The 144,179-nt window shown below is 39.8% G+C and overlaps 2 protein-coding genes across 2 annotated transcripts; both read right to left on the reverse strand.

Moving 5' to 3' along the window:
- Positions 1 to 589: 589 nt before the first annotated feature.
- On the reverse strand, positions 590 to 55,241 carry GYS2 (glycogen synthase 2). Its single transcript, XM_061988837.1, has 16 exons — positions 55,121 to 55,241; positions 44,022 to 44,203; positions 41,634 to 41,825; positions 40,607 to 40,792; positions 30,124 to 30,268; positions 24,070 to 24,187; positions 23,570 to 23,690; positions 21,058 to 21,164; positions 15,191 to 15,250; positions 14,536 to 14,614; positions 13,767 to 13,880; positions 6,569 to 6,695; positions 4,502 to 4,597; positions 2,748 to 2,911; positions 1,548 to 1,628; positions 590 to 805 (listed from the first exon to the last, which is right to left on the reverse strand). The coding sequence occupies exons 1-16, from the start codon at positions 55,239 to 55,241 to the stop codon at positions 590 to 592; spliced, it is 2,109 nt and encodes a 702-aa protein (XP_061844821.1).
- An 11,011-nt stretch (positions 55,242 to 66,252) lies between these two features.
- LDHB (lactate dehydrogenase B) lies at positions 66,253 to 78,181 on the reverse strand. The gene is made up of 8 exons (XM_061988838.1): positions 78,107 to 78,181; positions 77,107 to 77,244; positions 72,574 to 72,691; positions 71,916 to 72,089; positions 69,618 to 69,791; positions 68,281 to 68,398; positions 67,316 to 67,439; positions 66,253 to 66,603 (listed from the first exon to the last, which is right to left on the reverse strand). Exons 2-8 carry the CDS (start codon positions 77,230 to 77,232, stop codon positions 66,436 to 66,438), a joined length of 1,002 nt encoding a protein of 333 aa, XP_061844822.1. The 5' UTR covers positions 77,233 to 77,244; positions 78,107 to 78,181; the 3' UTR covers positions 66,253 to 66,435.
- Positions 78,182 to 144,179: the final 65,998 nt, after the last annotated feature.

Raw genomic sequence — 144,179 nt, forward strand, 5'->3', positions numbered from 1 at the left:
ACAGGAAATATGTTTTACCATTGAATCAAGACACTTCTTTGTGTTATAAAAAACTGTTTTAAATGATGTAAGCTTACAATAAACAGCATAAGGAAAAAGAAATACCATTCTCTTTTCAGTGTATCTTTTAACCCTGCCAAGGTTTCCCTGGTGTAACACTTTTTTTTTCTCTAATTTTTTTGAGCACTATCTGAAAGTTCATGTTAGTTCAGGAGGGGAAGGAAACATAAATGAAGCAGGAATTCATCTGGGATACCCATAATAGAGCTATCAGCATAGCCTATGATTAATATAGATGATTATGTAGACAAAGGTAGAAACTTAGGTTTGTTTAAGGTTCTGAGGGGATTGTCTCATTCTCTAGGTTTATTCAGGTTGAGAAACCTCTTCTACTTCAAAGGGGCACTGAAGAATTGTCATTTAAACTACTTCCAAGGTGAAACAATATTAGGCTTTCCAACAGTGTAGCACAAGTAACATTTAATATTCCCCTAATCATATTCCACTGTTCTTAACACAAAGCTTGCCAAGCCTACAGGAGAAACTGTTGAATGGATGGAGAGACCTTGACAGGGTGAGAGCAACAAATTCAGTTCCTGTATTCTCCATGCTGTTTCTTTTTTCCTTGAGGCAGTACTCCAAGGGAAAAGGGAGACTTGATGTTTTGCCTATCCCTTTCAGCTTCCTCATCCTCATCGTATCTTTCATCCTCATCTTCATCTTCACTATGGCAAGGGGTAGAATGCTGAGAGACAGAAGGTGACGGTGGCACTGATGAAGGCCTGGGGTACCTGAAACCTTCCGTCTGGTAGAGAGAGAAGTAAGTTTTATGTTTTATCACAGTGTTCCTCAATTGGTTGTATACAACAACTTAAGGCTATAAACACTTCAAAGGAAATCTGTTGTGAGAAGTAAGCTACATCTGCTCTGTACTCTAAAAATCCCTTGAACCCAGATCCTACCAGTCCTTCTCTGATGGTAAGTACATGCTTGTATGGCAGTGATCTTTAGCTTGTGCCACAAAGAATATGCTGCCCTTCCAGCACTTTTTGCAACTGAGCTTTAAAACCATCAACATAACACAAAATTCTTCAGTGCTCTATAGTCAGAATATGCTTATTGAAATTCAGAATTCAATCTGAAGTTTTCTAACAGTTTTCTAGTTAAAATGCCAATATCTGCAAAATCACAATCAAGCAAGGGGTTTGGGCCTGAGCTTCCTTTCTCTTCCTTATTTAAAAAAGAAATTGAGTTGCTCTCTGGAGCTGTCTGGAGGTTTGATTTCAAATAACATTGTTCTTAACATTAAATCTGAGCAGCCTTCATTCTCAAATTTGTGTGAGTACGCACTCTGCAAGAATTATCTGGAGATGTGCCTTTAAACTGAACCCTTGCAGTTCCAACACCACCCTTCTCCTCACATACCATATTTAGATGAAGGCAATACATTGCCTCACTTTCCCTAGAACATCCTTTCTCAGCCTCCCTCCTATTTGGTTTGTATAGCACATCTCCATGGTGTGCGCATGCGCACATAAACACCTTACCTTTGGTGGAGCACTTGGTTCCATCTCAAATTTATCTGGGAATGTTCTGCTGAGGGCCAAGTGTCTGGCATGCATGTAATACTGCAACATCAAAGAGAAGCTAAGGTAGTATTGGGTAGATTTAAACAGGAAAAAAACCAAACATGAAATGAGTGTCTTCTAAAAGGTGATACTGAACAAAGGCTAAATATATTTTCAGCTAAGCAGAATCCTGATGATATGACTGCTTGTAGTGAACAGATTGCTGTGAAGTGGTGAGCCATTCATGCTAGAATCATATTGAAGTAGAGCCTGGAGCAGAAGCTGACTAAGGTTTCTGTAAGACATATTGAGATGTAAACCAGCAACTGTCTCAGTCGGTGTAGTTCTTATTAAGTGATAGGTACTATCCATCAAGGAAGAACTGGCACTTTTTGAACCAGGAAAATTTGCATGTTTAAACATATACATATAAATATTGGACTCATCTTTGCATAGGAAGCATGTGTTACTGTTACGAGTTTACTGAGGCCTCCTATTTAAGAATTTGGCAAAAATATTTATGGATCTACTATATTCACAGTGTCCATCACATGCACAAAATAAATGGCTTGTTGTGTCAGGAATTTATGCTATGCTGGGAACCATATACACAGAACAGTTCTCAAGCACATATCAGAGCAAAACAAGGCCCAAAACAATTACAAAACTTGTATAAATGCATTGCTTCTTTGCTCCTGGACTTGAGAAGCCTGCTTTGCTAATATCTTCTTAGTAGGTAGTACTGCAGTATCTTCTGTGTCAAATTAAAAACACTATTTTGCCTTTAAGGCACAGAGGTAGTTTAAGAGTGTTGAGGAGCCACAAGACTCAGCAGCATTTTAGGAAGAACATGTAGTTTTTTTGAAAGGAGAGTACAAATCCTACTTAGTGTAAGCTTGCCAGTGTTGTCAGAGATACAAGTTTTTTATGTTGTCTTTAACACCAGAAGTTCAAAAGCCTCAGTGTGACTGGCTTCTACTCTAACCTATTCAATGGTCTCTTCTTACCACTGGAGAAGCATCACACTGAAACGTAAACACAGGGTTTGCCTTTAGCACCTTTGAGAGGTGCTTTTCAGAACAGAGATATCTCCCTGCCTTGTAGCATGATACTGAAGACTGCTAGTTAGACTTATAGTGTGTATAATTTTGAATACTTCTGTCACATAGTTGTACACACCCTGCCTAGGTATCTCCAGTCCAACAGATCTGAGAGCCTCTCAGTTCGATTTCTTTGGATGATCCTCTGGCGACGTGACTGCTGGCAAAATCCATACAGGAACTGAGTCAGTTGGTTGCATGATTCATCAGGTGAGCGGAACCGCCTATCGACTATGTAGATGCCTGAAGGACATAAAAAAGGTGAAGATGAGAGGAACTCCAAAAGTTATCTTGCCTCTTACTTTTCCATTCTGTCTTCTATCACATAGTCTTACAAACATAACACATATATGTGCTGGTTTTTGCTGGGATAGAGTTCATTTTCTTCTCAGTAGCTACTATGGAGTTATGTTTTGGCCCCATGACAATATATGACAATAGTATTTGCTCTTTTCAATGTTAGAAGGCAGCTATAACTGCAGCATTTGTTACTATTCTGATTGGAAAGCTGTGGAGAAATATGAGGATTTTGATTTTCATCACCTTTCAGGCTGACATTCAGCAAGCGATTCAAACCCCAGAGGCTTTGTTGTTGTTGTGTAAGTATATCCAGAAGCATTCAAGAGTTTCTGGATAAAGACAAATCATCTTTCTTTTTTTTCTCACACAATTCTAAAAATACCGACTACTTGAAAAAAAATTAAAACCTAGTGCTTTCCTAGTTTGCAGTACAATTTATAAGTGAATGGTCAGAATCAGCCTGGAGGAGAAAGGCTATGTTTTCTGTAGAAATACAAGCGTTTCCATAGAGATAGCTAACTCACAAACATTAGTCAATACATAGTTCTGGCAGAGAGAAGGCTAAAGAAAACTTTGTCTCTATGTAGTTTCTTTATTCTTGCCACCTTACAGCACGGTGTTGGGAAGAAGGGGGTATCAAACCTCATCTATCTTAATGGACAAGACAGATGTACAATTACCTTAACCAATGTGCAAGATGTCCCCTAAGAATGTTCAATAAGTTATGTCAATGCCTACATGTATGTTTTGGCAGAAAAGAGCAAGTGACCTGTGTGCTCAGTCTTTGACCATTCTGAAGGCTCTCCAAGATATGTGTACCCAGGCAGGCATAGCTATATTTTGCAACTGGGTCTACCCTTGCCCCTAGGTCAGGGCATAGTTTGTACTAATGTGGAGCTGTCATTGCCTGATTATGCAGACAAGCTGAGGAAAAGACCCTGATTTCTGCACATTTTCAACATTGTCTTGACACATCAAGAGTTGGCTTCACTCCTTCTCACCACACTCCAATCGTAAGCAATTTCTAAACCTTTATAATTCTCATTTCTAAGTAGGTTTCTTCTATTTCCACAGGTTTATTTTTTAATGTGGATTATATTTTACTCTTTGTCAGGTGAGGCAAGTTTTACTTGTCTCGGTGTCACAGTGCATCCTTCTTGGACTTTTCAAGGAGAAGCAGATTTTCACTGCTTCTTTTGGAGGGCTCAGAGTGTTATAGGGTAACCTGAGGCATTAAACAGAAATGCTGGGAGACTCTAGAGTAGTACTAGGAGCACCAAGTTTGGAAGGATAAAGCAGACAAAAGGTTAAAAGGAGACAAAAGACGGAGAACTTGGAAAGGGTTTCATAAATACAAAAGCTTGAATGGTTTGTTTAGCATAACAAGATGTTTGGAGGTCTGAATATATTCACTTAATGGACTCCATTGCACTGGTGAAAGCACAAAACTGATGACTAAGAGCACAATTGCTGTGGGTTTTTTTGCTTTCCTGACTCTGAGGTGGTATTTTGATATAGTGTTAAGAATTTTACCATAAGCTGCTGGGTCAGCAACGTGTTCCTGCATGAAACAGCCAAATCCAGAAAGGTTTGTAGTTACACTGGGAATGCCCATCACAGTACATTCAGCTGCCAAAATAAAACAGACAAAAAGTGTTTCAGGGCAATATTCTTTGAGTGATTTCAACTTGAGAGAAAAAAGAAAAAGAAATGGGGAGACAGAAGGTCCCATAACACTAGGGCTCTTCTGAAAATGTCAAGTGAAAACTATGCTTTGTTGTGGGTTTGGAAAAAGGAAGGGAAGGGAAGGAAGGAAGGAAGGAAGGAAGGAAGGAAGGAAGGAAGGAAGGAAGGAAGGAAGGAAGGAAAAAGAGAAAGACAAAGAAAGAGAGAGAGAAAGAGAAAGAGCGAGAAAGAGAAAGAAAGAAAGAAAGAGAGAAAGAAAGAGAGAGAGAAAGAAAGAAAGAAAGAAAGAAAGAAAGAAAGAAAGAAAGAAAGAAAGAAAGAAAGAAAGAAAGGAAGGAAGGAAGGAAGGAAGGAAGGAATTTTAAAGAGAAAATTTCACACATTTTTTGTGGACATATCTTTGTGTTTCCCGGTAGCTAAATAAAAAACTTTCTTGAAGTCCAGTGTTGAAATAGAGAACCCCAACATACGGTCTAGACTATTTAGATTTTAAATTGAAGCCTGTTATACAAGTGCAGGAGTGTGTTAAACTTTGCATATTGATATTCATTTTTTGTAAACTGGCTCCTATACCAAGAAAAAAACAAACAATAAAACACAGGGCTGCATTCAAAGCAGATATGAAGCTAGTTTTATATAATTAGAAAATCTATGCATCTTTTCTAGTTATTTCTGTCACTGCTGTAAGGATAACTGTTTAGTCACACTTAAAGAATTTTTGACAATGAACCTAACTTAACCTGACCTAAGATAGCATGCAGATAAAGTAAATACGCTTTGTCTTTGAAAAGCTGAAAGCCATCTACATGGCTTTCATTCATATGACAATAAAACTGGTGTTGATAAAATACAACTAAAAATTTACTTTAAAAAAAACTCACTTTTCGTTTCTAGGAGACTTAAATATGTATCAACAAAAGAATCACTTTTACATTAGTAAAAGAAAGAGAAACTAACCCTTTCAACTAGTGTAAATCACAGCTTTTCTCAAAACTGTCAAGTGTCAATCTAACTTTTCTGTCCAGGTTTTACTTTAATGTTCACTTCAAAATCATCTCTGACTGTCACACTTTCTTTATACCTTAGCTTAGGAAGAGAAGAGGAAGAGAAATTGTTGGAATTGAATAGCTCTCTTAATTGGAGAGAAATACCTCTGGAGAATGACTACATTTGCAAAACTTCTATTCTGATTCATTGGCTTACAACAAATTCTCTTCAGAGGGGCACCCCAAATTTCAGCTGTGTATCAAGACTACAGAAGGTATTGTGGAGCATGTAAAAAAGCCAGGAACCTAGGCTTTGATCTTAATAGGTATTCAAGTTTATAGTTTGCACTGATTTCATCTATTGTTAAGTGTCTTTTATGACTCTGGGTCATGTTTGTTAAGTCAGAAAATTATATGCTCTCAGTATCTTTAGAAATTCAATTATGTGAGATTTTCTACCGCTGCATGTATTTGTGGTAAAAATCCCAGATATAGTGTTACAAAATTCTGTCAAATTCAATTGTTATCTTAAATCCACCAAAGTATGTCAGCTGGTAGCATCAGATTTCTTGCCCAACTTTTTCCAATATGTACATTTCTCTCAATCTTTTAAAATCCTTGAAGCAAGGTAAGAATTAGGTTTAAAAAATGACTTTCTTGTTCTAAAGCCACAGAAAATCGAAAGATTACATGTTAGTATGAGAAAGGGTCCAGCGCAGGGACAAATGTGAGTAGTTGTCAGTCAGTAGATGCCATTTTATACCACCTGGCCCCCAAATTTTCCCAGTAGTAAGACCTTTGCACTGCAGAGGAAACAGAGCCAAAAGATTTTTTTCAGCACTGCAGAAGAAACTGGCTGCAAAGCTATTCTGCATCAACAGAGTGGGTATTCATCTTTCAATACTAATTAAGTGTACAGTTTGCCTACCTGGAGTGTAACCCCAGGGTTCATAGTATGAGGGAAATACACCAAGGTGGCAGCCTCTAACAAAATCCTCATAGTCCAAGGGCAGCAACGGGCTTGTTGAAGAAAGAAATTCTGGATGTAGGATCACCTGGATATTCAAAACTTACATTAGAGGTGGACAAAAACTATCATCAATACATTTGAATTACCAATGAGATTAAGCAATTTATTCACTCCTGTGTTTTCCTAAGTATTTGGACACCAACTCCTTAGCCCATCTGTTATCTAATTCACTTCCCAGACTAAAATCTAAAATGTACCCTTTATGTATGCAGTCTTGTATCTTGCCTGTGTGCATTCTTGTCCTAGAAACAGTACTGCTAATAAACCCTTTTTTTCTGGACAGGTCTTCAGCTTTGTTTTTGTTGATCAAGGAAGACAAAGTCTATTGAGAATTATGCCTAAGGCTGTGGCAGTTAGCAACACTAAATTGATTCTCTTGGTCTGTTATATCAAGGTACTGAGTATTGGGATATTTTGTTCCAGAGAAGGTCTTAGGAAGATACAGCACTTCTGAACTTAACAGCATCCAACTGTAATACAGGAATGCTTACCATACTCTATGGATCTCTCAAGAATTGAGATAATTTTGAAGGCAAATATATTATAGCCTCATCATCACAATCCTGTACCTAAGCTAACTGATCTTGATGAAATAGAAACCTTATTAATTTAGGCTAATGTCCTACTTTCAGGAACCAAACTAATTTATCTGTATGACTCTGAAGGGCTTGAGGTCACTGTCCTATGTTCCACTGCTAAATAAAGAAGCACCTTGAATATTCTGTCCAGTCAGTTGTGACAGAAGAACTGTGAGGGAAGGGTTTAACCTTTTTTGGCCTTTTTTCCCCCAGATAAACATATTGCAGCCATGTCAAGGATATACTTTTATCTTTTCTTAATAATACAGTCATGCTACTGAATGTATTCAACCAGTAAATGGACTGTAAACTCATTATGCACGCTTATTTGTTCCTGGTGAATCAAACAAGATTTTCCATTGGTATTGCTGAGGTTATTTTTCACATGCCAACTGTGTCTGCTTCAAGTTTACAGAATTTTTGTCAATGACATTCAACTCATTAAGTATTCAGCCTGTTCATGTAGCAGGTAATTTTCCATCAGTAATGACAGTTGTCTGAAAAGCAGAAAGAGGTGTCTGTAGTGTTGTATGCTATCTTCTTTGTAATGACTTCAAGCAGTTAGTTCTGAGGATGTTTTTATCACATTTATATAAGGTGCATCCTTCCACCCCACTTTAGTTACATGTAATATATTATTATCATATTAGGCTCTCAGAGCTCATTGGAGACACACACTTAGCAGAGACTATGTTAAGTCAGGAAGAAGCAACTAGGAAGTCAAGGAAAATGTTTACTCAGTTATTGTGATGGCAAAAACAGTGAGAACAAGTGAGATGTCATTATAGGACATACTATGGATGTGACCTAAAAACAAGGTTTGGAAGAGGAAGATTTTGCAAATTTAGGTTAACAGAGTAAATGATAGAGATCGCCAGACCAAAAAATCCTTGGGTAGTCTTGTGAAAGCAGGACCTGATAATTTCTGTGGTGTGGCCCGGCACAGAAGTAAGGAAAGAACCATAGAATCATACAATGGTAGAGGCTGGAAGGGACCTTTAGAGATAATCTAGTCCAACTCCCCTGCAGAACCAAGTCAACCTAGACCAGGTCACAGAGGAATGCATCCAGGAGGGTTTTCAAGAACTCCAGAGAAGGAGACTCCACATCCTCCCTGGACAACCTGTGCCAGAGCTCCCTCACTCTCACAGGGAAATAATTTTTTCTTACATTTAATGGAACTTTTTATTTTTCCAGCTTCATCCCATTACCCCTTGTCCTGTTGCTAGATACAATAAAAAAAAGGTGTGTTCCGACCTCCTGACATTCACCATTTATATACTTACAAATATTAATGAGATCCTCCCTCAGTCTTCTCTAGACTAAACAGATCCAGTTCCCACAGCCTTTCCTCATAAGGAAGATGCTCCAATCCCCTGATCATCTTGGTGGCCCTGCACTGGACTCTCTCCAGAAGTTTCCTGTTCCTCTTGAGCTGGGAAGCCCAGAACTGGACACAGGACTCCAGATGAGGCCTCACCAGAGCAGAGTAGAGGAGGAGCAGAACCTCCCTTGACCTGCTGGCCACACTCTTCTTGATGCATCCCAGGATGCCATTGGCCTTCTTGGCCACAAGAGCACATTGCTGGCTCATGTTCAGTTTGTTATCAATCAGCACTCTCAGGTCACTCTCCACAGAGTTGCTCTCCAGCAGGCCAGTCTCCAGCCTGTACTGGTGCATGAGGTTGTTCCTTCCCAGGTGCAGAACTCTGCACTTGCCCTTGTTGAACCTCATGAGGTTGCTCGCTGCCCACCTCTCAAACCAGTCAAGATCCCACTGAATGGCAGCACAGCCTTCTGGGCAATCAGCCAGTCCTCTCAGTTTGGTGTCATCAGCCAACTTGCTGAGGGTACACTCTGTCCCTTCATCCAGGTCATTGATGAAGATGTTGAACAAGACTGGCCACAGGCCTCCAACCTCGACTCTGTGCCACTGATCACCACCCTCTGGGCTCTGTCATTCAGCCAGCTCTTGATCCACCTCACTGTCCACTCATCCAAGCCACTGCTTGAGCTTTCTGACGGGGATGTTATGGGAGACAGTGTCAAAAGCCTTGCTGGAGTCAAGGTAGATGACATCTGCTGCTCTCCCCTCAACTAGCCAGCCGGTTATGCACTCATAGAAGGTTTTCAAGTTGCTCACACAGGATTTCCCCTTGGTGAATCCATGTTGATTTCCCTTTGATAACCATCTTTTCCTTCATATGTTTAGTGATAAGTTGTTCCAACACCTTTCCAGGGATGGAGGTGAGGCTGACTGGCTTGTAGTTTCCTGGGTCCTTGTTCTTGCCCTTTTTTGAAGACTGGTGTGACATTGGCCTTTCTCCAGTCCTCAGGCACCTTGCCTGTCCTCCAGTCATTCAGAAACGATGTAGAGCAGCTTAGCAACCACATCACTCCGTTCCCTCAACACTCTTGGATGCATCCCATCAGAATTCATTGACTTATAAGTGTTAAGCTAGGCCAACAAGTCTTTAACCTCTTCCTTATCCTCCCAGGGCAAGTCCTCATTTGTCCAGACCATTGTACTATCCTTGCTGGACTGAGCTTCCCAAGGGTCGGCCTTTGCTGTAAAGACTGAAGCAAAGAAGTCATTCAGTAGTTCAGCCTTCTCTGCATCCTCTATCACCAGGGCACTCTCTGTATTCAGCAACGGGCCCACATTCCCTCTATTCTTCCTTTTGCTGCTGATGTACCTAAAAAACTCCTTCATATTTTCCTTAACTTTACTGGCTAGGTGTAGTGGTTTTGCCTGGGCTAGGTTTTTTGGTAGTGGGGGGGACTACAGGGGTGGCTTCTTTAAACAAAAAGCTGCCATAAAAAGCTTCCCCTGTAGCTCATAGGGTTAGGGCTAGTCAATTCTAAGTTGGACCCTATACCTGACTCTGGCCTGGCCAATTAGTGACTGAGGTAATGCCTCTGAATAATGGATTAGAGAAGGGGAAGAAGTTCTGCAGTTGCAAAACTGCAGCAGTAACAGGGAGGGAGAATATGAAAACATCTCCACAGACACCAAGGTCAGTGGAGAAGGATGGGGAGGAGGGTGCTTAGGCCCTGGAAGAAAGACTCCCCTGTGACCTGTGGTGAGGACCATGGTGAAGCAGGTTGTCCCTCTGCAGTCCATGGAGGCCACCAGGAAGCAGAGACACACTCACAGCCCGTGGAGGACCCCACGCCAGTGGATGCCTGAAGGAGGCTGTGAATTCGTGGGAAGCTCACCCTGAAGCAAGGTCCTGGCAGGACCTGGGACCCTGAAGGGAGAAAGGAGCCCACGCCAGAGCAGGTTTGCTGTCAGAACTTGTGATCCTGTGAGGGACCCAGGCTGGAGCAGTCTGTCCCTGAAGGACTATTCTGCTGGTGCATGACCCACGTTGGGGCAGGGTGTGAGAAGCTGCCCACATGGGAGGCCCCATGCTGGAGCAGTTTGTGAGAAGCTGCAGCCCATGGGAAGGACCCACACTGGAGAAATTCATGAGTGACTGATTCCCGTTGGGAGGGACCCCGCAGTGTAGCAGTGGGAAGTGTGAGGAGACCTCCCACAAAAGAAGCAGCGGCAAAGTCCATCTGTAATGACCTGACTGCAACTCTCATCCCTCATCCCCTGCACTGATTCGGGGGAAGGAAGGGGTGTCCCAGGAAGAGGGAGGGGTGGGGTGAGGTGTTTTTAAGATGGTTTTATTTCTCATCTCCCTGCTCTTATTGTTCCTTTAATAAATAATAACTTTTTCTCCCTAAGTTGAGTCTGTTTTGCCTGTGATGCTAATTGCTGAGCAATTTCTCTGTCCTGAACTCACAAACTGCTTGTTATATTTCTCCCTCTCTTGTCCAGTTTAGGAAGGGGAGTGATTTTGTGATTTGGTGGACACTAGGCTAAACCACCAATACTAGGTTTAATACTAAAAGGGCTTTAGCCTTCCTAGTTGCACCCCTGCATGCTCTGGCAATGTTTCTATACTCTTCCCAAGAAATCAGCCCCTGTTTCCACCTCTCATAGATGGCTGCTTTCTCCCTGACTTGTCCCAGCAGATCTTTGCTCATTAATGGCGGCCTCCTGCCTCCTTTTCCTGCTTTCCTACATGTGGGGACACACTGATCCTGGGCTTGGAGGAAGTGATGTTTCAAGACTGACCAGCTCTCTTGGGCACTTCTACCATCTAGGATCTTATCCCATGAGATCCCTTCAAGCAGGTCTTTGAAGAGGCCAAAGTCAGCTCGCCTGAAATCCAAAGTCACAACCCTGCTTTGTGTCCTGCCTCTTCCACACAGGATCTTGAACTCTATCATCTCATGGTTACTGCAGACAGAGTTGCCTTCAACCTTCAAATCCCCAACCAGACCCTCCTGATTTGTCAGCACAAGGTCCAAAAGCACATCACTCCTTGTTGATTCCTCAATCACCTGTGACATTTAGCTTCAATGGTTGACATAAACGTGAGCACAGCATGACATGAAGTATTTAATACCTTCTTTGAGTCAGTTTTCAATATTAAAACCAGCTCTTCTCTGGGCACCCATCCACCTGAGTCAGAAGACAGGGACAGGGGACAGAATGAAGCTTCCTTAGTTCAACGGGAAATGATGTGTGACCTGCTGCTCCACCTTCAACACAAGTCAATGTGACTTGATGGGATCTACCTGAGGGTGCTCGCTGAGCCACTCTCCATCATCTACCAGCAGTCCTGGTTCACCAGGGAGATTCCAGAAGACTAGAGGATGGAAAATGTGACCCCTATCTAAAATAAGGGCCAGAAGGAGAATCCTGGGAATTACAGTCCTGTTAGCCTGACCTTGGTGCCAGAGCGCCATCCTGAGGCACAGGATAACCAAGGGTTCAGGCCCAGCCAGCATGGCTTTATGAAGGGTAGGTCCTATTTGACCAATCTCATCTCCTTCTATTACAAGATGACCGACTTACTGGATGAGGGAAAAGCTGTGGATATGGTCTTCCTGGACTTTAGTAAGGCCTTTGACAGACTCCCACAGCATCCTCCTGAAGAAAGTGACTGCCCATGGCTTGGATGAACTTACTCTGAGATGGGCAGGAAACAGGCTGCATGGCTGGGCCCAGAGTCATAGAGTTAAATCTAGTTGGTGGTTGGTCATCAATGGTTTTTCCCAGGGCTCAGTACAAGGCCCTGTTCTGTTTAATATATTTACCAATTATTTAGATGAGAGGATTGAGTGCACCCTCAGTAAATTTGCAGATGACACCAAACTGGGCAGGTATGTAGACCTGCTTGAGGACAGGAATGCTCTTCAGAGGGGCCTGGACAGGCTGGAGTGATGGGTCAAGGTCAATTTTAGGAGGTTTAACAACAGTCCTGTACTTGGGCCACAACAACCCCATGAAACACTACAGGACAAAGTGGCTGGAAAGCTGTTCAGCAGAAAAGGACCTGGGGGTGTTAATCGATAGCCAGCTGAGTATGAGCCAGTAGTGTGCCCCTGTGGCCAAGAAGATCAACAGCGAGGCCAGCCGGAACAGGACCAAGAAAGTGACTGTCTCCTCATACTTGTTCCTGGAGGCACACCTTGAATACTGTGTCCAGTTCTGAGCCCTTCACTGTAAGAAAGACATTTAGGTGCTGGAGCATGTCCAGAGGTGGGCAACAAAGCTGGTTAAGGGTCTGGAGAACAAGTCTTATGAGGAGCAGCTGAGGGAGCTGGAGATGTTTAGCTTAGAGAAGAGGCGGCTGAGAGGAGACGTTATCACTCTCTACAACTACTTGAAAAGGAGTTGTAATGAGGTGGAGGTCAATCTCTTCTCTCCAGTAATGAATGATAGAACATGAGGAAATGGACTTAAGTTGTGCCAGAGGAGGTTTAGATTGAACATTAGGAAGAACTTTTTCACCGACAGAGTTACTGAGTATTGGCACAGGCTGCCCAGGGAGTTGGTGGAGTCACCATCCCTAGATATATTTAAAAGATGCATAGATGAGGTGTTGAAGGATATGGTTTAGTTTATTGATGGTCTTGGCAGTATCAAGTTAGTAGTTGGATTCAATCATATTAAAGGTCTTTTCCAATCGTAACGATTCTATGGTTCTATTTATGTTCAGGGCCAAAGCCCTGGTTACCTTCTACAGCAAATACTGAATGTCAAGGTGCTGTTCTTGAGATGAGCCAATACCCTAGAAATGTCTATGCTCAAACTCTGGATATTCAGTTTTATAAAAATGAATCTGTTACAGAGTTTTACATCTGTATGCAAAAGACCTATGGCACTTCGTGCATTTCTGGAGTAGTAGCTCCTCAATCAGTGCAGTAGGTAGCAATGAAAACTACTCCCTAACGTCAGATTTCTAACTTAGGGTTAACTTGGTTAAATAGCAACCGAGGATATCTGTGAAGTGACTAGATGTTATTCCTGGAAAAGGAGGAAGAGGGGAAAAGTACACTATTAGTATAATACTACCTATGAAGAATTTGACTGAACTCCCCATGCTAGTGATTCAGATCGATAGTTCTTAAAGAAATTATTTTTCTATCTCTAAAATAAAAATGGCAGAATGTACCTTTACTCTGTCTGTCCGGTTATTGAAAAGGCCAATGCGTCGGATGGTACTGAGGATTGGATCATTGCTGTCATCAATCATGTTGTGGGTGGTCACTGGAGGCAGACAGTGTCTCTACAAAAAAAACAATCCATAAGCTAGACAAAACTGTTGGCAAAGCATCCTTTTACCATTTTCTAAGGATAATGGAAAACCATGGGAGATTTTGTTGTTGATGTGAAGAGGTTTTTACCTTTTCATTTTTAGGGTAAAAAGAAAGAAAAGTTATGATCATACAATGTTTTCTTCTATATAACTAAGTCCACAAATGAGATCATAAATCTGTCACGGGATTTGTTTAATTTACCTCAAAATAATTGCATTTGTATTGACTTTTAGGAATCATTTACCACTGTTTAATTTTAAAGGTTTTTAGTCTATACGTTATGTCTCCCTAAGGTGTTGATTTTATATATTTAATACAAATGGAACAATCCAGGCTTCAGGAACAACACAAAGTTCACACTTAGTGCAGACGAAAAGCATTAGGTATTTTGGTGCCCTGCATATGACTAGAGGAATACCAACGATTCTTCAAAAGAATTAGCTTGGGTCATACTCTCATTAAAAATAATCACAACTGATCTTTAAGTATTACCAATGAGAGGTATACTTGCTGGAAACTTCTTTTTCAATGCATGAATGTCACTGTACATACTACGCAATACTTGTACATAGTCATGTTTATCATTTATAAGAGGCGTTCGTGTAAAATAACACATTTTCTGACCTGAGTTGAAAAGATGGCTCTTTTCATAATGGTTATATCATCACGGTCAAGAATCTTGTTCAAGTCTGGAATTTCTCCTCTGCGGAGGCAAACAGAACCTATTTTACCAAATGACTTATTATCAGTTGTATCAAGAAAATGAAGAAAAACAAAGTCTGATCTGAAGTCTGCTGATGTCAACATGAATCTTTGTTTCTAGATTGCCTGCATTTTGTTCTCTCATACACTTGCTGACCTTCTAATTAGCTTCCCAAAAAGCTAAAGAATTATTTTTTATCTTTTTTTTCCATTCTCCAGACACACCTTGTTTTTGCTGAAGTTCGAGTCACTTCATCTGTCCTTTGGTCATTCACTTCCAATAGACTGTTGAAAAGATATGACTAAGCCAGTAATACATATTCATTTGTCTTTGGCGGGGTTTTTTTGAGAGTAAGTAGTAAGCAATGGGGTGCTATACCTTTAAATTTTTCTCTCCTTGATTTACCTATTGAACAAGTAATTTGTATATGGAACACAGGGTCTCATATCCTTCTCCTAGGCCCTTCCTATGGATGTCAAAACTTCTAATGCAAAGAGTAGGAGCACAGAAACACCACAGGTAAGCCATCTGAATATATGGCTAGGCAAGGCAAAACAAAGTATCCTGTATACTTACTTTAGCAGGGCATTGTAGAGTTTCTTTCCAAACTTTTCTTTCACAGACTGTGCAGTGTCCCTAGGAAAATAGAAGAAATATATGTATAAAACAGGAGAATCCAGAACAAAGACATAGTAAAAGAGATTCCTTCTGTGGGAAATTAAATTGTGCTTTCGTATATACTGGTGGAACTAAGGATGCAGAAGCAGACAGAAGTCAGATTTTCAAAGCCCTTTTCTCCAGCCAGCAGCTGTTCTGATGGATTTCAACACAACTAAGGATTTGACCTGGATTTAAAGACGACATTCATCTCTGAAAATCAGGAGCAGACTGCAGTAGTGGTTACTTGTAATATTTTGTTCTGATCAGTAGATCACACTTTCATCTCAGCTGTGAAGAAGAGAGCATAGATATGGCTCTACATAGTGAAACATGACGACGAATGACAAAGTGAGCCGACTTTGGCCTCTTCAAAGATCAACTTGGATGGATCTCATGGGATATGATTCTAGAAGATAGAAGCACCTATGTGAGCAGGTCAATCTTCAAGCACCACTTACTCCAAAGCCAGAATCAGTGTGTCCCAATGTGCAAGAAAGGTGGAAAAGGAGGTAGGAGACGTCCATGGATGAGCAAGGATCTGCTGGGACAACTCAGGCAGAAGGCAGCCATCTATGAGAGGTGGAAACAGGGGCTGGCTTCTTGGGAAGAGTATAGGAACGTTGTCACAGCATGCAGGAGTGCAGCTAGGAAGGCTAGAGCCCTTCTAGAATTAAATTTAGCCAGGGAAGTTAAGGACAGTAATAAGGCATTTTTAAAGTACATCAGCAGCAGAAGGATGATGAGAGGGATGTGGGCCTGCTGCTGAACACAGAGGGTGTCGTGGTAACTGCGAATGCAGAGAAGGCTGAACTACTGAATGCCTTCTTTGCTTCAGTCTTTACGGCCAAGGCCGGCCCTCGGGAAGCAAGGATAGTAGGATGGTCTGGACAAATGAGGACTTGCCCTGGGTGGATAAGGAAGAAGTTAAAGACTTGTTGGCCAAGCTTAAGGCTCATAAGTCAAAGCATCCTGATGGGATGCATCCAAGAGTGCTGAGGGAGCTGGCTGATGTGATTGTTCATTTTTTTGAACAATCATGGGGGACAGGCGAGGTGCCTGAGGACTGGGGAAAAGCCAATGTGACTCCAGTCTTCAAAAAGGGCAAGAACAATGACCCAGGAAACTACAGGCCAGTCAGCCTCACCTCCATCCCTGGAAAGGTGATGGAACAACTCATCCTGAAAGTAGTCACTAAATATATGAAGGAAAAGACGGTTATCAGGGGGTGTCAACATGGATTCACCAAAGGGAAATCCTGTGTGACCAACCTGATAGCCTTCTATGAGTGCATAACCAGCTGGCTAGATGAGGGGAGAGCAGCAGATGTCATCTACCTTGACTCCAGCAAGGCTTTTGACACTGTCTCCCATAACATCCTCATCAGAAAGCTCAGGCAGTGGCTTGGATGAGTGGACAGTGAGGTGGATCAAGAGCTGGCTGAATGATAGAGCCCAGAGGGTGGTGATCAGTGGCACAGAGTCAAGGTTGGAGGCCTGTGGCCAGTGGACTTCCACAGGGATCGGTTCTGAGGCCAGTCTTGTCCAACATCTTCATCAACGACCTGGATGAAGGGACAGAGTGTACCCTCAGCAAGTTGGCTGATGACACCAAACTGAGAGGACTGGCTGATTCCCCAGAAGGCTGTGCTGCCATTCAGCAGGATCTCAACCAGCTTGAGAGTTGGGCAGAGAGGAACCTCATGAGGTTCAACAAGGACAAGTGCAGAGTTCTGCACCTGGGAAGGAACAACCTCATGCACCAGTACAGGCTGGAGACTGGCCTGCTGGAGAGCAGCTCTGTGGAGAGTGACCTGAGAGTGCTGATTGATAACAAACTGAACATGAGCCAGTAATGTGTCCTCATGGCCAAGAAGGCCAATGGCATCCTGGAATGCATCAAGAAGAGTGTGGCCAGCAGGTCAAGGGAGGCTCTGCTCCCCCTCTACTCTGCTCTGGTGAGGCCTCATTTGAGTCCTGTGTCCAGTTCTGGGCTCCTCAGCTCAAGAGGAACAGGGAACGTCTGGAGAGAGTCCAGCACAGGGCCACCAAGATGATCAGGGGACTGGAACGTCTTTCATACGAGGAAAGACTGGTGCTATTTAGTCTAGAGAAGAGGAGACTGATGGGAGATCTTATTAACATTTACAAATATCTAAAGGGTGGGTGTCAGGATGTTGGGACATCCCTTTTTTCTATAGTAGCTAGCAACAGGACAAGGGGTAATGGGATGAAGCTGGAACACAAAAAGTTCCACTTAAATATAAGAAAAAACTATTTCCCTGTGAGGGTGATGGAGCAGTGGAACAGGCTGCCATGAGGGGTTGTGGAGGCTCCTTCCTTGGGGGTCTTCAAGACCTGCATGGACATGTTCCTATGCAACCTGGTCTAGGTTGACTTGCTTCTGCAGGGGAGTTGGACTAGATGATTTCTAAAGGTCCCTTCCAGCCTCTACCATTGTATGATTCTGCGATCATTAACATTGGACACTAGTCAACACTGAAAGGTCTCAAATTTAATTTACGTAGTAGGAAGATGTAAGATATATATGTATATAGATGTAATATGTTAAATAAACAGGGATTTTTAAAGCAAGTTTCTGCTTCAATTTCTACCCTATTTTCAAACTCAAAGACTTTTCAGAGCAAGTATTAGACTAAAATGTAGCTTCAACAAATCAGTTTGCAAATAAAAAAACTACCTGAAAAGTTCAGGCCATGTTGTATGCTAATAGTAAAGCCTATGCCAGACAAATCCTATAGTTTAGCTAAGAATGAACTCAAGTAAATAATTGTTTTAAATGGAAAGAATCATTTATATTACCCTGCCCCTATGTGAAACAGCTTGAAAGGTGCACGTGAAAATACCAAATGCACTTTCAATTTGAGCAAAACTCCCACTTCATGGAACTTTTCCCGCCTTTCTGATTTTTAAGATTATACTTTGGGCTAAAACAAAACTTGTTAAATAAAATCCTTAAATTTACCGAGCTGAGAATCCACATACTTGATTTTAGTTGCTCTCTCCCAACTCCCATAACATAGACATAATAGTAGATGAGTTAATTTTGAATGCGTTGTAAAGAATCTGAATGTCAAAAAAAAGAATGATAGAAATTCCAGCAAGATAGTCCCCTCATGTTTGTATTTTCATAGACTCGTGCTATGCACAATATCCAAAACTTAACCCAGAGAGGATACACTGGTTTTTCAGAAGTGCAAAAAACCAAGAGATTTTATATCTCAGATCAGCCATCGTCTGTTCCTTTATAAATGCCAACCTGTTCTTGTATTTAACTTCTATGGCATCCTTAAAATCATCTAATGTTATTAAATGATACTGATAGCAGGTGGTTTTATCCAGGAGCTCCAGAGTATGACCAGGGTTATGCTGTATATGATGATGTAGAGGGTCTTTTGTTTTTCAGAGAGCACTGTGGGAACAATAGCTGGAAGCAACATTTTCAAAGCAGCATTTTTGCATGATTTCACATCTTTAGGTTTATCTTTACTGTGACTATTGTGCTTGCATTCCTGAGTACCAGAGGAATAACCATGTAGTAGAGATACAACAGAGAAAAACCTTTCATAATTCATTTAATTGAAAGTTTCCTAATATCTGTACATTATTTAGTCAATATGAACTTCTTGTATTATATTCAAGCATTACATACTTTATATCAAAGATAAAGTAGAGGTCAAAATAATTTGTTGCACGCATGGCCGTTTGCACTCACATTGTTTTCCTACAGTTCTTGTGAACAGAGTTCTCATTAAATTATCTAGCTATGTTACTCCAGCCATTTACAGTTTAAGTTTGTTCTGCAGAGGGTGACAGCCCATTTCAGAGGACAATTCCTTCACTTGTCTTAGATACTTCCTGAAGTGGTTTAGGTTAAAATGGCACTTGAAGTGAACCATCAGTCTCCACTGGTAGTGAAGGTAGTTCAGATGCATTATTTTAAGAAGCTAGAGTTAGACTATTAATTCCAATCTTCACATTTGTGGTACCTCCTTCCAGAGTAGTAACTAGGTAGAATGTTTCCTGTAAATTCCAAGAAGTTGATGTGTGATGACTCCAGAGGTAATCTAGAGAGCAAACAGTTCTCTCATATCTGTCCTCTTTTCCAGATATAGGAAAAAGTTAAATCATAGAATCACAGAATGGTAGGGGTTGGAAGGGACATTTAGAGATCATCTAGTCCACTCCCTGCAGAAGCAGGCCCACTTAGACCAGGTTATAGAAGAATGCGTCCAGGCAGGTCTTGAGATCTCCAAGGAAGGAGGTTCCACAACCTCCCTGGGCAGCCTGTTCCAGTACTCCTTTGTGTTCCAGCACTCCTTTGTGTTCCAGTTTCATCTGGTTACCCCTTGTCCTGTAGCTAGATCCTTGTTAAACTATTTCTGTCACTCTTTTTGTGTAGGTTTAGTATCTGTTAATCAAAGTCTTCAACTTAATTACTGATATCCAGAAACTGAGACAGAGATCATTTGCTGGAGGCAGTTAATGAGATAACAAGAAAAACAGTATCCTTTCTTTATGCTGTGCCTTTCATCAAGGGATCTCTAAGTCGTTTAGATTTCTATCATCTTACAAATACAGAACTGACGTCAGAAAGACATTGAATGTAGTGAGACATAAAAGCAGAAGCTAAGCATTGTGAATTGTAGCCCCTTAGCTTTAAGACCGATTTCCTTACTTCTGCAGCAGCATTTAACTACTCTAGCCACCTGATAAGAGGTACATTTCCACTTCCCTGCTTAGATAATGAATCTGTAAATACGTTGAGTGAAATTACATTTTTCACTTTTTTTAAACAAAATTCATTCTTGGTAACCCACCACTGTTTTGGGGTTTTCTTTTTATGAATTTGAACCTTCAGTTTTGCCATATCTCACCGTTCAGGTGTACCTCACAATATGTGTCTCTCCTTATATTGAATCATATAGAGGTTAAAGCAAGGTGAAGGTTAAGTCTGCCCCTACTTCGCTTTTTTTTGTTTGCAAAGTTGTAAAATCAAAACTGTTAAACTGAGAAGGACTGCGACAATTTTCCCATTATAGATGCAAGTTTCACAGCTTGGATATCTCCACTGTTTATTATAGACTATATAGGAAATTACAGACAATTGCTGTCAAATGTTATTCTGCTGTATTATCATAGAATCACAGAATCATAGAATGGTAGGGGTTAGAAGGGACTTTTAGAGATCATCTAGTCCAACTCCCCTGCAGAAGCAGGTCCGCCTAGATCAGGTTGCAATTTCTAATTTTGTATTTCTAAATAAAAGAGAATGTGTAATTAATTTCTTTTTTTCCAACAGTGGCAGAGAAGCTCACTCATATAAATTATCAGGCAGTCCTTCTTTTGTGGAAGCTCAATGGCATGGCCAAGGGGAGTACCAGAAACAGTCATAGAATGGTAGAATTATAGAATGGTAGGGGTTGGAAGGGACCTTTAGAGATCATCTAGTCCAATCCCAAGTCTAAAACATCCAGAACACTGGATTTTCTAGAACCTTTGACTGCCACAGTGAAACAAGTACTATTTACTAACTTTTTACAAAGAATGGCAAGGCAAGTTTACTAAAAACAACCTAGGACAAAAAAAAGATAAATATTTGCCCTTACTGATTATTCTCATCTCCTTCATGCCCACAAATACATTCTAGTTATCCATAACCTTCAATTTTAGCAGAACAAAAAGAAAAAGCATTATTCTTCATCAGAAACTTTTGCACATCTCCTCAGATGACTGTACATGGCCCTCAGTGAGAATAGTAATTACCAGAGCTGCTTCCGGACTGCTTGTCCTTTCAGGGTTTCCACGTTGAAATTGTTTGTCTTTGCTGGCATGATGAAGAACACAACAACTGTAGTATCATTCTTATGAACCTACATGGACACAAGATGGAGAGGAAAAAAAATTCTCACTACAAAGTGTCACAGCCAACTTTAACACTAAGAACTAGTCACAGGAAAAGTCAGTCCACTTTAGTTGTCCAGAAGGCTCTGATCTTTTATCTCTGCTTTTAGCTGTCAAGTTTTTGTCAAGTCAGAGATATAGTTGACGATAGATACAGGTAAACAGGTGTCACTCAACTCTAATTTGGGCAATAGAGATCTTCCTGATTTCTCATGGTTTAGAGGTCATGGCTTAGTCTGTGAACATAAACTACAAAAAATAAAAATCCTACACACATTTTCTAACCTGACAAAAACTATGTTGGCCTAAAGGACTGAGTAATTAGTTTTCTAGCTGAGTTATGCCCAACCATGGTACAAGGGATTCTCTATAGAAGCAAGTAGAACTACTTTCTATAGCAATAGTGGCCCAGACGTATGGGCAGAAAGAGGAATGATAGCAACCTCTGTCTACCTGAATCCCTGGTAAAGAACCAGCCAGACAGCCAGAGAGTTGCAAGTAACTTCTTGCTCATCTCTCACCTCCAGATACTGCAAAGCCAAAAAGTGTCCCCATGAGCAAAATGAGGTTTCGTTATCAACTATTTAAATAAAAGCTGAGTGTGGACTCTGTTTAGAGTTATAAAAACATAATGTTTCTGAACTGCCTTGATTCTAAACTTCAGACACACAAATAGGCTATTAGCATGCACTCTCTCAGACTAAAGTACTGGGAAATGTATAGTATAAAATAACCTATTTTATCTATTAGTCATCTGTCATTTTAAGGTTCTCCTCTTCACCCTCTTCAAGGCAGGTTCAAAGTCCATCATGCTATGATCTGCATATCAACAATCTGTGCCAACATTCACATTTTACTTTGAAGATGTTAGTAAGGTTTTCAAGTAGCAAAGGAAAAGGACTCTATAAGATAAAATAATTCCATGCAATGTTATGTATTCTTTAGGTTCAGGCATGCCATTGGCACTTGTTTAAGAAGCACTACCGTTCCCAGATTTACAAGTAGTACAGATATTCTGAAGTTCCCAATGGAATTAACTTCTGAAATCATTAGAAAACAAATGTCTTTGAAGAGCTTATCAGGTGCTGACATGCACACTGGAACAGTTAATGCCAAAAAGCAAGGACCAATTTATGGGAGAAGCAATTCCCAGTACACTGTTTTAGAAACCTTTAGAAAACTAGCTTCAGTTTCCTTTGACGTTCCATCAGCCTAGTTTGCCACTGATGTCATACACAATATTAGATAGACTGAGAGATTGCTGCAATCATTGCTCAAGAAATTCTTTCCCTGTTACGACAGAAGACCTTCCACATTATCAACATTCATAGTTAATTGCTATGTAAATGCTATTAACACGCAGATGATATTGCACAACATTGCCAAACAAAGGTCAGCTGTTTGGAAGTTTGTTGTGGGAGAAATATTCAAGTTATATGAGGTGACCAGCTGTGTGAGGGAATGTATTAAGTATTTCCAGAAAGTCCAGAGGCTGTAACAGTGTATTAAGAGAAGGTGGTGGTAAAAAATGTGTACTTGACAATTTAAAAATTAGTATTTTTTCAGTCCTGCTGACAATTTAGTATCAAGATTTTATCCAGATTTTCCATATTATTTAAATGTTAGAATACAAAAGAGAGAGTCTGGGACAACAGCCAAACGATTCTTGCTAGATGACTGAAAACTGATTCACTTTTAAAATTTTATTTATTTATATTTATTTTTAAATGTATCAGTTTGAGGCACATCTGGAGACATTTTCAATAACTGCATTTGTAGGTGGTAAGTGCTCTGCTCTTTGACCATGAAAAGGCCTGGGTCTTATCTGGATTAAAGTATTCCGTAAAGTATTAAGAAATATTGCACACATTTTTTACCCAAAGGAACAGAAGTATGGAGAAGTGAGTGGCTTCCCCATGCCATACATCAGGCCTTCACTACACTGAATTTTAATGCAAGATTCCCATTCACTGTGATAATAACACCCAGAAATTTAAAAGATCATGGTCAAGTCCTAATTTTTAAGCAATTTGCTTAAAAAGATATTTTTAAATTCCATCATAGAAGGATTATTTTTATTTGCCTTCTAATATTTAAACCTTCAGGGTAAATTCTTGGCTCATATTTTCAGTATTTTTCTCTAAAACTGAGTGAGATAACCATGGATTAACTTCTTGAATTATGTAATCAATTATTTTTAAGCCTCCTGAGTTTGTTACATGCTCTGATGACTCAGAGAGAGGAAAACTGACTATCTCATAATTATTTTTGCAATAATCAGGGTAGAGTACAGAAATTCTTGCAAGTGGTTTCTGTAGCATGGCAAGTTTGAGCATAAGCTCTATGTTATCTTCATTTGCAGATGTTTTCTTACCCTGAGCAAAAAGTTTAATCTTGATAAGGCTTCTAGAAACATATCAGCTCCTTTGTTGGAAAACTCGTATCTCCCAGCAATGAAGAAAAATAAAGTCTTCTCAAGACTGAAGTCAAGGTGCCTGAAACCAAACAGATAGACAAACACAGAGTATTTCTCAAGATAGAATCAAACAAAACACACGACAGATTTCTATTTTAGAGGAATTTATTGCCCCAAGAATATAATGAAAGCACAGCTTTTCTGCTGTTCTTTAAATTAAGATGTAAATAATGAAAAAAATACCAAGATCTTCTGCCTAATCCCATAATCTGTTAAGCAGAATTACAATTGTTGTCTAAAACTCCTTTAGCTTCTGACTGAGAAATCTCAGACAGATATTTGAATCAGCTGCTAACAGTTAATTTGCTCTATGAAGTACTTGTTACTCCTCCTGCTTTGGTTCTTTCTTTAAATAGTTTTGGACAACCATTGTTAGTTTTTGAAAAGTAAAAGCATACCCATAGAAATGACCTCGAATGAACTCTTGGATCCTAGCCTTGTACATGGAATGCAAATTCTGAAACTCATGCATTGCTGAAAATTTCTTAATGTTCAAGCCATTTGGAGTGACAACATCTGGAAAAGCAGAGAAAAGGCAGTAGTAGACATCTTCAGAGAAATATTTACAGAAAGAACCAACATGTCTTTCAATTGTCAGTATGTGAACGTGAGGTACTCTTAATAGACATTGATAGAGAATGGCATTGTCCAACACAAAGGTCTCCATCAGTTAACTCCAAAAAGCCATTGCATGTGGCACTCCACTGTCTAGAGCATAGAAGCGGCTTTGTAGCTTTTTAACCAGTACTCAACATTGGCATAGACTTGGCTGAACAGTGAGGTCTTCCCATGCCCTTCAGTCCTGTCAAGACACAAGTAATGTCTCTGTTTAGCCGTACGTTTTTGTGCAATATGCCCTTTACCTTGATATCACTGTTCTTGATATCACTGTTGCCCATTTTATCACTGTATTTTGAAAGCTCTTGAAAGCAGAAATTGTTCCATACTAGCCACTTCTTCACTGCATGGCACTAGAGAGAACTGTTCTGTCAAGACTTCTGAGGATTTACCAGAAAAGGGAAAACATGAGAAAGCTTTTTTAAAAGACCATTTTTTAGTAATCTGTTGGATTTCTCCTAAAAATAACCACAGAACAGTATACGGTACACTTTCATGGCGTCTAGCAATTAAAATGTATTCATCTCCAGTACCTTTAAAGGTAGAGTTATAGCCTATACACAGAGGCGATAAGGATAGACATAGCTTGTTGCAATCAACACTGAAATTCAGTAACTCTTTTCTGGTGAAGCACAACAACTATTTAAAGATTTGCTCTAATTGAGGTAAATGGAAAGAATGCCTTTTTCTTTCCTTTGAGTTGGCTTATGAAAACTATAGATGGAAATGAAAGAGGAAACTAGAGTTCCTTAGCAGATGTATTTCACAGTAACACAACTGACTTAAATAGATCTATACTATTTTATGATATCAGAGATTCTTCAAATACAAAGAATCTTCAAAGAAGTGCTAGTTATCAGAGGATGCACTGGTGATGATTTCAAGCTTGATCTCCTAACAAGTGTTATCAGGAGCCTAGTAAGCACAAACCACATTAACTGCAGTAATTTTAAAAATTCTATGCGTCATCCAAAGGACCTTCAGCAAGGTGATTCTATGATTCTGTGTCATTCCCTACCACATATGGATGATGCAAACAAAACAACTCCTGTGATCTCAGTGTTAATGATTAACTTCTCTCATCATCACGGTTATTAAAGAGAGTACGGTCTATTGCTTGCCACTGATATAGGACTTGAACATTATTTCTATTGTGCTCTTTCAGTCAAGGATGCCTGACATTCAGGGTTCACCTTCCCTTCCCTCAAAAGTAGAGCTTTGCGTGTCTACCATGAAGTATCTAACCTAAACCAGATCTGTCTCTTATTTCTGCAAAGGCTTATGGTTTAAGGCCCATCATGGGACAAAAGACCACAATTAGCCTCAAGTACCAAAGACCTGAGGATTGCCAAAGGGCAGGGAGAGCTTAATTGCCACTTAAAGTGCAGGACAAAACAGACCAGGCTACTCGGCTTGGGGAAGAAAACAGAAAATAATTGAATGCAACACCAACTAAAGCATAACCATAAAACACCAAAACATAACTAAAATAAAACAACACAGAGTGGTACAACGATGAAGAGTCCAACCAGCCCTTTAAGACCACCATCTCCCCACTCCTCCCCTCTTCCCGGGCTCAGAGTCTTGATCCCGGTGTTTTTACCTCCTCTCCTGCTGAACAGCCCATGGGAGCAGGGATGGGGGTTTCAGTTAGTCTGTTCCTGATAGCTTCTGCCCTTTGCCTCTCCTCAGGGCAGGTGGGCTCCGCATCAGTCCTCCTTGCATGTCCGCAGGGTACCTCACACACATGGCAGCCCTGCACGGGCTGCTCTAACGTGCATTTGTGCATTTATCCCAAAAGCTGCAGCTTCTTTCTGCCTCTCGTGTGGGTTTGCTCTGCGGCTTGCAGGCTCTCCAGCACGGCCTGCGCCATGGCCACCTCCCCACACAGTCCCTCGCCCGTCTGGGTGCACTCACACGGAGCTACTGGCGGCTCTCAGTCCTGCCATTGCCCTTCATAGGTTGCAGGGGTACAGTCTGTGTTCTCACCACGGCTTGCAGAGAGGTCTCTGGTCTGGTGTTCCTTCTTTCTTCATCCTTCTCTGACTGTGGGGTCTGCATGGTCACCTCCATCTTGTATCACTTTTACACCTCCTACCAGCGCTTCAAATTCCAGTCCCTAAATAGCAGAGGTGCCAGATTGGCCCAGCCGGGCCGGAGGTGGGTCTGAACCCAGGAGCCAGGGGACAGACCAAAAACTCTTTATCGGGTCTTCACTGCAACCCCCTCCCCCTGTTATCAAGCAAAAGCTGCTCCTTGCTAAACTATGACAGTTGACTACACACCAAAATGATCTTAAGTACAATCAGTTCTTCATATGCTGCCCAGAATACTTCCCTGATATTTTTCACATAAAAGCCACAGCCATGTTTAATGATTTCCTTGAAATTAACAGTCTACTTGAGCAGTGACAGGTAAGTGATTTCTAATTAATCTTTATCTTGTAAAGTATTTTGAGACTCTCTAGGTTAAGTAGCAGTAGCTGAAAATATAATCTTTACTAGTAACCATGAAATACCATAGTTCTATCTGAAACACCACATTTGAAACTAAAGACAAGCCTTTACCAGGAATTTTGTAATTGTTAGGTGCTTGGGATTTGGATCCCAGTGATAAGAAAAGCCTGATAAGAAAATTTGTCTTCTGCTGCCCAGCACTAGGAGCTGCTCTGAACAAAGACCTATATGGCCTCAGATAAGAAGGGAGTCAACAGAGCAGAAGTACCATTTCTCTTTGTGTTTGTTTTTTCTCATTTCTCAACAATGTCTTCTCCTGCCTCTGATCTGCTTCTTGTTCAGCCTGGAAGAATTGTCTCATTGAAGACATAGCTTTGAGACTGCAACCATTTCGAGCTCTTACCAATAATCCTTGAGTGGGTATTTCTGGACAGTTTCCATCCACTTATTTGCATTTATTTAACAGGGAGTTTTGGACACTATCACCCATAATCATCAGCCTGTACATAACCTACTCCCACTTCTTTGATTCAACTGCATCTTCATTTATCCCTTCAACAGGATTGAGGCTCAATCCTTCTCTTATTTAAACCTTTGAGATATAGAACAGATGTGGTGGCCCAAACACCGAGTTCATTATTTCTGCTCAATGTACAGTCATATTTTGAATATGTATGAGACAATGTGCCTTTGCCCTAGGGAAGAAGTGACGAAGTAAAGGTTTGCTCCTATTTTAAGGGGCTTGGATTTTTTTGTTGTTCAATGAATTCATGACATTTTTGTTTTAAATTGTCCAAAGTAGGTAAAAACAGAATAGTTTGATTTCTGTATTTGTAGGGAAAAAAATGCCATCAATTTAAGTAAAAATAGCACAGTATGATGCTTTCTGTTGATAAGTCACTAAGATTCAGGGTTGACTCACACTTTTTCATAGTTTGTTTTTATGTTTGTTTTTGATCAAATGCATACAGATATGAAGTCTAGATATAGATCTTAACTGATATCTAAGTCTCTTGGCATTTTGATTCAAAGTCTTCTCTAGTGCTAATGAGAAATAAGTTTCATAACTGAATAAAATCCCATAATATCAGTTTTCAAATCATTGGAATATAACTCATGGTCACTTACAGAATCTTGCATTATAGGTCAAAGAAAACAGATCCAACATTAAATACTCAAGCTTTTGACAAATATGGTCTGATAAATTATTGATAAAATAACAACAGCAGCAAGTAAAATCAGTGTAATGCAAGCAGTCGTTCTGCCAGGTTTAGACTATCAAGTTGGTCTTTGCTCTGGTGAAATAGTTGTCTATGCAATCATGTCTACTGAAGTTTAAAGGGGCTATTCCAAATGATGAGATTTATAGTTTAAATGATTATCCAAGTTTAATGTTAATGACAAATAACAGAGACTGCTCTACTTACTCCATCTCCTTGGTTACTTGTAATTATCTTTGTTAACTCAAATAAATTCAAATGCAAATAAAAGTTAATTGTGACAATTCTGCATCCCCTTTTAAAAATACTTTTAAAGTGAATCAAAAAAGGTACAGATTCTTTCAGTATTCATGTTTCTTTATAGAATTCAAGCTTAATGAACTACTGAAGGATTGCTGACCTTTCTAACAGTCAATGTCTACGTTGACTTCACAACTTCAGAGAGAATAAATAGTAAGAGAATAAACTCCTACACAGTGTATTGTGGACTAAGATTCAAAGAAACTGCTAAAATACTTATGCCATCGGAACATATTTTCTATGTATCATCTCCTAGCATTTGGGGTACCAATTCCTATTGAATTTCTTTCTAGCTTTGTCAACATGCAGCATGGTATATGTCAAGAATTTTTTAAATGAAGCATTAAATATATTTACTTGGCTTCTTGAGAATTGCAAGAATAATTAAAAAAACCTCAGGTCTGTGGATCTCTGTGCACAGAATTCTCTTCAGCTTCAACTGATGTTCTATCTGTAAGAAGCCTGCAGATTTTCTCTCCCAATTAAACTGGATTCAGACTCATATCAGTGTCCTAAAATCCCAAAACACAAACTGTGGTTTTCAGGAGTAGCTATTGTGAGAAGAAGCCTCATGCCAATATAAAACAGCTTCATAAATCTGATTTTTCTGAGGTCAAGTGCTCTGTGCTTAGTAAGAAACAAGAGATATCCCATATTAGATGAACAAATACTTACATTGCTTTTAAAATGTGTCTGTCAAGTTTAAAATAAAAAGAAAAAATCTTCTAAGTTCATCATCCTATTGACAGTTATTCAGGAATGAGGCAAAAAATCCAATGGATAACTCTTTTATCCTGATGCTTGAACCATGAGATAACTTGAAACTTTGAAGATAACAGGGCTAATGGTCCCAAATTGGCACTCTAATTCACTTTAAAAAAAGTCTACAAAGAATAAGTAAACCAAAACACCTAATGCTCATTTGAGCATTGTAACACTTAAAATAACAAGATGTGAACACATTTGCTAAATAGTCTCAAAATTGTTGTGCAGTTTTTCCCTCATGATACTTATCTGCAGATGGAATATTGTGGCTTGTCCTTACAAAGCATTGTGTTAATTTAAAGAGATCTTTAATGACACTTCAAACCAAGGTCATGACCTTATTTAAACTTGATGCATGGAACATGACAAGATTTGTTGGTAAATCCTTATTTTATGAGACTAATACAAAGGCGAAAATCAGACAAACTGTTGGGCACATATCTCAACTATTTTTTTCAAACTATACTGGTTGATCTCATAGAAAACATGATATCTATCTATGAAATTTATTACTGTTAGATCCTAAGACCATGATGATCACTACCACATTGCTATTTCTAGCTGTGAGAAAGAGGGAAATGAACTGTATTGATTTACAATTTGTTTTTTTTCCTTCTCATCTCTTTCAATATTAAGTAAAGAAAAACAGTATTAGCTCTGGAAAGCAAAACTCATCTAACATGAGTTTTGCATATGAAACCTTCTGCTATGTTTCTAAAAGAATATATCACACATGTCTAGCAAAGCAACAAATCTCACACTGTAATGTAGTGATTTAGCTGACCTGAATACATTTCTGTCACTGGATACCCTGTTACAAATAAAATACTCTTCTGAAATGGTACTGAAAGCAGTTATTGAATGATGCTGAACTTGATTCCTTCTGGATTACATAGGCTACTAGAATGTCTTTCAAACAATATTATCAGAACTTTTCTTTTGAAAATTGTTTTTTTTCTGCAGTGTAGCCAGATATACCTATGCATGTGTCCTTGGTCTTCATGTTTATATATCTGTCTCTGTTATTTTCAGTCAATTGGAGGAAATGTAGGTATTCTGAGGAAACAAAATAGGAAAACAATTCAGGTCTTACCAGGATTTCTTTTAAGCATATGTTCTGCTTCTATAGCTGTTATCTGTGAGACTGTGGTGAATACATGGGCACAATGTACAGACGCTCGTTCCATACAGTATCGATGGTAAATCTGTCTCTCTCCTGCTTCCTTGTCAATGTCAAACTGATAAATAAGAGAAGAAACAAAGATGACGCCTGTGTTATTTATCAGACTTGTCACCAAAAAGAAGGTCTTTTGTGTTAAGCTTGACTTTCACAGGGAATAAGAATCATGTGATTATGGTGTTGGTTTATCCTTCCACTTTTTGAACTTCATTTTATCAACTTCAAAAAGTTTGAAGGAGCAAGAAAAGACTCAGTTCCTGCACATTCATGAAAAAATGGAAGCTCCGCAATGGAAGAAGATCTAGATTAATGGTCCCATGAAGGGTGAGAATCTGTGCTGTTTGGCATTCTGTTTGGTAGTATGTCATGTTGCATTTTGCCTTGGCTTGCTGGAAAACTTGAGAGAGCAGGGAAGTTGCTGGTAATTGAGGGTATAGTTAAGAGAAGAAAAAAGGAATGGAAATTAGAAAAAAATCTGAGGACTGGGTAGAATGGTGGGAATCATGGGTAGGCAGGAGGGTGAAGAGGCAGGATGTAAGGACTCAGTGACAAATTCTCAGAGAATAAAGAATAAAGAAAATATTTTATGATACTCAGAGATGTTCTTCTCCCAACTCCACCAGTGTTATTTGTTGATCCTTTTACTTCAATCAGAACTCCATAAATTTCTAGAGGCAGATGTGAGCTAAACTGCTAGATAAGACCATCCTAAATACCAAAGTGTTTCTAAATGACCTTTAAATCTTGCAGCTACTCCTTTTTTTTTTTTTACTGAGCTTAAGTTATCTTGATGGGAAGAAAATGCACAATATCTACTGAGCCCATGCTTAAGGGTTCAAACATTTACTAATGATGTCCACTGCAAAATTGCTACAATGTAGTCTAAAAAAGAACAATGTTAATGAGGTGTCAATAATTACAATTAAATTGCAAGCCTCTTAGTCTTATGTGACCGTTCACTTCTGGGAATTGAAAGGTTGACCTCCTAAGGTCAACAGCATAGCCGACAAACAGATTGTGTGAGTTACACGGGGAGTGACAATGCCTCTCAGCAAGCTCTGTCGTGATCAGTGCCTAATGCTAGGTGTACAGACTGATTTTGATTATATTTGACTCTAACAGCATTGACTCTAATAGATTTAACCATTATTGTAGGCTGGACAGACAGAACTTGCTATACTTAGGACTATCTGGTCTTTGCCACAGCTAGTTGCTTTTAGTACTTGAGAACTTAGCCATAAGTAAACCTATTTAGACTGTGACTTTTCATGCTGAGGACATGCTTAAGACTGGTATAGAACATATTTCAAGAAATTTCAGCAAATGTGAGACATTTCAGGGAACAAGATTTAAGCAATCATTCTTTATTTTCGCATAGATAGGTATATGTAGACACAGATATCTTACAACTGTTTTGCTAAGAAACATAACTGGTTTTATCCACTGAGCACTCTTATTTTGCAGTAGTGATGCACTGCTGGTAGCAAAGTGGTTTCCACTATATTAGTTGAAAATGCCACCCTCATGTGACCAAAAAGCAAGCATCGAAAAATCTCAGCTGAAAAGTTCTAGAGACGCTAGATGCTTTCTTTTGTTATTAATGTCAGAAGTTTCTATGCTTGCCAAAGAGAATTTAGAAAGGCTAGGAAATACCCTATACCACATAATACACTATACATTTATGATCCTGTTTTTCAGTTGTATCGTTATAGATCATATTTTCTTCACTCCCTGTGAGAATTTTAGTGTATGAAATACAATCATGTCTCAAAGGGTGATATGTTTTCTAGAATATACATCACATTTGTCCCAGAAGGTGAATGTTAGAAAAAGCACAGAGTAGGAGGATAGAAGAGAAAAATAAAGGTGAATTGACTGGACTCCTTAGATTGCCACAGATTTTTAGAATGATGCTTCACTTACTGTATATCAATTAACATTCTGTTCTTAACTAGGTATTCCAGCTTCTCTGGGAGACTACCTTAATATCTTTGAGTCTGATCTGTTGAAGTGTTGAGCATTCACATCTACATCTGAAATCCACTGGACCTATGCTATGAGGTTATAAAATACTTGATACTGCTAACTCAAACAAAAGCTTCCCTGAAAAAAATATGCTTGATGTAGTTACCTCCCCTCATATGAGTGTGGTAAACTAATTAATTAATGTTTCTGGAGCATACTTATATCATTGATGCAAAACAACTCCTTAAGAAAATCACAGAAATGTTCTTCAGAGTAGAAATGTTGTAAACAAGGTAGGAAGCTGCATATTGAATAATAATAAACCCAAATATCATTATTATTCTTCAACCCCTTTGTGTACCAAAGATACAAAATGGCACAGTTCTTTAGCATGCTGGGCAAACACACAGATGTAATGGAGTACCACTACACAGTCAAAACTATGCAAGTTTTTTTTTCAAATACAGTTGACTCTTTGTTAAAAATAATTTTTAAATTGCTAGGAAAGAAACAGCTGGCCAAACTCTATAAGGTTTTTGTTCTCTTTACCCTTTCTCAACAAGAATGAGTTCCTTACAAAATGTAATTAAAAATTAAATTTGGGACACGTTCACTAACTGTAGATGAACACTCCTTTCAACACTACTAGGCACTACTAGGAGAAAGGTTCATAAAAAGATTTTTCAAAGCACTATAGTTTATTTCTTGCTAGCTTTAATTTCTCTGATTGGGTGAAAGTATTTTACACATTAAACATACATATGTTGAAGTTTATTTCTTCACTACTATTAATTTTTTAATCTTTTGGAAAATGAGAAAATTTTATTTTGCACGTGTTGTGGTTTAACCCCAATCAGCAACTAAGCACCACACAGCTCCTTCCTCCCTCCTCCCCTTGTCCCATAGGATAGGAAGGAGGACTGGAAAAAGAAAACAAAACTCATAGGTTGAGATATGAATAATGCAATAACTAAAATAAAATAAAAGTAATATGAATAAAATATAATTATAATAATGTTTGCAATGAAAAGGAATATAACAAAATGAGAGACTGAAACAAAACCCTAGAAAAGACAAATGATGCTTAGTGCAATTGCTTACCACCTGCTGACAAATGCCTGAGTAGTGATCTACCCCTCCCCACCAGCTCCCTCTAGCTCATGTACTGGCCATAACATTCTGTGGTATGGAATAGCCCTGTGACTGGTTGGGGTCAGCTGTCCTGGCCATGCTACCTCTCAGCCACTCACTGGCAGGGCAGGGGGAGAAGCAGGAAAGGCCTTGACTCTGTGCAACCACTGCTGGGCAATAACCAAAACATCCCTGGGTTTTCAAAGTTCTTTTCAGTGTAAACCCAAAATACAGCCCTGTACTAGCTACTAGGAAGGAAATTAGTCCTAGGTGAAACTAGGACTACATGCTTGCATGACTTTTGTCATGCTTTTTCAAAGCTACACAATTCCATGTCTGTTAGCAAGCATAAACCTATGTCAGAGCTCTCACATTTTATTTGCTCTCCAGCAGTTTCCTCCACCATTCAGTAAAGTAAGATCTTGACATGAGATCTCATCCACAGTGTAGAGTAAGAAACCTCATTGTGTACTTCTGAGCAGGCTAGATGAGTGACTTCAGAAAATAAGCCTTAGACAAGTTGAAGGGCAGGTTAAATGGAACTTAATTGATGAGACAGTGCAGGAGACAAATTTAGTCCACACAGTAATGTGCAAAGACAGCTGAGCTTGCTGTGACAGTATTAGCTCCAGAATTAGAGGCAACATGGGACATGGCACTGTATGAAGCCAATATGCTGAAATGAAGCAGAACACCAGTGCAGCTAGTCTGCTCTTCACCCTCAAATTAATGTTTCTGCTCAGAAATTGGATCTGCTAGCTGAATACTTGTCTGACCTAGTTTAGGCACCTGTGAACTATGTTCTACAGTGTTCACATTCAATGAGAGCAAAGCAAACTATTTGTGAAGTGCGTCATCCTTACTGTTGTTTGTTTGCTGTTATCAGCAAAAAGGAACACAAGCAAAGCCAGAAATGAAAGCTGCATCAAGAGAAAAACAGATCTATGTTGGATCAACAATTTATATAATCATTTAGGTTGGAAAAGACCCTTAATATCATTGAACTACTTCCCTCAGTGACTATTAAAGACTAATGACTTCAACATCCACCTCCCTATAAATACTGCACTGCTGCTCCCAGTGAGGATCGTCTTCTACTCTGACTGTTAGAAACCAAGATATTGTTAGAATTTACGTGAGAGCAAGGAATAAAAGATAAAATACCTCCTTCATAAGACCTGTGTTGGGTTTGTCCAGAGCTGTTTCTGGTAATAAGGGAGGGGCTGCAGTGTTGGCCCCTGTAAGAAGCTGTGAGAATGCTGGTTGCACTTTTCTTGTCATCCTACTCCGTTTTTGTTTACTATTTGTTCTGTTTCTAGTTGGATTATATTGTTCTTGTTTTTGCTTAGTCAAGCAGTCGAGTCTGTTTTGCCTGAAAACATGGTCAGTAAGCAAGCCCTCCCTCTCCTTGTCTCAATCCACAAGGTCCTTGATTATCTTTTCACCTCTTATCTGCCTGGGGTCTCCATCATCCTATCACAGGGTGGAAGGATGTGAGTGGCTGCATGGTGTTTTGTTGCTAGCTTGGTTTAAACCATGACAGGATACTCTTAAATTCAAAGCAAGAGAGATGTTTCACAGACCCAATGCTTTGGAGTACAACTTGCATTTGCTGAACTCTGAGAAAAAAAAATCAGCTAATTTCTGTCCTTTCTATGGCTCCATGTGATAAGCATAACATATAATTTATGCCTTAAAATGTAGTATTTTAGGGAGCACAGTAGGTAATGACTGAACCTCCCAGCATGCATTCTGTTTAAGACAGCTAAAACAATCTTTTAATGCAAAAAAAAGAGACTATCAAGCTGTTGTGGGATACTGATGTTATGTTTGTCTTGAAAACAGCGCACAATCACTGAAGTGATACATTCAAATCAGACATTTCTGCTTCAAATTGGTAAAGACAAATTGCAAAGGATTTACAAAAGCATAAGAAGAATTATTTGGTGGTGGAAAAGGAGGATGTAAAAAGGAGGATGTGCATCTTATATGATGTAAAGATTAGTTATGTATATTCTGAAAGACGGGTAAATGATATCATAGTCTGCATATAATCTCTAGTATGATGAAAGACAACGGAAGTTAAATCAAGATAAATCCAAGCTGTAGTATGTATTTTTGAGAATGAATATCTTTGTGACACCTTTGCATAAATAATATAGGTTACCCTCATCACTTGGACTTTACCTAAAGGGTGGATATCATTTTTGTAAGTAGCTTGTGTTTCAAATAAAAGATAGAGGTTTGATGCATGAATTGCTATCAAATATTTGGCATACTCAAGTTCACAAGGTGATTCTGCAGCAGGAATTGGGAATAGTTAGAGATGGGTCTGAAGTTCAAACTGCTTATTTACCAAAAGGAAGAATAGAAAGATCTTCACTTCTAGTATAATCTCACTGGATGCTATTATCTGATTTATGTAAGAATTACTGTCTTTAAAATTCAGCTTACATAAAATTTAACTTCCAGTGAATGTTACCTTGTGCAAATAGACCTTTCATTCTGGTATAGCTCTGCCATGCCAAAAAAGATTGAAATTTACACTTCCTGGCTTAAGTCAGATTTCCATTAGCTGCTCTGCTAACAAAGCGGATCATCTTTGCCTAACATTGAGCACAGTGACAGCAGTGACAGTGCTGTACTAAATGGAACAAGAGCTTGTGCTGTTATATTGACAGTGTAAAAGCTCTCAAGTATTCATTTCAACTGGGATTTTTAGTACTTTTCCTTTTAGAGTTCTTGGGATAGAATTCTTCACCACTTCGCAAACTTGATTCAACTGCCCTTGTATGAGCTGAACAGAAGTGATAGACATTGGCAGGGAATCTTTATATAAGTAAAATGGCAATAATATTAGATTATCCTTTTTTTCTCCTCTTTAGACCACTTTTTCCATTATATCTCAAGGTGATTTTTTTTTAGTAAAAAAGATCAGAGCCTGAACCCTACAAACTTCTCCAATATGCCAGGCCAGTGGTCCACAAAACCATTTCAGATGGTCACCTCAGATGAAATTCCAGGTTAGATTGTTTACCAAAAAGATTATTCCCAAAAAAGACATATATCCACCTGTGAACTAACCTGGATCATCGGTGTCTCTCAGTCAATTTATGAAAAATGTTGGTCTATTTAAAACCTAAGAGAGGTGAAATGAGCCCACAAAAACCCAAGCCAACCAACCAAAAAAAACCCCAAACCCCTAAACAAGACAATACTCTTAAACAATGAGGAAAGCAATAGAAGCTTAACATTCTTGATTTTCATCTGAGAACTCAGTTCCTCCTGAAGAGAAACAGGCTCCACAGGCTTACAATTTTTTTTCACAGAACTTCCTACCTTCTGGACTGGTTATTTTTGTTCAGCTTATCTTAGCAGCAAACATAATTTTACACTTACCAGTGTAAAAGCTACACTGGACATGGGGATAAAGGAAGAAAATTCATTGCTGGTTGGACTATTTACATCTACAAATCTTCTTAAACATAGTTAAATCTATAACATTATCTTTGCTTGGAGTTAAGCTCTTAACATACCTTGCTTGTTATTGAAATCTAAAAGTGTTGACTTTGGAAGAGTTCAAGCCAGTAACCTATAGGTAGGGTTAGCAGTCCTTGACCCAGCTGTTTACACATGGCTCTTCAGATACTTAAAAGTAAATAAAAATACCACACACTAAGTTTACCATGCAAGTCAACTTCTGCTTTGTTCTTTTTTGTTTTCCTGCCCTTCCTCCATTATCAGTGATTTAAATGTGAATCTAGGAACTGAAAAATACACCAATAGCTGTTATAGGATTATTGCCTCAGATTCCTAAACTCAAGACATAGCTCATCTGTTGTTTGCTACATCCTCCTGAGAACACATCAGTGTTACTTCTGGTGTTCAACTATGCTCCTTGTACACCCTGGTCAGGCTTTAATGCCCCGGTCTCTGCTGGAGCAGAGACAGCTAAATTTCTCCCAGCCTGGGTGAACCGAGTTAAGACTGTAAGAATATAATAATGTATATTGTTATACAGTAATGTTGTATAAAAACCAGTATCCTGTCTCTGACTGAGGCAAAGAGTAGATATCAGTTTCACATCCATAGCACACTCTCCTGTCTTCCAGCAAACTACAGCCCTTATCTGTTAGGTTGACTAGGTTTTCAGTCCCCCAGAAAATGTCCTCTTAGAACTTACAGGCTGATAATTACCTTTATCTCATGAAATAAAGAGTCCTGGCAGCCTACATTTCAGGCATCTGTGTGATTTAGGGAGTTTGTAAAGAATCATGCATCACAGCATGGCAGCTCTTCACTAAGTGTCATTCTTTACCTTTTCCCCAAAACATTAGGAAGGCTGAAGGTCAAGGGTTCGTGAGGGCTATCAGAAGACCCTACAGAACCTTCTCTTCCAGTTTTATGGCCTGACAGGTGCTAGTGGCTTAAGATACTTGTACACAGAAACGCTAGAGAAAATGTCAGCTACCCTACACTGTACAGCCCTTTTCTTGATCACTGATATTGATGCTAAATCCAAAGAGGCTAGACTTGGGTCAAAGTCTTCTCTAGTTTAAAGCTGCTGATCTCCACTGGCTTACTTCAGAGAATACATTTGTACCTGCTTTACTTGTGCCAGTTGGCATCTATTGAGCTTTGCTAGGAATAGGAATCTCAGTAATCTCTAATATTTTTTTAAAGGGATCTTTCAACTCGTATCTTCCGGTCCTGCTTATCTACAAGAGTGGTTTAAAACTGAAGTAGAAGAGTGCTGCTGCACTCCGTGGGAATGTGCACATTCAAAGTATGTGTGTGTGCAGAGCAGGCAGGGCTGATGGACAGTGGAGGATAAACTTGAGAGCGTGTTACAGTGTCAGGGCTAATAGGAAATATTATGGTGAGGGACACACACACACAGGGCATTGTGAAAGGAGAGAGAAAAAAGGACTATGAAGATGTCATGTAAATATCTTTTATCAGTCATGAAACAATGATGTCCTGGTTTTGCCAGTGAATTCCCTTGCTAAATGCTACCAAAAAAACCACCAAAATACACTTGGCCTCAGAGGGCTGAGTAGAGCTCTCTCTAGCAGGAATTCTAAGACAGCTTTTTGTGGACCGTGTTGGGATCTAGAAGAGGGATGTAAGGTTTCCTCATTTCTCTGTAGAAGCTTTACATGCCTGATTGTCTCAAGACACAATTAGGCCATACCCTCTCCTTTTGCACTGCAACTGTTTCTGTGCACAGCACATACTACAGTTGTACCTTTCCCATCTACTTCAGTTGCCATGCTTAAAGGTGTTGGAAATGTTGTTCTAACAATGAAATGCCAATAAAAACTGAGAATTCAATTACTATTATGCTTTAAAGGAAGAAAATTATGCAATAGCACTGAAACAGGAAGAACAGTCATTATACTTTTGAGTGCCAGGAGGTGACATACCCTAAAAATATATTGTCTCATACAGAGACTAAATATTAGTAAACTTTAAATTGATATGTATGTTTCATTCAATTTATTCTTAAAAGAAAATATGAATAGAAATTTCTGTATTTATGATGTAGCTGATAGTTACCAATGAGATTTATGAAGCTTTGCAGAAGGAATAACAATACCTTATCATATGTTGGCCATGTAATCTATGAACAGTAAAAATTATATAAATGCTGTGACTAGACTGTAAATACATTCAAATCTGTGAGTCCACTCAGATGCAAGATCATTAATTTTTCTTTTAAGTACAGATGAAGCTGGGATGAAGCTGGAACACAAAAAGTTCCATTTAAATGTAAGAAAAACCTATTTCCCTGAGAGTGAGGGAGCCCTGGCACAGGCTGCCCAGGGAGCGTGCGGAGTCTCCTTCCTTGGAGGTCTTCAAGACCCACCTGGATGTGTTCCTATGTGACCTGATCTAGGTGAACCTGTTTCTGCAGGGGGGTTGGACTAGATGTTCTCTAAAGGTCCCTTCCAACCCCTGCCATTCTGTGATTCTATGATTCTGTGGCAAGAGTGAGACCCTAAAAGTTATCATGAAGGAAAAAGGTTACTTTTGAGAAAAGGAGACTGTTTTGTTAGACCACTTCTATCTCACCAAATGAACCAGGGTATAAACCAAACCAAAATATTTTTAGTGTTTCCAAGCAAACTACTGCTTGGGCCTCCTTGTCTTTGGAAGACACTATTCCACAGTGTGTCAAGCTTCATACATCCATCTAAAATTTGACAACTCAGTAATTCTCTTCATTGTTTTTTAGTCTAGGAAATGTATGGACAGTGAATAAGGCAGTTATTTTAGCCTTTTAACTACCTCTACTCTCAATAAGCACTGGAATGCAAAAATCTCATGAAATCTGTGTGTCTGTACCTCTTTTAAAAATCCTAGATCATGTAATGTACCTCTGTTTAAGGCAGTGGTAGAGACATCTGGGTCCTTGAAATGTTGGTTCATGTTATGCTTTGAGAGGAAAGAGAACAGTGAAAATCAAAACCACTAGACAGTTCAGAAAACTGCCAGTTCAGAAAATACTTCCTACATTTGCCAGTTATAAATTAAGGCTAACCTGAAAAGCTTGAAATTAGACTTCTTATGCCTTTCAAGAATTAAGAGGTAGGTCGTGGAAAGAAAAAAAAATCTAATGGAATTCCAGGGTAATTTCAGCAAAAGGAGAGCTACTGGCTACTCTGAGGCTGCACTCAGGTGATGTCTACAGCTGAGTAGGTTTTACATTCACTGTTTACTCATGCTGCTAATGGTAACTCCCAAACTATAACAATTAACTCAAGCAAGCAATGGATACCTTCCCTGAACACAAAGAGGATGATTCTCAAGGACACTTGACTTGCAGTGATGCCTGGGCCCATAGCTCTCCCCTTGCTTTTGAAAAATGGCTCAAAACATTGAAAAGAAGGATAAGAATCTTTGTTGGTAATACCCTACTGATGCAATATTACTCCATATACCAGTGGATTGGACTAAGGCACTGACTTGACTGGAAGCTGAATCAGTTTCATCACTCTGCAGTGCTAATCTCGTAAATCAAAGTTCACTGAAGGTAAGCAAATATTCCAGACACCAATGAGCTTTATGAAGTCACATAACACAGAGACAAAGTCACTCATGCCTAGACACCTCATGGTCTTACAAATACCATTTCTTCAGTTCCAAACTGACGACTTATCATTGAGATGTGAGTGAACCACAAGTGAACACACGAGACAGAAAATACAGTATATGCTGTAGCACAGTAAAGAGAAAAGGAGACAGAAGCTGATTAGCTGAAAATAAAGAATGAAGGAATGAGAGAAATGTCTCTTACCTGGTCAAGATTGTTGTAAAAATCTATACTGGCTGCACATAGGTACCTCCCAAGTAGAGTTGCATGGGTAGTAAAAATTGTGGCAACGGGAAGTTTCTGAGATCGAGACAGTATTAAACCCACTCCTGCCTGCCACTCATGGAAGTGGGCAATTATGTTGGGCTTGTCATCAAACTGACAGGAAAGCTGAAAATAATCAGAAGCAACATACATGAAACACACATTATCCTGCCCATCATCCCAGCCCCTCAAATCTCTTTTTTAATGTGTTCTTCTGTGTTCTTACTTTTCCATAACAAAGTAGTAGAGCATTATAAGTGGTCACATGTCTTGATACTCATAAGCCTTAATCTTTAGCTTAAGAACACATGCCTCACAAATGCCTCAGAACAGCATCTTTCCAAGAATGTTCGGGAGCCCTGGCAAGCACAGTCACACATCTTTCTTTTAGCTTGCTTTTCTGCTGTATTTTATCTTGTTTTGATACGAAAATCATGAGCACCTTAAGACAGAGAGATGATTCTGCAGATTAACAAACTTTCCTCTCTTCAGGTAGGCTGCAGTAGAGTGACATGTGGAGTCATAGTGCTATCATTAATTCTTTCTTTCTGCTTGTATTCGCTGTGAAAGGTAGGCAGTATCTAATTGCTGATATATGGCTTGACTGGCTTCAGGGATAGTTTGTGAGAGTGACAACTTGACTACCAGAGGAGAGAAAAAGGGAATTTGAGATGCTCCTTCTAAGGGAATCTAGTGACAGATAAGGAAGTTGAAAAGAAATAGATGTGGAAGTGACAGTAAAAACACATCAGATTACACATAGAGCAGCATCCCCACCCTTCTCCCAGAACAACACAGTTAAATATGACTTAAGATTGAAGTTTTAAATGCAAATTTTATCTTCATCAGGTATCAACTTCCTCAAAATAATAGTTTTCAAATTGGAGAATAGGAATCACGTCCCAAAACTGTTTTGTCCTGCTGACAAGGTTGAAGTTTGAAAAATCCGTAGATTCAAAAACTGTACCTCTTTTAAAAACCAGGCTGTTAATGATCCAAAAATCACAGCATCGTTGGCTTCTCGGTCATGAAAAGGGATCCCTATGTTGCTGGCATCCCAAAATTCACCTTTCCATCTGTCCAGATTCCAAGATGCTGATCCTATATCGAACAGTAAGACATATGGACTGCCTTCTATTAGCCATCGTCCAAAAAAGACCTATGGAAAACAGGTAAAGATATAATCAGAAAATGCTTAAGTGAATGTAAAGGCCAGTTAACATAAATATTTTCATCCATCAAACCTTAAGTATATTACATAAGGAATATGTGATTGTAGTCCTACATACACAGGATTTGTGGTTTTCCTTGCAAAATACATGCAGTAGTAATGGACGAAAGACAAAGGTAAAAGGAAACTACAATCTTTAGGAGCATTTTGTTTTTCAGACTAGCATTTTAGGATGCTTAGCACCTGTATCTACCTTATTTTGCCCACGCAGTGCAGCTGATGCTCTTTGTCAGAGTGGAGGAATTAATTAGAAAGTATAATAATACCTGAAACCCCATCAGCCTAAAAATATAGTTTTCCTGCTTTATCTACATTGATGTAGTTAAACATCTCTACGAGTATTTAAAACTTCACTAATATAACCTACCTGCCCAACCAGGAGAGTAGGCTGAGCTGTCATAAGGCAACACAACACAGCTGGGCCCACGTTAGACTGTAACAGTCTGCACAATCAAATCATTTCACATTAATTCCAGCATCAAAATGGCTACAGCTGCACAGACATATTAACTGGGAATAAAAAGTTGTTATAGGCAGGCTAGTGCAGTTTATATGCCGCGCAAAGGAATATTTTATGCCACTGTTCAATTTGTTTTCATTCACCTAGGACCACAGGCTGACTCCAGGCCTGATGCCAGAATGGGCTGAATAGAGGTGAGGCCTAGAAACAACGAGATGAAAGCTCATAGACCCATTTGCACAAAAAGAACCCAGGGTGTGGCAAAGACAGGTGTGTGACGCAGGGTCAGCTCCTTATGTACTTATTTCAGGCTATCCATATTTCTTGTTCAGGAAAATGAGATTAAAAAGCTGAGAGTTTGTGTGAATGCAGACTTCATCTAAATACAGAGTCAGGTTATAGCAAGGAACACACCTGACCTGAGAACTTTGGAAGCATTCCTAGGTCCACTGGTTTAAAGGGATCCATTGTGATGCATAAGCAAAATCCAGACATAAATGTTAATAGGATAAGTGCAGCTCCTGGAAACTAGAGCGTCATTATTAGAGATCAAAGCTATACTTGACGTACCTGGGATAGATTTACTGCTATATATGAATACTCCAGCAGCACAAGGCACATGTTAAGATGTAGAGTTGACTGATTAAATTGAATGTATTGCTGGAACAGCATGAAGTATACATATAGCTTAAGTAACCTTCCCCAGAAGCCTTTAGCTGTTTTCCAAACAAAGGAGTGTTACATAGCTTGTGGAAACGTGTCTTTGTAAGCAACAGAGGCAACATGGAAAATTTAATCACTTACAAAAATCTGATTAGAAATAAGAAATGCAGTTAGACCTTTTACTTTGAACCTCTGCCTGAACAACACAGGCGTCACATAATATTAGCATCCCATACAAGAAACTTTTCTGAGCCATAGCACATATAAGTCCAACAGTACACTTCTACACAATATGCAATAAAGCATTAGATCTTAATAACAGCAGAACTGTTGCTACAAAGGGAGAAAAAACATTGCCAGTGCCAGTGCTCTAGTTCATTGTTGAAGAAACTGAGTCACAGAAAGTCTAAGAAGTTTGACTGGAATCACATAGAAAACACTGGCTAAAAATTGTGTAAGGAAATACAGATGAATTCACTCCTTGTGCTGTGATTTAACCTCTCTACCTAGGGAACAGATAGCTAGTTGCATTCATCTGAGGAAGCAAATTCTTTGTCAGTTGGGTGCTTTTCTGAAGCCCACCTGTGGTTTGTCCTTTTCTGGGTTTTAACTCAATATAATACTATGTAAGAAAAAAATGTGAGCTAATGGAACACTCTTTTCAGCACAGGAGTGCCAAATGTAAGGGTTCAGTCAAAGGAAGGTCATATTATATCTACTAAAATCTCACTGTCTTTAGGGACTAGATAAATAAGTCATTAATCCAGTTAAGCAGACTGTCAGATAAATGACTGCTAAAACCTGTAATTGGATAAACTCTTCCTCAAAAATAACCTTTAATGAATTGACTCTGCTGTTCTAACAGTGGATTCTGAGCCTTTCCCATTGTGACATTGAGCAGGACTGCTGTGTCAAGTGGAACGACAAGAGCATTAACCAAAACTGTAGTCTCCTCAGAGTCAGCTGCATTGCCCTGGGACATAGTAATGCATCTGATTTACCTGACACCCTTGGTTTTTAATGGTGTCCATTGCCTTCTTAACTGCAGAATTTGGAGGCTCACATGCTTCCACCTGAGTCTTCACATTGTACTCGAAATAGGGACCAATCAGAAAATAGTTTTCACCCCATTCATCTGCTGTAGTTTTGGCTTTTGTCTGGATCACAGTGTAAATGCCTCCCACTGCAAAAGATCAGAAAGAACATAAAGTAGAAAGGAATACAGGTCACAAAGCTCTGGAATAAGCTCCAACCCACCTGTGGATCAGATACACCTCTAGTTAAATCATTTAATGTTTTCATATCTTAAGTGCAACACAGATTCTATCAAATAAATGGAAGTTCAGTTTCTTAAATGGAATGAGAGCTTCATGGTTCAGTTGAGGAGTATGCACTGATAGCAGACTGTATGCAATTCTTAAATGACAATTTTACTCTTTGCTTGCTCCTGAATGACTGTATGTGGTTTCTCATAATTTCTCCTTTAAAGTCAAATGATTGTTTTCTATCCTTAACTGTTATTTTTATCTAGTCTGTGGTTTTTAAAATTTCTTTTAGGTGTTCAAAGTCACACCTCAAATGTTCAACCAATGTATTATTTTATTCTTATGTTGTTCCCCTTTTTTAATTGTGAACCTTTACACTCAGGTGCAGGATTTCAATCCTGAAGCTCATGTTTCCACTCTCGCATGCCTAATCTTGATTCTGCTGCACCCCAAGCACAGCTTTCTGCTTTTTTTATTGCAGCAGTTACAATTTTCAAACATATTTTTCATGATATGGACATTTACATAGTGAGAACTGAGCCAGACTTGTGGTATCAGGCAGTGGGCATTCCATCTTCACAAATTCAGAGGAACAGCAGTGCATGCTTGAATCCAACAAACGGAAGGGAAACTAAGGGAAGAGAAAATCAGAAGGTAGGTAGCTGCTGTACGTCAGAGACATGTTTAGCATAGCTCCAGTGTTCTTAAAGCATGGTAAGATAAATGCAGCTCAACAGGTACAAGCAAACTGCAAAAGAAACAAGTGGAAAGGAATTAGTGTTCCTACATAAAAATTTCATTCTCCACTGAAATTGAAACTTTTGGTAAATACTCCAGGTAAGAAGATTGTGCTATGCATGCCTTTCAGTAGTGACATCAAAATTATCTAAGAAGTCAACACTGGAAGTAACAAGTGATTGGTAGCAGGTACCCCAGACTTTCTTTTTTAAAGGTACTGGGGCATCCAGAGGTGCCAATCACCAAATAATAGAATGGCAGGGCTGGAAGGGACCTATAAAGATTATCCAGTCCAATCACTCTGCTAAAGCAGGAATCAGGTCCTACAGGAACACATCCAGGCAGGTTTGGAAAACCTCCAGAGAAGGAGACTTCACACCCTCCCTGGGCAGCCTGTGCCAGGGCTTCCTCACTCTCACAGGAAAGAAACTTTTCCGTGTGTTTAAGTGGAACTTCCTGTGTTCCAACTTGTGTCCCCTTGTCCTGTCACTGGTTGCTACAGAAAAAAGATTCACTGCATCCTTCTGACATTTGTCCTTTAAATGTCCTTTATAAGTGTTGATAAGATCCTCTCAGTATTCGCTTCTCCAGGCTAAACAGACCCAGGTCCTGCAGCCTTTCCTCATATGAGAGATATTCTAGTTCCCTCATTATTTTGGTAGCTCTTTGCTGGGCTGTCTCCAGAAGTTCTCTGTCACTCTTGAACTGGGGAGCCTAAAACTGGACCAATGCATTCAATTGCATATGGCAAGAATCTTGAAAAGTTACCTGATTCTCCTTAAAAATCTGCCACAAATGACCACCATTTACAATGAAGCTGAGTAATTAAACTGTATTACCTGACAACTATAGAAAGACTTCTTCCAGGCCTGGTGTCTTCCAGCCCTGAGGAACGACAGAGCTACATTTTTCATTTTGCTCCCAGAAAAGAAACTGTGCACTTAAAATCCTTTTATCTGCAAATACCTCACTTGTTTTGAATGCTGAAAGGATCCTTAGCCCTACCATTTTTGTGTCAAGATGTCTTAGGATTCTAGGTATTTTACAAAGAAAAACAAACACAGCTCCAATCTACCAGCTTGCTAAGTAGAATTCTTACAATAAATTGTTACCCTACATAGTAATTCAAAACTTAAGACAAAAAGAATCTTACAGATAAATGTTCCTAAATCAAGCTCACAGTTCAAGAGTTTCATGTAATATATTACATGAAACTGCAGAAGGAAATTCAAGCATAAGACTATTCTTGCCCACTTTGTTAGGACCAAAAAGCTGAGAAACTAACTTACAGTCATCACACTCTTCCATGGCTTCTCTGGACAGAGATTTAGAGAAATCTTAGGTAAATTACACTATATATTCCTTCCAATTTCTTCTGAGATACTACTTGAATGGCTTAGATTCAGATAACTATATAATTTTAATTATATGAGATAAACCAGAATGTTCAATCCATGAAGTGACAGAGTTACAGTGACACATCTGTTCTTATTGGGTAATAAATACATCATATGAGCATAGGCCAATTCAATACAACATGGGTAAATATGGAGCTTGGTAGAAATCTTAGTCATGAAATTAGTTTGTTTTAATTGGCAGAAATACAGAGCTTAGAATAAGGGAAGATTTTTGTCCAAAGTAACCTGGTGACCTGGGGAAAAGAGAAAGTAATGTACTCACAAGATGAGATGAGATGAAAGACTCTAATTAACATGACAAAGCTGTATACTACTGGAGTGATCCGAAGCTCTTTCCTCACCATCACAGGAGTAAAGATCAGCCTCCTTCATACTGTAAGGTATTCAATACTAGGATTTGCAAGGTAGCTGAATTTCCACAGATATTAATTTTAAGAGTAATAAGAAAGTTGCAGTGGGGTCTTTGTTTTCAATAGCCAGCAGCCAAGTGTTTCTTTGCACAAGATTTTACTTAGGATCCCTGTGTGTCCTAAAGTGTGTCCTGTCACAGACTTAAGGAAGGTCTATTCTGAGGGAAAGAGTGGAGAGTATGCTGTGGTCTTCCATTGTAATTTGTTGCCCAGCAGGGTGAAAAAACCTTTCAGAGCACTGATTTGCCCAAAATGCAATGAAGAGTGCATAGAATAAAAACAAAAGAGTATGTTTTTATGGACTGTGAAAACTCTTCAGAAGATAGATGTGATAAAAGCTCTGAGTTACCTGGTCCCAAAACTTGCTTTTCTATTACTGTGGAAATATGACTGAGAAAGCAGGTCTGTGCATAAGCTTTAATTGACAAAGGAAGAAAACTGTGCAAATGAAACTATGTATGTGGAAAGTATGGGGCGTAACTTAAAAAAGAAACTTTGAGAAGATCAGAGGACTATCTAGAACAGTGTATGGACTTTTGAAGTTACTTTTCCATAGCAAATTCAAGGAATCTATTATATATCATTAAGAGGTAGCTTATATATTCACACAGCTTATATATTCAGCAGGATTTCAACCTGCTTGAGAGCTGGGCAAAGAGCAACCTCATGAGGTTCAACAAGGACAAGTACAGAATGCTGCACCTGGGAAGGACCAACCCCATGCACCAATACAAACTGTAGGCTGACCTGCTGGAGAGCAGCTCTGCAGAGAGAGACCTGGGAGCGCTGGCTGATAATAAACTAACCATGAGCCAGCAATGTGCACTTGTGGCCAAGAAGGCCTATGGCATCCTGGGATCCATCAAGAAGAGTGTGGCCAGCAGGTCAAGGGAGGTTCTGCTCCCCCTCCACTCTGCCCTGGTGAGGCCTCATCTGGAGTCCTGTGTCCAGTTTTAGGCTCCTTAGCTCAAGAGGGACAGAGAACTTCTGGAGAGAGTCCAGCACAGGGCCACCAAGATGATCAGGGGACTGGAACACCTTTCATATGAGGAAAGGCTGCAGGAACTGGGGCTGTTTAGTCTGGAGAAGAGGAGACTGAGAGGACATCTTATTAATATTTACAAATATCTAAATGATCAGTGTCAGGAGGTTTGGGCATCCCTTTTTTCTGTTGTATCAAGCAACAGGAGAAAGGGTAATGCGATAAAGCTGGAACATAAAAAGTTCCATTTAAATGTAAAAAAAAACTATTTCCCTCTGAGAGTGAGGGAGTCGTGGCACAGGCTGCCCAGGGAGGGTGTGGAGTCTCCTTCCTTGGAGGTCTTCAAGACCTGCCTGGACATATTTCTATGTGACCTGATCTAGGTGGACCTGCAGGGGGGGGTTGGACTAGATGACCTCTAAAGGTCTCTTCCAACCCTACCATTCTATGATATCTCCTCAGTTGCTTTGATCTCCCTGGAAAATCCTGTGCCGGTAAGCAAAGCATTACTTATCCTACTGAGTAACAGAGTAAGGGTTTACATATTCACTTAGAGACTAATACAAATCTCAAATGACCTCCAACTTCCTTATTCTTCTCTAATGTAAAATCAGGTTATAAACAGAAAATATTTCCAAACAACAGGGACGTATCAAAACCCCACGATATTCCAAGTTTCTGTATGCAGCCTCTGAAATTTTGTACTTTGAAACAGGTTCTAAAACAAACAATAGAAGACAAAATGAGAAACTGATGCACAATCAGGAGAGATTAGATTCAGAGAATTCGTTCAGATAATCACAAACATGGGGAATTAACAGTAAAATGTGGATACAGGGCTAGTTTAGTGTTCTGATCTCCACAAAAACGCTTTGTTCAAATATTTTAAGCCTTAAAAATTTTTAAATGTCCTTGAGAGAAAAATTTTTGCATTATTTCCTTATTTATTTCTTTTAATATTATTATTTCCACTTAACCTGTCTCCTAAATTCCACTCTTGGGACTCAGAAATACAGAATGGAAATCTTTTTAAAACTTGATGTCATTAAAGGCTTCCTTCCCTGAAAACATTATGTGCCTTCTAAAAATTTTATATTAAGACAAATTCATTTCTTATCACAACTTTTCAGTCTTTTCCTTTTGGAAACTCTTGACCTTATATTTTATTCTGAAAATTTTTCTTCTTAAAGAGACTTGAAAAGACAACATGTAGAAATTTTCATAGCAAATCTTAGCCCAAAGAATCCAATTTTTTGAGTTTCTGATCTGGCACCTGTTTTGGCAAACAAGAATAAGAACAAACCTATCAGGCATTTAACAATGAATTAGAATTTATGAAGAACCTGAACTCTCTTGTTTTACAAAGTGGTCAGGCATGAAGTTGGCTCATGTTTAAGCATATTTAAGCATTGGAATAAAGGAAAGCAAGTTAAAGACAAAATCAAAACCAAATCTTTCTACCATTTCCTTTCTGTTCTTCCTCTTTTTTTTTTTTTTTTTTTTTTTTTTTCCCCAGGGAAAATAAACTGTCACAGAACAGAGACCTAAAATATTTGGAAAAGAAGGATTTTGTTCATTTAAGAGAAGTTTGACTTTTTCTTAGTGATCTCTTTAAAAAATAGAAGGTGAAACAAAAATATTTTCTCACAAATTAATTCATAGAATTTTTTTTTTTTTTTTTTTATGTTTTCATACATATTACCACTACTATGAATTTGTCTAAAGGAGCTATCTCCATTCATTTTCTTCTTTCCTTATCTCAAGTCCTGGTGCGTTACTTCTTCTGTATATTTAAAATCCAAGCAGCAATTAAATTCCTCCAGGATAGACATCAGAACTATCTGAACAAATAAAAAGTCTGTGAGTCAAGAATAATCTCCCAGTATCATACCATTACTGAACACAGTGTTAGGCAGCAGAGGAGATCTAACTACACAACTGGAGATCTTTGTGCAATATCTAATATCTAATATCCATTTTACATACTCTCCCACCCACTCCACCTTACAGACAGAAAGAGAAGGAGCAGCAGAAACCAAAAAAGGAGAGAGATAGGAAGCGAAGCAATGCAAGTGAGATAACTGAAGATTGTTGCTAATGGCCAAGTCCTTCACAAACCTTTGCTACACAGAAGATCAGGGTACTCATGTGGCTTGAACTTATTTTTTCCTAATGTTTTGTGATATTTTAGTTATTTATTTATTGGTTGCCTGTTATGATATCTGGGCACCATTTCCAGAGTAAGGCTGTAGAAGATGTCAAGTAAAAAAGCCTAGCATCTTCAGATAGCAAATGTCTTTAATATATTTTTTAGCTCCATTTGATAGAAGCTCTCTAAATTCTGTGAAATTCCAGCATTCTAAACACATTCTGAAATAATACTGAAATTTATGACAGATGTCCACAACAGAGAAGCTATTTCTGTGTGCACCATTCCCAATGCACAAGATTTCATCTGAGATGGATTTGACGTTGATGTACCACCCCCCTCTAGAAACACACAGAGCTTTGATGCTGTACTTATGCCACGTTTTTGCAAAAACATCCCTACTCCCCAAAGTGTGTTGGTTCAGGTGTGTCACGAATTACAGCATTCACCTTCTCCCAAGCCACTTTCCTCATGGATAGATGTTTAACATAGCTGAGGTAAAATACTGATCCTACTGACTTTAGTGGATTCAGGATCTGATTTCCAAGAGTCCAGGTTTTCACCAGAGAAACTGTACAGAGAGCTCTGCTCCAGAGATAGATGAACCAAGGTGGGTTTTTTTTAGCAAAGTTTTGATTCCAATAGGGATGGGAAAAAAATATTTAGAATTCATCTACCAGTTACTCTTGAGCTAATCTGTTCACAGATTAATGATGATATGAAATGGCTGTTTGCCCAGCATTTTAAAGCATTCTTCTATTTAAAAGCTGTTAGTAGTACAGCAGAAGATACTAATCTAAATATGACTGGAATGACTTTAAAGGTATCTTTATAGAGCACAGACCAGATCTTAAACATTTTCAGCCCTTCTCATTAATGTATCAGAAAACCTAAACAACTCTTATTCTAATTTACAGAATTAGACTTCTCCTCCATACCCAGATTAAATACTCCAGTTTTCAGTGGGCAAACACTTAAAAGAGGTTAAAGAGGATAGAGCCATTTCCACTGTGGAAAACGTGCAGAACTGTTACCGTTATTGCTATTGTAATGGCCCTTGGTTGCTCCCTCTTGATAAATTTCATCAATGGGGCTTCAGACACAAGATCTACATAGCTCGTAGCCGCTTGGTTTGTGCTCCTGTCTTTAAAGTTCTTGGTCTTCGTGTTACGGAAGAAAGAAAAACAGCCTTCTTTTCCAATATGCACAGAGATATGATCAGACCTGCCGTTACTGGAACATGGTGGCCGGGAGAGAAGGGGAAGGATGAAACATGCTAAACTTCCCCATGATTACCACCAGACCACATGGTACAGACCACTGGGGCTCCTGCCTGCCTGCTTTTTAGCTCTTCTGCCACAGAAACACAATAGGTCCACTTCATAGGATGAGTCTTGCCCATCTGTGAAGAGCCAAATAAAGTGAGGAAAATCTTGCAAAATAAACTGCACTCTTGTCATTTCTTTGGCAGAGAACTTTCAATGCAATATTATCACCACCTCGTGCTTGGTATAGGTGGTAAGTTCCTTTTTATGTGACTTGGGGGAAGGGGGAGGGAGAGTGACACTGGCAAATGAGCCCCTTTTATTTACCATTCTCTCCTTCACCTACCTTATCTTTGTTTGCTCCAAACAGAGAAGAAGAGAAAGAAAAGTAACTGAGATGCCATTGCTTTCCAACATATATGTAGGAGGTTGCAAAAAGGAAGCATGGAGAAGTAGAAAGCTCTGCTTGTTAGAGCATGTGTAAAGTGATCTAGACTTAAAAAAAACAAACTGAGATGCCTTCACTGTGCTAGCTTCTGAGAAAGAAATTATGAGACTCTGGAAATAATAGATACTTGTAGACCATTGAGCACTGAATTCATACAACTGACTTGTATTTCCCCACAGCTACATTTCAAGCCCCAGTACCAATCAGCACCATCAGAGAAATGCTTTTTTTTTTTTTACCATCCCAGTAAATGCTTTCTCCCTATGGATAGCCTGGCACATGAAAGCCCTCTCAAACTACATAATCAGATGTGCTCCAATTTACAGGATTCCTTCCTCATCCTCAGACTCTGAAGAATATATTTCAGAGGTTCAGAAAGAAGCTCAGCACGTGTAAAGGACACTGTCTATAGATGAGGGAATAGAAAGCTATCTGTGAGCTCTCGTATCATGTTCCTCATAGGGAGGAAGACATTCAGCCTTATTGTCACTGCCTTAGAGAAACTGAGGAATCACTAAGAAGCATCATTAGCCAACAAGGAAATGTACCCATAACCAAGCACCTAGTGATATACACAAATCTAACACAAAGACTTGAACTGTAGGCAGCAGCAACTTTATACCACTTTAGCAGTGCAAACCAACTTCATGCTGAGCCACTCTGAAACATCTTCACATTGACAGAAAGAGGGAAAGAAACCTCCACGAGAAGTGCTCAGAATCAGATTGTCAGGCAATAAACTCATCTAATGCTTATATTTCCCAATGACAGGACAAGGGGCAATGAGTACAAGCTAGAATATAAGAAGAAAAGAAAAGAAGAAAACCTTCTTCACTGTGAGGGTGACAGAGCACTGGAACGGGCTGCCCAGATGGGTTGTTGAGTCTCCTTCTCTGGAGACATTCAAAATCCACCTGGACGAGTTCCTGTGTGACCTACTCTAGGTGATCTTACTTTGGCAGAGGGGTTGGACTAGATGATCTTTTGAGGTCCTTTCCAACCCTTAAGATTCTGTGACATACATAGGAACACTACAACTAAAACAAAAACCGTGTCAGATTACTAAACCTACATGGGATCAGCCTACTTAGACAAATGAACAGTTCTTCCTACTGCTGCAGCAGGTGGGAAATATACAGTGTAAGTTACTATTTGCTAAGCCTATGTATCTTCTGTGACTCTCCCTACATTTTGCTGACTACTCTTCTCTTCGAAGAAGTACCGTGCCCTAATATTTTCCAAGAACTGTTTATAAAAGTTAGGTCACCAGGGAACAGTATCTCACCATGTCACTTAAACATTTAAATGCCTGAAAGATCTCCACAAAAAACTTCAGTATCAAGAATTTACTAGAAAAATAAGCTGAAATGGGCTTGCTAAGGAGTTTTTGCACAGGCGTTTCCAGACAAGTTTAGTTAATGGGAACTTTGCACAAAGATCTGGTTCTAATGAAATTATTTGCCATGACTAGCTCAGTCAATCCCATTTGAATATATGGATTTGGTAAGCAGTGCAATTAATAGCACCTTATTTTTTAATTAACTGAATAAATACTCTCGCAAGTACTCATTTTGTCAGAAAATGTGAGAACAAGAAGTTTTTGCTGTGTCAGTTGACTTGGCTTCAGTGAAGTCAACAAAAGATATATGGATGACTGAATGATTCACTGTGTTTTGTATATACACAAAAAGGCAGATAAATCTATTTGTGCTTTACTTTTTCTTAACTGCATCATGTGATACCTATAACCAGTGGGTCCAGATGACTCAGAAAATCTTTCATACAAGGAAAGGCTGTGGGAACTGGGGCTGTTTAGTCTGGAGAAGAAGAGATTGAGGGGTGATCTTATTAACATTTATAAATATCTAAAGGGTGGGTGTCAGGAGGTTGGGACATCCCTCTTTTCTATAGTAGATAGTAACAGGACAAGGGGTAATGGGATGAAGCTGGAACACAAAATGTTCCACTTAAACATAAGAAAAAACTATTTTACTGTGAGGGTAGCGGAGCAGTGGCACAGGCTGCCCAGAGGGGTTGTGGAGTCTCCTTCCTTGGAGGTCTTCAAGACCCTCCTGGACATGTTCCTATGCGACATGATCTAGGTGAACCTGCTTGTGCAGGGGGGTTGGACTAGATGATCTCTAAAGGTCCCTTCCAATGATTCTATGTACTATTGAGTTCAGAGATGTTAGAAAGAACATCTGAATTTCCTAGATATCTGCTGCCATCTGCTTGCCAGTGCCTTACTTACCATAAACACTGCAAAAATAGATGTTGCACGTTCCAAGTTCTGACAGAAGGAAATTAACTCAAAACTTGACTAAAGCTACTGAAAAATAAGCCCAGAGGGACTCAAAGGGCAAGAACTACTCTTTAATACCTCTGGATATTGACACACTTCATCATCCCAAACAGAGGAATTTAAAATTGCACTGCAGTGAAGATTAAATACCAGAAGCTATCACAGAATAGTAATTGCAGTTTCACCATGGGGATAAACCCTAGTACTGTCTTTTCCTCTCAGACACATTTCCCCTTTAGAGTTAAAATCTTAACAGCTTACAGATCTCCTCTCCTGACTAATCTCTCTGTTTATCTGCCAGGACAATAAGACACATGAGGTCAATCATTCATTTATACTAACTCACTTTTGTGGCAAAAACGAAGCTTGTTCCCCCTTGTTGAACTTCACCTAGCTAAAAAGAGTTGATTTGATGAGTGAATTTAAAATGGAGGCAGAAAGGTCTTTGCAAAACAAGCAGCATGCGCTTTGCCTGACAAGCTGCATGCAGGGAACAAACTTCAATCTGTACACGTGCATAAAGCATGAAGTCCCTGGCTGGCAGCACCTGTGTTTGCAAAGACCAGTCCAAAAGGGTTTCAGCTGGCATAAAGACAGCTGGTCATTGACATCTGGTTTTTGTTCAGTGGTTTTAATGCAGCTATGTTTATTTATATTTGTTTCAAATTTGGCCTCTTCTCCACACTGCTCTAGAAGGCAGAGGGAGACTCCTAAACTACTCTGAATCTGATGTCTGTTTTATAGCTCATTTTCATAAATTACATTCCCAGGTGAATTTGCATGGAAAGTAAAATATAAATATGTACAAATCAACATCTATATATCCACAAATCTGCATGCCCAGGCATAGAATTTCTATGTTTGTTTAAACAGCCTGTCCCTGGTGGTGAAACATGTGAAGACACACAGATGTCCTGACTACATGCTCATCCTACACAGGAACAGGCAGATGCAGCCCACACACAGCACGCACGATTACACATGGATGACATATGCACACCTTCCAATACAACGGCTCTGCAGCCCACTTTTCCCTAGTCTTCCCTTAATGCCTTTTTTTATCCAAGCCTCCTTCCACTCCCATGAAAACAGTAATACTAATTCCTAAGAGTGTTGTACAAACCTTTGTTGGCGACTTCCCAAGAAACTTCAAAAAGCAACAAATCCTCTATTGGTAGGTCTTCATCCTCCCACTGAGGAAGCTCGTTAAGAGAAGTCATGGACAGTGATCTAGCCAGTGGCATTTTCTTCAGTCCTTGAATGCTCACCACACAGGTCACAACAGTTAGCAAAAGTTCAGTTAATGTGGCAGTTCTCTGCAGTTCTGGTTAAAGCAGTCTGCCAGCGTGCTGGGCTCTGAGGAGAAAATTATTCGGATAGCTGGGAGCTAATGGATTTAAACTGTCTGACCACCAGCATTAAATTGGCTCAGTGAAATCCTCAGAGCTTGAGAAGCAGCTTCTGGTAGAGGTAAGAATTTAAGACTGACCTGAGAAAGGTCTTGACTGTTTTGGGGCCAGGGCTTGCTGTTCTCTTAGAGGGAGGTAAAAAATTAGCTTCTCAGCCACAGCATTCAGTATCTACTACCTCGGGGACAATCGAAACTCAATGGCTTGTAAATTCAGTACTGCCCTGAGCAAACTCCAGCAGGCAGGACACTTTGAGTTTACCACCTGATTTGAGGCCAGCCCCTGAGTCCTCCCCTTGAAATACACCCTCCCATTGACAACCACTGACCTCGCCATGTGCTAGTCACTTACCAACCAGGTTAGTAGACTCATTCTAAATTATATCTTTGATTACTTGCCAGGTTAAACACTGTTACCTATCCATGTTCAGTTCAACAGTCTTTAAGCACTAGTTTACCTCATACCCTTCCTCCACAGTTAACTGCAGGTGTGTTCCCATGATTCATTGCAAGGTATTGGCTTCATTCTGCTCTCCTGCAGCCCTGCAGCCCTGACAGCTTTTCTCCTGCAGCCCTGACAGCTTTTATTAAACAGAGTGAAAAGGCTCTGTCCATTCATTAGGACACACTTTGGCCCTCTTTGCAATCCTGTCTCTGATTTTTTTGCCTGGTTTCTCTTTTTCTATGCCACAGTACTTCTCCAACCTCTGGGCTCACATCCTCTGCTCAGGGAAACTAGTAAGTAGCGAGTAAGACAGGGAATAGCATGCCCCCATCTACAGTGCTGGGATGCTGCAAGCAGTGTACACACATCTGCAGAGATATCAGTTCATAATTCACAATCTAAGATCCTCAAAGCCCCACAGAGCAGCTGACTGCTTGGAAGACACTTATGTGCTTATAAATCTGGTTGAGAAGCCAGCGCTTCTGGGACAGCTGTGTCAGTTGAATCCAATTCTGAGCTTAGAGCACAGTCTGCCTAAAATCTGCATTTCAGCAGTGTTCAAATCTCTAGGTGAGATCCAGGGCATCTCTGGAACTTCAGAAAATGGCATTGCACCAGCAGACATAGACTACATAGTAGCACAGAGGGAAAGGCTCTGAGCCAACTTAAAATAAAACAAGTCCAAGGCAACTGATTTAGAAGAAAGGCAGTCAATATACATAAAAGTATCTTGGACATTATATGGACATGAAAACTCTTTTTTTGCAAAGTTAGGATCTAGAGCTGCCTCAGCAAAGAGCCTAGAAAGAGGGGCTGGAGCAGAGGGAACAGTGAGCAATGGGAAAGGTGAGAGTAAACACTGCCTGTCTTTTCCACCCTGTGAAGCTGGCAGGCAGAGTCAACTGTGCTGTGTGTCAAAGTAAAGAGGTTTCCCCTCTAAGGTCAACTGGAAGGCATGACAGCCTACCCAGGAAAGGATTCAGGGTTTTCTTCTCTGAGTGTGTCTTTATCCTAATGGTTTTAGATGCCCTATTAGCCAGTTTATGAAAACAAGTCTGGCCAAGAAGCATACATTTTAGAGCTGCTGTGGCTTTTCCTGTCTGGAGTATGTGGGAAACCAGATCATCCTATAGAAGAAAGTACTATGAACATTAGGATTCCTTCATATTCTGTGTACATTTCACTTTATTCAATATGCATGTATTAAAGAAGGATTTTTCTCACACGGTGACACCCCAGATTTCCTGTTTTGTTTTTTTTTAAGAAGTGAGAGAAAAGCATATGAAGCACCTAGGAAAGGTTAGATCCAACAGACAGTCCAAAAACTTTCATCTCTGCAAATGCTCTTAATTGCTAGAGGGCAAAGGGCCCTTTTAATTATATTTTGGCCTGTCAGGATTAAGTGAGGCATTTCTGTGATGCATCTGGAGTTATCTATGTTTACTGCCATAAAGGAGGTGACGCGAGTAGCTGTATGCCTACAGCAGAATGAGTTCTCCAGGAGAAAAGCTATATTCTGACATTAAGAATGAGAAAACTTAGCATACCATGGAGAGACCCACCAAGTGCAGAAAGCCACAGAGGGGCAGCCAGTAGCTATCCTCCATCTGAATTGCAGTGATGTACAAGTGCTTAAAGGGATACTGTGCTGACACCAAAACAAGGTGTTATTTTGACACAGAGAGAGGAAAAAGTTGAGACTATGATTATATGCCTTTTTTCTTTTTAGCAAAACAAAGGACAACTACAGAACTGGGAAGAGGGAAGTCTACCTAAAGCAGTAGTTTTTAAAATGTTAACAGTGATTAAATATTTTCCAGGAATCTAGAAAACAGTAAAACTGGTTTTGAGTCTGGCCTATTTAGATTCCCCTATTGCTCTTATCACCAAAGTATACAAATGCCTTCTGGTAATGCATTATTCAGTGTGACTCAGTTCTGTCAGACATCATTCATTATCTCACCAAATTCTTTTTCAGCCCACAGAAGTGAAATAATGGTGTTTGCAAGGGTAATAGACAATAAGAAGGCTGAGTGTGCAAGATCTTTGAATAGAAATCATGAAGTGTGTATTGTTTTTTCCTAAATTTCCTACAGTTCTCTGGAGACAACAATTCAGGGACAATACTGTGCATTCCGCCCTACCTAAAACTCTTTTTGAAGCTGCTACCTCCCAGGATGTTGCCTTCTCTGCACACTTTGATCTAACTCTATTTGGGTAAAGTTTTCTGAAAACACTAATTCAGCATATGACCCCAGGAAGTAAGCCATGGATGTTGTCTTCACACCACAGTTCCTCCAGAGAAACCACTTCAGACAATTTCTTTTGATGGAAAGTCAACTTCAGCCTCCCTGTTTGCAAGTGAGGAAGTGTGCTGTAGAGGAAGAAACACTCTCAATGTGTGGGAGTGAGATAACTGTCTAGGTATGGCTTGTCCTGAATATAATTGCAATTTCAAGGTTTGCCTATATTAACAGTAGGGAAAAAGAAATAAGACCAAAAAAAATGCTTATATAGACTGAGTCAAATTTTACAGGAGGAAGCTGTAGCACTCACCAATATACACACGCTGAACTTTACAAACAGGCAGTAGGTGGCACTGATGGTACTAACATGAGCTCTCCAGCGTCTGTATTGTTTTGTTGGACCAAAGGGCTGTTTTATCCCTCTCACTAAATCCTGGTTCATGACAAACTTTAGTTTTATGAAGCCTGTGGAAATAGAATCACAACACAATCAATAAAATGGAGGATCTCCATCTGGAAAAAAGCACTTACCTCCCTCTGAGACACACAGGGAAGTAAGGAAAAGAAGAGCAAAGACAGGATTCTTAATAAAATGATGTCTTGGTACTCAGTACTGTGAGCTGCCAAGGCTAGAGCAACCCTTATGAAGAAACTTAAGGGCCTTAGAAATAGAGGCTGAGCTTTATTTTTTGCCCCTACAAGTAAGACTGTGCTGCCATTCAATGAAATCTAGATACACTTGAGAGTTGGGCAGAGGAGCCTCAATAAGGTTCAATAAGGACAAGTGTAGCAACCTGCACCTGGGAAGGAACAACCCCATGCACCAGTACAGGCTGGGGATTGACCTGCTGGGGAGCAGCTCTGCAGAGAGACCTGGGAGTCCTAGTTGATAACAAACTAACCATGAGCCAGTAACATGCCCTCATGGCCAAGAAGGCAAATGGTATACTGGGATGCATCAAGAAGAGTGTGGCCAAGAGGTCGAGGGAGGTTCTTCTCCCCCCTACTCTGCCCTGGTGAGGCCTCATCTGGAGTCCTGTGTCCAGTTCTGGGGTCCCCAGCTCAAGAGTGATAGAGAAAAATCCAATGGAGGGCTACTAGGCTGATCAGGGAACTGGAACATCTCTCACATGAGGAAAGACTATGGGAACTGGGACCGTTTAATCTGGAGAAGACTGATGGGAAATCGTATGAACACCTATAAATACTTAAAGGATGAGTGTCTGGAGGGTGGGCCAAGTCTGTTTTCTGTAGCACTCAGTGACAGGACAAACGGACACAAGCTGGAACACAGCAAGTTCCACTTGAACACAAAATAAAACTTCTTTACTGCAAGGATGAGGGAGCCCTGGCACAGGCTGCCCAAGGAGGGTGTGAAGTCTCCTCCTCTGGAGGTTTTCCAAACCTGCATGGATACCTTCCTGTGTGACATGATGTAGGTGAACCTGCTTTAGCAGACAGTTGGACTGGATGATCTCTAGAGGTCCCTTCCAACCCCTGCCCATTACATGATTCTGTGAATAACCACTCTTCTAAATAGATATACTACAGACATTTGTTTGCTGAGGATGCCATTGACTTTAAAAATTCTGTATGATAACATTTTATTTCTTCTTTTTTTTCTCTTCACCCCAGGTTTTTTTCCCCCTTCTTTCTTTTTTCTTTTAGAACTTCATTGTGGTATTTCCTGCCTTACCTAACATTTAAAGATATTCCTTCGATCTCCATGTGATGTAGGTGTCTTTCTGACCCTGATACTAGGCTTCAGATATTTCTTATTTGTAGAACCCTCCTCAGATTCCTTAGAGTTCTATGTGTCCTCATTTATAGGCCCCAAAGCTCTATCCTCATTTACTGTTTCAGACAAACATGATAGATCATAGGTGTTTATCAGCCTAATCTTACTTTTCTATTACTGTAGATTAGAAAAAAAAAGGTATCATTAAGTGCTGTAACCTTGGTACAAGACTTGAGCCTCAGACCCCTGTAATCTGGGGTAAATTGTTGTGGAGAAATTCCTGCCTGAAGATACTCCCAAATTGGTAAAGACTTCCTCAATCCTGAATCCCAAACATATTTAGGATATTTTTATATGGTTTTAAGCCCCTTAAAGCCTCAGACACCTGTTTATACCAGCACCACAAACTAATTTGTATATATCTGCATGTATCTGTATATATTTGTATATATTAAAAGACTAATCAAAAATATCCAAGTTTTCACAGCATTTAGGCTGCCATGAAAGGAATAATTTTGTTTTAGAGAGAAAATTGCTTGTACAAAACCATAATTACTGATGATAGGATAATAGTTGCTTGGCATGACATATAGCTAAACAATTTTATTTTCCTACCACAGTAGAATGCCTATGAAAGTAAAACAAATTCGTGCTTCAGAACAGCATATTAATTCCTAGAAGTGTTGCTCACCACTATTTTTGCAATGGCTGCCATCTTTAGGCATGATCAAAAATGTCTTAGCTGTTGGGAGAGTCAGAACCCGTCAACTAGACTGTTCCCTTTTGCTGCCATTTACCTGTGTACTTTGTGGACTCTTCCGAACTGCAAGCTTTGCTGTGTAAATGTCATGAGAAATGAGCAGTCAGCTGAGGGTTCCTCAGCATTATTAGCAGCATATCAGAAAGCTGTTGGAGGACAAAGCTTTTTGCAGAGAGAATAGCTGATTTTCAAGTCACTTCACCTCAGGCACCTGAAGTGATCTCTTCACAAAGGACGTGGACATATAGCCCATGTACTCTAAGAGAGCAGTCTCCCCTTCTGTATCTCCAGGCAGTATGCATTAGATACTGAAAAAAAAAAAAAACCCACCAGTTCTTTTGGGAAATAAATGCACGGGCACAAGCAAACACAATTTCTGAGAAAACCCAATATTTTCTTTGTGGTCTGTAACTTGTAAAAGTAAAATGCATTGGTTTGCTTGTCTTTTCTACTGTACAGTGCCATGCCCCCAACTATAATTCAGACTCAGGTACAAAGACACTCATGAAAACTTTCTTAGTATATGCAAACACACTTGTTTTGTTATTTCTTTTCTGTGGTCAGCACAGTATTTGTATCTTTTTTAGCAAGATTTGTCAGTGTGTAGGTGTAACTTGTGGTATCTTCTCCTTAACTGCAAGTGGTAATCACAGAGAGATTGAAGCTTGACTTGCCTAATATTCTGAGAGTTTCTCCCTTTCTGACTTTTTTTCTCTTAATAGTTGTTCTTCCTTTCTGTTACATTAAAGGAGACTCTTTTAGGTTTGGTTTGGTTTGTTTTTTAATTAGAAATGTTAAAAACTCAGGCTAGGTATGAATTCTTAGAACATCTCTCATATCTTGTGTGACCATGAAGAAATTGCTATTCAGGCTGGCTGCTCAGCTTCACAGAGCTTATCTGCATCTTCTCAAGTAGCCACCACTGCATCATTTTACTTCTCTGACTGCAAAGGTTTCTATGCTTTGAAAGGCTATGCTGCAAACTCAGTGGTGTAGTGCTGAAAGGAGGATTTACAATTCGTTCAGCTATGTAAGTAGAGTAAGGACTTTTGGTATAGTAAGGCCTTAAAAGGGTTATCGTATGATTACTATTAAGACTGAAATTTAACATGTTGAAATTTAGCCCCATACAACAAATCACTTCAACAAAAATCCTGCCCAGTGGAATATAGGCACCTGACCTAAGCTGATTGTGCTCTTAACTTCTAACTGTTTGAGAACCACTCTACTGACTTTGAATGCCCTTCAAGCATGTTAAGAGATGTTTCTGTTTACTCTTCTACATTTACCTTTCAAAATACCCCACAAAAATCTGCAGCTTTCAGAACCAGCTTAGTACAGAAGTAATTCAAAAACAGTTATTTCCTCTACTGCACTACAATTTGCTATAGGAAAAACAAATTCAGTAAAATGAACAGATCAACAAATACTCTTCTAGATTGATCTTCAGTCTGAGATTATCAGGACTACTCTGTTGTCATGTGTGGGTAGGAAAATGAGTTTGATGTGATTGTTATGCATGGTAATCATTCCTGATTCCTAGTGATACTGCAAGAGTATTCCATTATCTACTACTGATTGAGACTGCTGAATGAACAGAGACTTTGGAAATCATCACATGTCTGTCTTATTGTCTGAAAAAGAGAATTAGCAGCAAAGAGAAAACTGTATCATCTCAAGCAAAATATCTCTTTTCTTCCCTTTGTGTTTTCTTTTAACACATCTCACAGAGAAAGAATTATGACTATTCCCTCCCAGAAATCAATGCTGGTAGGAATACACCTTCATACTAATTTGACAAATTTTGTATCTCAGATATTGAATGTGTAAATATGTATAAATAATGTTGAAGAGCTACTGAAAAGGAGAGCATAAAGGAGAAAATATTTACTGAGAAATCTTACTTTGCATAGCCACAGGCTGAGCCAGACTGTATGTTGTTGCTTATGTTTGCAGGTAAATTATTTATTGCAGATATTGGGCAAATCCAGCTCTCCAGAGACTGGCCTCTCCATTAGACCAATCTAAGTTAATTATTTGCACAACTGCCTTGCTTGCCCAGAATAATAACTCACACAGCAATGACATCTCAGGAATGGCTTGTAAAAATGTAGCACATCACAGTGATTGGTGTGATTTTTAGGGACACCCTACTGTAGACTCTGAAAAGCTTTGACACTTTTGACTTCTGTGAGGCTGGATAAGCTTTGACACTTTTGATTTCTGTGAGGCTGGATTCACAGATGTGCATTAGAAAAGAATTATTCATAAAAGAAAGAACTGTCCAAAATTAGGCATTGCCCTGAGAGGCAGTTACACTATGGCATTGTATCATTCTGGATCACAATATAAGGAACTGCCTCTTTTAAATGTTTTGGACTCCTGGTCAGAATGACATCAGTAAGAGTTCAGCATCTACATTGCCCTGAGAATTTGTGGCTTAATGGTTCTGATTTTTATCTGCAAATTGGGGAAAACAGCATTTCTTTGCAGTGCTAGGCTGACATGAAGTGTGTGAACATAATGGTAACAGGAACTCTGTGAGCAACTTAAAGCACAAGTCACCTACTTACCATAAAATACAGCTAGTATGAAAGCCCTATAAGCACTACCTGTCTATCAAAATGCACAAATAAACATCTCTATTGCTCTACATCTACATGTTCTTTTTAACAGTTTCATTATTTTAACCTGTCTTCAGTTCCCTGCTTCATTCTCATCCTTTGATTACTAAAAAGGCAGCTGATTTAATACTACATCTGAGCTCAGAACAAATCTATCTCTGGCTGGGGTGATGGCTGATTACCACCACCAACACTACTGTTTTACTAAGCCTTCAGACAGCTGCTATACAGTCTGATGACAAAGAATGCTACTCTTTTATCAAAACATTCTGGATGTGCAGGTAGGAAACTCAAGCTCTTTCTGTTTCACATACAACGCTTTGGAAAGCCATAACACAAACACAGTGGCAACAGCATATATCTGAGGCTCAGCATAACTCAGAGGACTGAGTTACAGAACGCTGGCATAGCCATGCCAGTAGTATCCCTCCTCTCTCCTTTGTCAGTATCTGCTTGTTTCCTCTGACAGTTGCATGGAAGTCAGACCTTCTATTCTGTAGCTGGTATCTATATACCTGCAAATGCATGAGGGACTAGGTCCTTACAGCAATTAAAATAACAATACTGGTTTTACCTCATGGTCAGTGAGCATTTTGTCCTCAGCACCTTCTGAAGTGTTCTGCTGTGCTGTTTTTTATTGGCTGTACTACTCTAACAGCACCACAATGCTTTCTGTTAGACCAAGGAATGACAAAGGTGTCTCTTGACACTAGAATGTGGTTAAAAAACTGTTGTCTTTCATGGGGTAAAACAAGAATAAAGTTCATGTATCAATGGGCAGTACAAACAAAGCATGTACGAGACAAACATGAATGTACTGTGTTCAGAAAACACCCCACAGATACCTATTAGAGATGAAGTACTATGGCAATGTAGTTAAGGAATTTACATGAGTGACAGAAGACTGTATCACAGATAGACTCCAAGTAACAGAAAGTGATAGGCTAGTGTTCAGCAAGAACATATAGCGAAGCTATTCTATAGCCATGTGACTGCAATCAAGTTAAGATACAAGATTGTGAGAGAAGTCTCTTAAAAAATAATTACAACATAATTAATGTACATGCATATGACCCAAAAATATCCCTGAATGAGAAATAACCTGATGAGCCTACTAATAAAAATCTTAAAATGCCCTGAGACACTCCTTCCTCTTTAACAATTTCCAACCAATCCACCTAACACCCAAAAGGCCACTTCATTGTCATTTAAAATTCTTTACATTTTTCTTTATGATGCCATTTCCCCAAAAGTAGAAGCTGGTACAATTAGGCTGCTGCTGTACTAAGTGCTCATCATGCAAAGTAATCTTTTTTTCTTTATTCCCTCAGCTCTCTGCTTCATCTGTACCTGCTCTTTTGCAACAGACCCCATTTTTTTGTAGTGGACCTTGCCATTAGCTGTAGGCACTTCACATCTAGGCCTTAATATGCCATTGTTGAGTCTTATGATCACAAACATGGACGCAGAGGGGATTGAAGGAATGGTTGACAGACACTAGGTGACAGTAGCTTCCCAGCTCTAGCACTGATTACCACTTGTCTCAAAATGCCACAACTCACTTCAGTTCTCAGTTTTCTGACCACAAAACAAGGTATGACCCTACAATTTAATGGGCAAGGAACACACAGTTATGCAATTAGGGATGAAACAGTTTTATTGCAGCTGACTGATCTTTAAAACTCAAGATTCACTATCAGAAAAGGACCAACTCTCTGTCCTCTAATGCAATTGATGCCTCTTCATATAGATCAGTCAATAAACCTACAAGATAACATCCTAAACATAGCTTCACATTCTTTCATTAACTGACACGAACATTAAGAACAAAGCCAGAAAGGAACTGTGCAAGGTCTCCAGCTAAATGAGTCCAACTGAAAATTGCTAACAAGTGTATCACACCAATAGAGCAGCTTGTGCCATTTACCTCATGACAGCTCACCATGAACAGTTTTATCCAGGTATAGGATACCCTCCAGTAAGATCTCCACACTGAATCAGGAGAAATTAAAATTTCTTCCTCTTCTATTAGTAAAAACTGGCATTTAGCTTGTGACTGAGAGTAAAATCTCTCCTAAGGTGTTCCTCAGATGGCATTATTAACAAAGGGTATCACCAGCATCCTATGCATATTAACTACATAATAATAAATCACAGGATAGTAGTTATCTTGCAATATGACAGGACTTGCACAATATTCTTATAAAGAGTCACAAAAGTTAAGCTACTTGCTTGTGAAAGTTTTGAAGGAGCTAGAAAAGGCCTTTAAATTGCTCCAACCTAGTCTCAAGACTTGCAGGCCCCTGAACTAATACAACATAGATGGGTTTGATACTGTTTGCTCCCCAGACACATTGAGCCATTCTGGGCACACCATGCAAGTGCTGACTATTTTACAGTTAACATCCCTTTCATAACTGTGATTAAGAAATAAAACTGGGGTTTAATCTATTCTTCCCCCTCCCAAGTATATAAGCACTTGTGAAACAACTGTGATGAAATTTAAAGGCCCTATTCAATTTCTTCTATGAGGATTACTAAGGTACTCTAAAAAAAAAAGATAAAAATCTTCGATTTTGGTAATGAAAGAAGAATCCTGTCTACTCTAAATATCAGAAAAACTAGACACCAACAACAGGCAAAGAACTTAATCCAGAGAGAAAGATTTACAGAAGTGTTTTTCTAAGCCAGTTGCTTATCAAATCTTAAATGTAGGCACATTTTTTGCAGGTGGCCCAGAGACAGACAGCCATTCCATCTACTCATCAAATAGGAAGTACTGAATCAGAAACAAGTCTGGGAATGAACTATATCAGGTCAGGATCTGTACTGAAACCAAATAGTACAAAAAAAGCCTTCCAGTAAGGTTGTATTAATGAAATTCCACTAGAGGGGATTACTATATTGCTTCTAACCTTTCAAAAGGACATGTGTATCTACTCTTCCATGTAGTCTGAAGCAAACATTACAGGAGAATGCCAGAGTATGCTAGATAACTTAAATACTGAAAATAAGTCACTAGGACAACAAAACATGCCTGAAAGTTACTTTATTTGTTCTTAAGGTCTGTGCGATACAGCAAGCATAAGTTTAGCTACTGTGAACAAAAGCTCAGTCTGGAAGAGCACTAAACATTAACCAGAGATGCATAGTGTGTAGAGCCCACATTTGCACACAACACGTTGTTTTTCTATTGCTGGAATCTAACATTCATGAGTTACAGATCTTTGAGATCTTTCTGGATGTTCCACAGTGTATCTGCACTCTTCTTCAGTTGAGTCACCTCATCATCCTTCAGCTTTTGGTTGATGACATTTGTCAATCCAGAGGCACTTAGGACAGCAGGAAGGCTCAGAAAGACATCATTCTCAACACCATACATGCCCTGCCACAAACAAGAGACAGTGAGACATGAACGCATAACCCATTATCTCAAATCTGCTTTTAGCTGATCTATTAGGAAGCCTTCTGAAATTAGAGCTCAAAATTAATTTTGCAACTTGCAGAAAATTCAGTGAAAATGTATTGAGAAAATAAAAAAGTACAGAGCTCTTTCAGAGTACTAAGATACTCAATTTCAGAAACTCCACCTCCAAAATCCTCACTTTTATTTACATACAGCAAGTAGCTGACGAAACACAGATTCCAGCTTACAGCAGTTGTTTTTTCTTACTCTAGAGGGAGCAGTTAAGTTCAGCCTGCTCTTAGTCCCTGCTGCACCAGAGGTTCTACAGCTGGGACAGACTAGATGCAGCCAGTCACACCAGTTATAAAAGGACACAGCTCTCTTCCCTAGCACCTTTTCTAGGCAGTGGTTCATGGACTCACAGCTGGGCCTCAATGAAATTTTCCATTTTTTCACTGAAGCTTCCTTTTAATCAATCTGCATGCCACACATGGTAAACTTTACCCTTGTGAAGAGTAAAGAGAACTTAATTGCAGCTCCATATCTGTGATAAAGAGTAGGCTAAGAGGTGTGACTAGAAAAAAAATTGCTATAGTAAGCTCCCATTTTAAATTCAAATTAATCATAAACTATTTAGTTGGGGTTTTTTTTATGTAAAAGCTAGAGCATCCAATTAGCCATTAATTCTTACCTTTACCAGTGTTGAGACTGAATGAACTCGGCACAAGTTCTTCAGCATGGTCTCGCAGAGGTCCGCAACACTAAGGCCAATAGCCCAGTTTGTGTATCCCTTAAGTTTGATTACCTCATAGGCACTAAAGAAATATTAAAATACATTTGCATTATGATTCTGTGATTAATTTGTCTTCAAGATATTGTGTGAATGCTTAGTCTTAAGATGGGTGGCTGTTTCCCATTTTAAAAAACTCTGAAACTCTTATGACACTAAGTTTTTTAATTAAGAGGAATTAAGTAAGGAAGTATTTCAGTATCAGAGAATAAAGTCTACATTATCCTATATGTATAATAAGGAAGTCCTGTTGTTCTCACAGGATTAGCCGAAAAAACAAAAAAACAGATTCCATCCATGAACAGTTCTTACTGTTAAGTAGAAAACTACACACCTAACAACTGAACAAGTTCTACATTCAAATCAGTGGCACAATCACTGAGTGCATTTGGAACAGTCAAATCTATGCACTACCTCCTCACACCCTCTAGTTTTCTTTAGACAACATGTGTATACTTTATACCCAGTATACTTCTAGATAAGTTTCCCTAAATCGGTGAACAAATTTTCCCCAAATCAGCTCTGATGCTGTGCTCATGGGCACACACTGCCTTTTGCTAAGAGTCTTGTGCCCTTTTTGAACAAAGTTGACTGTTTAAGAAGCTACTTGTCGGAAAGTAATTGCATGCAGCTGTAAGTACTGCAGTGCTAAAGTGGATATGTTGTGCCATAGCTTGCCTCACTGCAGGATAATGATTTTACCAACTCAAATGCTGTATTCCTGTGTTTAAATCCATAGTTCCACTGAATTCATGCACCCCTCTAAATAAAAAGGGCATGAAAGCTGTGGCAGAATGGAGAGGCAGCATGCAAACTAGCTATTTTCAACATCACATATATCCACTTCATTCCTCAAGTCACTGTACCTTTCAACCACTTGCTTGTGGACTTCCTTCCAGTTCTCACTATCTTTGTCAGTTCCCATGGCAGGATTCAGTTCCTGCAGAGAAACACCTGCCACATTAACTCCGCTCCAAACAGCCACTGTTTAACAGAAAGAGGATGTAAGTTTTAATAGCAGATAGAAGTGGAGGGGGAGTCTCTAAGATAACTGAAAAAGTAGTAGCAGCCAGAACCATAATAATGTTTGAGGTAGACTTTAGGTTCTCATTTAGCCACAGTTAATTCTGAGAACTCTGGAGGTCAGTCAATCACAACACATGAACAACAGAACTTTCAGTCCTTGGAAGCTACAGACCACCACTTTTGAAATCAGAAACTTCTAATTCCAGAAAAAAAGGCCCATCTTAAATGTTTAGCACTTTAAAATTTATTTTATTTTAAAACTGCAGCAATGATGTATTGGCTGTCCCAGTAATCAGTATTAGGATTAACCTTCAAGAATTCTACTCTTATTTCCCTGAATAACAAGCTTAGAACATCAAGAGAAGAATTTTTATATATCCCTTCATATAGGAAGTTTACAGGCAGACTCATTCTCTGTTCCTGCAAACTAATCAAATTACTTCAAAGCAGGAGCAGTTGTAACACTGAAGCAAGGTGAGTTCTGTGTATGCTTGGCCAAGCTCTGCATTCATTACAGTGTAGAGCTAGCTTCTGTAAATACTGTTGTTGATTGGACACTGTACTTTGGTCAAATGCAATGGAACACTGAAGTGCCTCCCTTAGAAATATACAGCATTTACAATATAAAGCAGTATCAATCTACTGCTTCATCATTTCAGACTTGAAATCTATGAATTTATTAAAGACAAATAAAACCATGTGAGATTAAGAGAAGCTTAAAATTATCTTTCTCTTCTAAAGAGCTTGGAGAAAGTAAGGTAAGGAGTATTTTGTTAGCCTGGATCTGCACTGTTAGCTTTTTCTACTACTTGCAACACATTCTGTCATTGACCTAACAAGAGCTAATATTGCTTTCAAAGGAGAAATGTACTACAGGTTATGTTACAATACCCAAAAGCTGAGGATAAAGAGACATAGTAAGATGTGGCCTATAGGACACAACTTTAGCTAATAAATTGATCTTTTATGTTTGGGACTTAATCATACACCCATAATCATTTTTATCACATAATCAAGTCCTGCACTTGTCTCAACTCAAATCTTCATTAAAATATAGTAGAATGATAGTCATCTGAGCTCAACTACATCTGTTTTTTCAGATTTTTCTAACATCCCTTCAGCCTCAATCTCTAACATTGTATTGCTTGTTGCCAAAGAGGTCAAAACTGCTCCTTACCACTAGAATCACCATGTTCTCCCAAGATCCAGCCATGGCAGCTAGTTGGGTGGATACCAAGTCTCTCTGCCAGCAGATAGCGAAATCTAGCTGTGTCTAGATTGCAGCCACTTCCAATCACACGATGTTTTGGCAGGCCACTCAGCTTCCATGTGACATAGGTTAATATATCCACTGAAAAGAAAAACATGCACAGTAAACAATATGATTCACATGTGCCAAGAATGCCCCAACAATGACTTTACTGCAAGTAGTAGGGCAATCAGGAAGATTCAAAACACAGTTGTGCTCACTGATCAAAGTATTTTAGGTCTGACTGTTTGAAGGATTGAAATGCTTGAAATTCACTGCTTGAAATCTAGTACCCATCAAGTTACTGTTCAGAGAACACTGAAGAAGGTCTTTGGAGATTGGTATGCTATCACCTGAAGTTGGAGGCACTTTTTTGTCACAGCTAAATCCTTAGGGCATCCAGAACTGGGACTGAACTCATGTGGCTGAAACATTCAAGTCATTTCCTGAAGTAATATTGCCTTCGACTTCACCACAACAAGAACTAAAACAATTTACAATTACATATGTTTGATATCTACATATTCTCTTTCTAGGTTGTAGCTACTTCACAGAATCATGTATTGAGCAGCTTCTTCACTGATTACCCCTGTAGCATGAAAAGTCAGATGAACAATATGCTTTAACTGCATTTGGCTCTAAAAATAGTTTTAGTAAAAAAGCAGCATAGGTTAGGGCACAGAAAGAGGAATGTGAGCAGGAAGAAAAAACTCACCCATAGCAGCAAGTGATAAACAGGTTGCAATACTTAATTACAGCTCCAAAACGCAAAAACAGTCAGTTCTCAGGAAAGAATATATTTGTGTATATACATCTGAAACACATCATTTGCTCAGGCACAAAAAGCACATTATCTTACTGGAGTTCACACCTTGCTGTTACAAGTGGTATGCTCATTAGGCACAGCTTCCCTACAGCTTCAGTTTATGCAGTTCCTGCCAGGATCACAAACATCTGTCCAGACTAAAGGGCACCTACCTATCAAACAGCTACAGTTACTCTGGGCAGCCTGGCTTTCTAGTAAAGTGCTGAGACACACACATGGACTTTAAGTTCTGCTTCAGAATTAGCACTTGCCTACAGTAAGGCTTTCTAGAGGACAGGCTGCAGACAGTGCTACCTGAGCTAGAGTCCAGAGAGATCTGGCAACATTAAACAAGGAAGAACATCAAGGTCATATACCGATACACATGCAGTAGACTCTCCTTAAGTCCCTAGTTCTAATGGGGTCACAATGACTTCCACTATACAAGACTAGTGGACAAAACTCCACACACAAAGCATTATAATAATAATTCTGAAAAAACAACATGCAATTCTCCTCCTGCAGCTGCCTTACTGGACAGAAATCTTATAGTTCAAATTCAGCCTTGTTAAAACAAGACCAGTTTGATCTTTGATTTATTTTTAGATAAGTATTCAAAAAACACCGTAAGTTACTGTAATTGCACAGTAGCCACTTGCTCAGTACACTAGTATTCAGTAGGACTAATTGTACACTTGCAATTAGTCAACCACCAGCTGAGTTGCTAGCTTTATATGCATTGTTTTGACTCTGTCAATTTATCTTTAAAAGCAGTGACACTTCACTGCCATGGTTCTGTACTAAAGGCTTCACTCAGATGTTGAATCAAGCACAGAAAGTCATACAAAGACATCCTGCAAAGCAGGTTAGAATGTTTGCAGTCGGCTTTAGACATCCAAATAGCCAAGCCAGCCCAGTGCAATGAGATGCTTTCAAGTGAGCACACAAATGCATGCAATCAGTTATAACCAAGTCCAGGTAGTATAATTAGCCTTTCCCCCAGCATAGGCTTCAGCATGCCATTTTTTTCCTGAAAATATAGCTAAGTCTATAGGATATGTTCTTCATCCTTAATTACCATATCATATCTAGATACAAAATAAAGTTAAAATTTTAAAAAACCCTTAAAGCTAAACAAATGTCTCCTTTAGAGATAAAAGTTTTAAACTACCTATTATTTAAGCTGAAGTACACAAAAAACTGAAGTATTTACCTTTTAAAATATTGGTACCTTGAGAAGTTCAGTAGAGAGCACATCAGAAAGCACAGAATTTATGTTCTGCTGTTAGCAACTACATAGCAGATGCCCACACAAAGCTATTAGTTTTCAACATTCAATTTCTATCTGAAGATTTATAAAATATAGTGCTAGTTCTTCAACAAATAGAATTTGTAAGTGTTCTAGGAAAAGATTGCCTTACCTGGGTTAGAAACCACTAGGATGATGCAGTTCGGGCTGTATTTGACAACCTGAGGAATGATGAATTTGAAGACATTCACATTCCTCTGAACCAAGTTGAGACGACTCTCCCCCTCTTGCTGACGAACTCCCGCAGTTACTACCACAATCTTTGAGTTGGCTGTCACAGCATAGTCTATGAGAGAGCGTAGGGGAGAAGAGGTAGAACGTGTTCAATACATTTACTGCTAATTTCAGTAGCACTGTGTTCAAGATAGGTATTATGGGTAGATTCTCCACTGTGCATACACTCAAACCCAAAAAAACATGAAACATCAACATTAAAGCCAGCATCACCTGATACCATCCTGATGTTTCAACGTCATTCTTGAGTGTATATTCAACCTGCTCTCAATCTCATTTCCACTATCCAAATATTTCTTCTCTAGTAGTACTAGAGTTTCATTAAAATCAGTTTTACTCAAAACTGTAAAGTGGCCATTAGAAATGTACGAGAAAGCCCAGATCAAAAGCCACTCCCATTGTTTTCATCTGAACTCACCCCAATTCTTTAACTTTCCAATGTCAAATCCTCAGTTCTTTAGGATTACAGAACTATTGCTCCACTATTAAGCAAATTCACAAAATACAAATATTAAGTAAAAGAACCTGAGGTTCACCTTTGTCTGCCACAATCTTGTGAGTGTGAAGGAACAAGCTCCCATGCTGCAGATCCATCATTTCTCCTTTGAGTTTGTCTTCCAAAACATCAACCAGAGCAAGCTCATCACAAAGATCCTGAAAACAACAAAATTTGAAGAAGCCAATAAAGCAGTTAACATACATTTTACAGTTACTTTTAAATGCAATTTAGTGCATTTCAGGGGGAACACATTACACATCTGAAAACATCTCTTCTCCAAAGTAAAACTAGTAGGACAGCACTGTCCTGGTGTTCTGATGATTCTCACAGTAACAAAGCCAGAGGCTACTACAGCACAGGATCGTAAAACTCAAGACTTTCCCAATAAGGTATTATTTGCTAACTTTTTGCTAGCAATGCATTTAAAGATTTAGTTATCTTAGGAAAAAACGTTGCCTCTTTGAGTTGTAACAAACCCTCTAAATCTACCCAGAAAATGGGCCTCTTTTACCTATTAAATACCTAAGAGAACACAATGCTAACTATTGAGTAAGTACTCTCTTGTAACATTCTTTCAATTAATTCATTTCTCAAAAATATAGAATTCTAGCACACTTAATTTCCAACACTAAAATTAGTGTCAAGAGAAATTACATTCATTACCTAATTTTTCTCTTACAAATGCTACTACATTGGTTTTCCTTTGCAGGACAGATTAAGCCACGTATGCCTGTTGTCCAGCCAGCTTAAATTTGGAGATATCATATAGTCTCAGAACAGGAAAACAATGAGATGTGTGGGTGGAAAAAAAGCATTCTGCTGTAATGCAGAGTTTTGCTGCCTTCTGACAGAAAAGTCTACTAGCCTTGTAAATTCTACTACAATTAAAGGCTTATCATTACGTTACACTGAAATTCAGCTTGCTACTTCTCTGTGTTTTCCTGGGGATCTACTCCCCTTTTGAAATCATTTAATCCATTTCTAGGCTATTGAAAATACTACTGCAAGCAAGGGTGTTCATTTACTTTGAGGGCAGCACTCACTACTTCACATGGAAAAATTAGCACCAGCTAAACCACTCTAAACATGTAACAATATGCACTGATTTTTTCCTGTGGAAAAATATATTTTAACAACAGGCATATAAGTTTTTCATTTCATACTTTAAAACAATGTTAAGAGTTGATTCTTTTCTGTATTGCTTCCTTTCCCAGCTGACTTCATCAGCTGTGAAAGGAAACCCATAAGAATCCATACCCACACTTGCTCTGTTCTCAAAATAGTCTGCAGAGTAAAATTAAAGCCTCATTTAAACATTATGAAAAAGTATCCTTAATTGTAGTCACTGATGTTAAACTAAGAAATTAATCGGAATTTGAAAAATATGTGTACATGTGCAATTTGTACACACATAAGGAAACCCATAAGAATCCATACCCACACTTGCTCTGTTCTCAAAATAGTCTGCAGAGTAAAATTAAAGCCTCATTTAAACATTATGAAAAAGTATCCTTAATTGTAGTCACTGATGTTAAACTAAGAAATTAATCGGAATTTGAAAAATATGTGTACATGTGCAATTTGTACACACATAACCTGACAATATGGAACTTTCAGCCTAAACCTTGCAATCAACATTCACCAGACTCAGCAGGTTGAAGGAGCCAGTTCTCACTGAAACAGAAAAGCACCTGGATTAGCTCCAATGAATAATTTCATGAATTTGCACCAGTGTTGCCTAGAGAAGGGTTCAGCTCATTATTAGGACACACAAGAATGAAGTCTCCACAATCAAACACAGCTTAAAATACCCCCATTGAAAACAGCTGACTTGTGACTGTGGAGAGGTTTCCAGTTCTAAAACATATGGCAATGTGTCCCTAACCGTGAGGACACTAAAAACAGTCAACAAGGAAACTTTGGTGTTATTTAAATTTATATATGAAATACGTAAATATAAATCTATATTAAATAAATACACCAGTAAATTGAAATCAGTACTATTACACTGATTATTTTTATAAAGTTCAAAGTCATCTAAAACTCAATTGCACCTGCACTTTAAAGTGGAGGAAATTAAGTAAAGACATCTTGAAGAGTCAATCATCTTGCAGAAATCAAAGCCACATTGTATTGGTCAATAGCCAGTCAAATATAAGCTGGCAGTGTGTCAAGGAGGCCAATGGCATCCTGACTTGTATCGGAAATAGTGTGTCCCGCAGGACCAGGGAAGCATTTATGCCCCTGTACTTAGTGCTGGTGAGGCCACATCTGGAATACTGTGTTCAGTTTTGGGTCTCTCACTACAAGGACATGTTGGTGCTGGAGTGTGTCCAGAGACCAGCAATGAAGCTGGTGAAAGGTCTGGAGAACAAGTCTTACAAGGAGTGGCTGAGGGAACCAGAACTGTTTAGCCTGGAAAAGAGGAGGCTCAAGGGAGACCTTATCCTCTACAACTATCTGAAAGGATGTTGTAGCAAGGTGGAGGTCAGTCTCTTCTTCTAAACTAAAAGATGAAAGGAAACAGCTGTAAGCTGCAGCAGGGGAGGTTTAATTTAGACATTAGAAAAGAGAAATTACCAAAAGGATTGTCAAGTACTGGATAGAACAGTGCACTCCAGGAAGCGGGGCCAAGTCACCATCCCTGGAGGTATTTAGAAGATGTAATATTTAAAAGATGTGTGGATGTGATGCTTAGGGCCATGTTTTAGTGGTGTTTTCCAATCTATAGAATTCTGCAGTTCTACAACTCTAATTCAGTGACAAGAATCAAATGCTTTTGTTATAAAAGTGGTTTTACACTGCAGCTTATACTTCTGAGAATAACAGAGAGCAGAAACCTGATTGAAATAAACTGCATTGTGCACAATTCCAGCCTGAAAAAAAAATAAGTCACTTCTTAATCTGCATTTGGTGCATATTGCTCATTATAGTAAAACTTTGTGCCTAGAATTCTGAAAACATAATTTGATCCTGCTTAGAGTAGTATATTAAATACAGATGAATGCTGTATTGTAGTGAAGTTTGTGGTAATATCACCCAGCTCTCTCTCTGCCAATCTTACAGGTTACAATACTCCTTCAAAAACAAATGAATTCAGAACACAAGATAAAATTTGCTTAAAAAACAGAAATATAAAACCCAATAATTAACTGCATTTTTTTTCATTAAATTTCTTCTTTAGTTATATAGTTGTTAAAACTTTGTTACTTTCACATCAGTGTTTAGCTTCACTGTGGCTTTTTCTTACTGACAGTTTTTCCTCACTCACAAGACTGAGGAATATGAGCAAGTGAAAACCCTTTAAAAAAAAAATTAGTGATTAAAAGCTCAGGACTTTAAAAAAATGCATCCTCAAGGTAAGGAGCATCTCCAAATAAAATACATCTGGTTTAACAGTTGTCTTGGTTTTGGTTTGGATAGAGTTAATTATCCTCCTAGTAACTGGTATAGTGTTGTGTTTTGGATTTAGGACAAGAATACTGTTGTTAGCAGGCTGCTTTAGTTGATGTTAATAAACAGTGTTTACACTAAATCTAGGACTTTCAGCAAGCAGGCTGGAGACTACAAGAAGCTAGGAGACAGCCAGGAGGCCTGACCCAAACCAGACAAAGACATATTCCATACCATATGACGTTGTGTTCACTATATAAATAGGGAGAAAAATGGTCAGGGCGCTGTTGCTTGGGAACTGTCTGGGCATTAGTAGATAGGTGGTGAGCCATTGCATTGGTTCATCTCTTTTGTGTATTCTAAATCTTTTATCTGCTTACACCTCCTTTTTAAAGAAAATGTGCATTTCCTATTTGTCTTTTCAGAAGCTGCAAGAAACAAATATAACTCAATTCATAATATTCTCTAAAAACAAAGTGCAAAGTACAAGAGACTCTTATTTCATAATATGCCTTTGTTTTGCCCCAAGATCACAACATGAAATTTGCCAAAAATCCCAGAAACTAGTATCAGGAAAGGTCAGAATAACCCCCAAGTCCAGCTCTCTGATTTTTTTTTTTTTTAAATAAGTAAAAACTCTCTGGAAACAATAAAGTCGTATAAACCAGCAATAAGGGCTTAATAAAAATAAAAATAAAGAAGCCTAGCAAAGGAGACAATAGTATTTTCAGTTATTATGGCCCATATGTGCTAAAAGAGTAAGATGTAAACATGCATAGCTCCAATTCCTATCCCATATTTCACATAGATTTCTGCTCTGTCTGCATTCTTTGCCCATCAGAGCTCTGCCACCAAGCAAACTCTAGCTTTGTTGTGGAAGAAAATTAAAAAGCCAAAGAAAAATTTTGCAGGGGCTTCAAGGCTATTGCTCACTCCATTTTCCCAGCACCCTGCACAATAAGTCTGCCTAATGAGAGAAAGGTGAGATAACAAGAAGAAACTGAATGAGGGCAGTCAGCCTTGCATGAACAGTGTAGGTCACTGCTAGCTTACATGAACTACAAGTGATTCATTCCTGTACTAACCTACCAATTTCCCACCATTTGCTACAACAAACAGGCAGCACAGAACGCTACAGCAGCAGGAGCCTAAATGGCACGTTGTCCTTGAGCTGTACCTTTCCAAGGATGCTGATAGCACAGGCCATCCCAACCTGTCCAACCCCCACGACAGTTATCTTGTTGTTCGGGACCGTGCTTGCTGCAGCAACGGGGGACATCAGCTTGTCCTTGACAGTAGCCATGGTGTTCTGCAACTAGAGACAGAAAGATTCGGTTCTAAGCAAGCCAGACGGAACCGAAACGCAGGCTCTGAAACTGAAGAGGTCATCTGCCACAGCCGGAAACTTGCCGCTGGAAGTGCTGCAAGGCATTGTTGACGGCAGCTTACATAAGGCAGCCCACGGGCACGATGCCCTTGCGCGCAGGGCTCCTTACACACCACGAGCTACCAGCCTACCCACACCGTCACCTCTCCTGAGCTACAAGGCTCTGGCTCCCATCCCTCCCTGCATTCCCTTGTGCCCAGTGAGGAGCCGAAAAAGGGGTCAGCGGCTATTTCGGCCGCACGTAACAGAACACCCTTTTGTTCGCAGTTCCCCGAGCCTCCCTACAGATGTGACCTCCTACGTTAACGGCTCTTTGGTACCCACTTCTCATGAGGGCTGCGGGACTGGTAAAACAACCACGAACCAGTGTGGGAGCAGTACGCCTACAGGGATTTCCCCGGCTCGTTTCCACTCGGCCCCACGGCTGCCTTCGCTAGACCCAAGGAGCCACGTGCTATGCCTCCGACCTTCGCGTTCCCGCGCACCCTCCTCCTTCTCTCCCTCCCAAACGAGGTGGCCCATCGATATTTCTGGGCACGGACGGTGGCCGAGGCAGGACCCCCAGCCTCGCTCCGGCCGGCGCATCCTACCGCCGCTGAGATCGACCACCAACGCTCCCTGACCCACACCCCCTCCCGGCCGCCATGCAGGGATGCTCGGCCCCAGAGCAAGACGCCCGGCCTCAGGGGGACTGAGCGCCGGGGGAAAGGACAGGATGGACCGCGCAACCCTCCTTGCACTCCCCACCCCGGAGACGAGACTCCTCCAGCTCCGCTCTCCCCGTACCCACCAGCAAGGCTCAGAGAGCAGAAGCACGAGACAAACGTTACAACCGCCGTCTGAGGCTCGAGCAATGAGAGCTCCGCAACGGCAGGGGCGGGGTGGGGCGGGGCGGGCAGGGCCGGGCCCTCCTGGGCGTTCCCCGGCGCTATTGGGAGGAGGCAGCCGCCGCGCTCAATCCCCGGCAAGGACGGAGGGTGAAGGGTGCTGCTGGCCCATCCCGTGTCACCATTCTCCCCCTCTCGTCCCCCCCTCCCCCGGGTCCGCAAGGCTGTGCTGCGGAAGAAGGGACACGCCAGCTCATCCCTTTTTGGTGCTGAGGGCGAAGGGATGCTGTGGGTAGCCGGGCCGAGGCCGTGCGGCGGGGCCGGGGGCCGTCTCGGTGGCGGTGTGTCACCGAGAATAGTGGTCTCGCAGGCGTCTCGAGTTTACCACCACAATTAGCTAAAGAGGTCGGGAAGCGTTATCTCTGTTCCCCAGGGCCAGAAGGAATGTGGAAAGGAATCGCTGCGAAGAAGTTGAGAAAAAAAAAAAATCAAGCGTTTTACACGTAATCTTCCGGGGCAAAGTTGCTCGAGTCGGTGGTATCCGATTTTCATGCTGTCTTGTTTTTTTCCCTGCAGCCGACTTCAGGTGACTTTTGTGGTTGAACGAATCTCGACGGGACAATGGCGCGCCTGAGGTCATACACGAATGCTTTGGCAGGAACAAGGAATGTAACTTGATGCAGTGCCACAACCGCTCCTCCTCCCCCTCCATCTGCTTAGGCCCGATCTGTATCGCACTCTATCAGACTATTTTGGCATATCCCAGGAGAGCATCACTTTAAAATTATAATAGATAGGACTCGTGAAATGATCATGAGTGGAGTTTTGTGCCTTATTAAAGTAACAAGCACATCCATCGCTGTAACAGTAAGATGTCCTCAACAGATAAACTGAAAAAGTGGGTATTATGATTTGCCACTGTTGCTGAACAGAGAAGCAAGTGATTTGTTGAAAATCCCACAGGACCAATACATAAAAAACAGGAAAGAATAGCAAATAATTTCTCCTAATGCTGTAACATTACTTCTTAATAGCTGTGAAGGAAGAAAGCAGCGGCAAAACACTGAATCATACACATTGAGTTTCACTGGAGGAAAAACAAAGCTTTAGGTTCTTCATCACGTATGCTTAAGTCTTTCTCACAAGAGGGAAAACAGAATTCCAGAGTCCTCACAAAGAAGTCACTGGGTGAAATGTAATTAGGCAGAGAGCCTAGCCCTTCCTGTCTAAGGCTATGATTACCTTATTTTTTTTTTCCCTGTTGTTGTGCCTAATTTAAGGTTTTATTGATTTTGTTGCCAGGTATTTTGCCAGGTTAGTAATAACTGGACTAATTCTATCTCACCAAGCAGCCAAACAAGTGCTGGTGCCAGCATGAGAGGGCACAAGTGGTGAGGAAAGAGTGAAACCTGCTTTTCTGGGCAGCAATACAGATTCAAGATGGCTTTAAGTGACTGTGTGTGACCTACTTTGCTTCTTTAATTGTTTGACATTGCAAAGTGTTCCCTGGAGGGGAAGAAATGAATAAAGCCATCCACATGACACTTCAGGTAAGAAAAATCAATCCTCCATAATCAAAGCAGGAAGATGCACAGCTGAACTTTAAGAAAATAAGGGAGAAGGGAGGATAAGAGGTACAGAAGAAGCTAGAGAAGGATCAGAGCAAGTTTTTTCATTCCTGATGCAGAACCAAGGGGCTGTAACCCGCCAGCATCTGTTGTGAGGAACGTTCAGCACTGTGTTATATCCGTATTGGACAGGATCCTTCTCTCTACTTTGTGCTTGAATGCTCTCTCCATAGCATTCAACAATCATTTATCATAGTACTATTTAAAAAGGAGGAAAATGCCTCTTTCCTATCTGCAAGATCTTAAAGCTTTTAAAGGCAGGCCGCACTACTTACCATGTGTTACAACAGCTTTCCTAGGCTCTCCTTTAGTTCAGGCCTTTTTTTTCCTCACAATTTTAAAAGTGGCGGGTATTTAACCCTCAGCCCTGAAGCACTTGTGACCTAAATAGATGAGGCAGGTGCAGGACTTCAGAAGAAAGATTACTCCCTCTTTGTGCTCTTAGTTATTATTTATTGTTCTAGATGATGGAGGATTGAGGCACAGAGCAGTGAATAGATCTCCCCAAAGTCACAGGGAAATTCTTCTTGTGACAGGTCACAGTTTCAAAGTTCATTTTTTGATGAAGCACAGTTTTCCAGAAAAACAAACCCTAGTGTTAAGGGACACAGTCTAAATAAATTTTCCTGCTGACCTTCGTACAATTACAACTTTTGTATGTGTATGTACATTTTAATCACAATTAACTTTTGACTTGTGTACATAGTCTCTAATTACATAAGTCTGAGATACTGCACTATCTGCATCTGTCTCATCATCTTCTTCAAACACATAAAAGTAGGTAGGATTTCCCTGCTATTTCTCTTTTTTGCAAAACTGAAAATAAACCTGATTAGAAACAGAGATCTTACTTGAAAAACTCTTCCCCACAGCAAAATGTTGATGGTCTGATGGCCATGGTCTGATGATGGCTGTAGTCCTAAGGTGGTAAACATCATGAAGAATATAGTATGGGAAGGTATGGAAATACGTACATTGCAAGAACATGGGATGTAGGCCTGGTGTCAGGATAATATAAAGTAAAAGGTGATCTTGCACTGTGTTAGACTTGGTAGATTAGGTCATCAGACTGCAGGATGGATATGCTATAAATACTTTTTCCTATGATTGTAATGGAGAAAAAAAAATTAGTTGTCCAGCCTTGCAAAAAGCGGAGAACTGAATTAACCTACTGGAAATCACAAAGTGCTGACACATGCAATACTGGCAGATGCTGAATTAAAATTCTGGCTTGCCTATATTTCAATTGTGTGTTTATTTATCTGGATTTTTCATTTGAAGGGAATATAGATCACCCAATAAATAAAAATTATCTTGAAGCAGCAGTTTCTTCAAGCTTCTTTCACCCCAGTTTTATTTGAAGGAATAGTTCCTTATTTTTGGCAATGGGCCTCGTTTCTCTTTGTTTTTTTATTAAAAATTATACAGTGTTACATAGATAAGGCATCCTTAATAGTTAAGTGTTTTATAATGTAGTTAATAAAACCCCAAATATATATCACATGCAGGTGTGCACAAGTGTGCAGCAATCACCTGCACTTCCTAGGGTTAGTATAAGAGGTAACACGATGGAAACCTTTCTCTCTTTAAATAAAACTTTCTTATTAGCTCATCATAATGGCCTGTATTTAAAAAATTATCTCTATTTTGGGGCTCTTGTGTGTGTAGGTTCCCCCAGTATTTCCAACTGCTTGCATCAGTATGCAGAAACTGAACAAGAAAGCATGTCTGAGCGCCGTGGCAAGTGAACAAATGGAGCTTCTTCCTGCAAACATACATCATGGTGGAGTGAGACCTTTGTTTCAATTTTTGGGACTATAGTGCAAAAGGAATGAAATGTGATGGTCTTATTGATTGGATTTCTTTGCTGTCAGACAAAACAAATAGTTTCAACATTTTGCAGTTAAGTAAGTAATAGCACTCGGTTTGTAACAACTAAACTGAATTGACAGCTTTGTCTCGTTAAAAAGTTCAGGAGAAAAGACAACTGCTAAATAAAGTTATATGACATAAAAAGGGCAACACAGTACTTATGTGACATGCACATCTGTCTCCAGCAAAGTACCTGGCTTGGGAAGAACCTTCCCTCCCTCGCTTGCCCTCACTGATGCTTCATATCCTTGCACATATTGTTTCCCTCTTCTCCCTACTGTACCAGTGTAAGTGTTGGGAAAGTCTTGTAGGATCTCTGTCATCACTTTGTTGAAATAAAGTCTTAAAGAAACATTTCCTACTCCAATACAGTCCAATTTGTACACCATCCATGGATAAATAGAAGACTGTCTTCCATAAGGACCATTCAGCCAATGCCTTCCAAATGCAAGCCACAATACATAGAACTGGAAGTTTGTATGACATACAGACAGTGATTTTTACCAGTAGATGAATTTCCATACAATAAGGATGATTAATGTTCTCTGAACTGGTTAGCTGCTCATAAAAATTAGTATTCCTAAGATTTTTAGAGTGGATTTTGTTCATTGTATGTCTGAAGAAGTGAATATAGCTTTGTCAGCCTAACAGCTCTCCAGACACAAGTGCAAGGGCCCATTCACATTGAAACACTTTTTACATTAATTCAATCACCCTCTCTAATGACATACTGTAGCACATCTGCCTAAAGAGTGATGTGTGCCACCACAATTCGTCTTGGTACAAAGACTTTTATGTAGTGCTGTATAGTATTATGTAATGTATTACAGTAGGTTTTTCAGTAGTGATTCATGTAGAAACACATATAATCTCTTATTAATTACTTCTGAAGAAGATTCACAACTGCAGGACCTAATACTTCTTTGGGTGTCAATTCCAGTTTTCTTCCTATGCATGTCACACTTGGAGAAGGTACTGTAACATTTGAATCTCCTACATCTAGACATTGCTTACAGTGAATTTTGCTAAAGAACAGATTCATCTCTCCCACTCCCTTCCACCTAGACATTCACTTACATGATCACACAATTTGCCTTGTTAAGAATTACCCTAATTCTGAAGGCAGACAGAGGGCATTTCTGCCTGTTTTACAGAAACATGCTTCTGCCCATGGTCTCTGCTGTAGTCACAGGCTTCCAAGTGCTGCCTTTGAAGCAGATTGCTGATGTTAAGGGTCAAGGCTGGCTGACCATTCTCCTTTTTGGAAAATGTCCATCGATAGCTTAACTAACCTTTGCCATATTGCACTCTGGACCCATACTGCTCTGCAGTTCACAGAGCAAGCTTTTTGGAAAATACTGTGAACAGAACTGAGCTTCCAGTGAGCATTATTTAACACATTTCCCAGTACTGACAAATGTTTGGCTCCATTGCTACAGCCAAGTCATGTGTAAAGGCTTGGAAGGATGCACTTGGCGCTGAACGCAATGAGGACTCATGGTGGTAGAGATCTGCTGATGGAAGTTGGCAGAAAGCAATCAATCAGGCAATGTGGGGGAGCATCCCACTCTTCCTGGTGTTGGCTTTATGGGGAGAGGGGATAGAACTGTTGATGGATGCAGCAGAGTATGAGGATTAGAATGCTGCAGAGACTCCTGGAGTGTCCTCAGTCATAGCTTATTTCACCTGACCAGTTTATGTCCTGAGAGGTGGCAAGTGGCCGCAGCACATGGGCTGCCCCCCAGAGAAGGCATGGTAGCTTAGCACTCTGTCAGCCTGGTGGACTTGGTCATGGAGGCATGTAAGTATCTATGCTAGGCTGATCTCACTGAAATGTATCCTCTATTCCAAATTAAGGGATTTTCAAAATATGAAATAGAACTTACTGCCTTTAAAATCACACACAGTGGCATGCTGAGAAGGTCTGTGCTGTGAGTCCACAGTGCCCCTTGACTCTGATAATCTGTTCCTGTGGTTAGAGGGTTTTGCATGGCAAAAAACTTCATTGCTAAAAATGGAAACAGTCCCACAAAGTGACTGGGGTTACATTTTCCAATAGTGGTCCTAGAGGGTGGTACACAAAGGTCAGGTAAGACATCCATGAACACATTTTGAATCTTCTCCTTCAAACTGTAAACATATCCTAGTTATTCAACCAATTGAGCTTCCACTTTGGTTTGCAATACTGTTGGCAAAGTGAGACATAAGCTTTAGGACAAATGTAACAAATACCTTTGGTATGGATCTAACAGGTGCCCTCTTATAATTTCTATGATCCTTTTTGACTATTGTGAGGAATTGTTTCCCTTCACACACGTGGTTACTATGGACTGAAGGAAAAGACAGTATGCTGGCTTTATGTTTGGAATTAGGTAATGTCACCTGGCAGATTACAATGCAAACTCATTATTCCAAAGCTGGGCCAAATGAGCAGAGATCAGATGTTGCTTTCTGATTTTCTGGCTCCATCGAAGTACCATTATATTGGATATCAATGCCACTTGCTTTTAAACCAAGAAACCAAGACACAGAAACTTACTTCTGAAGGTCAGTCCCAAAGCAAGTTTAACATGTAACACATATTCTCATTACTCATGCCACCTCCTCCATGCTCTTACCTACCACACACACCCACTGCTGTGTGCATGTTACATCATGTGACTGATGCTGTACAAAGTAAGGAAATGATCACACAACAGGCTTGAACAGGAAACCCCAGATATCCAGGAATCTTGGAAGTGATCATGGACTGGCCAGAAGGCAAAGATTTCGGAATGTCACCAGAGAAGGAGGTGACACATGCTGAAGAGACCTCACTGTATAATAAGCTGCCAGAAAATGAGAATTGTTATGTCCCATTCACTGATGGGTCATGTCATGTTGTGAGAAAGCACAGGAGGTAGAAGGTGGCTGTATGGAGTTCCCTGTGACAAGTTGCAGAAGTTTTGGATTTTGCACGAGAATGATGTTGACAATATACTGATGTTTTGGTAGCTGCTAAGTAGTGCTTATCCAAAGTCAAGGACTTTTCAGTTTCCCATGCTCTGCCATCAAGTAGGTGCATAGAAGCTGGGAGGGAGAATGGCCAGGACAACTGCAGGGCTATTCCATACCACAGAACATCATGGCCAGTACATAAACTGGGGAGGTTGTCCTGGAGGAAATGATCACTGCTCGAGGATTGGCTAGGCATCAGTCAATGGGTGATGAACATTGTGCGTCACTTGGTTTTGGAAGGTTTTATTTATCTCTCTTTTTATTCTTCCTTTTTAATTATTATTGTTATTATTATATATTATTTATATATTTTTAAAAATTATTGCAATTGTTAAACTGTTCTTATCTCAACCCACAAGCTTTACTTTTGTTTTTTCCCTGATTCTCCTCTCTAACCCTACTAGGGAAGGCAGGAGTAAGTGGCTGCATGGTGCTTAGTTACTGTGTTAAACCCAGGTTAAACCATGACAATCTACCCATCATAGTCAGCAGAAATTCTCCTCCAGAAGGAATTTAAGGCATAGTAAGAGATGTTGGCTTCAGAAGCTAAGCCAGCTTCCGATGTTTCTGCCCCATGTTGCCAGCTTCCAGTTTTGCATCACTGTTTGCTGCTGTCTTATCTGAATTGCTGTGATTGCACTGGCTCAAAAGAAAATTCCTGTTTTCAGGGAGACCATCTCTATCAGTTTTTTATCCAGCCCCATGATGATGACAACAGCGTGAGAACAAGAGTGGGAAATCACAGTGTGGGTGTAGGGTCTCCCCTTCAAGCCACTTCCACCATTAAAGCCCTCCATTTACAAGGCAGTCAAGGGTGAAATTACCCAGCAGAGTTGCGTCAAAACATTAGCTCAGCACTGTGGGAATGAGCAAGTCTCAAAGTGCTGCCCTCCACTGCTGATCATCTCTTGTACTCTCCAGTTTTGATGCTTCTCTAATCTCTTCCTGAGCCAGTTCAGCTCATTAAATCAGCCAAAGAGTGTCAATTTTCTTTCCTTGAAGTAATTTTCTGTTCCTTAGCCACCTGACAGAGTTTAGTCAAGTGCTCAGCAAACACCAAAGACAGCTCAAGAAGGGCCAGGACAAGCAGGTGCAAGGAGATTCCCTTCATTTTTTTTGCCCCTGAGAAAGACTGAATCAGCTCTCTACCTCTCCTGTAGCTTCAGCCTAAAATAAGCTTCTACTCTGAGCCGCCATCTAGAGAAGCTTATGTTTCAACAGACTACAGAAGGAGATGGGGATGGGGATTAGCTACATTCAGCTAAATTTAGTCTGTATGAACACCTCTCCCTGTACCTACTGTTGCAATTCCAACACTTCTTATTAAGAATAACTTATGCACATTATCACAAATTGTCTTGAATAGCATAATCAGCCCCAACAGAGATATCAGCTAACACCAGCTAGATAAGCATGACGATTTTTTTTCCTTGACATGTGTCAGAGATTTACTGTGCATATTTAGCTTGTACTCTTGAAACCTCCACGTCATTGTAAACTTACTAGCTCATGCTGAGACATAGGTATGTGGGCAGCAGGAGATTTGATAGGTTCAGAAAGTCACAAGCTCCCTGTAACTTGATTTGCTTTTTAGCACTTCAAGAAAAGTAGGTAGAAATTTACCCTGCCCGGATATTTGTTTTATTGATTGGACTTGGAATAGCAGTTAAAATGAATAGGTACATTAAAGGGTACATGTTAGACAGCAGGGGCTTTTGGTTTACAAAGGTGCAACTAGAAGGAGTTTATTTCTAGTTTAAAAAAATAGAACCATAGAATCACTTTGGTTGGAAAAGATCTTTAAGATCATCAAGTCCAACCACTGCCTTCACACTGCCAAGCCTATAGGGATGCAAATGCATGAAAGCCATTCTGAGGTGGATTAAAACTGTATTTTGTTTGACCATGAATTGTCTTGTCCTATTATAATTTTTACTGTGACTGCTCTTTCTGCTTAGGCTAGTTTTATGTCTGAAAGATAGAGACCTTTATCCTATCTATTTTGAAAAGTTCATAGAAGACTAATGAACATTATGTGACAGATATCAACTCCTCCATTTTTTCCAGATCATCCCTTTAGTTACAGATTGGCACTCTACTCATTGCTGTCTTTAGTGATTGTCGTTATTTATTATTTTTACATCAGTGAGTAGATTAAAACCCCTTCAAATTATGTAATGTTATTGTTTACTTTCCCTCAATACAGCTGATGCACCTTATAGTTGCTCAATTTTGGAAACCTAACCCTGACTGAAAATACTGAATATGTGATGATGCTTAATGCATTTAAAATTGTATTGTATCTGTATTATTTTCCAAATGATGTTCAATATCATTGCAGCTGCTGCATCTACTCGGTGATATGGAGCCTATCTTTCAAATCAAATAAGTACACAAAAGTGATTACATTCCACTTTCTCTTTGGTTGTTTCATCATTGTACAAAACATAATTAAATTGTCTTGCTATATGATAGGAAGTATACGAAGAGGCCATTTTCAGCCTCGCATCTCTGGTCGTTGCTTCATGTAATAAAGGAACCTCACATCTGTCCCTGTTTGTACAAGGTAATTGTTTGCTATAATGAGTTCTAAATGGCAACTGAATGAGCTGCATGAGACTGGATAGTTCTCTTCATCAATTGCTTGTTGCTGTTAATCTTTGCACTAACACTTTTCTTCTAGTTCTGCTAATGCTAAGACTTCATCAATGCTAGAAAGGGTTTGGCAGTGCAGTTAGACTGTGGAGGTGTGCCAGACAACTTTCTTGGTGGAGGCTCATCCTCCCTTAAGAGCAAGGTCCTGTTTCTGGCACAGTTTATGTAGTCTCTGCATATAAAATATGCTGCATCAACCAAACCACTTTTGACATCTGGCATTTGTGTGGTTATGTGTAGTTAGAGAATAGTTATACTATAGCATGATTACATTAGTCCATGTAGTAAATGCTACTGGTACAGTGCAGTATTCTGACAAGCTTCAAATTGATTTTACTGTAAGCAGCAGCACTTACATGAATAGACCAGGGCTCTGCTTTATTTTTGGTGTAATAAATGACCAAAGACATACAGTTGTAACTTCTGGGCAACTTCCCAGTTGTCTTTTAGTGTACCATTTCTGAACTGTTATGTTATCTAAATATAGATTATAAGATGTTAGCTATTCAAGGAATACAGAAAAAAAAAAAAGAAAGCAGAAAAAGCCCAGCTCTCTTCCACTTGTTTTTGCCATGAAAAACTCCTGTGAGCACTGGGTTTGGGCAGCCTTTGCTTCCATGGATGGATGATCAATGAAGGAAAGCAGCTCATAGAACGATCGGTCTGGCATGGGGATAATACTGTGATTTTGGAATCTGACATGACAGAGGCCATCCTGGGCTTGCTCAGTACTGAACTGTTAACCTAGGGAATTTACTTGGAGAAAGCACAGACACTTTTAGACATTAATGTCAGAATAGCAGCACCTGACACTTGATCCTGAGGGCAATTTGACTAATCCTAAAATACAGGCTAAGAGGATGAAGTGCCTGTAGGGATGTGTACTTCTTGCTAGGGTTAAAAAAAAGGGTTCTAGTCAGCTAGCTTAGAAAACTTCTCAATGAGGTAATATAGGAGAGACGAATACACACTTTAATGATAACATTTCTCTTTCCTACCTTTAGATAAACAGGAGCAGCTCATAGTTGTCTCCTTACAGTGAAAAGAAAAAGATAAGTTATTTTGATTCTTGTGTCCTAATCCAAATATCTGATATGAGGAATATGTATGAGATCCTAGAAGTGCATTTTTCCCTCCCTTTGCTCTGAAAGTGGGATGAATCATTGAGGGGGAGAAGAATAAGATTAATTTTTAGTCTGATCAGTGACACAAGAGATGTAGGTGTGGACATGTATCGGGGCAAAGGAGGAGGTGATTTAACCATTTTGTTACTAGCCCTTCTCAGTTCAACGTAAGCCAGTCATGAAGCTGTACTTTCAGCGCAAGGCAAAGGTCATTCATTCCAGCTGAGTGCCAGGCTGCAGGGGATGGCAGGCACGTGCTCCTATTGTGCCCCTGCCAGTTTCAAAGGAGAATTATTTTAGCCAAAGCAACTGCCAAGGTCAAGTGACTGCCTGTGTATTTATAGCACAGTGCCCAGTGCCCAGACTAACAAAGGAAATTGAGCAGGTCTAGGAACATAATCTCCAGCTCAGGTTCCCCCAGCTGCTTGTGTGCTGGAAGTCTGGTTTACAGCTATAATAAATTCTGGCATGATTCCGTCAGCGGATGTAAAATATGACATCAGATTGGGTAGCTGTATGAATGAGATGCCGTGAAAAGTGTGCAAAGAGTGTTCTGTAAAGAATGTTCTTAGCCCATGAGTTTTCTTACTTTTACCTTACTTTTACTTTTGCAAAGAGTGCTCTGTAAAACTGGGATTGTCCCATCAGCATGCAAAATTATACTAGTACCGTCCTCACAGAAATAGAAAAAGTTAAAACCTAAGTGCTTCTGGCTGTTACGTGCCTCAGAAGTTCGGGGAGTTTTATGCTATTAAGACCAGTGTGTTTCTTCAATGATACTACAAAAGGATGTATGTATTTCTACATATTTCACATATGTCTATCAGCAAGGTAATAGCAACACCTCTTAAATAAGCAGTTGTGAAGTACACGTCAGGAGCCACTGAGGTTGTCTATGTAATTAATGCTGTCTGTATCTATGATGTTTACATCATGCAGCCCTCACTGATGCTAATATAACCCTCACCTATTTCAGGTATCTGGCTATATTTGGGTTAAAATAAAGTGTGCTTTCTCAATGAGTTTCTTATAAGCCCTTTATTGCTGCCACTCCCACTCTGAGTGTGCAGAGCCTCCCAGTTACTCTGATCCCTTTCTGATTACATAATTACAAGCCTGAGAAACAGTGGAGAGATGGCCCAGCTTGTACTGATCTGTGGTTTCCTTCAGGTAGAAATGAAGATCAGAGCCACACAATTGGATGGCTTTGTTGCCATCCAGCTTCAATGATAGCTTTCTGATTTGTGCTCTAGAGGGATAAATTTGTCAGGAGCCAGCTCAGAAAGTGCTAGAGTAATGTTTTATCTTGCGATTGGCATCTTTTGCTCTATGCTCTACTTCGAGCTCCAGCCTAAAAGTTAGTGGAAACTCTAACTAGAGCAAAAAGCATTACTACTTGTCCTGATTTCAGCTAGGATAGAGTTAACTTTCTTCCTGAGAGATGGTACAGGGTTGTGTTTTGGATTTGTGCTGAGAACAGTGGTGATAACATGGCTGACAAGAATGTTAATGTTAAAGAATGTTAATACAAGGATATTATGATTATCGCCCAGCAGTGCTTACACGTGTCAAGGCCTTTCCTGTTTCTCCCCCTGCCTTGCCAGTGAGTGGGCCAGGGGTGCACAAGAAGCTGGGAGGGACCCTGGCCACATTCCTGTTTATTACTATTATTATCTTTTATTATTATTGTTATTATATTACTTAATTTTAGTTATTAAACTGTTATTATCTCAATCCACAAGTTTTACCTTTTCTTTCTTCCTGACTCTCCTCCCCATCCCACTGGGGCTGTTGGGGGAAGGTGAGGGAGTGGCTGTGTGGTGCTTAGTTGCTGGTTGGAGTTAAACAATGACACTGCTTTTACAGAGGCTTAAAGATTTTGGGGATGGGAGCAGAATGTATTTGAAAAATTTGTTGCTGTGGCATTTTATGCTCTTGGATCACATGTCAGCTGATTATTTATTTTTATGGTCTTTTCTATTATCCAGTTGCGCTTTGGATCATGGAGCAGATTTTTAATTCAATGATGGTGTCAGTAATCTATATGAAAATTCCATTGTCTGTAATAATAACTGTAATATCCAGACTTTTGGTCCTCCATCAAGGTCATTGATTCTCAGTCTGAGAAATTGTTGAGGTATAATACCAGTTTAACACTGGTGGAACAGGGGAGAGAGTTGGAAGGGTAAAAGTAAAAAACCTCATAGGCTAAGAACAGTGACATCCAGATTTTTAGCTAACATAATAAGCTATATCTCAAGGATAGACTTTTAATTATCAATACATAACACCATATTCACTGCTCTTTCAATCTTCACTGTTCATGTAGTGAAAATAAAAAGTTTGGACTACTAATTTAACAACTTCCAATAGTGTACTCCAACTCTCCTAATTGTATTATCCTTTTCGTGATAGCTGACACTTTGTTTATCCTAAATCCAAAACACAGTACTGTACCAGCTAACAGAAAATTAACTCTATCGCAGCCAAAACCAAGACAGAAACCATAGGAAAGATTACTCAAGCATTGACCAATCTTTCATTTTCTCCTTGTCTCCAAACACTTTTGTTAGCATATATAGATACTCTCTGTAAAAGTTTGTGTGTTGAGTTGTTTTTTTTTAGTTTTAGTTTGTCCATCTGCTAGGTGCAGAAGAATATAAACCCAGAAACAAATTGTTTTACAGACTCTGTGGTCCAAAAGCACAAACTCACAGTTACAGCTTCAGATCTCTCATGGAGGGAATACCACGTTTTATAGCAAATATGTAAGCCAAGAGCAAATAGATGGCTCCAGGTAGGGTTAGCCAGCTGGGAGATGGCAATATCAAGAGTCAATATAAAAGGGGTTATAAAGGTTGTGTCAAGGCCTAGGGGTTTATGTAATTGGATTTGCTGACAAATGCAGAAGAAAGTGAGACTTCTATCTGAAGCAAAAAAATCAGGACCTCGACAGAAGTTAATACCTAATCAGTGCTGGGAGTGATAGCTTCTGTTATTATTTCCACTGCATTTCATGTTACAGCAAGACAGATAAACAAAGAAGGGAAAGAAAGAGTGGTAGTCACAGAATCAGAGCACAGATAAACCTGAGAGGTCATGCTAGAGATTGTATGAGTGTCAAACTTACCAGAGCAACTGACACGGTAGCTTACAAACACCACCACCAAAATTATGAACTAAGGGATTTATGAGAGCCAATTTTGGTACAGCCACTGAAAAGACACCACAAATGTGCTAAAGAGATCTATGTGCTTTTCCTGAGCGCTAGGAGTCAGTCTGCTCAGAGATTGCTGCTATGTCCCTTCACTTCTCTGACACACACTTCTGCATCTAGGCTCCTTGTAAAGCACTTTGAGTCTTGCAGAAAACAATCAGGCTGCTGCACCAATGTCTATTTAAGGACTGCTTCACTGGGTCAGAGCAATGGTCATTTAGTCCCATATCCTGAGCCTGTGTTGTAGCAAGAGAGGAATAGAAGCAGCAAGACACATACTGAGAGAATTTACTTCTGATATGTCCTCCTAATTTCCAGCAACCAGTGGTTTAGGAATGGAGTTTGCTGTTAAATCTGTAATTACAGTGGTAAAATCTTAGCAACACCCTGGCAAGGTGTTCCTTGAGTGACAAGAGCAGTAGGAGGGGACAGTGGTTAAACCTTGGGGACATCTGGCTAAAACACTTTTGTTTTAATTTTCTTAACAAAGCGTCTCCAGTAATGCACATTTGGAAGTAAATATTAGGCAAAGCCAAAAGCCTCATTGTGTTATTATGAATGGAGATGATCATCTCAGGCATTTAAAAGTGCTTGGCCACACAAGCAAGCAATGCCAGGCATGTGAAAACTAGCTCTTCTGAAAGGTAAATCCACCTTCCAGGGCTCACGTGATCCCTCATAAGGACAACGGGGCCATTTGTGCAACCTTGTTGTCTCAGGGGCTTGTAAACTTATTTACCTTGGGTAGCAGATTGTTCCATATTTAGTTTCATATATTTCAACTGAATTGCTTGCAAAGAAATCAGGGCTGATGCAGACATCATAAGATGGCCAAAACAAGGGAGTCTTGACCACTCACAGGAGCTGACAATGTGGAGAAAACATTAATGTTGGCAGTGCTTCTTATAGTTTTTTTCTTAAAATGAATACAAAGAAATTTCTTTAATAGATAAAAACCATTTCACATCTTGTAAGACTTATATTTACCTCTTTAAAGCAGTAACAGTATTGTTTAGACAACTATTTTCTTGTTTTCACTGTTAAAGTAACTTCTCCCTTGACCAGAACATCAGATGTTAGCATTTTGCCATGGGCTATTCATTTGGATATTCTGCTTGTCAGGAAGAAATAAAGCTCTGAAATATTTAAGCATGGAAATTCAAAAGAAAAATCAACTGCAGAAAGCTGTGCTCTTCCTCTTCCAAGTCTGAATTCACTGAATTCAGTGAAAGGATTTCAAAGCAGCATCCCAAGAAGAAATAGAAATGATAAAAAATGTTTAGAAGAGAGCACTCTCTGTTCATGTACTGTGTGGTAAACCAGAGTATCCACAAAATGTTAGTAATCCATAAATATGTAATGCCAATTATTAAGTGCTTATGACTGACAGTTCTTTTTAATAGATTATTGTATGTACACAGCCACACAGAAGCCTTATGAAGACTCAGCCTTTTGTACCTGCATCTTTGTTAGGGCAGATTGAGACCCAAAAGTATACATGAAAGACAGTAGTAGAGGAAAAAAACACATGGAATTTGATCAGATTTAAGTTTCTTTGTACATATAAACCATTTATCAGTTATATCTGTTAGAGTAGGTTTTGTTTCTTCCCCTGTAGAAACTGAAAGATGGGTAAAAAAATTTAACGTATTTTACATTTTCTTGGAATTTATGTTCCCTTCTTCACACAGTTACATACATATTTTTCTATGAAAGCAAACACTTGGAGAAAGGTTAGGATAAAATTTTACTAGAAGCTTTAACTCAGCACACAAAATTTGAAATGCCTTTGTGTTTCCCCAAAGTTTGTAGTGAATTTGCTTAGCTGTTCTTCTGCTTTGTCAATAGCTCCCACCCAGAAACATCAGCACTCTTTATGCTTATTGACTTCAATAATACTGAAGATAATCTTTATCTCCAGCAGTCAAGAGGATGTCTGTAACTGCTATACTTATTGAAGTCAACAAAACACAGTGCTGAAGCTGTTTGCCCAAAGCTCCCACTCCTCCAGCAAACAGGGTAGGATACCAACCTTCTCAGGGCTGAGTACCAGACTCCTCCCACCAGCCCCTCTGGACCACAGATAGAGAGACACAAAGCTCCAGTACTTTCTTCCTCCTGTCCTAGGGTGCTTGTTTAATTTTCAACCCCGTCTCCTAAAAAGAAACCCAGCAGCAAAGCTGATAATTTTTTACAAGCTCTGTGTGTGACTGGTCCTCTATTCTCAGATGAGACCTTCTGAGTAACTTCTGGACAATTTCAGTAACATACAAAGGAGATGGATTCTCGAAGCAACTAACTTTCTACATGTTTAACAAAAGATGAGGAGAAAAGAGATTTTTTTTTTCCATAATTTTCTACTCAACAGAAAGTTAATGAGCTTATTTTTCCTAAGTGTTAAAGAATTCATAAAGTAGAGACATTTTGGAAAACAGACTTCATTCCTTCTGCAGCCTGTAGCATTGTTTAACATGCATGGTCATCAGTACAAGCTGGAATGAAAGAATCAGCTGCTCACTCCTGTCACCTCAGGACAGCAATGGTGTCATCATGGAATGGGACAGATTAGGTGTGGGCTGGCACTCACACACAAGAAAAAGCATGTGATGGAAGCAGAAACTGAGTAGCTTGAAAATACAAAGAGACTGAATAAAAACGCAACAACCTAGTTTGTTAATTGGTAAAAAAAAAAAACAAACATTGTCCATGAGCTTGTTTTCCTTGTTCTTTAGCTGATGCAGGGCTCTGTTGAAATAGGACAGGCAATTGTGTAATGTCAGTGCTGCACAGAACAGTGATGGGGGCAACGGTAAAACAAAACCTTGAAGACAAGAATCAGGAGGTAAGGCTGATTTGTGAAGACTTATCACCAATTAGTGCATCAGCAGTGGTAGCTGGAGAGCGTATGAGTCTGAAAGAGAAGTGTAAGTGCCCTACAAGAAATAATGCCAAAAGAGCCAATGACAGGGGTTGTGCTTCCACCCCTAGCATGTGTGCCAATACAGCTGATTGCTTACTGGGCTGAGTTAATGCTAAATTCATTTCCCTTTCCAAGGTACTTTCCTCCTAGCTGCTCCTTTTGCCAGCTAGCACTCTCCAATGGTTGAACCAGGGCACCTCTTTTTCAGACTAAGCCAAATCATCTTTTATTTCTACCTGTCAAACATATTCCCTTTTTTTTTTTTTTTTCCCCTCATCTTCTGGATGAGATGAATCCACTCAACACTGCTTCTAAGAATGGCAAAACAGTTGTCTGTGAAGCAGCCACCCATAAGTTCTGCAGCCGGGCTTCTGCATCAGTCAGTTTTGTGTGCAAGAGGCTCAGCAATCAAGAACTAGCACAGCACGGGCAGCTGAAGAGATGAATGACTAAAGCTAAGGAGGAACATGGGCAGATGGCAATTACTAGATGTGCTTGGGACATGTTGATATCAGTTTGGATGGACTCCTATTTGCATCATTTCTACTCTGATTAAATCTTGATAGGCTTTTTCTTACCGTATGTATTCAAAACCTGCAGTGACGACAAAACCGGTAGGTATCAAGCAGCGGGGGCTGCATTCCCAAGAATACACAAGGCATCCCTTGCACTGCACTGTTTCTCAGGACCAACCTAGCACAGATTTTACTATCAGTTGCTCTTCTGCTCCCTTGAAAAAAAAAATCGTCACCCGCAGGGGGTTTTTACTCTTCCTAAGAGGAAAATTCCTACTTTTCATTTCAGTGAAAAGCGTTCAATCTCCTTTCACCGCCCACAATTTCCTATGCAAAACCTCTGACTTTCATTTTGTCTCTGAAGCAGCTAAATTTGCATTTCACTGTGCCCTCTCAAGCAACTTCTTTCTCAGTTTGTGAGAGAGGACTGTGCTGGGGATGTGCTGGGGTGCACATCTGGCTCTTGCAGTTGTTTGAGGGAGGCAGGACCAATTCCCTTATAGCATAAGCACAGCACATCAGCAATGTCAGCTTTTCTCCCAGCCTGTGGCTCCCTGTGCCAGAACAGCTGGGTTTTTTTCCACATAGGGTGTGTATGTGTGTGTATGACTGGAGGCAGGTGATCACATAATGGTATAAAGTCTTTGACACCCCCCTGTGAGAGATAACCCCACATAGACCAGAGAAGTGATTGTCTGGCTGTGCTTGACACTGGCCAGGCTGCACCTTGAATACTATGTCCCGTTCTGGGCCCCTCACTACAAGGAGAACATTGAGGTGCCAGCGCGTGTCCAGAGACAGGCAACAAAGCTGGTGAAGGGTCTGGAGAACGCGTCTTATGAGGAGCAGCTGAGGGAGCTGGGGATGTTTAGTCGGTAGAAGAGGCTAAGAGGAGAGATAATCACTCTGCAACTAATCTGAAAGGAGGCTGTAGGGAGGTGGAGGTCAGTCACTTCTTCCAATTAATGAATGATAGGACAAGAGGAAATGGGCTGAAGTTGCCCCAGGGGAGGTTTAAACTGGAGATTAGAAAGAACTTTTTCACTGAGCGGGCTGTTAGACTCTGGCACAGGTTGCCCAGGGAGGTGATGGAGTCACCATCCCTGCCAATATTGAAAAGACATATAGATAAGGTGCTGAGGGACATGGGTTAGTGGTGGGCTTATTAGTGTTTGACTTGATCTTAAAGGTCTTTTCCAACCAAAATGAATCTATGATTCTATGGAGAACTTGTAGCGTACTGTAGTTAACTGTATAGAAGAGACGGCACTTTGGGTTTTTTAACATTCATACCACCTAACTCCATTTAGGATGTAGAGATCCCAGAACAACTGAACTGCCTGGCAGACCTGAGCCTGAATGTCATGGCCTCCAACACAAACATATATTTAGCAAGGTGAATTCTGACCAGCATCCTTGCTTTATGTTTTCATATCGACATACTATCTGTCTGCATGCAGTGGATAAGCAGGTTTGCTACCTCTCATTCAGCTCTAAGATGGATTGGCTTCCAGAAGTGGAAAAAAGTGGCTTCTTCCTTTGGGCATGATGAGACTTAGTAAGGTGAAATCATGTCCATGACTGCATGTTGCTGGGGGAAATATTAAAGTGGCATGGGGAAGAAAGGCTCAAGAAATGGCAAAATATAGTATCTCTTAGTAAGTTATGCTCCACAGTCAGGATGTGTCTAGACAGATTACACAGAAGATTAAAAATATTTTCAAGGTATGGGGCATAATAAAAAATGAATGGTATTATATGTAGTCACCTAAATTATACCAACTGCATCTTGCTGGGACCAGTAGGAGCCTAGAGCTGTCCCAGTCCCAGTGGGTGGACCTTGTCACCATGTTGTTGTGCTGTGACTGAAGGACACAATGGATTCTCAGGCTAGCTTCTGATAAGTGGCACTGGTATGTAAGCCACCAAATACTGCATGACCCTCCTGGTGACAGGGCTGAGTGGTACAGCCCTCCATCCCACCATCTGCCCTGCCTGGTGCAGCATGCCCCAGAAAATGAGTGATGCTAGGAAGCCTCTTCTAGGATCCCACTGTGGAAGGAGATAAGGACTCTGTAGTACTTGGTCTAGGAGGTGGGGTTTTGGAGAAACCGGGATGAGTGGTGCTCCCTTGCACTCCAGAAACTGCAAAGCATAGAATATACACCTGCAAATAGCATTTAGGGAAGTGTTCACCTCCAAATCAAACCATCTAGCGCAAAATTTTCCACAGAAGAATTCAGTCTGACATATAAGGAAACATCACCTGATCAGCATGAGGAGTAGAAGTTTTACTAATTATTGAAGAGTATGCATGGTGCTGGATACCAGTAGAACTTCTGAGGTAGCCAGCAAGCAGACAGGCCTGCTTGGTCCTCTGGTTGTGGTAACACCTTTCTACAAAATCAGCACCTTTCCTTAAAATATGTGTACTCCAGTAAATCTGTATGTCATAATGGAGACACTGGAAAGTTTCTGATATTGCTAACCTGCAAATCCAAGTTGTCGGTGATAAACACAATGTTTCACTCATCAACCTTATGATGTTCAGTAAGTGCACATCTATGATGGATGTACAAACCAAATGTGAAAGATGGCCTTTGAGCACTTTCATTAGAAAGTCTTTTTTTTCAGACATCACAAGGAAATACCATGTGAATTTTTGTATTATGGATTTTCAAAATGAGCTCTTCCTTATGTTAATGCAGATGAAATTAAAGAAGTAGTAGTGTGAGGGCATATTTTGATTTTTGCCCATTTATTTCTGTGGCTCAGATCCTCGTCAGAAAGCCAAATGGCTTAGAGAGGCTGATAAATGAGATATAGGGTAATAGTATATAAATAAACTTGAATTCTACTTGGATTGCAAATGGTCAAATTCAGTTACTATCCCAAACCTACGGCTGTTCTTTTCCACAGAACAGGTCATCCCTGCCCAAGTAGCGGTCACTGTTCAGCAGTCTGAGCCTTTTTCTCTGCAATGCACAGAGATGATAAAGAAGCCAATGTGAGAAAGCAGAATAAAATCTCAGTAGCAAGAGACAGAATTAATTCCACTACTCAGTAAGTAACATTATGTCACATGTGTCTCACTTATGTAGTGATAAAGGCCTAGAAAAATATTTTCTAAGTGATTTCTGGAATCAGCCATAGTGGTGGACTATTGCATACTGAGATATTGGCTGTACATCTCCAGGGATGAACAGTTTAGAAACCTGTAGCCAGCTGACATGTTCAGTTAAAATATGTTAATTAAAACATTTATCAAGATAGGCATGATGAGGACCACACTTCAAGAAAAACAAAATTCTTTCAGGAATGGAAGGAGTAATAGGTTTCACTTCTAATAGGTGTCATCTGTGGATTTCTCTTAGGTCTAATAAAGGGTGAGTTAATCGGACTTTCCGTTGCTCAGGTCGCTACAAGGTGTCCCTCTACTCACTCCCTGTCTCATGAAATGTCTGAAAACCTCACCTCTGTCTTCTATCAAGTTGGTTGAAATTGGTCAAACAGTTCAACATTTATGGAAGGAAGAGGAAAAAAAAAAATAGATGGGATAGTCAGTAGGATCCTCCTTAGCCTTCCTTCCCTGAAGAAGCAAGCTGAAAATCCTCATAAGCAGGTTTTAAAGCTAGATACTGCAATTAGCATTTTAGAGTTTATTTGCCAGTGCTTTGTTGTTTATGCTATGATGCTTGTAATAACACTGGCAAAAAAAGAAAAAATTCAACCCGAAACCCCACTGCTTTTAAACTGAAGCATCTTGATCTTTTATTTGGTATGTCTGGCTGTCACATGCTGGCGTGTCAAAAAGCTTATTAATAATTTATATTTATCTCTTAATGGTTTTACTTTTGCTCCCTTTGACTTTAATGTCACTGTGCCAATTCCAAGTAGATGATTAAGCCTGATAAGTGTACAAAAAGAATTGGGGGGATCAACACCATAGCAACACAATTTGCATGACAACAGCAACAGATGATACCTTCCAAGTAACCCATTTGACATCATTAGGAAAAACAGACTTGCTTTCCACTACAGGAGATGATTTTAGACACTAGTCCAGTAACAGCACCTGTGGAAAGAGGAATGAGTGAGAACCTATTTTGGAGGCAGTTATGGGCTAAGGTGAACCTCAAAGCTGTAAGTTCACAGGCAGGAAGTGCTGAGGGAGGTGTAGATCTAGGATTCCCAGTGAAGCAGATCTGTTTTGGTCTGTGGTCTAACTCTTCTAACTGGATCTAAATTTGAGAGGAAGGGCTGTTTAAGGCAAAGCTGTGTACCTGACAGAGCCTGGAGGTAATAAAGATGAACTCAACAAAGCCCTAGCACTCACTCAGCACTGCAAACCATCCGAGTGCCAGTCCTCAGACCCACATGCAGAGCATAAAGAGTCAGGAGAAAAATCCTCCTCCTATGAGCCCTCCCACCATCTTCCGTGTAACACTTGCCTTTAATATAGGAGAAAGAGCATAGGGTTGGAATCCAGCTTTTCTCCGAATAAGGGGGCCTTAAACAAGATGTTAAAAGACAAGCCCTGGAGATGCAGTCACACGCAGAGATGAAAGACAAGTTCTGTTATCAGGCTATGGTTGCCAATGGCTCATTGCTGTGGCTTCAGTAGGTCTATATATTATCTGGCAGGCTGAACCCCTTCACAGTCTCTCCGTTGTTTCCCTGGGGGCTTTTGCATGCTCATGCAAAAGTGCAGAAGTCTTTCTCTTAGGCTGCAGAAGAATTTGACCCTCTAAATCACATCATTCCTGGAAAACTGTTGACCAGCATTTTTTAGTAGACAATTTTTATGGAGTAAAGAAAGAAAATCACCAAAGAAACCACTTAATATTGAATTATTGAAGCCAGACAATTTGGGGAAGGAAGGCTTTATCGTTAGTCCCTCTCAGGCAGTGGGTTGGTACTCTGCCTGAAGTCAGAGCTGGGCTGGGAACAGCATGGGGTGTAAATGCCAGATGGAGCAATGCGGGATACATTGCCCAGACCTTGTTTCAATTTGGCCACTAAGCCTGACTCAGTGTGTTGACAATCTCGAAAAACTTATCTACACAGGAATGCAGATAAGCAGGCACTTCTTTATTATGCAGCGCTGGGAAAACACAGGGGATAGCTCCTCCAAAGGTGCTTCGTTGTTAGTTACCATTTTCAGGGTTTTTATACACCTCAAACAAAATAATCACATTTGCCAACAAAAGCATGCATAAAATGTCCATCTATCAATTTAGCCCTTCACCTTGATTGGTTCCCAATCAACACAAAATTTCCAAAATCACTGTGATTGGTCAAAAAAAATATATCAGTCCTTTTGTTTTAGTAACAGCTAGGGTAACAGCCAAGGTAACCTAATGAATACATATACCAGGGTCTTGTAGCTAAGGTAACAGCTAAGTTAACCTAACAAATACATTCACAAGGGTCTCTAGCTAAGGTAACAGGTGTGGTATGTAACTCTTGCAGTTTGATCCTTATGTGATTAAAATGAATACATACTTAATCAATAGGTGTTTGAGTTATTTGCAAGTGCTTAGCTAATTGATTGAACTATTACTAGATTAACAAATGCTTAACAAGCGCTTGACTACTTATTGTGATGATAAGTTGTTAACTAAAATAATTGTATATCTGCAACAAGTTCTTTTCAAAACATTTGTTATACACACTCCGAGCAATGTCCCTTGATTTCACGGTGGTATGTGGTTTATATATTCTATCAATTTTTATTCAGTTTTCATTTAAAATGCAACTTGTGTCAATTTTTGTTAGACTTAGTAGAGTAACAGCAGGAAGGAATGTTCAACTCATTCTGTTAGTAGGTAAAATGTTTTGCGTTCACTCAGATAAAATAAACTTTGCTTATTTTAACTCAACCATACTTAATTTAAGGACCTCAGCTTCTCCAGCTTTATCAGGGACAGCATAGGGGCCTCACCAGGGAGGAGCTGTCGTATAAAACACAGGGTGCAAGGCTACCTTGAAGAGGGAAGAGCAAGGCTCCCCAATGAAGAGGAGACTTCTTTCTCTGGCTGTACTGCTTGATTACAAATGCTAATAGCAGCTTCTACTGTTACAAAGATCCTCTCCCAGGAGGGAATTAGGGTTTCCATTGCCTACTAAACAAAGCTGGACTGCTTAATAGCCTCATTGTCCTGCTGGCACTCAGCAAAAGGGCAATTCGGGGCTGAGGAAAGCTGGGATAGAAATCCCATAGGAATGATTTACTTCTGGCACTTTCCACTTGAGCTTTGTTGCTGTGTGAGTTGTTGCTATTTCAAATCACAGAGCGAACTCTAGGCTGAACCTTGGGAGACAAACCTTGAATTTAAATTCTGCTTTGTAGTGGTGTGTAACAATACATCAGCAGCTAGATGACAATCGCTCCAGAAGTTACATTCCTGTCTTTTAAAAAAAGTTTCTTCCCAAGCACCGAAGCAGCCATGGATGCTCATTCTACTATGTGCTTTTGTGCTCTGATGCTGTGTAGAACCTAAGTACAGCAGAGTTTTTAGTAGGATGTCAGAAGAGTTCTTTTCTAACCCTCCAGTATCTAGTATCAGACTAAAAATGAGTGGTACTGTTAGCTGGGAACAAAAGCAGGCTGTTCTGGGAGACAAAAGCAGTGCTTGTATTTTGCAAACTTCTACAAGAAATGTAACATTTCCATGCCAAGATGCACACATGAGATGGGTAAAATGGAAAAAACTCAACCAACCGGGCATGTTTTTATTATGGAAATCTATAACTTTCACAGCAGACCTGTATGACACTTAGAAAACTGTGGCTTTTTAGGGAGAAGATTGGAAAGCACTCACTCTAGTTTGCTGTGCAATTATTACACACCCTTTAATATTGATAACCTGAGTTGTCATTGTACATGTAATTAACAGACTAAAAGCCCTATTTTGCAGATAATTGGCATGTATATGTTAAATAGGATAAGAACTTTCTTTAAGATAACATGCTGCTTTTTTTCTCAGTGAAGAATTAACCTAGCAGTTCAATTTCCTATTCACACATTATAAAGGCTGCAAGCACAGATGGTACAAAAAGGAATTGTAGGAGATCATGAATGGTTCTTACTCTTTACTGAAAACACTCAATTTCCTTTGTTAACTGGGGGAAAAAGTGCATATTAGAGGGTGGTGTAATGTGCTAATATTTTTCCATATGTTTTTAAGCTTTTGGGGATATTTTTAAACTTTCATGTTCCATAAGCAATTTTCCTGTTTAGCCTCATTTTTTTTTTCTTTAGCCTTAATAAAATCTCGCATTTCTATAGCCTTCATTTAAGATTTAACTGTGTCATCAATATTCCCACCATGTTGTACCTTAGAAAAAAGATCTTAATAAATTACCGCTTAAATAATGCATTTTGATTTCAGCAGATTTTGGACTAAGTTCCTGGAATATTTGCATACTAGACAGACAGTGCAGAATGAGGTTCTTATCAAAGGAACAGATTAGTTTACTATTCTTGTTTTCCAGATGGAACGATGCAACGTGATAGTTTGAGAACAAGAGAAGCAAGTAAACAGCAAAGGCAGTCCTTGCCTACAGCACAGATATGGTTGGTCTGTCTCTCGTTGAAGTTTCCTGGAGATCATCTGTGTTTATGGCATGTTATTTTGATTTCCATTGATGCAGCTTTCTAATTTTGCCACCATAAATTACTAATTTACCCATACAATGGCTATATGTTTTATTCACCTTAGCATGTACCTCAGAAAATATTTCTGAAAATTCTACTTGCAGCTAGAATTCTTTGATAGGGGTTGAAACTTACTTTGGTCATAGACTAGATAGGACCTTTACTTCAAGCACAGAGGATGAAATGCAGACTAAGTTATTGCTTTGGTGGTTTCAATAGTTGACATTTATGGGAGAAACCAAGAAACTCTGAATTGGAAGAAAATCCATAGGACCCTCCTGATTAAAGCCCCTCACAGTATATTAGCTAACTTCTATAAAGCATTGTCACTTTAAACAGTATATATGCTACAAGAGGGTGATAAACGTGTCCCCATGTTTAACTTGTTATTCCTGGAAGGCGGTTGAAAGTTGCAAAATATCCTGTTACTGAGAACTTTTGTACCTTGGTTAAGACAAAATGTGTTTAGTTGTTGGCTTCCACAGACAAAGACAAGAAAACTTTGAGAAAGGAGATTCCATTTCCAGGAGCTGGTAAAAAACATCAGATTGGAGAGCAGGAAAGCAAGCTGTTGGAGAGCACCAGGAGGTAGGCTAGGCTTCAGCAGGGAAAGAAAGGAGCAAATCATGTCAGAAGCAGGAATCTGGCTGTTGTGGGACAGTGACTGATTTTTAATTTGGGGCTTTTCAAGGAAGTTCAATTCAGTGGCAGGGTGTGACAGTGCTGCCCAGAAATGCTCTCAGCTTCTAGGTCTGTTTGCCAGCCCCTCACTCTCCTCCATTTCTTTGGGATGGAAGTCACCAAGTAGAAATCTGCCTTGACCCAGCAACCCCTTCTCCTATCTGTCCTCCATTAATGGGGAGTGGTGTCTGTGCTACTTTCTGAGTCAGCATCCTTAACCCTTTCCTTTGCTGTGAGCTGCACACCACACTGGAGGCAGCCAGAGGCAATGGACATAAAACTACGTGACATATGAAAATGCTGACTTAGTTTGGAAGGAGGAGAGCAATAAGAAAGGAGATCAATAAGAACTTGTGAGAGTGTAGATCCCTAAGAGTCCTTTACTTGATTGTAAAATGTCCTACATTAGTTTTACGTTTTATTTGTAATTTAGAAAGACCTTTATGTGTTAACCAGAATTTAAATCATATTTTGTGCAAATGTAAAATGACGTGGAATTAAATAAAGAGTTCTATCTTGTGTAATCTACCTGATGCCACACAAACCAATTCAGTAGTTTGTCATGACTTATATTAATGCTTGTTAACCTTAGTAAAATACCGGTGGTGCTCTCTTCCCTGCTTTTTGAGGTGAAAAGGATATTTGCAAAGCAATAGGTAGCACATCAGTGATACAAAACTAGACTGTGTTTTTCTATCAATGCACTAAACAGAAACCTACCATCTTTCCATATGTCCTTCTGCAAAGGTTAAAAGAAAGGGGAACAGGTTGTTTATCAAAACCTCTTGTATCTGCTAGTGGTAGATTGTTTTGCCCTTTAGAAGCAAATAATTAAAGCACCACTAACCTCGGGGCTGTTTAGTACACTTGAATACCCAAGGGGTGTGGGAGACATTTAATTAAACACGATGCATCCATCTCACAATTTCAAAGTGGTTTTGCAGGTAAGAAAGGCCTCGGAAAGACAGACATTTGCTAATGATTCCCTCATCAAATAAACCCCATATCAGTAGCATGACTTTGTTTATTCAATAGTTGATTATTAGCTAAACTACAGATAGGAAAGAGAAACTGTCTAGACCAGCAATTCTTGATTCAAACTCTGGTCCCCCTTGAACCTTCCCTCTCTCCCCAAGCAGACAAGGAAAATTCTGATGCTGCTTTCACCCCATCATCACTTTGGCTGATACCAGGGAAAGAAACCATGAGAAGCTTTGTGCATTGTCACGTGCAGCTACTCCTAAGTGGGGAGACTGCTGGGGGTATCCTGGAAGAGAGGAGGCCCAATACATTTAAGTAACTCTTGTAGCAGAACAAATGTGTGTTATATTTGTCAGCATATGTGGTAAGACTTTGAATCTCAGGGTTAGCAACATGGCATGGTATGAAGACCAGTTAATTGTCTGTTGCCCAACTGGATTAATTTTTCATTGACTTGAAGGGTTATGCTCTGCTTCTTACTCCTAGCTACTTAATAGAGAAAATACCAGTCAATTCATCTTTAAATACATGAAAGATGGATAGAGCACAGAGCTGCAAAGTTATCACAGATGTTTTTTCCTCTTTTTACTTATTTCTTGCTACTTGCAAACTCATTACACTTAAAAGCTTTGCAGTCATATGGAAATTTTGTGTTCATTAGAACAGTATTTTCTGCTGCCATTAGCATTTTTCTTCTCTATGAGCAGTTGCTTTTCTCCTAGCACTCATACAAATAGTCTTTGAAGCATCCTGGATGACATAAAAAAACCCAAAAAAGCTCAAGTTCCTGAAAAGTCCTCCTTTGGTTTCTTCACATGCTTCCTATTCTATCTTAAATTGCATGGCTACTACATTATTAAAAACTGAGTTACAAGAAAAAAGCTTAAAAGAGTTAGAGAGGCTTGCTAACAACAGACAGCTGGTCCCCTTGGCCTCGAAGAGGCTTGCAACAGCCTTTCACCTCTCTCTGAAGAAAGGGGAGGAGAGGGATGCCCCTTGCCCTGCTTTTGACCCTGCTTTTATTTACTGCAGATTTACTGCCACAAGTTGTCTTACTTCAGTTGTGCATTCATAGCTGTTCTTACTAATCACTCTTGACATTAATTTCACCTTGCTCAGATACTGAAGTTATGCTGAGTATTTTGGGTTCTGTTTTGGATGGGATAGTAGCAAAAAATCCTTCATTCAGTCCCAGAGCTGCAGGACAACCACGTCTCTGCAGAGGCCTGGGTTGTCCTGATGAGCTGCAGTCATGGCGTTCATGTTTGAGGCTGCTGTGGAGCTAGAGAAATGACCAACCAGTTCTCACTGCAGATTGCCATTTCACCCGCCCCTGAAATGAGTACTGAATGAGTTATTCATCTAAAATTTCCCTTCTTGCAGATTTTTCTTTCGTATTGATGCTAGTCTCAGAAGTATGATCAGCTTCTGCTCAGGCTCCTGTTTCTGTTCTATTTGTCATTTCCTGAAAACTTTGTTCTGTAACTTCTCCATCTTATATTCTAATAGTAGTTGTCTTTTAATTGTCATAATTTTTGACCACTAGTGTCCTAATGACACTCACAATATAAACCTATTTAGAACAGTGTTGAGACAGAAGGAAGTGTTGTTCCTACTTCTTCCTTTGCTACTAGCAAGTACATTGACCTTGTCCTTGGAAGCTTGTCTTTGCAATTCTTCCTCCATGAGGTGTTGGTCTTCACAGTATAAACGACAAGGAAGTAGCTCCAGTGGCCTGTCAAAGCCAGTCCAGTCTGGGCTTTCTGCCAAGGCTTTGTGCCTTTCCTTATCAGCACTTTGCAGGCAGATTCAGGAGATATGTCAACCATGGACCTACTTCTGCTTGCTACTGTGAAGATGCCCTCATGTCCTCCCTGGAGCTGCTGGAGAGCGGCAGGCACCAGCTTGGCATTTCTGGCTCGTTAAGAACCATTTTGGATGTGATCATCTTCAATCCTGCTGGAGTTTTAAAAGTGCCTAGCAAAGCATTTTTCCTTCCATAAACTCCTTGAGCTCCAGCCACAAGCTATGAAATCAGCTCCAGGAAAGATCTGCACCAAGAGTCATCATCAAAATATCAACTCAGCATTACCCATATCAGTAAAAGTATAACAGGGCAAGTGGTAACAATTCAAAAGATTACTCTTTTTGGAAGAATACTTTTATTTTAACCAGCCAGTTTATGTTGATTTTGTCTCCTTATATCATCATCTAATGCTTTATATATTGTTCTGGCATGATGTCACTATAGAGACACATAATTCCATTGGTGCTGGTCAAAATGGGAGAACAGATGTTGTAGTATGAATCTATCTTGTAACAGCTGAACTTGTAAGATGCAAAGAAGACTGAAGCATTCCACAAGTACCTCTCTACAGGTGAGGCTGCAATGTCTCTAACTGAGCGGTATCTTTAAGTAAGCCAGATTAACTAGGGCCTCCTGTAAAGTTCGCACACTGACTTGGAGATGCAGACACTAGGAATGTATCCCTTATGAGGATATTGGTCCCAGCTCATTCCATTTGAGTTATGATTTATTTCATGTTCTCTTTCTCTCTCCACCTCCATTGCAGGAACACAGATCTGTGTTTTTTTGACTCTGTACTCTTCCGGGTACCTTGATATTCTGTCTCCAACTGGGTACTCTGACTCTCCTAAGGGAGCAGTAGACACTTTTAGCTCTTCTTAATTAAATGTTTTACTGGATGACTCTCTCCTGTAACCTTTTCTTTTTAGCTTATGTGACTTATGTGGGTTATTGATAATTAGTGTGTTGTCAAAGGTTGTATTCTGATGGAAAATTCATGCTTAGGCTTCCTGTTATGCTACTATCCCAAGGCTGATGCAGTCTGACAGTCGGTATCCCAATAAAACCAGAGCAGAGGTCTCTAATATTTTCCAGTGTTTTTTTTAACATGGCACAGACTGCATTTAAGCTTTCAGTGAACTAATTTCAAGAGCCAAGATCTCATTTGTGAACTGACTCAGCTCCATTGAATGAAATAAAGGACATGCTGAACTCTATGGAGCTATGATTATTCACTTCTGTGAACAGCAAAGGAGTAATTGTGTTGAGAGTGAAATCAAGGATGAGATGCATAAAACTTTTGTCTGCAGACGAAAAATAATGCAGGTACTCCAAAAGCCAATGACTTGATTTTTTTCCACAAGTGTCAGGATATAAATAGAAAAACATGTATGTATAAATATATATATATATATATATAAAATTTTTCTTAAAGCCTATGGCATCTGGGATTGTGTGACTGTATGAGAAAATAATCTATCTTAAAGTTTGAGGAAAACAGATGATCCGACTGTACTGTAAAGAAGCCAAGATGGAAGGCAATTAGTGGCTCAACATTCAAAATGAAGAGACAAAGACTTGCTGATTTTATTTTCATAGCAGTATGAGAATGGAGCAACCCTCCCAAACTTTCATCCTGCATCACAGTGGTGGAAACAGTCGCTGTAAGTGGGCTACTGCTTTTGCTATTACTATTTGTTATTGCCACAGGTACCCCTAAAGCTGTCAGAGGCACCTCACACCTTGAGATGGTTCTTTCCTGCTCCTCAGGCTGGCAGCTGCATCCTCCTCACGGGCAGACAAGATTTAAGAAAAAAGGAAATACCTCAGAGGTTTAGTCTTGGTCCTCAAGAAGCTCTTGTGTATGCAGAAGGGGATTTTCAGCAGTGCCTCTGGGGCCTTTGGGTATCTTCATTTGGTTGAGTGAATTTAACTCTGCCTGGATTCATGGATAAAATGGGAATTCAGGGGAAGATAATCAGGCAGGAGCCTAGAAGCAGGCTGCAGGGGGACAGTGTGACAAGTGAGATAGCAAGGATAGGCAAAGTGAACAGCAGTAGGTAAAGGCAAGAGAATGATACTTTCAGAAGTATGTTATTTTACTACTAGCAGACTGAATAGGGCAGTGCCTATGGATTTTAGACCTGATTTGGTAACAGAATTGACAGCTCTAGGCTATCCTCTGGGACTGTCTGCAAGCCTTGAAGGAAGAGCTAAGTAGATCCTCAAGTGCCAGCAACCAGGATGGGAAGTTGAGAGGAGTAACTCTGGGTGTGACAAATTCCCCTGCTCCTTGGTACTGATAATGCTTGTACAGGAGACCTGTGCTTTCATCTAGGGCTCTTGGCCTCAATGCAAAGTTTGATCTTTGTGCAAGTGTTCAATTCCCTCGATAAACTGTAGAATGTAAAAATGACAAACATTCTTTCAGTGAACTTTTAAGATAAAATACTGGCAGATGTTTTGGTGTAGGCACTCCATCCTTGCTTCTCCTTTCTGATACCCAGTGAGTGCCCTAATCAGCAATCCAGGGGACCAGTCTGTCTCTCTATCTTTCTTTCCTTTCTCTCTCTCTCTAAAAATCCAGAGACACAGGGTGACTCAATTTTCATTCAAACTCTCAGAACACATCTCACGTGCTCACTACTTTAAAAATTTTAATCAATATATAGCTGGCATTTGTAGCAAACTCAGAGCTGCAGTTAATACAGACATGTTCTTTCTGGGGGCACGGGAGGCTTCAATTCAAAACATTGCTTTTCAGAGGACATACTGTCCTCTGCAGAACAGTTCAGACTTCCCAAGTTGCAAAGCTTTCATGGTAATTAGACAATTTATGAAGCAGAATTATGTTGCTTTGTCTTTTTAATTGGGATGTCCTAACCCACTATAGTCATACTAGTCTGTTACAAAACCAACCTACTAAACAGTGAATAACTTTACATAATTACTCAAAAATAGTATTTTATGAAATGTTAAGAGTTTACTGTCCCTATTCACCAGTATATATGTATGTGTGTACATTTTCTTTAAAAAATATTGTGTGTTTATACACATACAACAAATATAAAGAGCACCAAGAAACGCTATATACATAGAAAAGTGTCACATTGACTCATATCTGTTGAGTTTCAGTCTGATGCAGAAACTCATTTCAGTCCTAGTGAAGTTTGTCATCACTTTATCATACCAAGAAAGGCTAATTCTGATCTGCTGTATGCCAGCTACTGACAATAAAGGTATGCTAAGTTAAACAACAAGTTAATATTCTGCACTCTCTTGGTGTTAATGGAATGACATTTTCATATGTGAAGGTATTTGTGCTGCTCACTGGATACAGCCTTGCATTTGTGACTTTTGAGACATATCCCTGATTTCTGTCATCAATTATCAGGCTAATGGGCCAGATGCTCGCAACAAGGCCAATGGCAGTAACTTTTCTTGCTTGAAGAGTCTGGGTGTGGATTTGGGTAGGCTTTGTATCTACTTCAAGATTTAATTTGTAGAGGAGAAAAAAGAAGAAAGAGGAGACATGATGTACTGGAATAAACTGAAGAGCTTCTTATGCAATATGTGGTACATTTTAAAAGCATGCTGCTGTTCTCAGCAGACTGCTCAACAGGAAAAAGGACAAGTTTTAATTTAAAACTTAGGCAAATTAAATTTTGCATCTGCTTCCAACAAAGATGTCCAAGCTTAGACTAAGTGTGAGAAAAGTTGTTAGTTTAATGATACCACCTCTACCTGGTTTGTGTTGAAGAGCATCTCCTGTACACCCTGCCTCTGCCTTAGCATACACTATTCTGTGTCTCAAGCAGGTAGCCAGTATTCAGCAACTGAAAACTATCTCCTTTTGAGGGAAAACCAGATGAGAGTCAAATATTTATTTGATACAGTTAATATAATCAGAGACTATATAGCAAATGGCTGTTTGCCTGGGGAAAAAAAATGGGGAGAAAGATACTTTTTTCCTCATTGTTTTGAACCATAGTTTAAAAGTAATTCATCAAGTGTCCTCCTAGTTGTTTTACTATCTCTTATGGCTTTTTTATTTTTCCCCTTTGTTGGTCAAACACTGTCTGCTTGTAGTTTCATTCACTTTGAACAGCAGCCATGTGTTATGCTAACCAGCTTCAATGTGGGATGCTCTACGCACTGGGGAACATATCAGTCTCCTCTTCCCATTCCCCTGTTGTATCTAATGATAATGACTTTGTCATTACTTTCTTGCGGGAATGCCAGCAAAAGCTTGGAAAATTATTATGAACACATAGTGACATAACTTGGGCTGTCTGATGTGGTCAGACATCTTACAAGATCTTTCCTTCGATTTTTTGTTTGACTTGAATCCATCTGTTGCCTCCTGTCCAAGAAAATAAGCTGCCTGTTCTTTGTTCTGCCTCTGGACTGTTACTGATGCAATGGTCTCCTGGTCTGCACTGGGGCTTGGAGGTGCTCTGGGCACACATGGAAGTAACAGTGAGGACATTTAAGATTCACTTTGGGTTAGATGAGCCATCAGAGTGGCCATGTTCGACATTTTCAGAGTGGAAGGTTACTTCCTCGTTCGGGCACCTAATGCTAAGTACAGCCCATTACAGCTGCTAAAGCCTCTGTACACAAACAAGTGTCAGATTGCTACTCCAAAGAGAACATGTGCCTTACAGAATTAACTGCTCTGAGATACCATAAGTGAATATTGGTATGTCATTATAGAGAAATTACTGCTTCCAGAGCCAAGCTGTTGTGTAGATCTTAGCTTTGCTTATAGCCAGGGATGACACTTTCCTACCAGCTTTCAGTCAAGTGCCTTGGAGTGCTTTGTAAACAGAGATTACTTGTGCCTCACAGCACCTCCTGGGGCATATAATATTACCTATTGCCAGATAAGTAATTACACAGAAAGAAAAAACCCAGAACCATTAGCTGGTGCTATTATCTGTCCAATCCTCCCTAGGAAAAGTCTGGTTTTCACTGCTGTGCTGAATTTGTTTGAACTGGGGCTTCTCACTACATCCATGGTGTCCCTGAACAGAGGCATTGCAGATAAGCATCTATTTCTGCAAGAGCAAGGAGTTTCGTCTCTTTCTACCCAAAGTCAATTACCAATTGAAAAAAAACCCAAAGCCCTTGCTCAACTCCCAGGCTCCACTGAGCTTCTGGACTGTGCCTGGATGTGATGTTCTCATAGCTCCATTTGAGTACTGAGACATCTGTTACAATTTATTTCTGTAACAACAAAGTCAGAACAATTTCCAGAAAAAAAAGAAAAAGAAAAAAAATCCCCTAGGATAATTGTCAAAGAGAATAATATACATATAAGTTACATTCTTCTATAGGAATTTTCTTGTTGAGATTTCAAGTGACAGCAATAGATAAGGAAGGGCTCAGAGGAGAAATGTAGTGGTCTGAAATCTTGTCTGGGAACTGGTGTGAACAAATAAGTGAGTGAACATAAAGTTGTTTCCATAGTTACATAGAGAATTGTATGTAATCCAAAGGGGGACAACCTTCATCTGGTGATATTTACAGTAGGACCTGATGTTTCTACCTACCTAGACTCCAAAATGGTCTTTTTACCTTGATTTTCATAGAATCCTAGAACTATAGAATGGTGATAGGGATTGGAAAGGATCTTTAGAGATCATCTAGTCCAGCCCCGCTGCCAAAGCAGGCCACCTAGATCAGGTCACACAGGAACATGTCCAGGCAGATTTTGAAAACCTCTAGAGAACGAGACTCCACACTCTCCCTGGGCAGCCTGTGCCAGGGCTCCCTCACCCCCACAGTAAAAGTTTTTTCTATATGTTTTAATGGAACTTTTTGTGTTCCAGCTTCTTTCGATTACCCCTTGTCCTGTCACTAGATACAACAGATTTTTTTTCTGTGATGCCTCAATCTCCTGACATCTACCATTTAGATATTTGTAAATATTAATGAGATCCCTCCCCAGTTTTCTCTTCTCTAGACTAAACAGCCCCAGTTCCTGCAGCCTTTCCTCATAAGGAAGATGCTCCAAGATTTTGTGACCGGATGGGTCTTGTTTAGAGTAGGTTTTGTGGGCCTGGGTAGAGCAGGATATCATGCATCCCCATGGAGGGCAACCTCACCCATGGTCATTCAAGAAGCTCCTGTCATTTCAGCATCCTCCTTTCCATAGCCAAGCGGGTCATCCCCTTCCTCCTACAGTTATGCAGATGTTATAAGAAGAGATCACCACATGTCTTAAGAAATGCTCTCTCCTCAGAGACATTTGGACCAGTTTTACCTCATATAATACCTTAGAAGCTTACATCTTAGAAATGCAGTTGCCTGGAGATGTCCCACTGTACCCTGGAGCATGGAGAGTTATACTAGGTAAGCACAGGTCTAACCATCTGGAGCCCTATCTCCTTTGTAGCCAATGAAAGTCTAGCCCAGAGGCAGCCATCAGTTGAAACTGACTACTATCATCTCTGACTCCAAAGGTAATAATTTTGGAAGACAACTTAAGACTTCGAGACACAATATTCAGATGAGGATTTGGTAATCTTCTCATTGTCACAGCCTATCCCAGATAGCAAAGCAAAAAGAGATAAACTGTTTTGGATTGCCCTGTGTTCAGTTTCTCAGTCCTTTGCACAATCAGGTAACAGTTCCTGTAAATGTGGGATGTAGCTCTGCTTGGCCTGAATACCGTAATCACAAATAGACTGGGGCATCCACAGCAAGTTTTGCTGCTCAGGCTTGAGGAACACAAATGCTTCATAACAATTCAGTCACCCATGTGCAGTAAGAAAACAAAATTCATTACCCTTGCACAATGTAGCAAAGATCAAATTTAAAAAAAACAAGCCAAATTCTATATACAATTGATATGGTAATATCAGCATAGAAATGCTTACAAATTAATTAGCTTGCAAACAAGAATTAAGGACAAAAGCTTTTGATTACTTGCTGCTGCAGTTAGCTGCATCAGGCCACACAACATTAATCATAAAGGTAAAGCACTACTGGAGTCTCACAGCTTTTGGGGAAAAAAAAGCCCCCCACAATGTCTTTCATTTGGATGGATCTATTTTACTAACAGTAAGGATCCTGATCCCTTATGAATCTTCATTTAGCAGTACACTATTGCTATGAAATATCTGCAAAAAATACTCAAGAGAAGAAGAAAACATATAAGAGCAGAATAAGCAGTTTCCAGAAAAGATTTCTGGTTCTATTTTTGTTTGCCTTCCTGTTTTGTCCTCTTTTCTGCACCCTCAGTTGCATAAGAGTTATTCGGAAACAATAACAAGAAAATGATCTCTGAACACTCCAAGTGATCTTGTAATACATTGAGAGAGAAGTGCAGCAATAATTCAATCGCATAATTTGGACAGCCAACACTAAGCAATCATCTTGTCTTATGCCTCTGCCTCGCCGACTTGTGCTAAGCAAAAATATACAACTGATGTGAAAGTCAAGTTACTGCTCTGGAATTATGACAGAGAAGGAAGAGGATGAAGCTATTACCAATTGACACAAGGTGATAAGGATTTTTGCAGAACTCCCTTGATTTTTCTTTCTTCTGAAATCTATAAAGATAGAAGATAGCCTCAGTTTTAATTTTGAAGAAGTAGTTTCTAGCCTCAGAGTCACACTTTCCCTCTCTAAGGGAAAAGAAATAAAACTAACAAATGCCCAGACACATCAATATTCAAACCAAGGGAGATGATAGAAAACAGCCTTAACAAAATTGCACTATTTCAAGAACAGCAGACTGCTTAATGACTTCAAACACCAGGAGCTAATCTCACTGACAAGAAGAATAAAAATAAAAAGTCCTGCTGGGTTGTTGTACTCCAAATTACAGCACCTTCCCTGCTCATACACCAGTTCTTCCATAAGCCTACTGAAAACAGTCCCCATCCTTATTTTCCTTAAAAACAAAACCTCCTTTTATACCAAGCCTACGTGTCCTCCTGGATGACTCAGCTGCCTGTGGTTTTGCAAGACTGCTGCTTACATCTGTGTGCCATGAGAAAAATTGAAAAAAAAAGGAAAAATTCTCATAAAACAGGTGGTTAGAACAAAAGCAAGGATAACCTTGCTTAAAGTTTGACTCATAAGTGCTTCGCCTTATTGGTCTGTGCTATAGTTAGAAAGGAAGATGCAAGGTTATACAGAGGCTAGCTGTTAAAAGTAGGCAGGAGAGTGGGCTTGAACATTGTTTGACAGCACAGCTCTGCAGAGTGCTTGCAACATTAGCATTGCAAGTGCACTGCCACCCCATTATTCCTCATCTCTGTGTATTCCTTTCTCAGTTTAACAGATTTATTTTCTTTCTTCTACAGAAAGCATTTCCAAGTTGTTTCTAAGTCAGATGCACAAATAAAGAAGCAGGCAAACAAAAAATTACAGAAGGGACTACGGTTGTGTCCGCACGCAGTCAGTTTCTGGAGCTCTTTTTGATACTATGTATTTATGCAGGGTCAGGATGCAGGAGGACTTTGAAAAGGACTTGGCATACTTGACTGATAGCTACCTTTACACTACAGCATGTAAGGGTTATGAGAAATACATGTTCTTAATTGTGAGAGTGAGTAATTTTCTAACTGCCTCAGATTAGAAAGAAGCTTCTCCGATTGACATGTATCTTCAAAGTCACATTTTTTGCACTCTTGAAATGTTTGACAATGGCTCCCTTCAGAGAACATCTTCAGGAAAACCAATTTTCAAACTGGGATTTGTGGCTCTATATCTGGATATGCACATATGTAGGTGGATGTAGCAACAACTAAAAAAAGCAAGCACAAGAAGGCTGGGTTTTTTTTATTTATTCACAGAAAAGTGTCAATACATTAACTGACTCTTTTTACTGGTTTGTATATTGAAAAAGTTTGGAAGTTGCAAGGACTCTAAGCCAATCTGTTCTTCCTTTAGTGTTCCCAGGTAGGCCATGATTCTAGAAAAACTAAAATGAAAGACAATTCATTTGTGAAAAGCTCCCTTGTGAATAAAGCCAGAGCAGAAGGAGCTAATGGAGATGCACACAGACAGCTGGTAACATAGAGGCTTCATATTCTGACCATCAAAAGTTCAGTGCTGAGCTTAAGGGTTTTAAAGTACCTTTTATTTTATTTCTAGCAATGCATCTGAGATCTGCATGGTGCCAATTCATAATGTTTTTTTTTCCTCTCATGGCATTTTCTCCCACGGTGGCAGTCTGTAAACACACATGCTTCCCATGAGCTGTGATGTTGAGGAGCTTTGAAAAGAAAGTGAGTCATGTGCGAAAGGTGAAGATGAAACAAAAAACTGAATATTGCACTTAGTGAGTTTACGTCAACTTTTTATTTCCTCTTGATTAGCATATTTGTAGCTTGGAAATATTCAACACAGAAGTATTGTAAATTAATTGTCAGTAATTCCCTGCATACCACAGGAGGCTTCTTGTATATTTTCATGATGACATCAGAAATCGTCTGTGGAGTCCCACTTTAGATACTAGGCTTGCAATGAGTACTGCTCTCTTTCATTAAATTACCTGAGGAACAAAATAAAAGTTTTCAGGCATCAGGGCTTCATCAACAATTACTTGGTTAAAAGCATGTTAAGAACTCTTTGGTGTTTGTGTGCTTTATATGTTAATCATTAACATAGCTACCTGAAACACAGGCAGCCAAGGTAGTCATATAGAAAATATGTGAAACAATTCCTAAAAGCAAATATCAATTTATAGTTTATCATCATAAAATATTCAGTTCCACTGCTAGGTACTCATGGCAGATGAGTGGTAGCTGGTATTGCAAGGAGCTTTTGGCCCTCTTTCACTTTCTTAGCCCAAGGAAGCCATGAATAACAAAAGCATGTCAGAATAACGAACCCATATCAAGTTCCTTTGTCTTATACAGATGTAGTTGTGTGTGAATGAACAGAAAACAACCATTCCCCAAGTGTCTGCATGAAAAACAGAATCAAAGTGGAATTTGTACTGGAACAGACTTCCTCTAGTCCAGCCTCCCGCCTAGCCCAGGGTGACTTTCACAGTTAAAGTGGGATACTCATGGCTATATCCATTCAAATTCTGAACAGCTGCAAGGATGAAGATTTCACAGCCTCTATGGGCACCTTTGAGAACTTAGCTCTGTCTTCTCACCCATTAAGTAGTGAGGGACAGACAGATATCCCTGGAGATGTCTACAGGCTGAGCAAACCCAGCTTCCTTAGCCTATGCTCACACATGGTACCGTCCAGGCCTCTAACTATCTTAGTGTCCTTTCACTGGTCTCTAGCCAGTTGGTCAATCCCTTTGTATCAAACAGAAGGAGTGCAAACCTGGCCACAGGTCTGGATTATTAAGAGCAGATATATAAACCTTTATAGTTAGGAAAGGGTTAACCTTCCTACAAATGTCTCAAGTGCCTTCATTTGAGGTGTTACAAATACCATACTCAGTTGACTGCATTCAGATAGTCCTGCTAAACATGTACAATCACATCAGAGCATTCACAGGATTTAAACTGATTTTGTGTCTCTGCTATTCATTTTGCAAGAAGTTGTGGTTAGAGCTATATCATTCATGTCCCCATGTAAACTTGATCTGAGACCTACAATTGAGTTTTAAGTAAAAAAATATTTTAAATAGTGATTATTTCACAAGCTCCCTTTGTGTTAACTGAATAAAAACCAAAACCAATCTCATCCTTGTTAAGATCAATGGACAGATATTCTTATGCCACGCTCAGTCAATTCACTGTCCCAAGCACAAAGATTGCTAATCCCTAGCTACACAGTGCAGAAGAGCTAAGTCCTGTTTGCTGTGGGTTTTCTCTGTTGCAGAGGCACAGAGCTACCCTGCAGCTTGTGCTGATACATGAGGCAGAAACATGGCATCAGTCAGCCTGAAAGGAGTGCACACAAAAACCTGTTGTCGCTGAGCTTCCTGGAGTTGAGAGACATTCCCCATTGTAGAATAAAGAAGCTGAACAAGTTTAGGTCAAAGAATAAATATTTCATGCTATATTGTTGGATTATTCTAGCAAAAAAACCTCTCATGTTACTTTGTCTTTGACTTCTTTTAATGTTTAGACATAGAGTCATCAGACCAGAAACATCAGGAAAGATAAGGAAAATGTTTGTGTCATTACAAGGAAAGATATTTTCAAAACTAGTTCTTAGCTCAATCTGTATAAGCAATACAAGTTAGTTTGCATTTTCTGACTGTTATTGCACAGTGCTTAGTGGTTGAGTTTGGGATTTTCTTGGACAAGAAAGTATTGATCATCGTGAATATGGCTTCCAGAAAGGAGGAAGGAGAGCACTATACTTGGGAAAATGGCTCCAGACAGCGATGACAAACTCTCTTGTCAGTAAAGTATACCATTCTTCTATGGTATCCTTATATAACAGAGCAATCTTAAACTTCAGACCCATGTTTCTCATTTAATTTGCACAGTAAAGTTATGGTTTATATTCTCCATGTCATTCTCCTGTGGGAAAGTGATGAATAATCCCAAACCCTGGTCGACCTGTTTAAGTTGCACAGAAAATCTTCTTTCTCCCGTTTAAAAAGGATTTCAGCCTCATCTGTGCTCATCACAATTTTGTGTCATTCAAGGGCCGCTTCTTGAGGTCCGGGGATACTCCGGGGATACCCTTTAATTCAGGATGGAATAGCTAGGGACAGCTGCTGCTTAATGAGGTGGACGCTGACCTCTGGCGGCAAATTGTTGAAGGCTGACCAGAAGGAGAGTACAATAAGCAGTTCTGTATGTAATATTTCCCTTACCAAACCTTTACTTTCCTGGTCCTCATAGTGACAGTAATGGATGATAATGATGTCACCTACAACAAAATACAACCGTGGATGCAATTATTTGAGATACTGAATTACAAGAGCCCTTAGTCAATGCCTTCATCATCATCATTATCATCATCATCATTGTAAGTGATTGCTGATTCATTGGCTATTTTTCCTGCCAACAGCTTGACTGCAAGCTGTTTTGAAATGGAGTAATAATGTATCAACCTAGTGTCCTTCATAGAGGGACTTCTCTCAGTTCTGTCACTTATATGACATAGCATAACAGAATTAAGCAGGTTTCAAGGAAGCATGTGTCTGTACTCTGTCAACACGTCCACAGACTCATAGAATTATAGAATGGTTTGGGTTGGAAGGGACCTTTAAAGGTCATCTAGTCCAACCCTGTTCATCTCATGGTCTGTGCCAGCACTCATTCCCTGGTGTGCATCCCCTGTCCTGATGGCTGTAGGGTATTGGTCCTGGTCAGTATGAACCTGACTTCAGGTCTCCCAATTTTAATTTAGGTGTACTTATGTATATACAGATTATGTTTAAAGTATATAATAAATTTTAAAATTTATTATAAAAGTATTAACCTATTAATTAATATTATAACAACATTGGGACATGAGCAGATTCGTGGATCAGGAGAGGCAAGAGTGCTTCCCCGGGATTTCCTGCTGCCATATTTCCAGTCAGAGGAGTGGGGAACTCTGCTGTGGGCTGTGCTGGGGGAGGACACGGTACAGGGGCAGCACACTCCTTATCTCTCTTTCCTTCAGAAGCTGCTGTGACAGATATGGTTCGTCATGGGCTGCTGGAAGGTACAGCCCAAGCAGACCAATACTGAGGAAAGGACATCCCAGAGAGCTGCACAGCATCCCCTGCGTGCTTTCCCAGGTCTCTAGAGAAGGTGAGCCCATAGGGGAAGGTCATGGTAGATGAACTGTCTAAACCAGAGACTAAGTGGACTGTCTATCACAACTCTGGTCTGGATAATGAATGGTACCAGATTTTCCCAGGGTGTGACAACAGTAACATACAATATCAAATGTCATTCTTTGGAGTCCCTAACACCAGATCACTCCACTCCACAGGACACTATAGCCCCTCACTTTCTTGCTGCAGATGTGGAAGTTTGGGCAGCAGCACTCCTGCTAGCTCCAGGTCTACTTCAATGATCAGAACCTGCTCTTCCACAGATCTGCACAAATCTATGCAAAAAATGACTGCATTGATGAGGCTACTCCAGCTTCAGAATTGTCTGTGATAACATTTAGTGAGGTGGATCATCACCTAGTATGCACAGGCAATATATAGGTACGACCTGGTATAGTTTAGCCATAGTCTCTTAATTTTGTTCACAGATATCTCATATGAGTTTCTTGCTAACATCAGAGCACTTCTTATCAGAAGCAATCAAGGCCACAGGATTTTTCTGCTTTCAGGCAGTAGTGTGCCCTCACCATTTTCTGGGTTCATAGTGGTTCGTCTGTCCGTGGGCACGTCTTAAAGCCAGTCTTCACTGGTACTGTTCTTCCTCTGATGTTTCTTCTAGGAGCTTGTTCCTGTTGGCTTCAGTCATGATGGAGAGATAAATGTCAGTGTTGTTTCTCTAGATCTTAAGGTCCTGGACCGTAAGAAAGCTGACAGTTTCTGTGCTGCAGAAGGTTACTATTGTATTATGACCTCTGACCATGATTATTCAATGGATTTCATTTGTTGTATCTTTTTCTCCAAATTCCCAGGTATCCCCAGTGAAACTGTTTTCAGGCTTTTTTGCCCATATTTGTTGCCTCATGTTTGAAGCTGTGCAAGCTTCTTCATGAACCAAAGTGTAGACTTCACAACTACCTGGAGGGGATCTGAGGAGTCTACTGGAAACGAAAACCACAAACATTATCTACAAATCTATTCTGTGGCTGCATACCATGTGCTCTTGAATCCTTACTCTTTTTCTGCAGTCCTGTTACAATTCATCTTGGTGGACAGACTGTGCTGTACTTATTCTCCTAGAAGTTACTGGGAATACTGAAAGGATGCTGGTAATAAGTGAGGTCAGAACAGTTTCTAGGTGAGTCAGGACTGTGGTCAGTTTCCTCTATATAGAGAAAATGTCAGCTTGCTTGGGTTTACAAATGAGTTGGTTATCACTTTTTGAAACTCCTTTCGTTTTCATCAAGGATGTGTCAAGGGACAAACGTTAAAGTATGTGATAATGACTGTGGAGGTTTATGCACAACCAGTTGTCTTCTTAACAGCTTCAACTTTAAATTGTTCAAAAGATACTTTAAAGTAATTTACTGAGAACTTGTCAGCATCCTGAATCATTAAGAACAAATTAAAAGCAGCATAAATGGAAAAATGAGTAAGCCTTTTGTATCCACACACACAAAAAAGCCGTGACTCTAAAGAAAGGTCATCCAAATCACGTGCTCATAGCCTTTTGTTTTTATACAGTGAAAGTGCTTGCTGTAAGACTGACAAGACCACCTCTAGGTGGTGGTAACAACGCAATTTCTTGCTTCGTTGTTTTTCTGTTTTTTTTTTTTTTTTTTTTTTTTTCCCCTCTAAGGAAAGATTTGACAATTTTATGCTTTCATGACACTGCATGAACAGTTTGTTAGATGATGATGAAACACCTACCAGGCTTCAGATGTGTAGAGGAAACCACAGGCTCATAGTCCAGCAGTGGGAAAGAATGTGGCTCCCCCACCAACAGCCACAAACTGCTCAGTTACAGAAACTGGAGCTAGAGTTGATAGAGCTAATTACAGAACAGCTGACTGCAAAGGGAAGGGGTTGTTTTCCTTTGCCTGCTAGAGATTTACTATTTAAATGCCTTCTGTATTAAAAGGCTGGAAGGTTTAGATTCATGGTCAAATTACCACTTTGACACTAGCATCCACTTTTGTATTAGCACCCAGGTGTTACAAGAGTCATGCTACAGTGGGTCCAGCTAGGGTAAGTTTTAAAATCTGAAAGTTCAATCAGATTCTTCTTTAAAAAAAAAAACCAAAACCAAAACCAAACCAAACAAAAAAGCTATGGAAGATAAAATAAGGATCTTATTTACTGTTTGCTTGAGCAATTCTTTGCAGCTTCAAACCATGAGAGTGCTGCTAGGAATTTGCTCAATTACAGTGGAACAAAATTTAAGGTAATGATACGTCCTGATTGATAATAAACTGAACATGAGACAGCAATGTGCCCTTGTGGCCAAGAAGGCCAGTGGCATCATTTTTCCAGAGAGGGAGGTGAGGCTGACCAGCCTGTAGTTTCCTGGGTCATTCTTCCTGCCCTTTTTGAAAACTGGAGTGACATTGGCCTTTCTCCAGTCCTCAGGCACCTCACCTGTCCTCCATGATTGTTCAAAAATGATGGAGAGAGGCTTAGCAATCACATCAGCCAGCTCCCTCAGCACTCTAGGATGCATCCCATCAAGACCCATTGACTTATGAACCTTAAGCTTGGCCAACAAGTCTTTAACCTCTTCCTCTTCCACCCAGGGCAAGTCCTCTGCTGGCCTGGTCATACTTTTCTCCTTTCTGGACTGGGCTTCCAGAGGGTCAGCCTTGGCCATAAAGACTGAAGCAAAGAAGGCATTCACTACTTCGGCCTTCTCTGCATCCTCAGACACCAGGGCACCTTCAGTGTTTAGCAGTGGGCCCACATTACCCCTCACCATCCTTCTGCTGCTGATGTACTTGAAAAATGCCTTATTACTGTCCTTAACATCCCTGGCTAAATTGAATTCTAGAAGTGCTCTAGCCTTCCTAGTTGCATCCCTGCATGGCCTGGCAATGTTCCTATACTCTTCCCAAGAAGCCAGCCCCTGTTTCCACCTCTCATAGATGGCTGCTTTCTGCCTGAGTTGTCCCAGCAGATCCTTGTTCATCCATGGAGGCCTCCTACCTCCTTTTCCTCCTTTCTTGCACATTGGGACACACTGATCCTGGGTTTGGAGGAAGTGGTGCTTGAAGATTGACCAGCTGTCATTGGCACTTCTGTCTTCTAGAATCATATCCCATGAGGTCCGTCCAAGTAGATCTTTGATTATTTCACTTAAATGAATCCTGGTTAGAGAAACACTTCCATATTTTCTAATCTTCACTTCTCCAGTACTTAAATTTATGAAGCTTTCCATAACTCAGTTGGTCAGGTAAGTGCATTTCTCCCACAATAGAAAAGCTATATTCTATTTTATGGTATCAGATGAAATATCTGACAAAAGAAATAATCTTATATAACAAAGATAGTTTTGAAAAATAGGAGGCTTTTTTTTTCCAGGTTGAGGCAAATTGTTCCATGCCTAACACACTTCATATTTTTGTGATCATAAGAGATGTTGCATTAGCATTCAATTGTTTTAGTATCATGATTCATGAATTGCACTGGGTATGCAATGATTACTCAAGGTTCTGATTTATTGGACCCAGGTGGCCTGCCACCACAACTCATCACCAACCAGCCAAAAGTTAAATGCTAGGAAAATAGTCTTCTCGGGTGTTCCCTTCTTGCCTTTTTCCTTTTTTTTTTTTTTTTTTTTTTTCCCCTAGCCTGGTTTCAATAAACTCAAGCCCCCCAAAAATGAACATAACTCAAGGGCTAAGTTCGAGACCCAAAAAATCCAAGAAGTGGGTCAGACCTTTGTTTGCTCGACAGCAAAGCCCAAGCGGCCATGCTGCCTGGAGACATGACTAATAACAGCTGTGCAAATTGGTCACTGTGTTACACTGAGGCACCAGGATATTCAGTTTAATCCTTCCCATTAGTAAAAAAATCCACCCAGAAGCTGTTAAAGACGCAAAGCCTCTTTTCTCTGATGCATTCTTTGTAGTCTGTTTTTACAGAAATCTCTCTTAGTTCAAACTGTCCTGAGATTAATGGTTCAGGGAAGGTTAACCAGCCTCCCTGGCCATGGAAAAGTAATCATGCCACTCAGTTAGCACAACAAATTGATAAGGTGCTGTGCAAAGTGCTCTTTTGTCTTCTGGCAGCTTGGGCCCCAAGCCTGTGTCAAATGTGCTTGGAGGATGCCACAGGAATTCATCTGAGTGTAAATATCTGCCACAAAACATCTCCCCATAACGTCAAAGCAAACTTACTCAAAGGAAATGAATCCTTTCTGCAAATACCACTGAAAAAAACATTTTATTAGCTGATGGTGACAGTAAATGTTGTTTTCCTAAAACATTTACATCACAGCTGGTAAGAAATAAGCCAAGTACACTTCAGCTTTATCATTCGTCATTGCATTTGGCAGGTATCTTGGGGTTTTGCTCAAAACAGCAGTTTAACTTGACAGAGAGTTTGCAGGTTCAACAACCATGGGGTGGCATCCCAACACTACAAGTCCATGGAGATAAGAGGTTGTGGGAGCACAGCACGTGGCATGGGTCTGGGGATGAATCCAAGTGACCTAGCTGTGCTGGAGTCTGCTTGCTTTCGCTGATCCTGCTCTGTTACTCCCATCTTGGAGCTGCTCAGGCTGATAAATTGGGCAGAAAAGTCCACTTCTCTCCTGCTCCTTTAGAGAAAGTCCCCCTTTCTCTTTTAGCTCATCGTGCTATCATATGAGCTAATGTAGAGATTTATTCAGCAAAAAACACCATGTGTTACTTTTCCCTGACTCTGACTAGCACAGCAGGAGTTTAATACTTTATCTCTGTACATTTAATTCAAAACCATCAGATCCAGGCTTTAACTGTATAAGCACATAAAGAAAGTGGTAGGCAAGTAGTGCGGGTTTGAGACCCCCAAATCTGTCTCACTGCTTGATGACGTAACCTGAACCTGAACTCAAGTTTTCTAAGAGTCTGAATTTCCTGTTAAGTAGTTCACACAGCTGTCCCTCAAACTGTTGATGGAAAGGGATAGTTATTACTTGCAAAATCATCACCCCTTGTTTCTGGCATTGCAAGAACACAGATTGCAGCATTCTTCCTGGACACCTCTGCTTCAGAAATTCCCTAGCACCTAGATGTTGGGAATCATTAGGAAAAGAAAATTAAAGAAAATAGAGAACATCATGATGTCCCTGTACAAGTCCATGGTGTACTTCGAACACTGTGTACTGTTCTGATCCTCTCAGTTTGGAAAAGACATATTAGAACCAAAAGGGTCAGAAACACAAGAATGATCAATAAAGTGGAAAGACTAAGTGAGATAGAACCCCGGAGTCTGGAAAATGGTGCCCGAAGGGGCATATGACAGATGTTTAGAAGATGTATGTTGACTGGATAAGAAACCACTTCTTACTGTCTCTTTAATGGAAGCTAATGGGTGTCACCTCAAACTGACGTAGGAGTTTCAGAACAAACAGATGTGAGAAAGGCTGAGAGAACTGGTACTGTTCAGCCTAGAGAAGAGAAAGCTCAGAATGCAAGGAACTTACACATGTATAGAAATAACTGAATAAAGGGTGCAATGAGGATGGAGACAGGGTCTTTTTTTCAGTAGTGCCCAGTGGCGGGACAAGAGTCAATGCACACAGGAGGCACCGTCTGAATATCAGGAAATACTTTTTCACTGTGAAGGCAAGATCAAGCATTAGAACAGGTTGCCCAGGGAGTCTGTGGAAGCCATCTGGACCTGAGCTTGAGAAACTGGCTCTAAGTGAGCTTGCTTGAGTGGTGAGATTGGACACGATGACATATGCCCTTTTATTCCTGTACAGTGTTCTACATTTCGTTATTCAAAGTTTCTGCCCAAGCTATGCCCAAACTCAGGGAAGGAAAGGATAATTAAAAAGCAGATTGATGACTTCTGACACCACAGTAAAAGGACAAAAAATGATCCAAAGATAGAGGAATAGGAGTGCAGTAAGTAGCAGCAAAGAGCTGCAGTTGTATTGCTTTGTGACAATTGTGAGCCTGACATAGGAATAAATCAGAGATTTGTAGGGTTTGCTCTTTAAAAAGAAAGCTGAAAAACTGGGGTGATTGATCCAGTGTCACAAAAACTCATGCAGTGCTAAAGAAAATTGGGACTCTAAGGAAAACTTAAATCTGTTCAGGTTATTGAGATGTGACTTTAAAAGGCATACAAGTGGTTTCTGAGAGAAAAATAGCCAAAGATTACATTGAAGTGCTCATTAATCTGATAGATAGCATTAGAGAAATACACATTCAAGTGAGATACAGAACCTGAATGCTTGATGATGACAATGATTACCCACAGAAGCAAATCCCCTCAGCAGGCTGAGTACTTGTGCCTTCAGGCTGGAGGTCCCAGTAGGGAGATTTGGCCCAAGTATTTCTCCTTTTTGTCACTCTGCTCCTTCCTCATAGGCTTGGAAAAGCAGGTTAGAGATATCTTCAGTCTTACTATGGTCTGACACACTCACCTCTTCCTAGGTATATTATATTATTTGTAGCTCATACTTTTGTTTGCATTACCTTAATCCAAAATCACTGAATCTTCCCAAAGATGAAGCTGTTATCCTTTCTACCACTTTTCTCCCCCCAAAAACGTGTACATTTTACTGCTTTTCATGCCCTGAAACTGTGTTATAGAGTTTTTGTAGATGAAAACAAGCTGAATGCAACCATTGTGCCTATGTGTGGGTGTCTCTTTGTTCTTCCACTCTCCTTAGTTATCTTTGAATCCTTTAGCTGCCATCAACCAGAAAAGGTATAAGTTTCAAGGATAATTAAGATGTTATAAGTATTGTGAAAATAAGTATCCAAACAGAAGAGAGAGACTTTTTCAGTATTTTTACTGAGGAAAGAGTTGCAGTGTAACCCTACATCTTTTTAGGCTGTAGAAAGCCTACATAAGAGAGTGCCTTTATAAATAAATACTGAATTATACCAATATCACTTGGAACTTTTATATCCTTGAACATCAAAGTCAAGTAACTATAAATAATAAAATCCTATGAAAGGAGGTGTCATAGGTTTGGCTGTTAAAGGAATTGCTTATTTATCTTTGAAATCTCTTTTAAAAATGGCAATAATTAAGGTTGCAATCTCTGATCACATCAAGAAGTATTCTTCCATGAACTCATTTACATTTGATGTATATATAAAAATATACGCGAGAAGGGGAAGGGCAAGGAGAAGGGAGAGAAGGAGAAGAAGGAGGCTGCCCCCCCTCATTCTCATCCATTCTGCATACTGCAGAGTCCATTTTCTGAGACATTCCTCTAATCTGATCATAGAATCATAGAATCATAGAATGGTAGGGGTTGGAAAGGACCTTTCAAGATCATTTAGTCCAATCCCTCTGCAGAAGCAGGTTCACCTTGATACATCTCAGAAGAAAATATTTCCATGTATATTCTGAATTACTTAATATTGAAACATAAATTGCTTTTGGAACATTAGCTCATGATTAACATTGCTTTTTAAAATTTTAAAATTAGCTTTCTTTCCCTCTCTCTCTATCTCTCTCTCTCTTTCCTGAAACCTGGATTTAACAGGCAAGCCCTGTGTTTAACATGCAAGTAAACTTTGAAACTGTACTTAGCAACGTTATCATTTTGTTGTTTAGAAATAACTGTGCCTCCATCCTGAATAGATGTAAAACTGTGTTTTCTTTTACATTCTCCCTGTCTCCACTGTTCTTTAAACAAACAATGGCCAAATGATTGTGCTAGTGCAGTGTTGCATAAAAAAGTAGAGCCTTTTACATGGTGTTGGCTATTTCTAGGGCATGTAAGACAAATCACTCCTTTCCTTTTATTTCTGTTGGAATCAGACTGAGCCCCTGTTACCAAGTGACTTCATACCTTCAGTACCAGGCATATGAGTACCCATAAAAAAATTACAGATTTGGGTTGATCAAGCTTAGGGCAGATACTGGGAAGTTGCTTAATTCTCAGCCAGATCCTTTCTTTTTTCACCCATTTTTTGAAGTTTCACTGGTTTTCTTCTAAGAAAAATAACTGGTGAACCTAGTTTAGAAAGACAAGTGATCTGAATGACAAACTATAGTTGTGTTGCATTTAACGTGTCCTTGTTAAGGCAAAGTTCTGCATTATTTCTATAAGGAGCATAAAAAGGAACAAAAAGATAATTTAGTTGATGTTCTGATGACATATTGAGCAAAGACTAAATTATTTCTCGATCACTTCAGCCAATGTCTTTGGAGTGCAGAGAATCATTTTTGGTCATAGATGTCACAAACAACAAAACCCATGAAAAATTTTAAGCTTTAGTGGTGCAACAGGAGAAAGGAAGATACATAAATAAGTTGAGGTTATAGAGTTCAACTCTAAATACTCTTAAATACAGGGAGAGTCTATTGCTGTACCTTGATTTAAGTGCCTAAGTCCAACCAGTTCATATGAACTCTGAGACTCAGATCCAACATTGTAACTGGCTTGTTTATGATCAATGGTTCCACCTTTGATTTGCTGAAATAAGGACTATTGGTTAGGGCCTTTTATGACTTTTTTACTCCATTTCCCCTTTTCCTTTTCTTCTCCTCCTCCTCCTCCTCCTCCTCCTCCTTCTCCTTCTCCTTCTCCTTCTCCTTCTCCTTCTCCTTCTCCTTCTCCTTCTCCTTCTCCTTCTCCTTCTCCTTCTCCTTCCTTTCCTCTCTTTCTTCTTTCCCCTTTTCCTTCTTCTTCCTCCTTCCTCTTCTACTTTACCTTCCCCTTCCTTTTGCCTTCACCTGTATCTTTTCCTTTGCCATCTCCTTCTAGATGTAAAAAATCTTTAACCAGATTAGCACATATTTTGTTTCATTTGCATGCTTTGTGAAATCTTCCTACATGCATTTACCTCACCACTTCCTTGAGTACATGGAGCCACGAGGGTTAAAACAAGCTTCAGCATCTGCTAGGCTACAATTTCTATTTCTCCCAGTCCTGGTTTTTTGTTGTTGGGTTAGCATGCTCCTTACTACACTTTAAAACTCTCAAGGATACAGCTGTTAAAATGCATGTTAGCTTAATCAAAAAACAAACAAATAGCAAAGATGTGTGGGAAAGGAACCAACTGTACTTGCTGTGAGCACAGCAGTGTGCAGAATGGACATCTTTTTCCCTAGTTCCTCTTGTGGTTCATTTTTTTTTACCCATGAACTGAAGGGTAGCATTTGATCTCAGTTTGACTTCTGAAATAGGTCACTGTCTGGTTGAGGAGCAGAGATACACAGAGATGATGCATCTGTTTGGAGATCAGCTTCTTGTGGCTAAGGGAAATCAAATAGGAAAGCATAAATCAAAATAAATATCTTTGTTCCTACTGTGGTTGAAACAGGCTCCTGTGGTATCCAGGGACAGCAGAGGATTTGGAAAGAAAGGTTGCCTTGTGATAGTATTTTTCCCTTTGAGGGTTACTCAGAATCTCACATGGGAAGAGGAGGAATGACACTGAGCACAGACTAATTTGGATGAATCAGTGTTTCTAATTCCACAAAGAACAGCCTCTGTGAAAGCTCAAGAGGTTAGTGTCCAAATGGGGAGTGCTGGTGTTAGAAACATTGCTGGTAGTTTCAAGGGGAGCAAGAGAAAATAACTCACACAAACAGATAGGCTCTGGGCTTTTATTACAAATGACTTAATCACCTGCTGTTCATGTTTTAGAAATTACATTACCTTGAGGGATGAAGCAGGAAGTGAAGACTGCAGTGTGGAAGACTCCATTAATGGCATAATGGGTGGACTTAATGATTTGCAAACTGTTAGGTGACAAGTTCATTACCAGTATTTCTAGAAGTAAAACAGAAAAACAAGTCAAAAAACCTAGTGCAAATGAATGAGTATATGTCAGTATTTTCCATCCCTGAAAATAAATATTTATATTTAAACAAGCAGAAAATACAGAAGTCCATAGGGCCTAATGAGATGCTCTCACAAGAGCTGGCCAATGTCATTGTGAGGCCACTCTTCATTATCTTTAAAAACTTATGGCAATCAGTGGAGATTCCTGAAGATTGGAAGAAAGCAAATGTCACCTCTATTTTCAGGAAGGGCAAGAAGGACCATCTGAGGAACTACAGGCTAGCCAGCCTCACCTCGATCCCAGGGAGGCTGATGGATCAACTAATCCTGTAAAAATTTCCAAACATATTAAGGTCAAGAGGGTGATTAGGAATATTCAGCACAGCTTTACAAAGGGGCAATAACATCCTCATAGACAATCTGGTAAAGTATGGTTTAGATAGGTGGACAGTAAGGTGGACTGAAAACTGGTTGACCTGTCACCATTGATATGAAGTCCAGCAGAGGCCAGTCACTAGTGGGCTACCCCAGGAATTGACACTCAGGCCAATACCATTCAAAAATTCTGTTAATGACCTGGATGAATGGGAACAATGGCATGACCCTCAACAAGTTTGCAGAGGATGCAGAGTTGGTAGAAGTGACTGATAGGCCGAATTGGGCTGCCATTCAGAAGGAACTCAACAAGCTGCAGAACTGGACTGAGAGGAATCTCATGAAGTTCAACAAAGGGAGATGCAAAGTCCTGCCCCTGGGGAGGAATAACCTCATGCATCAATATGCTGTGGGGACTGACTGGCTGGAGAGTAGCTGTAGAAAAGGAGCTTAGAGTGGTGATGGACAAGTTAACCAGAAGCCAGCAACATACCCTTGTGGCAGAGAAGGCTCACAGCATCCTGGGCTTCTTTGGGCAGACCATTGCCAGCAGGTTGAGAGAGGTGACCCTTTGCCTCTACTCAGCCCTGGTTGAGACACATCTTGATCTCTATGTTCAGGTCTGCACTTTGCAGTACGAGAGAGACACGAACATACTGGAGCAAGTTCAGTGAAAGGCCATGAATACAGTTAATAGACTGAAGCATCTTTTGTATGAGGAAAGGAAGGACTGAGCTGGGACTGTTCAGCTTGGAGAAGAGAAGCCTTGGGGATCTTATTCATGACTATAAATACCTGATGGGAGGGGATGAAGAGAGACAAACTCTTTTCAGTGGTGTCTTGTGAAAAGACAAGAGGCAACTGGCATAAATCAAAATATGAGAAATTTCACTTAAACAGAAGTAAATACTTTTTTTTTTTTTTTTACTATATGATCAAACACTGAAACAGATTGCCCAGAGAGGCTGTGGAGTCTGCACTCTTGGAGATATTTAAAACTCAATTGGATATGGTTCAGGGCACAACATTTTGTAGACCACCCTGTTTTTTTAGAGAGAAGTGACTCTCAACCTCAGCCATTTGTTGTTTCTGTATGTTGTTTTATATTTGGGAGTCCCATATATAGTGTCTTATATTTGAGAGTGCCATGATATACTGCAAGTGTTTTGTTCTTCATTGACCAGTGAAAAAATCCCCCAAAAGTTTGAGAGGAAAAAGGATGAAAAAAGAGAGTTGATGAATTCATAATGCACCACTTGTCAGCACAAGATTCTGCAGTTCCTGCTTGTGATACATTTGGTGCTATAAAAGTACTGATAATTTTATTTCTTTCTTATTTTTGTATTGGAAATAATAAATGATCATGGATTCTGTTTTATGTTCAATTGCAAAAGTATCTATGAGATTCAATGCATCAAAACTGAACTGAATGTATGATATCCAACAAAATCCATATTGCAGATACTATTACACTCCAGATGAAAATTTCACCCTTAGCATTAAAAAGTAGTGGGAATTGCTTGAATTCTCATAAGCCAGAGGATTATATATACTTCAAGTCTTATGTTTCTTCTTAACTACTCTAAAAATAAAAACTAGACCAAGCTCATAGGAAAATAAAAAAATTCTTAAGTAATTGCCATTGCAGTAAATCCAGTCTGAGCTGCAGTAATTTGACAGATAATAATCTATCCTACCGTGGGAAACAATCACAGAATCAGAGAATCTTAAGGGCTGGAAGGGATCTCAAAAGATTATCTAGTCCAACCCCCCTGACAGAGCAGGACCTCCTAGAGTAGGTCACACACGAACTCGTCCAGGTAGGTTTTGAATGTCTCCAGAGGAGACTCCACAACCCACCTTGGTGGTCTGTTCCAGTGCCCTGTCACCCTCACAGTGAAGTTTTTCCTTACATTTGTTTGGAACCTCTTATGTTCCAGCTTGTACTGGCTGCCACTCGTCCACTGCACTGCTACCATCTATCCACCTGGTTACATCTTCATAAAAGACTGTCAGGTTGGTCAAACATAACTCCCTTTGGCAAAACCATATTGACTGCTCCTAATGACCCTCTTGTCCTTTAAATGCCTGGAGACAGAACCCAGGATAAGTTGTTCCATCACCTTTCCAGCGATTGAGGTGAGGCTGACCTGTCTGTAGTTACCCAGGTCCTCAATACTAAAAAATGTTGAACAACTGCTGTATAGTTTGCTTGTTTTTCTAGCACAGCAATTTCAAATTTTAAATGGGTGTGCATCTGCTCCAATTCTGTGTGCTTGCAGTCCTTTGGTCCTGCATCACTTCACCAGCTCCAGGAAGGGCAGGATGACTATCCCCATCTCAGCACTTTCTGGCTCATGCCTAGCAAGAAATCAAATGGAGTAGCTCTGTGCTGCCAGAAAGGTCTGCACAAGTGAGTCCCAGGAGAATGAGAGCACATTTATCTAGTCCCATGCTTTTGTAGGCAGCTGGCTGAGGACATACTGCCTTCTCTGTGCCCAGGAGAAAGCTAGGTATCTCTGGACTACAGTGAGCTCAAAGAAGGGGATATCTGTGAGATGAGATGCTTAGGAAAAAAATAGAAAGTGAGGCAAACTGAGAGTAGGGGTTCACCCATACTTTTGAACTTATGTGAATGCTTGCCTGGCCTTCTTAAGTCAGAAACACTTGGAAACCTCCTCCAGCATCATAAAGGTTAGACTGTGGTTGCCTGGTGATGATCAGTCAGTCACTTACACATCTGTGATGCTCTCAGCCATGAGACAGCTGTAGTATTTTCATTGCAAAACTATGGCAAAGAAGTTGTTTCACCACCCCAAGTGTTCTGTGCTCCCACTCCTGTGGTTTAATGGGGCTTCTCTCAGTCATGGCTAGAAAAAATACAGGAATTTGTTTTAGTTCCTGCTGCATCTGTGAGTGGCCTGGCACACGTGAACATGAGAAGGCTATTTTAATGGTTGGAAAAATCAGTAGTCCGTGCTGGATGTCTCTCAAAGTGCTCTACTGGAAGGTAACTTGCCAGCACCCTCTGGCAAATGGGGGAAACAAGACTACTCAGACTGCTAATGTGTGACAGAAAAGCACCTTGAGTTTGACAGAAAAGTCACTTGATGTACAGATAGGTGAGGAGATGTTGGTCTGACCGCTCCATGTCATTCTGGAAGAAGCAACAGCTGAGATGCAGAAGGGGGATGTGAGCCAGACCACAGGTATACAGTGAGCCTGCAGCTGTGCAAACAACATGAGCTGGTGTTCACTGACTTTCGTGAGCACAGTATATGTAAATACACAAAGTCTTTGATTCAAGGCTTTGTGCCAGTCAGGATGTGATACAGTTTGCATTTGGTCAAGGCCAGATTCATATCTGGTATAAGCATAGATGAGACTTTATCAAGCCAACTTGCATAGGCCTCACTAAATAAAAATGGAATCAGGTCTCTTGATGGTTTTGTGTAGATTTTTCTGATTTTCCATTTTAAAATAGGCTACAGATTCTGTGTTTCAAAGCTCTGTGATTTAAGTTATACAGCTGAAGCTGAATCTGTACGAGTTTATATGACAGGGACAGAGATTCTTCCATATCTGCATCAGAAAGTGGCATGGATTGACTTCAGAAGTACAATTCTTCCTTGACCTTTTCCTAACACTACTTGTGCAAATCCCACTGCTAAGGCAAACCTCTCTGTGTGTGTGCGTGTGTGTGTATGTATTTTCACCTGGATGACAAACCGGTCACTACAAAGTCTGCCTTCTGCCTGGCTCTGCAGTGCTACACAACCACTATTCTGGTAACTTCATCAGAGTTGCTCAGTAGAGACACATACAATTGAGACCAGGATCTGTTCTGCTTAATTAAATAAATAAAGATTAAATACCCTGGAAGATCCATTTGTTAGTGTCCTTAACCTAGTCTTTGCTGGTGACCTCCTTATTTATTTATTTACTTATTTTCAAACTGAGCTTTCTGTGGCCATTGACATAAATTTTCCAGCTTTTGTAATGCGGAACATCTGTGGTCCCTATACAGTGTCCTCTACAGGTCATGGGAAAACTTTATCTTACTAATAAGCTCCATTCCTCTATATATTCAAGCCCAACCGATGGGGCCAAGTGTGTTTATAAATAAATATTGTCTTGTAATGACCATTTCCATATGTCCCAGGGGAATAGAGATTTAGTCCTTTTGAGCTGGCCAACTGCCTCCTTTGTAACAGTGAGAACAGTTTAACTCTGTCTGGTTAACATTTGATTTATGTGGAAATGAACTCCCCAAGGTGACAGGCAAGTAATACTAAAGAATTCAATGCTCCCAGCTACCTTTAATTGTCAAGGAAGGTTTTTCATCCATCTACCGTTTTTCTCTTCATCAAACAAAGTGATGGGTGTGTTTATTGAATATCTCTGTTTGTCCCTGACTAGCTCTGCCTCAGTGAAAACAGGGACAAAAACATGAGGAAGGCAAGTGAATTTCATCTGAATGCTACCCCATGTCTTTCAAGTAAGAGAAATGACCATTGATGTATGACATTGCTGAGTTACGGAACAATACATTTGCTGGGAAATTCAGAGAACTGATCGCAAAAATGTCTGGTGAATGATTGGCCTTTCTTACTGATGAGTGCAATAAGAAATATGTTGCAATATACTTTCTCTTCAGAATGAAGCAAGATCTAATAATTCCTTATCACCGAGGGATGACATACTGTCTCAGTGGCTTATTTCTTAATACTGTTCTATTAGAAAGAACATGTTATATTTCTTACATACATCTGGATCTGTCCTGCATCCTCTTTCATCCAGGCAGTCGTGGAGCAGAGGTCAGAACACATCTTTTAAAGGCCTTCCGAAGAAATCCATTGCAGTTTTTAGAAGATCAACATACAGGACTAATGTAGCATATCTGTTAATCTTCACTGCTTAGATTGTTCCTTTAGGTACATACATGCATATATTTATATAGATATATGCACACAGAATAAAGAATATTTATTATCATTTCCTACTCTCTCAAAGCTTTGTAGTGTGTGTAAACAAATAGATGTCTCTAGGTTTTTATGGTTTGGTTTCTTCTAAAGACAGTCTGATAAAAAGCCTGCAGGCTTGATCCCTAGTAAGAATTGATTTCAATGGCTAAAATTAATCCTATCTTATAGTCTGTCAGAAATAGCTTGACTCTTTCAGTTGGTGCGATAACCATATTTCCAGCAAGCTTTAGCATGAGCCCATTGAAAGATAAATGTAAAGTATCTTTGTCTTCACTTCTGTGATTCTTTAACTTCAGATGAAAACAAAAATATGAAAAGTTTCACAGTGGTGTCTTATCATGATGTTAAAACCTGGGTTAAGCCTTTAGATTAACAACAACAACAAAAAGTCTACCATCTTCAGTCAAATTTCATCCCACAAATATTTAAGAATGAATAGCATTCTGGGAGTGAGCAGATCTACCTGTCCCAGAGAGAAATAAACCCAAAATCCCCTGATACTGGAAAGCTCAACAGTGAAAGAGACGAGATGTAGAACTTAAACCTTTCCTTCCTTGTGCCTATGACTTTTCAATAGTATTTTATTTTTAGTATTTTTTGAAATTCAATTATATCTTTGATTTTTTTTTGCCAAACTGGCTGGTCACCAGAGAAGTCTGCTGATGCTGAGTCACTGTGTGGCACCGTGGCCATGTTGCCTTCAGAAGATGGGTGAACTGAGGGACTCCAGACAAGGATCTCCATGCTGATATTGAGATGTTCACATGGAGACAAGAAGTAAGAGAGGACAAGGCTGGTGATAGTCAAAGACGAGATGTACATGTGCACATGGGAGTAACCAAACCTTAGGAGTAGACAAGAAAGTAATTTTCCAAGACTTCATTTTATTGTACAGAGAAAACAAATAATTATCTTTCTTCTCATTATGTCATGTTTAACACTCAGTAAATAAAGGCTATAATAAAATGAGACATCTATTTTTGGTGTCTAGGTGTTTCTCCATATTTGTGACAAATCCAGTTTTGGCTGATGCATGAAAGACTAGACAGAGCCACCTTTTCCTGTACTCCGCGACATACTCTAGGGGAGAATTCAGCAGTAAATCAACTCTTGTGAGTTAAATTATTACAACCTTATCATGTTTTTTCAAATAATATAACAATGTATGTTGGAAGGTGACGTGTCCACTGCAGTCTGGGTTTGATATTGATGAGATTTTGAATTGAAATCTTTAAATAGCAAAGAGAAAACCCTGTCACCAGGAAAATAATACAAAATATTGTTTGTAGACATTTAATTTTTGGCTTATGCACTAGATGAAAAAACAAAACAAAGCAACCACACCCAAAGAAAAGCTCAACTGATCTATTAATACTGGGATCTGTTCATTTTTACCATGTAAACAGCGTGATCGCCTTGCTTTCTGTCGGTGGGAAAAACTCCTGAGAAGAAATGTGTGTCTTACTTCCTCTGGGAATGCTCAGTACCCTGGAGACGCTTCTTGCTTGACATTTTGTTTCTCAAGTGATTAAGTAGCCCTTTGCTCAGAGGAGAGAAGTAATTTTTCTTTCCCTGACTTCAAGTAGTACATGTAATTATGTAATTGTAAGGCTCTTTCCTTTATGCTTAAGGCTAAACTGTTGCATGACAGTGGGTGCACAGAGGTTTGTCCTTCTATTGCTTTCCTGAGCAAGACTGAAGTGACCTGGGCTGCTTTGGCTACATTTTGGTGGCAGGTAGAGTGACAATGCCAGGAAATCACAGTTCATTCCTAGGCCATTGTCCATCCCTGCTTTCATACAGCCTCCCAAAGGGAATTTGGAGTCCAGAGCCAATAGACTTGAGTGCAAAACAGGGCAGCATCCATGGCATAAGGGGTCAGTGATGATTTGTGTCCGCTGTAGCTACAGTGTACTTATTACAATGTTGAACCAGAAACAAACTCTGCTTTGTTTATAAAATGAAAACACATATTTGTTCTATCTTCTGGAAATACAGCATAGTAAGTGTGAATAATGTTCTTAAAATATATTGCAATTGTATCTGGAGTCCTCCATAGAAGACTACATTGTGCCAGCTAGGAGCTAGGATTAGAAAGACTCAGATTAAGTTCAGATAATGTCAGAACTAATAATAAATTCTAGCTAACTCGCACCTCTATATTCTACCTGATAGAATTTTCTGATATGAGTTGCTTGTAGTCAGAGCATTTGTAAGGCACTTTGCAGACTCACAGGAAAGACAGATCTAATATATGCACACAGATGATCCAAACAGTTTACCTAAATTTGTTTTCATTGTACAGTTTTCACATCTGTCATTTCAAACAGCACCAGTCTATCCTGGAGTTTGAAAAGGATATATGAAAAACATCAAAAAGGAGATAATTGTTTCAAATCATTGTTTCAAATACAGTACAGAACCATGAAGTATAAAACAGGGAAAACCAAATCTTGTTCACTTCCTTGATTACCGATGATTTTTGGGGAGTTGTTTGTTTGGGTTTTTAAAATTTTTCATTATTAATTGAGGTCCTATTGCTACATAATCTTCCTTTTTTTTTTTTTACCAGGAACCTATGAAACAAAAGTACACTGCTTCTATATGGAAAGAGCAGCTAGAACCTTACTGCCATTTTCTTTACAGTTGAGGCTGCATAGAGATGTCTAAACAATCATGCTTGTGTTTTTATAGAAGTTTAGGGTTAAATAACTCCCTGAGGCTGGAAGGCACACACCCACGCTGCCTGGGAAGAGCTGCTTCAGGATTAGGAAAACTCCCCTGCTAAACAGATTTATGCTCTGGAGATCCTGTCACTTTTCACTTTTGAGTGCTCTTCCTGTCTGGACTCTGAGGATTCCTTGAGAATCCTGCTAATTTGGAGAGGACTTAAAGCAAATGTACAGAGGTTGCTGAACTGTTTACCATTTCAGAGGTGCTCAGGGATTTCTGTCTATTTCAGGGGCCTGAGTGGTTTATGATCACATTTTTTCATATTAGCAGATGATACTACGTAGTTGACACTTTAGTAGGTACCTATGTCTTATCATGTCCTTCCCAGCACAGAAATTGGAATCTAGTACTTGCAGGTCTCCCTTTCAGAAGTCTTTGAGATTAAATAAACCAAAATCATATTTACATTTAGTAAGAAATGTTTTTAAAACTATGAACAATTGTCATTCACTTCTGTTTTCCTTTAAAGACAGTCATCCCATGACATCTTCAGTGCATTGCAACATTATCTTGGTTCCCTGGAAGAACTGTCTTCTCCTTTCTTGTATGATGTGTTCCTTCAAGTCCTTCAAAGTTCCTTCAAAGGTATCCCTGGATGAGTTCCTGTGTGATCTACTCTAGGAGGTCCTGTTCTGGTGGGGGAGTTGAACTAGATGATCTTTCAAGGTCCCTTCCAACCCTTAAGATTCTGTGATTCCTTCTTGCCCTATCTTTGTCTCTTTACATTACTCCAAGTGTGCTGAAGATGGCAGGTCCTACCATTCCTGGGTTTTCTCTTTCTTTTGCTCAGCAGCCATTTGTTGAGTGGATTCACCATGGCAAAACAGCTAACACTGTAGGAACCATTTCAGTGGTCACTATCCACTATTTGTTGCAGAGAATTCTGGTTGGCAATGCTCAGTCAGAGGGCACAAGGATGCTAGTCCAGAGGATATGCAAGACTCTTACATGCAATTATTAATTGTTTAGCAAAAAGAAAAGCAAAAGTCATGGAAGGGAACCAGGATTATGCTTTGACTTTCACAGTGCTTTGGACTGTGGTCTGGCAGCTCCAAGTGAGCCTTTCCCGGGGGAACATTAGGCACATGTGCTTCTGAGAGCAAGGAGATCCGGGCTGATCCTTGCTGCTGCTGTGAAATTTGCATGGCCACGGCATGTGACCCAGTTGGAAGTGAGTCCCTGCCTGATGTGAATGGGAAGGCATGTAGCTGTGTGGTCGCTACCTCTTTGCACAGCTGGAATTGCATGTCCGGCACAGTGTGTGCAGCTCCCTGTACAGTATCATCTGCTGTGGAGCACCCTGGGACCATGACTGGGTACTGAGAGTACGCATGACTGATGCTGTTGGGCAGATGAGTCCATATTGCATGACAATTTTGCCAAGTTGAACAGCCATAGCCCCTTGATGATTTCATGTGCCAAATTCCTATGGGCAAGATTTTCAAAGGGAAGTCTGAAATCTGTTTCTACTAAAACACCCTTCCTTTTTTACAGAAAAGTTCAGAAACAAAATTGATTGTTCCATGTGTATTTGCACACTTGTACATGCACTCATTTTTCCATTACAGCTCATTTCCCCTGTGTAATATTCAAAATGGCATTTCTGAAGCATTCATATAAAATAATTTGGAATCCTAATGGGGGAAGAAAAGTAAATTTCACTTTGTAACTATCCTGCCCCATTTTCTGTCCAGATGGTACATTGGCATGCACTAGACTTTCTCCACCTCTGCATATATACGTTAAGTCCATTTGAGAGCTTCAAAAGGGAAAGTGGTCATGTGAAACTCTCTGAGACACTTGACAGAAATCTAAACCAACACATTGCAAAGAGTTACAAACAAAAATCAGTCTCAAAAACAGTACTTCTCCTGTGACATCATGTCACATTAATTGCCGCTAGGTTGCCCTAATAAGGATGAAAATTCCCTCTTCACAGCCTGTTCTCCCAAACAAAAAGATGATCTGCTGTGTTGGACCTTCCTTAATGTCTGCCAGAACAGATGGATCGGGTAGTTTTGCTCAAAGGACAATGTAGTTAGTTGAGGCTTTGAATTGGAGAAAAGTCCATCAAAGTGATTTTTTTTTCCTCTTTAAAGCACATGAAAGGGTCTCTCAGATATGAGGATTTGTCACCCCCCCCCCCCCCCCAAACACACACACACATGTAATTTGTGTCTTTAAAGCTTTAAATGGAATCTTTTGTCTAGAAAACTCAAGTAACAGTAACTTGGAGAATCTCTACAGTCAAAGCTGGCAGTGCAAACATTTACCTTTTAATATAACTTTTTATATATCTATTTATAAAAATACCAGTTTAAACAAGCTTTTCTCCTTTGATTTGATAAAGTACACAAGGAGAATTTAAGTTTAAGGAATTTACTGATAAATTAATGGTCCTGTACTTGAAGTGGAATAGGAAAGAATGTACTAGTATATACAAATGTAATATGTTGGAAAGACATAAGGAGCTATCACTAGTTACTAGCTGTGTGATTTGCAGTGAATTGCAAGTACTGTGCAAGATGATCTTTCTGTTTCGTGGACATTGCTAGCAGCCTCTCAGTGACCAAGTGTTCAGATGTTGATGTTTGAAACGAGAAAGATAGTGTTTACCTAGTCTACATGTTTCCATGCTAAATTATTATGCTTGTACATGTCTGTGTATGGTCTCCCTTGAAACATCTCCAGCAGTAAAGCTTCTGCCACCTCTGCTTTGAAGACTGTTCCACTGACTATTCAGTGCGTGGTCACGATATCTTTATTTTAGTCATCTTAACTTCTCTTTTATTTGGTTTTGTGCCTTTACTCTAGTAACTGCTATGACTGAAGCACATTAACCCTGGACCTTTTCCAGCTCCCCCTGAAAGCAATGTGCAGCATAGTCGTTTGCATTTTAAAAGTAAAATTTACCATTATTTATAAACGTAAGAGATTTTAAGCTATCATGATTAAATATTTTGGACTTTTGTGTATGATTTGGTTTGCACTGTTTCGGAGATTAGTTAAACAGAGGTGAAACACTTGTTAGGACTGACGTAAGGAAAAAAACCCATCAACCTAGAAGATGGCCTCATTTTGCTTGGAGCCTTCATTGACAGAAGGGATACAGGTAAGGGTCATATGGCTCCACTGGTGACAGCTGCTTTGTGGCCTTACGTGGTCATTTTACTATGCCTGAGGTAAATCTGTGAATATCTTACGGGTGACATGTAGGTTTTCTCTGTCATCCTGGTATTCAAAACTGAGGCTGTGACTCAAAAAAGCACTCAAGTATTCACTTGAAGTCTTATGTGAGTTAACCCTGACCTACAGACAGAAAGGGTGTAGTTAATACAACATGCAGTTGAGTCAATGTTATCATGCCCATACCCTTAGGGGAAGGATGGCAACCTCTTACTCCACATTATTGCTTTTTCAGGTATTGTCTGGCCTTAGTGAAACCGGTGGAACTTTGATACCCAAAACATATGCACAGTTTTAATATTGAACACAGTCTTATGTGATAAGTGATGGGACAATCGTCCTTCAAAATCGAGCACAAGTTGAAGAGCAAGACTGAGCTGGACCTCAGTAGTAAAGGTAGTCATATGTTTTCTTGGAATCATTCCTTAAGATGTACCACAATAAATTGGACTGTAGAAGGTTTTTGGGATTTTTTTAATCCCTGAAAAAGGACATACTAAAAAATTTGCTCTCAGTCACACAGTTTACTACAAACAAAAATATGATGCAATACCATAAGAAATTTTGCTGTATTTCAGCAGTTGCTCAAAATGTAAATTTACTCTTTGCTCATTGCCTCTTACTTTCTATCTGTAACAAGAATATCTGAATTGATATTTAACAGATTATTATCTCTGAAGGAAAAAAACCACTGATGACTGATAATGACATACTTAATATCAATATAAGCCAAAGGACACCCATGTATTTTAAATTAGGCTAAATAAAATATTTCACGAAACAACGTTCAGACCTGTAGTTCATTTTGCATGTTGATCTATAAACGGTACAAAGAGGTTAAATATAAGGAAAGCTTCAGTTCAGAAATCTTATTACTCTTTTAAACACAAAATTTTAGAGAATACAGTGAAATTTTGTATATGGAAAAAATAGCACCTCACAAAAAATTTAATCTGATTGTGCAGGAATAGTATCTGTTTATAACAATTTACACACTATCTAAGTCTCAGCATAGAACATCTTTTAGTATTTGAAATATTTTTTAAATGCTGTGAGATGCAAAGCTGAGAACCCAAGGGGCTAATAATTATCATTTGCTCTCACTTGAACTTAGCAGTTTCTTTTAATGGGTGTTGCAACTCTTCAGTTTTTCTCTTTGTCCTGGCATGGACTGAATCTGAAAGCTGTGACAGTCAGCAAAAGCAACCACTTTTTGACAGACCAACCCAGATCACCCAGAATCAAAGACCAAACATAAAAAAATATACTCTGAAGGATAACAAGACTGGACCATGAAAGGATGCAATTAATTTTCACGGCTATTGTGGTTACAAAAATAGTGTTTGAGGAGACCAGTGGTGCTCCCTGGGTGAGGAAGACACTGAGGCCCAAACCACAACAGCCTTTTGCAGTCACTCCAGTGCAATTCCTTAATTTAATAATCTTTGCAGAAGACCTCAGACTGTAAAACCAAAAAATATTATTTCACTTATTATATTATTTGCACATACAGAAACTGGCTTTCTCACCCTCGCTGTTAAGCCAAAATTTAACAACAGTAGGAAAAAAAGTAAATTCCTGTAAGGATAAGATACCCCATTTTTTACAAATTATCCCCAGGAACATTTGTCAGTACTATTTGAAGGATCCATAATTAGTACTGCAATGCATTTGTCAAAAATAAATCAACAATTTTCAGATGCCTAACCCTGGTGGGTTTTTTTCCCCTCATGTTTGTTTGTTTCCTCAGTGGGAGCTTAATTTAAAACTTCTCAGTAATAAGAAGCCTTTCTCTTGATCAAGACTCATTAATCCTCCATAGATTTGGAGTGCAGAAGGGATCATTCCATCATTCCATCTGATCTCCTGAGCAGCACAGGCTGTGACATCATGCATAGCTACTCCAGTACTCAGCCCAGAAAAGTGTATTGAGAGTAACATGTATCCTCCAGAAAACTACAGCACATTTGTGAGTAAGAGTAATGTCTTGAGTTGGATAAACTCTTTTTTAGAATAGAAGAAAAAAAAGTGTTAAAACTTTGTTAAAGAGATACTCCATTGCTTTTTTTATTTGCCTCTTTGAATTTTTAACACGTAAATGTTAAAATGATTGGTAGCAATAACTACAGAATGGACAATGTGTTCCCTAAATGTATGTTTTTTGTCTCTTTTATTTTGTTATGTGTCTTGATGGCCCTAGCATATTCCCTTCACTGTTAACCAGTAACTCATCAGTGGTCTGAATGGAGACTTCTCAGCCAGAAACCTGCTGAATACTTAGAATTTTAAAGTATTTCCTTTAATCCAAGCTTCTCTGTTGTGTGTCCTGCCTGTGAGTGCCTCAATCTCTAGCTGTTTCTCTTGGACAGCACTGATCTTGTCTCTGTGGGCTAAATCTCACTATACTGTCCAATAAGGGAATGTGGGAACATATTTTATCTTTACTGTCCAGTTATCACATGAGAAATCTTTTTTTTTTTTTTTTCCCTCAAGTTCAAAGAATTCTTAAGGGGAAGTAGGAAACATAATTCAGAGAGATAGGGTTGAGAAATATTAATGTGCTAGGGGTATTAGAAATTCTTGCCTATCAACTTAGATTAGTCTGGATGTGATGTAAACACACATATATGGAAAATATATTTTAACATAAACATTTGAGGGAATAAAAAACTAACTCTCCCCTTGTTATGCAAGCAACCCAGACTAAGAAATCAGCTTCACAATAGTGGAAATTCACTCCATCCTTTTGTGTTTCATTGGCATCCATCACACACAGCAAGTATCCCCTATCAGCTTGATATGAAGAACTATACCTTACTGTGAAGGACACTGTTCAAAGTACCTGGGGAGCCACATTGCTTCCCAGTCTGCTCCTGGGGACAAGTCACTGACACCAGAGTCCTTGCTGCCTCCAGCCCCCGCATCCACAAGTCCCCGCATCCACAAACCCCAGCAGCACTCCCTAGAGTGTGGTGACCACAGCTCCTGGAGTGAGCCACTACCCAGCTCACCACAAATTCTCAACGTCAAGTTTAGTGACTGCAAGCATGCAGAGACCAGGCTGATGCACACTTGCAGGATGGTATGCTGGGGCTACAAAACCCTGTTGCTAATAGCGCAGCACAAAATCAGAGTCTAGCAGAACATGATTTATTACTTGATGGCGCCTTCCAAACTCCCATCAGTCTTTTGAAATATCAGGCTCCACAGAGAATATATTTGTCAAAAATAATGAAAGCTTTGTTCCTTTCATCACGTAATATCTAATTTTTCTTTCTCCAGTCAAAGTTCATTTCTACTCTTGGACTAACTGCTTTTTCAGCTTGCAGAAACAAGCATTTGCTAATAATAATCACTGGGGAGCCTGTAGACTGGTTTCACAAAATGTCCTCAATCTCTAGTTTATCAAAGAAGAGAAGATGCAGAATTGGTCATATTTTTTTTTTTTTCAGTCGGCAAGAGTGGTGTGTACATACTTCTTTCCAAATGGAAAAGCAAAACCATGATTCTGTCCCTGAACTTTGAGTAATATAGATAAAGGTGCATGCTTTTGTGAAATACATTCAAGATGGCAGTGAGGTAAGTCAAGTCCTTTGTCCCTGAAATAACATAATGGACTACAATAAAACATGACGTTAGGGTAAAAGCCTATTGGGCACATGAGGTATTAACTAAATATGCATATACTTCTGGCTGCTTTGCTGTATGTTCCCCTAAGACAGAAGCTTAGGTTGACCCTTCTGTGGATGGAGTCAAGCAGTTGTACTCACAAGGGCAAACTCTTGTGGTGCAACCTGTGCCCCCGAAGCAATGCTCAGGAAGAGGGGTAGTTCTACAAGGCCACAGTGATGCCAAGAGTTATGTAGAGGTTCAAAGCATGGTTTGCAGCAGGCTTGAAGGTGGTTTAGCATGCAGAGCAGGATGCAGCTGGGTGCACTGGCGAATGCCCAAGAGGGGTGCACTGAGTGTCATGGAGCAGGAGTGTCATGATCTTGATGGGAGACCAGTGGTTGTCTGAGCCCTGTGCCCCTGTACACCCAAAATGGATCTAGTTATTACTCGTGAGTCATGATCTTGTTAGCTTTTAATGCTTAGATGTCTATCCTGCTTGAATCTTCAGTAGTCCTGGTTTTGCCAAGGCCTGAAGGGTAACCCCACTGCCTTCTCCGCCTCGCAGACTACTCTGGCAGTCCCACTTGGCCAGGTTATCGCCTCTCACAGACAGTCTCAAACCACACATCAAGCCCTGTCTGGT

Source organism: Colius striatus, chromosome 1, assembly GCF_028858725.1.
Source record: "Colius striatus isolate bColStr4 chromosome 1, bColStr4.1.hap1, whole genome shotgun sequence".
NCBI classification, from domain to species: domain Eukaryota; kingdom Metazoa; phylum Chordata; class Aves; order Coliiformes; family Coliidae; genus Colius; species Colius striatus.

Bases quoted from the DNA above. Each gene is read 5' to 3' on its own strand.
- GYS2 (XM_061988837.1), bottom strand. From the start codon at position 55,241: ATGCCACTGGCTAGATCACTGTCCATGACTTCTCTTAACGAGCTTCCT. The intron at 21,165-23,569 runs GTAAGAAAACAT...GTGTCCATGTAG, and splicing joins GATTAAACTTTTTGCTCAGG to GTTCATAAGAATGATACTAC. The intron at 14,615-15,190 runs GTAAGTATACAG...TTGCCTCCGCAG, and splicing joins CTCTACAATGCCCTGCTAAA to AGGAGAAATTCCAGACTTGA.
- LDHB (XM_061988838.1), bottom strand. From the start codon at position 77,232: ATGGCTACTGTCAAGGACAAGCTGATGTCCCCCGTTGCTGCAGCAAGC. The intron at 69,792-71,915 runs GTAAGGCAATCT...TTTTCTTTTCAG, and splicing joins CCTAGTGGTTTCTAACCCAG to TGGATATATTAACCTATGTC. The intron at 66,604-67,315 runs GTAAGAATTAAT...TGTTTGTGGCAG, and splicing joins CAGTCTCAACACTGGTAAAG to GGCATGTATGGTGTTGAGAA.